The sequence below is a fragment of the Peromyscus leucopus genome, chromosome 2, assembly GCF_004664715.2.
Source record: "Peromyscus leucopus breed LL Stock chromosome 2, UCI_PerLeu_2.1, whole genome shotgun sequence".
NCBI classification, from domain to species: Eukaryota; Metazoa; Chordata; class Mammalia; order Rodentia; family Cricetidae; genus Peromyscus; species Peromyscus leucopus.
This window is the reverse complement of record NC_051064.1, coordinates 132,354,194-132,476,939: the sequence shown is the minus strand read 5'-3', so window position 1 is coordinate 132,476,939 and position 122,746 is coordinate 132,354,194. Positions and strand designations below refer to the sequence as shown.

Genomic DNA, 122,746 nt, shown 5'->3' with positions numbered 1-122,746 from the left:
CTTAGATTGTACAAAGCCTGTGACCCAACTCCACCAGACCCCCATTTTGCCAGCTCTTCCTTGTCTTATACGTTTATTCAGGCTGCACCTGCCTGCCATGAATTTTCCTGTCTAAACTGCCAGGAGATTTCCAGGTTCAGATATTGTTTTATTTAGTTAACCCCAATGCCTTTGTCTTTTCTCTGGGCTAAGGCTGTGGCCTTTAGGATACGATCTCATAGTTACTTATATGCCCACTTCCCCCTCCACTAAGAGCAGGGCCTTGTTTGGTTCATCTCCATGACACGAGCACTCAACAGGGGACCTAGCACAGGATAGGCGTCATAAATATTCCATGAGTTGTAGGTAATTGAATTTCTTCTTGACCTGGCACAGACTGTGGTACCCTATCCTTCTCCTTAGATTTGGGGCAGTCACTCCCAGCCAGGGTCTTTCTTCATCTCTCAAGGATTTTTGAAGTTTGTGGCCCTTTTTTAAAGCAAAGGGGAATGTTCTCTTCATCTGCCCACCTGTTGCTAGCTCTGGCACTCTCCATTCACCATAGTTACTGAAGCTGTTCCCTGACCAAGGAGCAAGTCTATCAAATTGGAGTTTGAGTCCTGACACCTTCATGGACTGACTGTGTGACCTTGGACAAACACCTTGTGCTCTCTGAGTCTCAGTTTCCATACCTCAAAACTGGAGATTATAAAAAAAAAAAAGTTCTATTCCCCCTGCAGTCTGGTTGCCTGATCCCTCTTCTGTTTCAGCATGTATTTCTATCTTGCTTTCACTTTTCCCCTCCTACCTCTGTCTCCCCGTGACTCTCCATTTAATGCTCTGGTCCTCGCCAGCTTTGGGTCTTTGTCTCCTCCCCTGTCTCAGCCTGGAGTCCAGCAGCAGTTACAAGAGGGGAGCCCAGGAGCCCAAGAACACTCAGTTCTTCCCTTTCTAGCCTCAGGGCAGAGTCTCAATGTGCCAGCTACAGTGTGAGCCAGCTGGGGGAAGAGGCAGGGAACAGGGAGGGTTTACACACGTCAGGATGTGTACTTAAATACACCCATTCAGTGTCCCTGTCTTTAGTTGTTGGGGAAATAAAAATAATAAGAAATCAGAACTCAAGACTCTTCCATGTTTCACATCAGTGGTTTATCATTTTTCTAGGGTTTAACCTATAACTTCTTCCTTCTTCTGCCTCCTGTATGGTCTGCAGGCCCTGGCAACTTCTCCAGCTGCACCTGCCTCTGCCCCACCATTCCATTCCAGCCTCCCTAATCTCCATCGACCCCGAGCCTGTCTTTGCCCAGGCTAGCTCCTCTGGCTGAAGTGTTCCTTCCCATTGGTCTGCTTGAGGTCTCAGATCCTGTGACATCATGCCACTTCCTCAGCAAAGGCCCCTTGGATCAGGTTATCTAAAGCAGGACCCCTTCCCCAGTGTCCCTTGCTGCAGAGCTCCATTTCCTCGAGAGTGCCTGTCTCAGATTGCAGTTACATCTATTTATATTTGCTGCACCACCCCCTGCTGGAACAGAAGTTTCATGAAGTCTTCATGAAAGCAAGGACCATGTCTAGAACCATTTGTCAGTTACCCACCCATTCATTGTTTATTGAGCATGCCAGATACCAGGCGGGACAGGCTTCTAAAGATGGTGATAAATACCAAATCCATCAAATAGCAGGTGGTCTGTTTAGAACTGTAGCAACCCTCTTCCCCCACTGTTAGTTCACTTACCATCACCCCCACCACTCTCCTTCCTCTCTTCCTGATTCCTCCCTGAATGTAAGCTTCATGAGGGTGGAGGGCTTTTTAAAAATTTATGTTTTAATTTTGAATTATATGTGTGTCTATGTGCACGAGAGTGCAGTGCCCTACAAGGCCAAAAGTGATCAGATACCCCGGAGCTGCAGTTACAGGCAGCTGAACCACTGGACAAGGTGCTGGGAATCCATCTTGGGTCCTCTGTCTGCAAGAGCAGAATGTGCTCCTAATCACTGAACCATCTCTCCAGCTCCCAGATTTTTTTTGTCTGTTTTTTATGTCTCCTCCATGACCTACAACAATCATTGAACCAATGACTCTGTATCTGTTCAGTATTTGAGAAAGAATGGGTTTCCAGATGTGAGGCTGTCTCTTACACTGTTCAAGCCAGACAACTTTGATTCTGATCTTGGTGTTGCCTCATACTGATGCATAATCATGGAAAAGCCACTCTCTATAATCTCAATTTTCTCAACTGTGTATCGGGATTACGGTGGTCTGTGTCTCCTAGGGCAATGGTGAAGATTAACAGAGTCCCAGCGGGAGAGGCACTTACATGGTGCCTGGTCTTACCTAGCCACTGACAACTAGTTTGCTGGTAGTTGTGTTGGGCAGAGTTCCAAATTTATTTACCCCGAGTAGCCAGAGGCTATTGAAGGAGACACGGGAGTTAATGGGAGAGGTGAATCTCGTGTTAGTGAAAGTAAAAGCCAGAATTCTAAAGGCCCAACAACGTTTTTTGGTAGGTCGAGGAGTGCTCTGTCACTGGAGGGAGATGGGAATGTGTATTCGGAAGGGCCAAGGTAGAAAGAAGTTAAACAATGGAGGGGACAGAGGAGCCAAGTGTCCCTGGATCACAGTCCCAGCCGAGGGCACCAAATGTGCTGTCTGGGAATGCTCATGTGAATTCTGGCACCGGCCGATGGGTCTTCTCGACGGGGTGCAGGAGTGGGGGAAGGGCGCGCCGGGGCCAGCGGGCCCAGGGACCCGGGCCGCAGCGCGCGCCACCGCCAGCAGGGGACGCCTCGAGACCGCGGAACTCGTGCCCGGGGGCCTGACGTCAGCGCCCCGCTCGCTCGGGCTCCCGCTCTGGACTCGGCGCCAGTCCCGCTCCGCGCGGCGCTGCTCCGCTACGGCTCCCGCTCGCCTTGGGCTCAGGCTCGGCTCCGGTGGCGTCGCCTTCCTAGCAGCGGGTCCCTAGGACCCAGGCGGCGGCGCCCCAGCCATGGCCCGTGCTCAGGCTCTGGTCCTGGCGCTCACCTTCCAGTTCTGCGCGCCGGAGACCGAGACTCCCGCAGGTAAGCGCGCGGGGTCCCTCCGAGCTCATCCCGCGAGCACCAGGGGCCGGGGATGGCTCGTCGCGCGTGTCGGAGTGCGGGATGCTCGGTCGTATGCTCCGAAGGTCTGTGACCGCGGTGTCCGTAGTTTGTGTGCAAGCTGAGGTTGCTTGTGTACCGCGGCTGCGAGTGTGCTGGCGTGCGTGTTGCCTGCGTGGGGCACCGGGTGTGCTCTAGCTCGTGTCTGCCGGTGTCTGTCGGGGCTGCCAAGTGGGTTGTATATTTGAGTTTCCGTAGCTTGGCTGGAGTTGCGTCTGACACTGTGTTGCATTTGTTGGCTTTTTTGTATTCCCCAGGCGGGAGTGCTGTTGCTGGTGCGTTCGAGAACCCGCGTGTTTGTGTTATGCGTGTGCTGCGAGGGTTCTGTGGATCTTGCTCGAGTGTGGGCCCCGGGAGTGCGTGTGTGGTGTGTGTATGTGTGCAGGCGTGGGAACGGATCTGAACCTGTGTTGTCTGTGCGCTGTGTCCACGAGTGTCCCTGTGGGAGCGTTTGGGGTGTGCGGTGCTGTGTGGGTCCGGAGAATGCGTGTGGGGGAGCTTGTCTGGAGTAGATGTGAGTGTGTCGGTGCCCGTTGGCTGCGTGGCTAGGAATACTGCGAGCGTGGGGCGCTCCTGGGCCGTGGTCGAGTGTGGCCGGGAGCCGAGGGTGTGTGTGCATGTGTGAGTGTGTGTATGATCGCGCGCGCGCGCGTGCGTGGCGCACCCGGCCGGAACAAGTTGTCGCGGCAGCGTCCCTCGGAGGCTGGGGCGGCCCTGCGGCTGGCCAGGGAAGGAGGGGGTAGAGACGCGGCCGTGGCCTCCGACTCCGACATTTCGGGCCGTTTGTTGTTTCGCAAGTTCCGCGCGGCGCTGGCTGGCTGCTGATCCGAGGCGGCGCCAGGGCCGCGGGGCGCCCGGGTGGGGAGGACCGCGGGGCGCACCCGGGTGCGGGCGGGGCTGCGGCGTCGGGGCCCCCTCAGGGCCTGGCTGGAGGCCGCGGGACGGCCTCCCCATCGTGGCTCGCCAGAGGCGCCGGGAACGCCGCGGTCCCCGGGGACGCTGCCTACGTCTGCTTTGCAACTTTGTGCGGCCTCCCGGCCAGCCGGGTCCGCGCGTGCGGACGTGTGTGTGAATGTGTGCGTGGGGCTCCCGCTTGACCTGCGGTGTGATCGCACACTTGTGTGTGCTTTGGAGTCTGGCGTCCTTTGGAGGGTGTGTGTGGGCGCGCGCTCGTGTGTGTGTGTGTGTGTGTGTGTGTGTGTGTGTGTGCGCGCGCGCGCGCGCGCGTGTGTGTGCTTTCGCCTGTCTGAATGTGTATGTCCAGCGCCCGTGTCTGTGCGTTCGCGAGCGCATCGCATCTTGTGCTATGTGGAAGGTGTGTCGGTCGGTGTGCTTGTGTATGTGCGTGGCCCACAGTCCCTTCCTGAGGCCTGGACCCCGGGCCTCGGTCCCTCCAGCGGGCGTGCTTCTTCCAGGGTTTTCTCTTGCCCTGGCTTCAGCCACCGGGCTTGGGGTAGCGGGGAGCCGCCTCGGGTGGAAGCAGGGCCGTGACTTGCGATGCCGCCTCGGGCGGGGGGGGGGGGGAACGACGACAGACTTCAGGCTGCCTGCCCCAGACAGCTGGCCTCCGGGGATCTAGATCACGGCCCCGCCCCCCACTCCGGGGGAGGGGTAGCTCCCCGGAGCTATCCTGGCCTTGCCCTGCAGCTCTGGGACCTTGCTACTCAGCTTCAGTTTTGACCTCCTGGTACCTGAGAGGGGGGGGGATCCAGGCAACCTGCCTCTTAGATCATTCTCAAACCTTCTAACCTTCCTCCACTCTGAGATCTCCCACCCCACCCGCATCACCTTGATTTGAGAACACACCTGGGTCTCAATTGCCATGACAGTGGACTGTCAGGATTAAGGTTTGGGAGACCTACTGCAGGTTATTCTCATTCCTGTGCCTCAGTTTCCCCATCTGCTTCGTGGTGTTAATAATGATCGCATGTGATACTTGGTAGAATGTAAAGTCCCCTAGCTGGGAAGGCCCGAAGATGGATTGGAGGGGTGTGGCAAAGCCCGAGAGGCTAATTTGAAGTCAAGGGAACTTGGGTTCATATTTTGCCTCTGCTATTTGCTGTGTGTATGTGACCTTGGGTGAGTCACTTTACTTCTGAAGCTCCTGGCACCTTTGAAGCTTTTACTATTATAGAATGATCCAGAAGCCTGGGGAAGAAGGAGGGTGGCAGCCCCCTGTCTGCACTCTAGACAGTGAATCTAGTCCCCTGCCTACCTCCCTAGTCACCAGGTGGGGGTCTGTGTAGGGTGTCTCTCAGCTGTGCGAACCTGGCCCAGTAATTTTTCCTGTGGCACTCTGGCTCAATATGTCTTTTTGGTCACTGGAGTTGTGGACGGCAGGAATGAGGGAGAAGTCTCCAGAGGGCTTGTCAGGACAGCCCAGATTTCTCTCTGGGCCAGAAAGGGGGGCTAGGCAGGAAGCCAGGAGGGTGGCCTGGATCCTATGCCACACCCCCGGGCTGCCTCCTGTCTGTATCTGGTGGCAGGGGAGGTCCATGGCCATGCCCTGTTTTCTGGAGGCATGCTGTTATCTTCCATGCTGTCCCCAGCTGGGCGTGGAGGGTGGCCTCCACACCCAGCTAGGTCAACCAGAGTGGCAGGAGGTGCTTGGGGGCTTCCCTTTGTGTCCTGAAGTGTCCCATCCTGTGCCTCTGCCACCTCTCCCTTCTCTCCCTCCTCAGCCATCTTCCGCCCGCAGGAAGGCTGCAGCCTCTTCCTTCCACTGTGCCAGAGTTCTTCCTAAAATGCACGGTTTAAACCTCTCCTCAGATCCTCCTCAAAGCTCCTCAGTAGTTCCAGAGTTAAGTCTTTCCCTTGGCTCCGTCAGTGCTCTGGCCCCTGCCTACCTGGCCCACCCCATCTTGTGTTCTGGATAGCCTTATTTACCACTAGTCCCTAAGTGCCCACCAGCCACCGTCTCGTCTCTGCACCTTGTACAAACCCTTCTTTCTCGCCAGGACTCTCTGATTCCACACCTTCCAATGTGAGTCTCCAGTTTGTCTCTCTGCTGAGGTATCACTTCCCCCTTGAAGCCTTCCTTGGTTTTCCTCTGTTCTAGCCTAGGAAAGAGAAGGTAGGTGTTGATTGGGTTTTTATATGATATTGGAATTACCATCTCTTAGTCCTGTCACCCTTATGACCTGGTCCTTATGAGACCAGGAATTCTGTAAGGAAAGTCACTGTGGATCTGAATACTTGGTGCCAGGCACTAGGTCTGAGCTTCCTCGTCTGAATAAATGGATATGATATCCAAGAGTGTGAATGAAGCTGGGTGATATGGTTCAGTCCTGTACTCCAAGTACTGGGGACGCTGAGGCAGGAGGACGGATGGCAAGTTTTGAGGTCAGCCTGAGTTGCAACAGTGAGTTGCCCATGCTAGCTAGAGCAACCGACATTGTAGTTAAAAAAAAAAAAAAAAAAAAAAAAAGGCAGAAAAGAATGAATGAAGTCAAGTGGGTCAAATTCAGAGCTGGAGATGCCCAGATGGGGGCGCAGTGGCTCCACTGAACGTAGACTTGAAGGCTGAGTTTTTTTTTTGCTCTGGTAAGACTCTGGAAAATTCTGCTGGTGGATGGTGTTACGTTGTGAAAAGGCCATGTCCAGAAAGTGTCATCTGGGAGCTGTGAGTTAAAGAGGTTGAGTCCCTGGCAGAGGCTGAAGGGAGAGAGCTCTTGAAGGAGGGCCCCTCCCCCGGCCTCCTGGTGCCGCCTCCTCTCCCCTCCCCTGGCTCCACCCCTAGCTGCTGGCTCAGCTTGTCCAGTCCAGGGAGTCCCAGGCTTTTGTGATCAGGAGAACCGTTGGCGAGGCGTCCAGCGAGTCTCAACCGTCAGTCTGAACATGGGGAGGAGGGAGGAGGGAGGAGGGAGGAGAGCCCATGTGAGGCAGACATGCCTTCAGTCCGCAGTCACAGATGGACCGTGGCCTGGGTAGAGGAGGCCACAGCCTTCCTCCTGGATCCCGAGGGACTGTCTCTGAGCTGGAGAGAAGAGAGGCCAGCATTGTAGGGGTTGGGGGAAGACAGACAGATGTATACAGGTGTGATCCCGTGGCTTGGGCAGCCAGAGTGGTGCATGTGTGTTTATGCATGGAGGGGCCAGGTGCACAAGGCACATGCATGGCCTGTCAGGGTGCCAAGCCTTCTGGTCACCTTGCTGTGGCTAGATCTGAGTTTGGAGTTGGGAAGAAACAGCCGTGACACCTGGGGATCGCCCAGTATCTCATTCCTGGAATGGTACAGAGTTTCTGGGTGCCTCAGAGTGGGTGCACCAATCCCAGGGTGTGAGAATATTGGGGTGTACAGAGGATTGTACAATGGCTCTGATCTGCAGGCTGGTGCCTCCAGGTTCTGTGGGCCCATGGACATCGGTCCAGATCGCCGTATCCAATAGAAGCTTCCATAGTTATGGCCATGCTCTTTCCTTGCAGGGGTGGCTTCTTACTCACATGTGGCCATTCAGTTTAAATTAGGTGCAATTAATTAAAATACTAATTTAGTTCATCAGTTGCACTAGCCAAGTCTCCAGCCCTCAACTCTTACACACTGCTAATAGTTATCAGCATATCGACAAGTAGAGGACCTCCCCGCACTTGTAGAATGATCTGTGGACTGTGTTTGTCTGAAACAGTGGTTCTCAACCTATGGGTTGAGACCCCTTTGGGGGTAGCAGATCAGATATCCTGCATATCAGATAGTGGCATTTCAGTTCGTAACAGTAGCAAAACTACAAATTATGAAGTAGCAACAAAGTAGTTTTATGCTTGGAGGTCACCACAGCACGAGGAATTGTATTAAAGGGTTGCGGCATTAGGAAGGCTGAGAACCTCTGCTCTAAAAGGACAAGCCAGCAGAGCTTCAGTGTGGCCTGGGCTCTGCAGAGAGTGGAGCTGGTGTGGACTGAGAAACAGCCCCATACGCTCCCCCTCCCTGCCACAACCTCCATCACATCCTGCCTGTCACCAAAGTGCCCTTTGTGAGTGCTTGCTGCCACTCCTTTGCCTCGAGTCTCCTTAGCTCCCGGGACTAAACCGCAACCCTATCATGCAGGCCATGCCATGCCTGACCAGCTCTTTCTATAGGAAAGAGCCTCCTCTGGGTCCCTTGCCCTGAACTCTGCTCCTAGCCATCTGCTTAGTAATCCAGACCCCTAGTGTCCACCGCGCCCTTTGACAGGTCTCTACCTTTGCCCATTCTGTGCCTTTTGCTAAGACTCTTCTCCCTCCATTCTAGCTCCATTGGTTGTCGCTGTCACAGTAAAGCTGCCCTGCCCCCACCGGACAGTTGGGGTGGACTTGTAAGACTTGCTTGATCATAGGCTGCCCTTCTTCAGCTGGGAGCCCTCTGAGGGCGGAGCGGGGTGTTTGCCATCTCTGGTTCCCTTAGTGGTGTATGGTGGGTGCTCATGGAGTGTTTGCATGGGTTTGAACCCTCAGATGTTACAGGGAAGGCTTAGCGGGGGGTGGGGGTGGTGAAGGGAGGTCCTGGGGTGTGGAGGGCTGTCAGTGGGAGGCTGATAAGCTCCCTTAAGTGGCCTGCAGCATGGTAAATGGTGCCAAGTCTGAAGAAGCTGTGCCTGTGTGGCTCTGGGGTGGGGTGGGGTGGGTCTTGAATAGATTCCCACCACACAAAGCCCAGGACTTAGAATTGGACCCAGAGGGGACAAGAGAAAGGCAGTTGAGGTGGGGGCGGGTTGGGGCACTGTTGCTGAGAGTTGAAGGCAGAAGCTAGAGAAAGAATTGAGATGGAATAGTGGGACACAGCCTTGGGGGTACTACAGGTAGGACCTCGGTCAAGGCTAGAGGGACAGGTCCGGGGCTGAGAGTGCAGCTGCGGGGAGGTAGCTGGTGATGGCGATATATGTGAGAACGGGACAGCTGGCCGCGAGGCAGGTGGTGGTGGAGGAATGACTAGGTTGAGGGGTGGCTGGGGGATGCAGATAGGCAGATGAGGGACAGCTGCGGGATATGTGGTGATAACTGAGAGGTGACAGAAGCCTATCTGGAGATGGGCGAGTGTCAACTGAGAGAACGGGATGCATGTTGTTTAGCATGAGCATGTGTGCATGTTTATGCCAGTGTGTAGCGAGTCTTTTTCCCACTAGTCAGCTCTCAAATCACGACATGGAGAGTTATCATTAATTATGAAAGCTTGGCCGATAGCTTAGGCTTGTTTCTGACTGGTTTAAATTAGTTTAAATGAATCCATCTTTTTAAATCTATGTTCTTTTATGTAGCTCAGTTACCTTTACTTTGTAATGCCCCTGCTGCTTGCTCTGCAGCACCTTGGAGATGTCTCCTGGCATCTCCACCTTTCTTCTTCCCAGCATCCTCTGCACCTGGAAATCCTGCCTAGCTATTGGCCATTCAGCCTTTTATTAAACCAATTGGAGTGATACATCTTCACAGTATATAAAAAGATTATTTCACAACACGAGTGTGTATCCTTCTTGTCATGTTGTGCATGTGTGTAAATGTGTGTTTGCGCCTAGAATGTCATGGATCGGAACATGGGCTCTGAGACCACACCATCTGCATTCTCATCCTAGTTTCCAATGTTTCTCACTGTGTGACATCTGGGTGGGTAATGACCTCTCTGGGCCTTTGAGTGATTCCACTTGGGAAATGAGGATGGAGATGCTATACAGTGCCCAGGATGATGTGATGTCTTTTATATTTGGACATGTTTAGTCTAGAACACATCCTGATACATAGTGAGCACCCTGTAAGTGTGAATTATTCTCAAGTGTGTGTGTGTGTGTGTGTGTGTGTGTGTGTGTTTGTTTGTGTTTGCAGGCCTTCCACGTGCTCAGAAAAGTTTGTCCTTGGCTCCTGGTGAAGTCCAGGCCTGGGGAGAGGCGATGTTGGTGGTGGATGGGGAAGGAGTGAGGATCCAGGCTTGTTGGGGCAGGCTCCTCTTCCCACTCTGCCTCCTGTTCATCCCACATCCCATGCCAGGCCCCTCCCTCTGTCTCTCCTGTCCTGCCCTACCCTGGGCCGGGGGCCAGAGGATGCACTATAATCGTCCAAAAGGTTTTCAGTAGAATCCAAACCCATTGTTTGCCTGCCAGTACTCCAAGGTCCTGGTCAGACAGAATACCTGGATAGTGGCTGAGTTTGGCAGCGCCTGCCCTATGGGTGCCAGTGTCTTCATCCTGTGCCCTTGCAGAGTCACTGGGAGATACTGGAGGGAGAGAGTGATGGTGGACAGAAGCCCACAGAGCAATGGAGCAGGCTCAGCCTGCATCTGACAGCAGTCCAGCCTGGCAGAACTGGAGGTACTGGGTTTTCCGGGAGGCTCAGTGACTCCCCACCAGGGTAGCCTCAAGAGACTTCTACAATGCTCCCACAGTACCTTCCCGATGAACCCATGTCTGCCTCGCAATAGACAGAGGCACTGCATCTCAGCCCTGGCCTTCTCGTAGGAGTGCAGTCTGGGTTTCCGGACCTGGTGTCCTGTACTGCCCTATGACTCAGCCTATGCTGTTCGACTGCGTGAATGCTGGGCTACGGCGATGTGGGGCTTTTCCAGAGTCTCTGTGTCCTCCATTTTTGCAGCGTCCTGATCACAGCCTCCACCCTGCAGCTGTCCTGCGCTGCACTTTCTTGTGGCTCTCTTCCATGGTGTGGCACTTGCTGCTCTGCTGGATACCAGGGTTACACTGGGAGGGCGGCTCTTTCTGGGTGTCTGGGTGGGGAACCGTCACACAGCATGACACCCGAGATCGGCGCACGGCTTTCTATAGCCACTCTGCATGTTTACGCTGTACAGCAGTCTGTTGCATCAGCTGTGTCGACACAACCTGGTCTTTGGGCACAGCAGCTCACGTGGCTGCTCACTGCCAACACACGGCCTACTGCCATTACACTGGATGTTGGCATGTGGTGCACTGCATTTTTGCAGTGGGCATCTGCACTGCCCTGGTCATGTGGACCCTGCTGTTTCGAAGGACAGCTCCTCTGCGTGCGGGCATCACGTTTCAGGGACACAGTCTACATCGCCTCATTGTCCCATCTTCTCCACTGTACCTCTCTGGCTATGTCTAGCAGCCCAGCTTCCCCACTGCATTCACCACAGCTGCCCAGAAGCTGCCTCTGTGGCCTCTCAGCATTTCCCTGAGTGAATTACAGTGGAGGTGTCGGGGTAGCCGGCTGTGGATAGCTTTCTGTGGTGAGCGGTGGGAGGGGTCACATCTCTGTGCATCCTCAGTGTAGTGCCTCTCTGCATCATCTTGCACATAACTCGGGTGCTTTTTGCTGGACTTGGGGGCAGCTTGAGTTTTGCATCGCCTCTGAGCTGCACAGGACCTGCCACCCAGAGAGTCAACCTTGTTATGCATCTGTTCTCTGTAGGGTTGTGTTGCGTGACTTTTCCTGGGGAGATGCAAACAAACGCGTATTCACGCCACAGACCAAAGAAACAATTCCACCCATGTCTAGCTTGGTGCATCGAGGAGTTTAATGGGGTTCCTTGCAGAAACACCGGTACCTCGAAGGCAGCTGCATTGAGGAAAAGCCCACCCCAGCATGAGGAATTTCTCCTGAAAGCCTCATCCCTGGCAGCTTGCAGAGAGTCTTCTCTCTCCAGGAGCTGTTACTGCTTATATAACCTCAGAGCAGGTCTTGGGAATCCTGTAACTTCCCAAGCTTCTGGAGCCTGTTAAGTTGCGTGACTGTCTCCTCTCTTCTCCCTCCAAAAGGAGGTGTTTCCATTGAGAGGAAATGGCTTCCTGCCAGGTTGTGCGCGCTCCGCTGAGCTTCCAGACCCAGGACCCTTGGAACCAAATCCATCGTTCCACGGGGCATCATCATGGTGCTTCAGTGTTGTGCCACCTCACACCCATCCCTGGAGTCTGCACATACCCTACTGCTGAGGACCACATTTAGTTTCTGTTCAGGGTTAGGTTGCCATCCCTGGTGCTTAGTTCTGTATGGTGTTCCTTCCTTTCCTTCCTGCATCATCCTCTGTGACATCCCTTATGCCTGGGCTGGGCAGACTGTGGTGATGTTTTGGGTATGATCTAACAAATAGAGCTTGCCTGAAGATCAGAGGGCAAAGCCAGCCACTAGTTAGTCATAGGGGCCAGGCAGTGGTGCCACACACCTTTAATAACTCGGGATCACATGCCTTTGCTCCCAGTACTTGGGAGACACACACACCTTTAATTTCAACACTAGAGAGTTGAGACAGGAAGTGATATGGCTGGGCAGAGAAAAGGAATATAAGGCAGGAGGAGACAGGAGCTCAGTCCTTTAAGGCTGAGGAGTTGGTGAGGTGAGAGGTGGCTGTGGCTTGCTCTTTTATCTCTCTGATTTTCAACTTTTACCCCTGATATCCGGCTCTGGGTTTTTATTAAGACTAATTAGGATTCATGCTACAGCAGACCCTTTCTGCGAGGAGGCTAGTGTTCTGTACCAGGTCCTATGCTGGTGTCTGGAGCAGAAGAAAGGCTGGAGCCTCCCACCTTCCCCTCTGCCACATCCCCCATCTGGTGTATATATATACCCAAGATGTGGTATATATATATACCACATATACGCAAGATGATTGTGGTTCCCCGCTGCACAGCCCTGACCGGCTCTTCCATGCCTAGCGGATGTCAGTGCTGTGTGCTCTGCGGCCTTGCCCAGGATTGTGGGAGTCTGTCCGTTGTGCTCTGTCTTTAGCAGACCCCATCATGGCAGCACACGGCCCTCCCTCTCCCTGGAGCCTGTGCACACCTGCGCTGTTCTAGCCTGCACTGTCTTTATGTGGCTGTGGTGCAGGGCATGTGCCCTGCCGAGGATCTGTGTGTTCTGCCCGCTGTACTTCCACACAGTGAGACCCCACTTCATAGTCTTTTTTTTTTTTTTTTTTTTTTTTTAACGGATATATGGTATTCAGCCCTGGAGTGCCAATAGAGCAACCCTCTCGTCGACTCTAGAATTCATAGTCAGTGTTGGCCTTAGAGATGGGAAAGGGTCTGCTGTGAGTTCCTCAGCTGCAGCTGACTTCCTCTCATACCCGGGGGAGATGGCAGGATGTTGGCATTGCTAGGCTCTCTGTTGGCTCCGTAGGTGGTTCCAGCTTTCTCAGCCTGTGGCCAGCCCTGGGTGGTCTCCCTGGTTGCTGAACTCTGTGTGGTTAGATGGGTATTCTACTGCCAGCCCTACTGTGCTTCTTATCAGTTACTCAGGGTTCTGGTGGTCAGGTCTGGGATACCTGACCTCAGCTTGGATATGTTAGCCTAGGGCTAGGCCGTAGTCACATCATTGACTTAGTGCAGCTAAGGTCGAGGTTAGACCAGCTAGGATCTTGGTGTTAATAAGTCTGGGCACAGTTGACCATCTGCTATATACAAGGCTTGGGGATGGGGTTCAAAGGCATCAGAGCTAGCCCCTGACTTCAGGAAGGGAGGAGGTGAGAGCTAAGCAGGCCTGAGTAGGGCTAGAGTGTCCAGGATTGAGTTCAGTAGCTTAGAAGAGGGAGGGACGGTGACCAGGCTGGCGTTGTTGCTGGGGTTGTCTATGGGGTCCCTACGTATGGTTGGGTTGGGCCTGGCAGGGTGAGGTTCCAGACTGAATTTGCCATCTGTCTAGAGAAGTTTTGTTTCTTCTGGGGCTACCCTTGGGAACTGGACGTTTTGTTGACAAAACAGAGAGAACGAGAATCTCATTGCAAACAGGCTCTGTTTACGCAGGGTCTTCGGAAAACACAGGGCTGCAGGTGCAGTAAGCCCAGAGCACAGGCCTTGTCTGTCCTGGCTAGAGGAGGACAGGCTTGTGCATCACACACACGCACACGCACACGCACACGCACACGCACACGCACGCACGCACGCACGCACGCACGCACGCACGCACGCACACCCCTCTTTCTGCCCTGTACAAAGATCCACCTCCTCTAAGCTCATGCCCACTGCAGAATGCGCCTGTGTGTTTCTGCTCGTAGGTATGTTCCATGAACCAACTTCACAGTATTTCTGAGAGCCCCACGCTGGTAGACACCGGTGCCCTCCTATGCACACCTTCCCCTGAGGACACCTACAGTTATTGTTCTTATTGTTATTACTATTACTATTGGTTTATTTGAGATAGGGTCTCATGTAGCCCAGGCTGGCCCAGAAACTCATTTATGTACCCGAGGATGACCCCAAATGCCCAATCCTCATGCCCATTCTTCCATCTCTCAAGTACTGGCATCGGAGGAGTGAGCGACCACACTTGGCCTTTGTAAACTCACACAAATGAAGTCAGGGTCATAACCCCTGCTTCTATTTCACAGTTGAGGAGCTGAACTGGGCCTGGCCTAGAGACCCAGGGCTGGGGCTGGCCAGAGATCAGTGAGAAGGGGTCATGCTGTCTAAGAGGTCACCCTGGTTGGCATAGTTAGTTTGAGAGGTCCTCCCGACTGTCGTCAGAGAAGGCAAGTCACATGCCCCAAGTCATGAAGGGACCCCGCCACACAGCTGGACTAAGATGCAGATTCCCTCTTCTGTAGTTGAGTGTTTTTGTACCAGTGGTCCTGTCAGGCCCTCAGCTAGGTCACACACACACACACACACACACACACACACACACACACACACACACGGTAGAGAGAGAGGCAGGGAGAGGGAGAGGGAGAGGGAGACCCCTGGGGGGACCCATCCCAGGCCCCTTCAGAGGTTGCTGGTCCCTGACATCATCAGGCCCAGAGCATGCCTGCCGGATGTGGATAAGCCATCCCTCCTTCTTCCCAAATTGTGGTTGACGGTTGCTCAGGCAACCGCCCAGCCAGATTGGGGAGATTAGCGAAGGAATGTTGCTGGGCCAGTTGGAGCTGAGGCTGGGGGAGCGCTGGGGTCCCGCATTGATTCAACCCATCCTCTCTGAGAGCTCTCTACAGAGATGAGGTACCCAAAGAGGGACCTCGTCTTCGCTCACTGTCCCCAGCCTAACTTTTAGAATTGGGGAAAGAGAATGTGCGTGCGTGTGCGTGTGCGTGTGTGTTTGCCCATGCACATGCATGTACACACTCTCTTGACTGGAGGGTGTGCTGTTTGTATCCAGGATGAGATTTCTGGTCTCCTTTCTTGCCAATCTGACACCAGGCTCCAGACCATTTGGTAGCTTGGTCTCTAGTTCCTGCCTGACCCTGTTGCACTCTGGAAAAGACACCTGCTTGGACCATCAGAATCCAGGCATTCCCTGCTCCAACACCTCCTATGGCTCCCCAGATAGAAATGAGGTTCCACTCCTTACCCTGGCATCCAAGGCTTTTTAAGAACTGGCCTCAGCCTCCAGTTTCCCATCATGTCAGCCAGCCTGGGCTCCTCCCTATGCAGGGGACAAACCCAGGTGCCGTCCTTCCTCCCTTCACGCCTGTGGGTCTAGGCTCAGCTCAGATGTAGCTTCCATGTGCCGACACCCCTTTTCTTTTCTTTATGGGCCCTTTCCCCGTCTCATAACCTTGGCCCTTCTTAGCTTTTATTTCTTCACCTTTGCTCAGGTGGGAAGCCTCCCCTCCCTAGAGCAAGATAGAATTCCTTTTCCTTCCCAGCCCCCCTCCCCATGTTGGGGATCAAACCCAGGGCCTCACACATGGTAGGCAAAGCTCCTCTATCACTGAAGTCCGCCCTGTGCCCTTAATCATTCTTATGTCTCTCATAGTGGCCATCATTGGTCATCCTGCACTGCATTGTCTTTAGAGACATGCCTTGTGTGTGAAACCAGATCGGGGGCTTATTTTGTCTGTGTCTACTCTCCTTGGATAGAGACAGGAGGTTTAATTGGTGTCTTCTGCACATTGCTTCTGTGTGGCCCCTGCTCGTCTCTGAGCATCACACACGAGCCATCTGTAAGATAAGAATAACGACGACGCCACTTTCTAAATGCGAGTTCCTCGTGCACGTTGGTCATGGTGGTAACTGGCGCCCCCTTGTGGTGGTGCTGTAGCCCTAGCCGGAGGAACTAACTGGCTGTTCCTATCTTTGGGAAAGCTGGGGAGGAGGTGAGACCTGTTCTCTGAGAGATGGGAGTTGAACGGGCCCTGGTTTAGAGATCCAGGGCTGGGCTGACTAGAGATTTGTGAGACTGGTCACACCTGGCTAAGAGGTCACCCCGGATGGGGTCAGTCATCCTGACTGTGGTTCCATAGAGAGGGCAGGAGTCAGCGAACCTGGTGGCTATTTGATTGACATTTAAAGGGAGTGTCATATGGATAAGACTGGGGCCACTCTGGCCAGGCACAGTCAACAGGCTAAGGTGTGGGCCTGGGAGGGTCAGTCACCTGGCAGAATCATGTAATTGTGGTCTGAGTAGAGACCCCAGTCTGACTGGTAGTCTGAGGTCAGTAAGCTCTGGGTGGGGTGGGAGCGCTGTCTGGTCATGTGCCTGGCTCAGGACTGATGGAAAGAAACCGCAGGGCTGGCTACCTCAGGCCTGCCAGGGCACTGGCAGAGATGCCTGGGGCAGACACTTTGCCTTTGTATAGGAATCAGAAGGGCCTGACTCCAGTCTGGGATCTAAGTCATGCTTTTTCCTACAGTGCCCCAGTGGTTGGCTGGGACCCTCAAGGACAGGAAGTAAGTGCTCCCCTCCTCCAGGAAGAACACTCACTGGCCACCATTTCTTTTTGTTCTGCATGCACGGCGGGCCTTTTTCAAGGGGGGAAGCTGGGGCCCTTCTGACACAGATGACATTAAAACTCACTTACCTCATGCCTCAGGGCACAGCGCTGACTGGAGTTTTTCAAACAAAGCCACAGAAAATCACCATGAGTTGTTTCCTGCACAGATTTCCCTGCACCAATCTGCTTGGTGCAGACTCTCGCACATCTCATTCTTTCTCATTCTCTGGTGGGGTTCAAGGAGATGAGAGACCCCCAAACTGACAAGCCCAGTCATGCCTGGCTCTGCCTGTGTGTTTTGACTTACAGGGCCGGTGGAAACATGCAAATGGGCGAGACACAGAGGGAGGCCAGTCATTGCCTGCCCTGTAAATGCCACTCACCTGCTGGCTTCTTGTCTGTCCCATCCTCCTTTCTTGAGACCTAGAGGAAACTCATTCTGCCCCTCCTCATATGTCTGGGGAGTGTGGGCTTTGGATGGGCATGGATTCAAATCCGGTTTCTTTTCCTCGTACAGGAACCAATGGCATGCCTAAGCTGGTGTTTCCTGAGTGCTCACATGTGTTGATTTTTGTAAATCTTCAGCAATCCCATGTGTGGGTGGGGAAACTGAGGCTCAAAAAGAGGAAGCAACTTGCCCAAAGTTGCTAGGGATGGCAAATGGCAAAGTTAAGATTCAATCCCAAGTCTGTCCCAAGTCTCCAGCGTCCACCACTGAGCTACTGTGCTGTACCATGGGCAAATACCTTTGCTTCTCAGAGCCTTGGTCACCTCATCTGTCAAATGGGTCTGATAGGCAAACAGGACAGGACCGGCTTGATTTCCTGCCAGTTCTCTCAACACTGTTCAGTTTGCTGGGGCTGCAGATCCTATCTATGGCTGGGGAGTGGGTGCAAGGCTCAGCTCAAATCCCTTCCTGAACCAGGAGGCTTGGGTTTATTTGGTACCAACTCCAGGCGCTGATGAACCAGCTGAGGTACAATGGACCTCACTACCAACTGAGGGGTTCACACGCCTCTCAGGTCCCTCCTTCACTTCTCTGTCATCCAGATTATTAATCTTGGTCTCCGGTCACCAGAATTAACACAGTCACATATGTGTTCAGTCCACACAGGACCACACGCTGTCATATTCCCGGGGACAGAGATCTAAGTTGATTGACTTTGGGCAGTGGCCGAATCCCCTTGGTGTCTCTCAGGTTGTCACCTGACACAGGAGATGGCATTCTGCATTTGGTGCTTAGCATCTTGCTATGCTGGGCTCCATTTCCCAGCCAGTAAACAGGATGAATCTAGTGCTGATCTTGTAGGTTGATTTCTATAATGATAATGATGGCTGGTTTTATTAAGGAGGGTCTTGTTGGATGATCGAGCTGTTGGGGATCCTGGGATGAGGTGGGGGAATGGGCAGTGGAAAGTCTTGGTGTTGGTAAGGGACGGTGAGGGGAGGGTGTTGGGGTGGAGGAGGGAGAATTTTGTTAGTTGGAGGGAGCCATGAGAAGGAGGGGAGAGCGTGGCCTGCACGGGAGGAGGGGACAGTGGGGGGAACCTGAAGGGCTCCATTGGAGTCCTCCTGGTCAGTGGCCTTGCCTGGGCTCAGCTAATCAGGCCCTGCCCTCACAGCTGGCTGCACCTTCGAGGAGCCGAGTGACCCAGTCGTGCCCTGTGAGTACAGCCAGGCTCAGTACGATGACTTCCAGTGGGAACAAGTGCGGATCCACCCTGGCACCCGGGCCCCTGCGGACCTGCCCCACGGTGAGCCTGCTCTCCATCACCATTATTTTTCTCCTCCAGGCCTTCCCTAGTTTCCCCTCAGGGTCTTCTGCTCTTTCTGGAACTTGAAGACACTGAGGAGAAGTGAAATGGGGTCTCTGCCCTCTTCTTGGGAGCCCTGGGCCCTTCCCAACTCCAGCCTTACTCTGTCCCTACTTCCACACCAGGCATTCTGGGTAACTTGATTACTAGATTGGGTGTCAGGAGGCTAGATGTAGATTCTGGTATTGGTCTCCTAATCAGATGATAGCCTTGAGAACATTCATTCCAGAATCATATAGACATGGGTTCAAACCCTGGCCCCATCATCTAACCAGCTCTGAGCCTTTGTTGTCTTGACCGTGACGTGGGAGGCCAGTAGCCCATATCACAGGGCACAGCAGGTGGCACCCAGCGGGTCAGTTGTATAATTGCTACTGTTGAGGCTATTGGAGGGCCTGGCAATTAGCAGCCATCCTCACTGGGTGCAGAATCAACTGAGAATTAAGAGTAAACTCGAAGCTAGGGCAGGAGGGTCAGAAGTTTGAGGTCAGCCTGGGCTCCTCGGTGAGATACTGCCCTCAAAATAAAACTGGAAGGAAAGAAAAAAGAACAGGGAATTCAAGAGGGAGCTCAGTGGTTAAGAGCACTGACTGCTCTTTCAGAGGACCCGAGTTCAATTCCCAGCACCACATGGCAGCTCACCACCAGCTCCAGTTCCAGGGGATCCAATGCCTTCTGATGACCTCTTCAGGAAATTGCACATAATGTGGTACACGGACATGTAGGCAAACACCCAGACACATAAAATTAAAAAAAAAATCTTTTTAGCTGGGCATGGTGGCACACTCTTTAATCCCAGCATTTGGGAGGCAGAGGCAGGTAAATCTTTTTTTTTTTTTTTTTTTTTAAAGATTTATTTATTTATTATGTACACAGAAGAGGGTGCCAGATCTCATTACAGATGGTTGTGAGCCACCATATGGGTGCTGGGAATTGAACTCAGGTCCTCTGGAAGAGCAGTCGGTGCTCTTAACCTCTGAGCCATCTCTCCAGCCCCATGGTAAAACTTTTTTAAAGGAAAAAAGAGAAGGGTTAGAGGGACAGAGGCCAAATGAGCCACTTCGTTACTGATGAGGCCTGTGTGGCAGGACAGACTGTGAGGGAACCTCAGGACAGCCAGCCAGACTCTCCCTCCCCTGTGTCCTGTTATAGAGGTGGCCCAGGGCCTTGGCTGTTTAGCTCACAGCATGACCAAGATGGCATCTGCTGGCAAGAGTAGGTCAGGGACGTGGCAGCTTAGTGGTGGGCCTTAGGTGAGAGGTCTCTCAGGGCCTGGCTGGTTGGCTGGCTGGGCTCTGGAAGTGGACTCTGCTTCTGTCATGGCCCTCCCCACCAGTCTGGTCATTGCCCGTCTGTGTCATTCTGGGCATGCTCAGTCTGTCTCTGCAGGGTCTTTGGTCCTTGTCTGTGTCTGCTCTAGAGGTATCACTGTTTAGCTTGTTTGAGAGACATATATAAAGGTACCCACCCTGCAGGGGCTCTGCATGACCTCTGTGCACCCTAGACCCAGCTGTTCAACCCAGGTTTTAATAGGAACTCAGGTATAAGTAGATATAAAAGTTTTAACTTAAGGGTGGCACACGCCTTTAATCCCAGCACCCAGGAGGCAGAGGCAGGCGGATCTCTGAGTTCGAGGCTAACTTGATCTACAAAGCAAATTCCAGGACAGCCATAGCGGTTACACAGAGAAACCCTGTCTTTAAATCACCCCTCTCACCCTCTCTGCCCCCCCCAAAAGAGTTCTGGCTTAGATTCATGTTTTCCGGACCTGCCCACTTTGTTTCTCGCTTTTCCTTGGTGATCTAGGTCTGGGAGGAGAGTGAGCTTGGTATATAGTCAGCCTAAGGGGAGTACAGGTGGATGGAGACAAAACAAGGGAAATTATTGCAGAGGAGAGCAGGAGGGAGAAAAGAGAGCCATGGGGATGGAGGAGTGCATGACGGGGATGTGTGGGGTGTGTGGGGGGGTGGCTGCTGGGAACAGAGGAAGAGGAGGCAAGAAGAGGTCACATTAGACGAAGAAGCTACCTAGAGGAGAGGAGACTCCACAGGAGCTGGCTAAGAAGTGTCTGGCTAGGATGTGCCCCTTCTAGGGTTCCAGTGGCGATAGGGACCTGGAAGTTCATTCCCTACCCCTGCAGGACCTTAGGCAGCAGCCGCTTTCACAGGGCTCCAGGCTCACGGAGATGAATAAGGTCCCTCGAGCTGAGTTCCCTAGGAGCACTCCTGAGCAGGCTCAGAATGTGCTGTCAACCGAGCCTGGGAGGAGGAGGCCGAGCTGTGCAAGGGTGGCTTTGGGTCTCTCCTTGGCAGCTGCACCCTCCTCCCAGTACCCCAAGGGAAGCCACAGCCCCCAGCCAGGTCCCGAGGCGCTCCCCACCACCTCCATAACAGGTCGAGGATCTTCAGGTTGGGCCGTGGGGTGTTGGTGTTGGAATCTGGTGAGGGCGGGAAAGGAAGTTAATCCTTCCATCAGTCTGCCCTGCATCGTCATCAAGCTTGGGCTCAGAGCCTGTCTGAGGACACAGGGAAGGCCCGAGGCAACGGCAGGTTGGTAGCAAGATTGTCTCAGACTTTATGAATTGATCAGAGCCAGAGGGAAGTACCCAGCACAGGGAAGTGTCTGAGGCTTTGGAAGCGTTGACCTCAAGGGACCCGCCCTCTGCCAGGCTCTCCACTCCCAGAGAAGCATGACCTAATCCTTATCTCCCAGGACAGCACCGAGCTGGGGGCACTGGTGACCCGTGGATGCTGAGGGGCCGTAGGGGCTTTGACAAGGTTGAGGTTGTATTTTCTACTGTCTTAGCCCTCTCCTTTGGGAAGCAGACCCTGGGGAGGGAAGAGATCTACCCCGTGTGACCAAAGCTCCGATCAGAACTCAAAACTCCGATCCCGAACCCTCGATTCCTGGTGGGCCCTTCATTTCTGTCCCTTCTCAGTGAGATCTTGGCCTCCCCTAAGGTCTCCTTGCCTCTTCCTTTTCTCTCTCCAGGTGCCTACTTGATGGTCAATGCTTCCCAGCATGCTCCAGGCCAGAGGGCTCACATCGTTTTCCAGACCCTGAGTGAGAATGACACCCACTGTGTGCAGTTCAGCTACTTCCTGTACAGCCGGGATGGGCACAGCCCGGGCACCCTGGGCGTCTACGTGCGTGTGAATGGGGGCCCCCTGGGCAGCGCTGTGTGGAACATGACTGGATCCCACGGCCGCCAGTGGCACCAGGCCGAGCTGGCCGTCAGCACCTTCTGGCCCAATGAGTATCAGGTGGGCTGGATTTTTAGTCAATGGTCAGTTTGGGCTTGGATGTAAGCGCAGGGGCAGGTCATCCTGAGGTCAGACTAGGTCGGAATGAATACCTGACCAGCATCAGGAGTCAAGCCAGGGTTCTATGTTTGGAGTTAGTCTGGGGTCAGTGTGGGTAGAGTTTCAGGGGGTCATTGTTAATAGGGTGGCCGGCATTGCAGGTGAGTTGGAGCAGTACTCAACTGGAGATTCTGACCAGAAGGATTCTACTGCTTTGTGGGATTGTCTGGGTTGGAATGATCTTCTAGCCTTGACCTTGCTTTTGCTTTCTCTGCCCACACCCCTGCACCAGCTGGCTTGGTGGTGAGGGTCTGTGTCAGCCGGGTTGGCATCTGTTGAGGGAGAGGAGGGTGGGGTTGGGGCCCAAGCTGGGCTGGAGGTCTGTCACTCTGACAGTTGGCTTCCCCCTTCCCCCAGGTGCTGTTTGAGGCCCTCATCTCCCCAGACCACAAGGGCTACATAGGCTTAGATGACATCTTACTCTTCAGCTACCCCTGTGGTGAGTCCCAGTCCGCTCGGACACAAGGATGAGGGTAGCCTTGGCTCCTGCCTGCAGGGCATGCAGGCCCAGCTCATGCTGGGGCTCTGCCTGTTTTCCCACAGCGAAGGCCCCTCACTTCTCCCGCCTCGGAGACGTGGAGGTCAATGCGGGCCAGAATGCATCCTTCCAATGCATGGCAGCAGGCAGAGCCGCAGAGGCAGAGCGCTTCCTTCTGCAGGTGAGGGCGTCCCGGGTAGACTTGGCCCAGGAAGGTGGCAGAGGGCAGGGCATTTCTTCTAGGCTTGGTTCCCTTTTGGGGTTCCGAGTCACGCCCCAACATCTATACACTGTGTCTTGCCAGGCTGCGCTTCTGCCAGTTTGGATTCCCCTTCACCCCCGGGTGGAGGGCAGTGCCTGCATCCTCAAAAGCCCCCGGGTCAGTAGGGACTCACGTACGCTGCCAGGCTGGAAGGCTCCCTGACTCTCCCATCCCTCTTTCTCTTCAGCGGCAGAGTGGGGTGTTGGTGCCTGCGGCCGGGGTGCGGCATATCAGCCACCGCCGCTTCCTGGCCACTTTCCCGCTGGCCTCCGTAGGCCGAGCGGAGCAGGATCTGTACCGCTGTGTGTCTCAGGCCCCACGCGGGGCTGGTGTCTCCAACTTCGCAGAGCTCATCGTCAAAGGTCAGCGGAATGGCCTTGAAGAAGGCTGTGGCTGCAGGGGAAGGATAGGGTGAAATCCGCAGGGCTGTGCCTGAAAGTAGCTCCTTAGAGGTGGGGGTCCCAGAACAGGTTTAGTTGAGGGTTTGGTAGCAGTTTGAGTGGCCTGGGAGGACAGGGAGGGTCTCGTGATGGGAGCAGAATGGGGTGTAGAGTTAGACTCTGGCTGTGACTTGAACTGATGGACCTGTGAAGGGAACAGTGTCACTGAGGGAGGGGCTGGTCTTGTCGGAGGAGGGCACAAGGAATGAGGCTCTGTCTAGTTGCGCTTTTCAGGTACTAAGCCAGCGAGTGTGCTGGGGTCCCCCAGGTCTGGGCTTGGGAGTTCGGAGTCGAGTCAGTGTGGCTGGAGCTATGGGAGTTCTGGGGCCAGGTGGTGGCATCAGTAGGCCCCTCTTCTGTCCTCGCAGAGCCTCCCACCCCCATCGCGCCCCCACAGCTGCTGCGTGCAGGCCCCACCTACCTCATCATCCAGCTCAACACCAACTCCATCATTGGCGACGGGCCGATCGTGCGCAAGGAGATCGAGTACCGCATGGCACGGGGCCCGTGGGCCGAGGTGCACGCGGTCAACCTGCAGACCTACAAGCTGTGGCATCTTGACCCAGACACCGAGTATGAGATCAGTGTGCTGCTCACGCGCCCAGGGGACGGAGGCACGGGTCGCCCGGGACCACCGCTGCTCAGCCGGACCAAGTGTGCAGGTGGGTTGTTCCCCATTCCATGGAGGCAGCAGAGCCTCCTGATACACACGCATTTGTCAGGGACTCTGGAGGCTAGTCTTTCAGCCTGGAGGCAACTTCTCCATCGCTTGCTTCCAAACGCGAAATAAAACCAACAAAGGAGACAAAGAAAAACCGAAACGAAACCAAAACAAAAAGGCAAACCAAGGAAACAAACCAGAAAGCTTAGCAGAGAGAGGTGCTGTTGTCATACCCATTTCACACATGAGGTGACTGAGGCAGAGATGTTAGGTGACGGGGCAAAGAACACACAGTTAGTTAGTGGCAGAGATGGGGGCCAGAATTCCTATTCTGTCTTTTTTGTTTTTTTTTTTGGTTTTTTGAGACAGGGTTTCTCTGTGTAGCTTTGTTGCACCTTTCCTGGAACTCGCTCTGTAACCCAGGCTGGCCTCAAACTCACGGAGTTCCGCCTGCCTCTGCCTCCCAAGAGCTGGAATTAAAGATGTGGGCCACCACTGCCCAGCTCTATTCTGTCTTAAACACTGTCAATTAAAAATTGTGTGTGGTGGATTTGTGTCTGGATTCCCTGGCCTGGCATTAAGCCTGGAGTCAGCTCTTCTTGTTTAGGAGGGTGAAGTAGTAGTTGCTAAGGACCCAAGATGCACCTGCAGCTGCAGCAGACTAATCAGAAGAGAGATGGGTGGAGAGCGGGGTTCTCTGGGTTCTCTGTGATGTCAGGGTGCTGTTGTTTTTGGAATTTTCTTAGTGACAAATGTAAATTGTCAATGTAGATCCATGTGCTCTCGTAAGAAAAGACAGGGTCCTCTATCACATTTTTCTCAGTAATTACATTTTGTGCAGCTATGGTTTTACAATTAAGGTTGACATCTGGGGCTGGCATGTGATGGCTCAGTAGGTAAAGGTGCTTGCTGCCAAGCCTGGTGACCTGGAGATTCATGTGATGGAAGGAGAGAACCTACTCTCTTAAGATGTCCTCTGACCTCCGTATGCGGACTGTGGTCTGCTTGTGCCCCGCCCACCATGTACACCTGCAAAATAAATAAATACAATGTAACAAAAATGTTTAACAAGCTGGGCAGTGATGGCACACACCTTTAATCCCAGCACCTGGGAGGCAGAGCCAGGCAGATCTCTGTGTTTGAGGGCAGCTTGGTCTATAGAGCGAGATCTAGGACATGCACCAAAACTACACAGAGAAACCCTGTCTCGAAACCACCCCCCCAAAAAAAATGTTTAATAAAAAAATTGATGTCCATAGAGTCCACAGATGTCATAACAGAGCCCCCCCCCAGTTTCCTGTGTTTGTGTGCCTATGCATGTGTGTTCAGTTCTGTGTAATTTAACACCTGTGTAGGTTTGTGTATTCAGCACTACAGTGGGAATCCTGAGCAGCCAGTATCCCTACCGGCGATTCACATTGCTGTTCTATAACTGCATCCATTTCTCTCTTCCTCCATCCCCCCACTTAGTAACCAGAGATCTGTCTTTCATTTCTAGAATTTTGTAATCTTCAGAATGACATCATGTAGTATATAACCTTTTTGGAACGGCTTTTTTTGGATTTTTTTTTCTGGTAACAGATTTATTGCAATATGATCTGCATTCATACATATACAGTTTAGAGGCTTTCAGTATCTCTGGAACTGAACAGCTATTGATATGATTGATTTTGGAACGTGTCATCCCCCTAAGTGGGACCCTTACACCATTTCACAGTCACCCAATCCTAAAGCCCTAAGCAAACATGAATCTACTTTCCCTCTGTCTCGATTTACTTTGTAGATGTTTTCTATTATAGAGCCATGGATGATGGTTTGTAGTCTTCTGCGGTGGCTTCTTCATTTGGCCTTATTTCTTCTGTAGCGAGTTGTGATTACTGCATCCCTTTCGTTGTGTTGTGTAACTCTGTTTCTTTTGTCCACTCACCAGGGGACAACCCAAGTGGGTTGTTTATGTTTTTTTGACCATTAGGAACAATATTTCATACAAGTTTTAAGAATATTTATTTTATTTTCAAGTGTGTGTGTGTGTGTGTGTGTGTGTGTGTGTGTGTGTGTGTGTGTTATGTGTACTTATGTGTGAAGGAGGCCAGGAGAGGGTGTCAGTTTCCCCTTGGAGCTGGAGTTACAGGGTTGTGAACCACTGGTTGCTGGGGACAGAACCCCAGTACCTCTACAAGAGCAGCAATTGCTTTTAGCAGCTGAGCCCTCCTTCCAGCCCCCCCCCCTCCCGTCATGGTCTTAATTTGCTTTTCCTTAATGTCTAGTGTTGTTGAACATCTTTCCACACATGACCGCCACTGCCTGTGCTCTTCACTGGATTGCCTGTTCATATCATTGCTAATTTCTTAGTAGAATTACTTTTTATCCCCTGTTGAGTTTTGAGACTTCTTTATGCATTCTAGATACTAGATGTATCTAGAACACATTATTAATGTATCAATGGATGTATAATCTGTACGTATTTCTCCCAGCAGGGATCATTGTCTTTGTATAGATTGAGAGCCAATGTTTTAGATTTTGATGAAGTCCTATTTCTCAGATTGCCCAGTGCTTTTGGTATAAACAAAGTACAACTTCCAAATATCCAGCAGCTGCTTCCCAAATTACCACACAGAGGCTTATATTAATTATAAATGCTTAGCCAGTAGCTCAGGCTTATTACTAACTAGTTCTTACACTTAAATTAACCCACAATTTTTATCTATGTTTAGCCACGTGGCTTGGTACCTTTTCTCAGAATAGCATTCTCATCTTGCTTCGTCTGTGTCTGTCTGGCAACTCCTGATTCTGCCCTTTCTCTTCCCAGCATTCTAAATTTATTTACTTATGTGTATGTGTAGGCATGTGCTTGCCACAGTGTATGTGTGGAATTTGGAGGATAGCTTATTGGGGTCTGTTCTCTCCTTCCACCATGTGGGTCCTGGGGATCGAACTCAGGTCCTCAGGTTTGACAGCAAGTGGTTTTTTTTTTTTTTGTTTTGTTTTGTTTTTTTTTTTTAACCTACTGAGCCATCTTGACAGCCAGCAATTCATATTCTTAAGTGTTATTTAAAGCTGATTTGTGGGCCATCTAAAATCTAGTTTAATACCAGACTTTGGGAGAGAGATACTTGGGTCAATGTCCCTATGGTGATTGCCTTCTAGCTGATGGTCTGGACTCGGTGATGTACCCACTGAGAGCTTCAGTCAGTCTTCTTGTTTTATAAGTGGAAACAATACTAATCTCTACTCTAGGGGGTAGCGTGAAGATTGAGGCAATGGATGTTTATTGAGTGTCTATTATGTGCCAGGTAATGCCACAGTTGCTAGGGATACATGGCTGCACCCCAGACAGAGGCCATCATTGTTTGAATCTTCTTAAGACTCTGCAGGGAGCTCATGTCCTGGCAGAAGGAGGCAGATGATAAATAAGTAAACAAGTGGAATATATAGTCTGTCAGATGGTGATAAGTGTGTGAGGAGGAATAAATCAGGGCGGGGGATGGGGAGGGGCGGAGGGTTGTTATTTATAAAAAGCTGAAGGACTGTCTTACTGAGATGGTGGCATTTGAGCAGAGTCATGCAGGAGGTGAGGGGGAGCTAGGTGGTGTGCTCTAGGGGGACAGCAAGGGAAGGGGCAGTCCAGTCAGGCAGACTATTGAGTGCAAAGGCCTGGAGGCAGGAGCAGGGAGGAGACCTGTGAGAGGATGTCTAAGCAGAGCTGGGAATGTCAGATTCAGAGGCGAGTGAGCCGAGGGCCGGGGGAGTGGTGGCAGGGCTTGGAGAGCAGGGGTGAGCATGGGCGAGGTGTTCAGAAGGTCTGCTCTGGATATTTCGTGGAGAGGTGACTGTAGGAGGGGATGCTGGCTGGTTTTTATCAACTGGACACAAACATTGAGGAAGAGGGGACCTCAGTGGAGGGAACGCCTATATCAGATTGTCCTGTGAGCATGACCGTGTGGCATCTTCTTGATTAATGATTGATATGGGAGGGCCCAGCCCACTGTGGGTGGCAGTCTTCAGGCAGGTGGTCTTAGGTTTTATCAGAAAGCAGACTGAGCAAGCCATGAGAGAGTAGCAGCAAGCAGTGTTCCTCCATGGTCTCTGCCTCAGTTCCTGCCTTGAGCTCCCGCCCTGGCTTCCCCGAATGATGGACCATGATGTGGAAGTGTAAGCCAAATAAATGTTTTTCTTCCCCACGCTGCTTTTGGTCTTGGCGTTTATCACAGCCAACAGAGAGCCGAACTCTGACAGAGGGCAAAGGTTCTGAAGGAGCCCCATGGGGAGGCTCTCGAAGCTATTGCAGCCAGTGATGGTAGCCGGAAGCTGAGTGGAAGTGACCACGATGGCCGTGATGACAAGTTGCTCAGTCCGGTTGGTTCTGGAGTCAGTAGCATCTGCTGATAGATCTGCTAGGGGGGCGAGGAAGAAAGAAATAGAGAAACACCAGGATGCTCCAAGGTGTTTTGCTTGAGCAACTGGACGGATGGAGCTGTCACTCCTGCAAAGGAGCCCATAGCAGCAGAGTTGGTGGGGGGAGCTGACCTGGGGGGGTGTCATTGATCAGGAGCTGTGCATTAGACACAATGACTTTGAGACGCCATTAAACGTGCCAGTGGCACTCACCACCAGGAAGCTGGATGGATGAGCAAAGGACTGAGGGAAGGGTGCAGGCTGCTGGTATGAATCTGAAAGTTGCCCTTATGGAGATGGTGTCGGTGGCATTTGAAGCGATGTGGCAGGATCACATCTCTCATGTTAGTGTTCTCAACAGGGGTTACTTCCTTTCCTAGGAGACATTTGCTAGTGTCTGGAGACATATTGCTGCCATACTGGCTGCTGCTGGTGGGTGCTACTGGCATTAAGGGACAGCTAAACTCCTTGTAGTGCAGGGACAGTGTCCAGTGACAAGTCATTATCTTGTCCAAAATGTCAATAGTGTTGAGGTTAAAAACCCCGTTTAGGTTTTTGGGGAATGTAAATGAGGAGATGGACACGTGAAGCTGATCCTTGGGGTCCTGCAGTATTTGGGGTTAATCCGGGCAATTGTAGGGAGAGCATTCCATGCATGTAACGTACTGTGCCTGGCACACCACAGGCACTCCATAAGTGAGTGACAGCTGTCATCATTATGGTGTTCTTCAAGGCATTTTTGATTTGCTACTTAGAAGGAAAGAAATCAGAGCTTGAGGCACAGGGAAATCTCTACCACGCTCTCCCGAGAGTGGAACCCAGACAGGGAAGGGACTTGCTTGGAATCAGACAGTGGGTCAAGAGCCCAGGTGGTGGGGCTGGGGAAACGGTCCAGTCAATAAAGTGCGTGCTGTTAACTACAGAAAAGGGTGACTGCTTTATTGGATCAGCCAAGGGCCTCAACTTTTCTGTGGGATGAAGTTTGAGTCATTTAGAGGAGCTGGGGAGGGGACTGTGTGTGTGTGTGTGTGTGTGTGTGTGTGTGTGTGTGTGTGTGTGTGTACATATACATATACATAGCTAGCTACCAGGAAGTTACAACTATTTTTTGTGGTTTGACTGGGAGCAGAGTGGGTTGTTTTTGATACTTGGGCATATAGTTTCTGCAGGTAGACCTAAATGGTCAGGCTGGGGTTAAGCCATTCTTCATGACTAGGAGCTATTGTCCCGAACAGCCTGACTCGATTCCTCATGATGTGAGGCTATTACCTAACAGTCATAACTTTTGATCATTCCCATTTTACAGGTGAATAAACTAAGGCTTAGAGATCCAGCCACTTGACCAAATCTGCGCTGTGAGTCACAGCAGAGCCAGAGCCAGAGCTGGTTTCTTAGTTACTTTCCTGTCTCTGTGATAAAATACCCCGAGACAAATAACTTGAAGATGGGTTTACTTTGGCTCAAAGTCTGAGTGTACAGTCCGTCATGATGCAGAAGTGAAGACCACGGGAGCTTGAAGCAGCTGGTCACATTGTAGGCACAGCCAAGGGGAACAGAATCCCGGATGCGGGTCCCCCTCTGCTCCTTTTTTTCTTCAGTCTGGGATCCAACTCGCGGGATAGTGCCACCCAGGCACGTTAAGGTGGTTCTTCCCACCTCAATGAACCTCATCAGGAAAATCCCTCACAGGCACGCCCAGAGACTCACGTCCCAGGTGATCCTAGAACCTGTCAGATTGCGCATCAGCATTGACCACCGCAGCTGACGCGTCTTGATTTCCAGTGACTGAGGATGACAGCAGCAGCTGTCATGGTCGCTGCCTCGGGCCCAGTGCCCGCTAGTGTCAGATACAGATAAACAGTTTTCCTTAGGCTAGCCAGGGTGGGGATGGGGCAGGGGCCAGGTGGGTAGACTCCACACAAAGACCTCCTCCCGCCCCTCCTAATCACAGGCTCCTCTTTGTTGATACCACAGCCCCAGAGCCTGGCCTGGGGTTGTTTAGCTCTTGGCCAGCTGTGTTGTCAGGTTCTGCAGGCCCACAATTCCCTCCACTCTATTATTTACTGTAAAAACAATAATATTGCACCAGTAAAAGGCTTTAAAAAAAAAAAAAAAAAAAAACCCAAACCAAAAGCCTCTGAATCACACCATCCCAGCTCAGCAGCTGCCTCAATTTTTCTGTCTTGTTCCAGTGTCTGCCCATATGTCTTCAGCGCACATTTTCACAGGCTTGTCATTGGGATGGGGCTGATGCTCAGGATCCTGCTTCGTTTGCTCGGTGCCGGTCCATGGGCGACACTGTTTTATAATTATGTTATTGCCTGCAGACATCTACCCCGGATTTCTGGGCTGTTTGTTTCTGCATCCTTCTTATTATAATGCTACATCGAAAAATTAAATGCTTGCAGTTCTTTTTATTCTCTTGAGTTGCGTTCTTTAGAGTGAAACTGTCAGGGGTGATCAGAGGGAGGGCTCTGACGTGTTATTGCTTTGCGGCAGCATGCTCGCACTAACCGCTGCAGAAAGTCTCCCTTTGGTGCACACGTTTCTTTATTGATTCCTATGGGCTGGGCACTCTGGTGTACCACGTCCCATGTGATGTTATGTTTCCTTTCCTGTTGTTTGTTTTAAGGCATGATCTCATATAGCCCTAGCTCACCCCCAGCTCACTAGCTTCTACCTCCTGAGTGCTGGGATCACAGGCGTGTGTGCCTGGCTTATATTTGATCTTTAAAGGAGGTGGTTTTGTTGTTGTTTATTTGTTTATAGGACAGAGTCTCATGTACCTCAGGCTGGCCTTGAACTAGCTTGGTAGTTGAAGATGACCTAGAACTTCAGATCCTCTGACCCCTACCCATCCAGGGCTGGGATAATTCACAGTTTTCGTAGGCATCACTTCCTCCATTGACATCAGTAATTCAGAAGGGTTAAGGAAATTTCTTGGAGTGGCAGAGCTACCGAGGAGTGGGTGCAGGGTGTGAACTTAGATGCACTTTGTCTAAAGCTCCTTCCATGAGGTAGAAGCAGTTGGCATTATAGTGCTTGTTGGCACTATTAAAACCAGCCCATTCTGGGTTAATTTAATAGAAGTTACAAGTGCTCTCCTGCTTTCCTGTGCCCCCTACGCTCTGGTCTCTGTGGGATTCACCTGGCTAGGGTTTCATGGTCCCTGAGCTCTGTCTTGCCTTGGGGGCAGGTGGCTCTTGGAGGCAGAGAGACTTGTGGATTCACACCCTTCAACCAGTGTATGCTGGTCTTAGTAACATGGTGTTTGAGCCCCTAGATCTGCCCAGGACAGAAGAGAAGAGGGAACTGAGCCTTTCATGGCCCCTCAGCCTGTGGAGGTGGACCCGGGTCACCCAGCTGCTAGAGAGGGAGATGCCCACCCAAGCTGGTGTTTACTCTCCATGGCCGAGGCTGCTGTCTTGAGTCCTGAGAGGTGCTTTTGAGTAGCCTGAGTGGGTTGCTGGTGCTTGGGAATCTGGAGAGTTCATATAAAAATTCTGAATTTCTGGCTCTTTTGAAAGCTAGGAGAGCCTGGAAATCCTGAGCCTGGAGTCCTCCGTGGGAAGACTGCTCTCCAGGAGCCAGGCTTATGCAGCTGCTGGCCGTGGGACCTCTGCAGTCTTATTGACTCAAGTCTGAAGTTTCCATCTAGCCAATTTACCTTGAACTTGCCCTGTCCTTGTCCACATCTCTCGGGAGGGCAAGAAAGCAAGTGCCTGAAGAATGGGAAGGGTTGTGGGCTGGTATTCCAGGCCCAGGGTGGTGTGTGGGCAGAGCTGGTCTGAGAACCTCTCTCACAAGGGAAAAGAAAGCGATGTCCTGTCTCCTGTAGACACCCTGGCTCAGTGCACACAAAGCAGGCCGGAGCTGGGCAACGGAGATTAAATCAGGTTTCTGAGCACGATGGCATGTGAGCAGACACAGTGTTATGTCCCACGCACACAAGAATGATGGTCAAACCAAGCCCGCCTGAACCCCTGGGGGCTTCTCTGTGGCCTAGCATGGTGAGAAGCTCCATGTGTGGCAACTGGCCCAGCAGCAGGCGTCCTTCTTGGGTGGCAGTGAGTGGCAGCAGCACAGTTTGTCATGTCCATGGGAGGTGGGACTTGGGGAGAAGGGAGAGGGCAAGAGATAGACCTTGTTAGTAGGTGCTGAAATCCGAAATCTCTCTCTGAGGGCCCCATATGGGACTGAAGACTTGCCTCTTGCCCGGCCTAGGAAAGAAATGAAAGCTGAGTGGGAACAGGAAGTTGCTGCGATCAGCGCTAGGCTGACAATTGTCACGCCTTCACTCCTGTGTTGGGAGAATGTGAACTGATATTTCCAGATGTATTTATGTATTTATTTATTTATTTATTTGGTTTTTTGAGACAGGATTTCTCTGTGTAGCTTTGCGCCTTTCCTGGAACTCACTTGGTAGCCCAGGCTGGCCTTGAACTCACAGAGATCCGCCTGCCTCTGCCTACCAAGTGCTGGGATTAAAGGCGTGGGCCACCACCACCCGGCTGTATTTTTTTTTATTTTTATAAGGGGGCTGCTGAGTAAATTTTTCATGGACAATGACCACAGAGTCCTCCTTAATCTCATTAAGGGACTAAATAGCAGTGTTTTCTCAGCCTCTAACAAAAGGGATGGGACACTTTGCAGGAAGGCACTCCCAGAACTTCCAAGGTGTGGATTCGATGTCCCAGAATCAGGGTGTGAGGGATAAAGGATCCTTGGAAGTATTTTGGCTCCCTCTTGGAGGCTTGATTAAGATCACAGACTGGTCAAGGCAGACACAGAGATGTGAGCTAAATCCTCTCTCTGGAAGGTGTGTGTGTGTGTGTGTGTGTGTGTGTGTGTGTGTGTGTGTGTGTACACGTACTATAGTACATGTGTGGAGGTCTGCGTCCCGGGGACCATACTCAGGTCATTAGGCCCACCTTGCATTTCTGAGATAGGACCTTGCCCTGGCCTAAAACTCACTAGACAAGCTTGGTTGCCTGGCCAATGGGTCCTGGGATCTGTCCACTTCTGCCTCCTGGGTGCTGGGATTACAAGCTCCCATCGCCACATCCATTTTTATGTGGACTCTGGGACTGAACTCAGGTTCCTCACCCTTGCAAAGCAAGCATTTTTACCTACCAGCCATCTCTCCAGGCCCCAGTTTCTCTAGTTACAAAATGGGGCCATCCTTTGGGCCAGTGGAGGCATTAAGAGACTGCAGCACAGCCCGCCGCTTCCTCCTGTTGGAGCAGCAGGGTCTCTCCAGTGCTTGTGGAAGTGAATTCCTCCGGGGGACCAGGGCAGTGGCAGGTGAGAGCATGGTTCTGGTGCCAGCCGGACTGGGTTTAGATTCTAGCTTCATGTGACTTTGGACTCCTCACCTAACCTTTGGCTCTCCGCTTTCTCATTTGTACGACAAGGTCAACGACAGCCTCTGACTTGTTGGGTTTCAACCAAGATTAAATGAGATAAAACATTCTAAAGCCTCCAGAAAGATGTTGGACACTTCCAGAATCCCCTAAATATTAACTGCCAGTGTTGTCACTGGACAATAGATGGCCATTTCCTGTGGCTTTGGCTGTCAGGGAACTCACAGTGAATCTGCACCTTACCCGTAGAGTCCTACCTCGGATGTAATGGCATGGAGCTCTGTCTCTGCTTTTCAAACATGCTCTGTCATATTGTACTATTTGCTGTCACAGTGCCCATCATCCTGATTTGCATACATCATATGATTCTCTATATGTTGATATAAATGGTTTTACAATAAGTTTAGAATTAGTAAACAAAGAAAATATAGCAACAGGTTGATTCTGAGTGGCCCAGTATTGTTCAGAACTAGGGAGTATATCGATCGAACTAATTATATAGCACACCTTTCTATTTTGAGACAGGGTCTCACTATGTAGTCCAGGCTGCCCTGAGTGCTGGGATTATAGGCATGGGCCACTATGCTGGCAAGAGCTAATGGTTTTTGTTTTACATTTACTTATTTGTTTGTAGTGTGTGTGTGTGTGTGTGTGTGTGTGTGTGTGTGTGTGTGTGTATGTGCATTGGCCACACTGTGAATGTGGAGGTGAAAGGGTAACCCCAGGGAGGTAGTTCTTTTCTTCTATCCCGTGGGTCTCAGAAATTGAACTCAGGTCATTAGGCTCAGCCAAGTGTCTTTACCCACTGAACCATCTCACCGGCCCTGTAGTTAATGCTTCTGAAGGGTTATGGTGTGTTAGCCTTTGTCATGCCTGTTTCGTGTGTATTACCGTAACAGTCACAGTGTAGCCTAGCAATCCTCCTCGCTTCTCTGTGGGTGCTGGGGATCCAAATTTCCTTTTGCAGTTCGGGAACCTAAGGCTGAGAGAGGGGTGGAATCATTCAGGCAACAATTGCCGACTGCAGGTAGCAGAGTCAGGATTCGGATGTGTCTTTCTCCAGAGCATACAGTTCTGAGGGCACTCGGAGTTCAGAAAGGCCGAGGAGGAGTGGTTTCTAGCAGTTGATTGATTCTCTCTTCCTTCCCTTCTTTTTCTCTTCCCATTTCCTCACACTTCTCCCGGCTTCCTATGTCTCCAGAGCCCATGAGAGCCCCCAAAGGCCTGGCGTTTGCAGAGATCCAGGCTCGCCAGCTGACCCTGCAGTGGGAGCCCCTGGGCTACAATGTGACACGTTGTCACACCTATGCTGTGTCCCTCTGCTATCACTACACCCTGGGGGGCAGCCACAATCAGACCGTCCGGGAGTGCATGAAGATGGAGCGGGGTGCCAGCCGCTACACCATCAAGAATCTGCTGCCCTTCAGGAATGTCCACGTGCGTTTGATCCTCACAAACCCTGAGGGGCGCAAGGAGGGCAAGGAGGTCACCTTCCAGACAGATGAAGATGGTAAGCGTGCAGGCCGGATTCCTGGAGCCCTGATTGCCTCCCATACCCAGGGCCTTAGGCTCAGATTCATGTAGGGAACTCTGGCAAGGCAGTGGTGGCCATTACTCATTCCTGGGGAGACTGTGGGCTGTTAGGTTAGGGTAATTTCTTCCTTAAGGGTTTAGAAGAATTCAGTGGTGAATTTGGACCAGGAATTTTCCTCATGGCAAGGTTTTTAATAACAGTTTTCACTTGTGAAATAGATTTCAATGTATTCAGTCACTTTCCGCCTTGTTTTTTTGAGACGGCCTCTCACTGAACCAGGACCTCACCCGCAGGCAGACTGGCTGGCCAGCAGGCTCCAGGTTTCCACCCATCTCTGTCCCCCGTTTCCCTGAACACTGGGGTTACACATGTGCGCTACCATGCCTCGCTTTTCCTTGGACACTAGGGGTCCAAACTTAGACCCTCTTGTTCACATAGCAAGCGTTTAACCAACAGAGCCAGCTCTCCAGCCCCGGTTTCAGCTGTTTGAGCCTTTATTCCACCCTCTCTCCCTTTTTCTGATGCGGTCTTGCTATGTAGCAGAGGCTGGCCTCGACTTGTAAGCCTCTCGCTCAGCCTCCCCAGTGCTGGGACTGTAGGTGTGTGCCACCATGCTCTAGTCTTGAGCCTAATTTCTAATGTGTGCATTTAGAGCTACATGCTTTTCTTTATGCTCTCCTTAGCTGCATCCCATAGTGTTTGCTGTTGTCATCCAGTGCTGGGACGTTACCTCAGACTTGCACAATGGGCAGGTGCTGTGCATCACTGAGCTCTGTCCTCAGCCCACCCATAAGTTTTCTTTTTCTTTTTTTTTTTTTTTTTTTGTTTTTCGAGACAGGGTTTCTCTGTGTAGCTTTGCACCTTTCCTGGAACTCACTTGGTAGCCCAGGCTGGCCTCGAACTCACAGAGATCCGCCTGGCTCTGCCTCCCGAGTGCTGGGATTAAAGGCATGCGCCACCACCGCCCGGCTACCCATAAGTTTTGATATGTTCTGTTTCATTACCATTTAGTTTAAAATATTTTCTAATTACTGTAATAATTTCCTCTTTAACGCAAAAGTTATTTAGAATAACTTGCTTCTTTTTCTTCCTTCCTTTCGTTTTCTTTTTTTTTTAATTTTTTCTGAGACAGGGTTTCTCTGTGTGGCCTTGACGGTCCAGGGACCAGGTTGGCCTTGAACTCACAGAGATCCGCCTGCCTCTGCCTCTCAAGTGTTGGTATTAAAGGGATATACTACCATTGCCTGGCCACTTGCTTAATTTTTAAGCACTTAGATCGCACTGTGTGTGTGTGTGTGTGTGTGTGTGTGTGTGTACGTGTGTATGTGTACATACTGGGCATTGATATTGATGCCTGGGTCTTGTGCAAGCACTCTACCACTGAGACACAGCCCCAGTCCACCAACGAGGACTTCCAACTAATTATCTTCTTGTTATTGATTCCTGGCCTCTAAGCCACTGTGGTCAGCGTAGGAATTCTAAATTTACTCTTTTGAAACTTGACCCTTGCTTCATGGTCCAGCAAGTGGTTAAATTTTGGTAGCTACCCCCTGTATCACATCCCGCCACTGTTGTGTGCAGCGTTCTATGTGGGCCACACTGTCTGCACGTACGCACATGCTCCACTTCAGACACCAGCATGGATGGATTCTATGTATCCGTGCACTCAGCCCCCATGACCACCCTGTGTGGCAGGCTGCTGTTTCTCGTCCTGTAATGACAGGTGACCTCACATAGCAAGTCTGTGGTTGGCAGAACAGGGCTTTATAAAGCTGGCCCTAATGCTGGTTTTGTTGCTTGGTTTCGGGCTGGAGACGGAGCCCCCCGCCTTGCATGCACTGAGCCCCACTTCAGCACTGCGCTCTCTCCCACCCTGAGTTACTTACTTTTGTTTTTGGTTTTGTGTGGTAGTCTCACCAGGAGTGCAGACGGTCCTTGAATGTATGGCGTGGCAGCTCTCCTGCTCCCATTTCCCACATGTTGGGCTTACAGGTCCACAACACCACACCTGGCAGACCTGCCGCACCTGCAGCTGCCCTCTAATGCCAGCACACGCCCGTCGCCTTCCCTAAACTCCCGCAGACTCCCAAGAACCTGTCAGCGGACTGGCTGGTGGGTTTTCTTGCTGTCCCGTGCACAGTTTCTATTCCTAATAGTGGTAGCCCATATAAAAGTCAGTCCATCATATTGCTTTCTCCCCAGACACCAATCACCCTGAGCGTGTGCGTAGGCTGCACTGAAGAGTGTCTCTGGGCAGGAACAAGCAATGGCTGGGATTGCCCCAAAGCTTTGCCCAGTCTATAGCTGAACACCAGACTACTCCACTATCCTGACCTCTGCATGCCATTTGGTCATATGGTCAGGCCACCTCATTCTGTCCAGGCCTCTCATCCTAAGTGGTCAGTCCAATAAATTCCCATAGACTGGACACTTCAGGGAGCTCACATCCAAATGAAGAAATCACATCACCAACCCCCCAGGAGGCCACTAATGCTCCCTGTGTCAACTGCCTCCCAAGGGTAGCCATAATCCCTCCCGATAACACTGTGTATTAATTTTTGCTTGGTTCTGGGCTATGTGTAAGCAGAATCACACGGTAGATGCTTGCCTTGTGCCTGCTTGTTTTGGTGAATATTATGCTCTCTGGAGACCAGACTGTGGCGTGCATGGTCCTAGTGAATGGATGTAGTCTCACTGCTGTGTGGTTCACTCCAGGAATGAATCCGCCACATCTACTTTCTGTTTACTGTTGGTGAGTATCTGGGCAGATTCCGATTTTGGTTGCTTTGAACAATGCTTTGAAGAGAGTGTGTGTAGATTATTTTTGGTAGATACTCGTGTGTCATGTGGCTGTGTGTAGGAGAGGATGGCTAGGTTGCAAGGGTGTGTGTTCATCTTTAGTTGGTGGTGATTGTGCCAATTCATGCTCCACTAAGCAGTGAATGAAAACTTGGTTCTGTGATCTTAATGTCACTTGGAATTGTTTATTGTCGTGGTTTTTTTTTTTTTTTTTTTCTGTTTAGGTGGGTGGAGAATGATTTTGGGAATTCTCGCTTTAACTGAAAGCTTTCATTGTATTATTTGTGAGTGTGTGTGTGTGTGTGTGTGTGTATGTGTGTGTGTGTGTGTGTGTGTGTGTGTGTGTGTGTGTGTGTGTGTGTAGGCCAGAGGTTGATGTTTTCCTTTATTGCTTTCCAACTTATTTTTCGAGACAAGGTCTCACCGAGCCTGGATCTCCTTAGTTCAGCTCAGCTGGCCAGTTACGGCCAGCAAGCCCCAAGCAACCACCTGCCCCTGTCCCCAACCCCCGGGGCTGGGTTGCAGATGCCCACCGGAGTCCTGGCTTTGGCTTGGCTGTTGGGGATCCAGACCAGGTCCTCATGCTTGACCCGAGCCGACTCTTCTGCCCAGCTCTCACTGGCTCTTACCCTTCCGTCCACTGTCCCTGCCTGATGGCCTCTGCTTCCTCACAGAAGTTGATCAAAGTGTTTCCCATTCAGAAGCGGCCCCCTCCATGCTTGTTAAGAGTGTGCAGTGCAGCCCAAGCTAAACTGACCTACCTCCCAGTGCATGTGTGGAAATTTTCATAGCATGTGTGTATGGTGTAATTGTCAGTTATATTAATTGTCAGTTAATTATCTTCAGTCTCATTGAGACCATTTATGTAATTATGATCTTTTTAGACAGGAAAACATATCCACCCATGATCCCGACTCCCTGTTGCAATTGTTTTTCTTGCTCTGGTAAATATCTGTATTTCATGAACGCTACCAGCTGGAGATAAACAGGAACCTGAGTGGAACCTGCTGAAAGTGGAAGGAATGCCTTGGCCCCTATGGAATGGGCCACATGAGCTTTGAACTTTGCATACCTCACATTATTTACTTCTGGTGAGAGAGGGTCTTCGTCATGCCCATTTCATAGATGCAGAAACTGAGGCTCAGGGAGAATGGCCCAAGCAGAACAGCTAGGAAGAGGCAAGGCTGACACATGAACTCTGGTATTTGGAGCCAAAGCCCACTTTCCTCTGCCTCCTCCACCCTTCCCTCCCAGTGCCTGGTGGGATTGCAGCCGAGTCCCTAACCTTCACTCCACTGGAGGACATGATCTTTCTCAAGTGGGAGGAGCCCCAGGAGCCCAATGGCCTCATCACTCAGTATGAGGTGAACAGGGGCCCAGGTGGGAGGTCAAAGTTCCTTCCTGTGCTGTGGCAGAGAGGGAGACCTGGGGGAGGACAGAAGTGGGCCTTAAAGCCACTTCCATGATGGCCAGAGTCTGTGCCCTGTGAGTTCTGAGTGTTGGGGAGGGGCAGCCCAGTACATCTCTAGTTTCCATGGATTATAGTGGATGGTGGGTGGGGTTCCTGGGATAGGACAACCGTCCTTGTCCTGTTCCACCTACCTGCTTCTTCTGCCCCCAGATCAGCTACCAAAGTATCGAGTCCTCGGACCCAGCAGTGAACGTGCCTGGCCCACGACGCACCATCTCCAAACTCCGAAATGAGACTTACCATGTCTTCTCCAACCTGCACCCCGGCACCACCTACCTCTTCTCTGTGCGTGCCCGTACCAGCAAGGGCTTCGGCCAGGCAGCTCTCACTGAGATTACTACCAACATCTCAGGTGAGCTTCCTTGGGAGGGAGCCTTTCGGCTCCAGGGCTCCAAGGATATTGAAGGGTGGAGCAGCCTAGTGTGGGTACAGAGGGCCTAGCTGAGATGAACGAACCATTTAAAGGTTTCAAGTCAGGAGTCAGGACTAAATAGCATGGTCAGGAGACTATGGTGGGTGGAATCAGAGGGCTGAGGTCAGAGGTCAGTGCTTAAGACCGGGGTTCATGGAAGCTTAGATCAGGGGAACATGAGGATAAGGGGGTTGGAGGTGGCCAGGCACCATGCTTGTGTCCCTGTCTCTTCTCAGCTCCCAGCTTTGATTATGCTGACATGCCGTCACCCCTGGGTGAGTCTGAGAACACCATCACAGTGCTGCTGAGGCCGGCCCAGGGTCGCGGAGCACCCATCAGGTGGGAAAACCAGTACGGAGAGGGTAGGCAACAGGCCTCTCCTCTGATCTGGCCAGCTCTCTGGTTATCCTATTTCCTGCCTGGGCCCAGGGTTGAGGAGGGTACATCACGATTCTGGGCAGTGGAAAGCTTGAAGCTACTCATTTCCATTCAAGACCACAGGTCTCTGCTGGTAACTATCATGGGTTTCCTGGACAATGTCCAGTTTGGAGAAGGAACTAGGCCTCCCCAGGGTGGTTCATTAGATGCTTAGGAGAAGTGAAACTCTTGGGGCCTTGTATTTTCTAACTAGTTCTGTTCCTGGAGATACAGGGATGGGCATTCTAGAAGGCTAGGGAACCAGCCAGTTAAGGCCATCTCCATGGGGATGGCCTAGCACATAGCTTTTCTGCTCCCTACTCTCTAGAGGACTCTGGGATTAATTACTGATGTCAGAATGGCTGCCTCTGCTGGCTGTGTGTGTGTGTGTGTGTGTGTGTGTGTGTGTGTGTGTGTGTGTGTGATGGGGAGTGTGTGAGTAGGGTCATCTCAGGGTTACTGTTGTGGTGTGTCTGGCATGGAAACGTGAGGGTAGGTGTGACTTTTGAAAGTCACAGAGCCTCTCTGCCACTTGGGTCTCCTCCTTTAGTGGGGGCTGGAGGCTGGCCCACGAAGGTGGTTAGATTGGTCACATGTCCTAAGTAACCCTCCACCTTCTCATCCTGTCCTTGACCTTCTCTTCCTCACCTGCTGGGTCTCGTCCATATTTGCCTTGGGCTGACTCTGGGGCCCTGTAGGTATTACGTTCTTTGCTGATGTCTCCAGGTCCTTGTGTGGCATCACCAGGGAGGACCTGGGAAACTTCTCCCTCCGTGTCCTCTTGAGGGATCCTGTGAGCTGGACTGGTCAAGCTAGATGGGAATAAGGAGATGGGACATGGTGGACAGGGTGACCCTCATCTCTCTGAGGCTCTGTTTCCTTAGACATCCTTTCAGCTTTGGGCTAATGTGAATTATTGTCACTTCCTGGGGGCATTTGGAGCTGGGGGAGGCTTGACCCTAGCATGGGGGGCTGTTGAGAGGGATCTGGACTGGTGTCTGCAGTAGTTTTGTGACAGGCAGTGAGTGAACTGACTCTCTGCATTGGAAACTGGAGGGAAGGCAGAGGCATTCTCAGGAAAACTGAGGCTTGGGAGTTTCTGTGACTTGCTGGGCTAGAAAGAGGCAGAACGAAGGCCCCCGACCTTCACCACTGAAGGCTTTCTGGGCCCTCTGTGGTCACTTGCACCGTCTGTCCCCTGCCCAGCGTGTACCAGGTGGTTGTGGAGGAAGAGAGGCCACGGCGGCTGCGGCGGGAGCCGGGAGGTCAGGACTGCTTCTCCGTACCTCTGACCTTCGAGACAGCGCTGGCTCGCGGCCTGGTGCACTACTTTGGGGCTGAACTGGCTGCCAGCAGCCTGCTCGAGGCCATGCCCTTCACTGTGGGTGACAACCAGACCTATCGTGGCTTCTGGAACCCACCGCTTGAACCCAGGAAGGCCTACCTCATCTACTTCCAGGCTGCAAGCCACCTGAAAGGGGTGAGGGGCCAGCCGGGTCCTGGTGGTGTAGACTGTGGTAGAGGGCTGTAGGGTGGGGAGCCTTTGGGGGGGACCTACCACTGGGGCCCGAGACCTGGTCCTAGACTCCCCTATACCCTAACCTCTCCTTGAGCCTCACCCTCCCGATCCCAGGCTTCTTCCCACAGATGGCCCAACACTCCTGTTGGCCAGGCTCCCTTATTTCCTGAGGCCCTGCCTTCTCTCAGATACCTCTTCCCAAGACGTCCACCACTAGAGTCCCAGACCCCATCTCCACCCCAGACTTTCCTTCCTCCCTGGGCTCTGCCCTCTTCTCTGGGCTTCTGGAACCTTAGTGCTCCAGCCCTGGCTTCTTCCATTTTCTTTTTAACAGACCCCAGATCTAGTTCCTGCCCTCATGTCTGAGGTTCCACCCCACTTTCTCATGCTGTTTTTGGGTCCTCTGATCTCATTGGTCTCAAGGCACAGCTCCATGGAGTGTCCTTAGTTAACAGTTTGTGTCTGGCATGTGAGTCTTGGCCGAGTACAAGGGATCCCGACCAGGGTTCCTGAGCTGTAAGAGTGTGCGTTTGGGTTTTGTGTCTCTGAGCCCCTTCATCTGTACTTCCAGGAAACCCGGCTGAACTGCATCCGAATTGCCAGGAAAGGTGAGTTGGATGGGTGTCTTCAGCCTTGCCCAGGCATGGCCTCTCATCTGTATGTCTCCAGGGGACCCGGGGCAGACAGGGCTATGAGAGCCTAGGCCTGTGGTTGGCAGGCCCTGGTCAGGAAGGTCTCAACCCCCTGGTGCCCACTTCAGGGGCTTCTTCTCTCAAGCTGGACAACAGGCAGTCTCTCCCACCCTTCACACTCCCCATAGTGACAGAAGGGCCCCTGACAGAGACAGGGACCAGCCTACGGAGAGAAAGCCAAGGTGCTTGTGTCTTGAGGGTGGTGGTCCCTGGTCCCCGGTTCTGGGTTCTGTGTATGTTCCTTTTCCTATGGTGGGAGAGACAGGTGGGGCCAGGCAGGGAGGCTGTGGTGTGAGGACCATCCCTCTTCTAGACATGGAATGTGGTTGGTTACATCCTGGGATGTCTCATCTGTGGCACAGGTACCTTTCCCCTTCCAAGGAGAGCAAGAGGGTAGGCCTGACGGCCCCAGGTGTCCCCAGTTCTCTGTCTGAAGTTCCTGGGGGTGGGGGGACACTCTAGGGGGTGCTAAGAGGAGGTGAGAAGGCTGAGGGAGACTGACCTGGAACATGGAAGGCAGGCTCTTGGCTGAGAGGTGGGGCGAGGAGACAGATCTCTGACTGAAAGGTGAGGCAGTGCCTAGAGGCAGTGCTGGGCCTTGGTGCGTGCGTGTTTGGGCAGCGTGCTCAGCCTCTCGGTGCTGGGATCCTGGCCTGTAGGGCCAGGTGGTCTCTGATTCTCTGTCCTGTTTCTTCTTCCCAGCTGCTTGTAAGGAGAGCAAGCGACCCCTCGAAGTGTCCCAGAGATCCGAGGAGATGGGGCTCATCCTGGGCATCTGTGCAGGTGGCCTCGCCGTCCTCATTCTCCTCCTGGGGGCTATCATTGTCATCATTCGCAAAGGGTGAGTAGGGGCTTCCCGCCCCTGGAGGGCCTGCTGGGCACGGAGGAGCCATGGCGGGGGTTGGTAGAGCAGACCCCGTCAAGCACACCCCCCCCACCCCCCGCCACCGGTGGTAAAGTATGTGGAGGGTTGCCAGCCTGGGCACTGGGCCTGTGGATTAACACACACTGGGCAGCGGGAGTCAGACTCCGCAAAGGGCACTGTTGTGGCTGGAGCACAGGTCTGGCTGGTGCCAGGAGCCACTCTCCAGGAATGAGTACTCTGCCTGGTGCCAAGGAGCGGCGCTGGAAGCAGGCACTGCCCTCCTTTGCCCTACAGGGGCTGTTCCAATAGGACGGCATGGTGGCGACCTGACAGTGACTTGGCCCTCTGGCCAAGGTATCTGCCATGACGGATTGTGCAAGCTCAGAGCCCCAGAGTGCGAGCTGCCAGGGAGCTGAAGGACATCTGGTCTAGTGTTGAGAATGGTTTCAAAGCAGTGGAGCCTGTCAAAGCTGATGATCCCCTCACTTTGCAGAGTGCTGGCCTAGCAGACACAGAGCCCTAGGTTTGGTCCCCAGCCTGGTATAAGCCAGAGATGATGGCACACATGTGTGATCCTAACATTCCAGAGGTGGACGCAGGAGATCAAAAGTCCAAGGCCCATCTTTGTCATCTCTGCTGTCTACTGAGTTCAAGGCTTGCCTGGGCTACAAGAGCTCCCATTTCAAAAACAAAACAAAAGCTCAAAGCGCTAAAACAAAAACAACCTCCCCGCCTGCAGCCCAGTGATTTAAGCTGAGTTGGAGGCAGGGTGGGAACTCTTCAGACCCCTCTGCCTGCAGCCACACACTACCTCGTTCTCACCAGGCGTTTCCAGTACATGGTGGCTCAAGTACCATAATTGAGCCCTAGAGAGGGCAGTGGACCTGCCCAAGGTCACCCTAGGAGCCAGAGGCGGAGCCAGCCTCTTCCTTCCCCATCTGGACTCTGGCTTCCGTAGCCTCTGCTGCTGCCAGGCTGGGCACACACAGGCTGGTTGGCACTGGCTCTCTGGGCTGCCAGGAGCAGATAAGTAGGATCCAGGGAGGGGACAAAGAGCTGGCTAGGGCCATCAGCAGTAGAGATAGGGTGTGCCAGTGGAATGGAGGTTGTGTGGGGGATGGCCTATCCTGGACTCAGGCTCAGACTTTTTTTTTCTTTTGAAGTCGAAGAACAGTGTCTCGAGACACACTATTTTTAATGATCACTTAATGAGGAATGACTGGGTGCCAGGAGCGTTAGCTACTGAGTACCCAGAATGTGCCAGGCGAGGTTCTGGCACTTGGGGTCTATCCGAGAACATTTCCTTCTTGGATCCTGACAAATAGCAGGCCTGGCTCCCTTTTCTCCGACGGAGAAGCTGTAATTAAAGTGAGTGGCCCGCGTCTCTAGGCAAAGTGTGGGGCTCGCTCTGAACTCAGGCTTCTGAACTTCACTGCAGATGTGAAGGCCTCATGGTAGGTTGCCCTGCCAATGGCGAGTCTCTGCACCTGTGCCTGAGAGGGACCTCTAAGTAGAGCGTGGTATAGGAGGCTGTAAGTGGAACCGCTGGGTATATTTGAGTTCCTAGAAATCTCCCCTGAGGAGAGAGAGTCAGCCATGTGGAATATCATCCCCACACCCTGCAAATAGAGCTTTGGCCAGGACAGGGTGGGTCTTAGGTGTATAGTCAGGGTGTCACTAGGAGACCGCCGTCATTAAACAGTCGCTAACTCATCTCAGTAACTGTCCAGGCTATCTTGGGGACCTCTAAGACCATTCTCTCTCCCAGCACTGCATGTTGCTGCTTCCTCTAAAAGTCACTCATTCCCACTGTGGCCATCACTGTGCCCCTGGTCCTGGCCTTGGGGAGCCAGTACACTCCTCAGGGCTCCCCCAGTTTGCATTGTGGGGTCTGAACAGGTATAAGATCAGCCTGTGTTGCAAATATAATGGATTGAGTAGGAGGTACAGCATCCACCCCTGGGCCTGATGGGGCCTTGGGAGGGAGCACCAGAGTTCCTGGGCCAGAGTCCCAAGACAAGTATGCTGAGACCTGGGGGGCTCTGGCCTTTGCCATGACAACTTGTGACTTAGTTTCCTCATCTGTGAAATGGGATTTTTTTTTTCAGTGCTGAAGATTGAGCCCTGAGCCTTGAGCATGCAAGTGTTCTACTAATCAGTAGCAGTCTTAGTTCAATCTGAGGCTTTTTCACACAAGCTTTGGGTATCCAGTGAGAGGGTGGCCTGATTCCTTAATGAGCCCCATAGTCAGAGTCAGTCAAGGTGGGAAGGGTGGGCCCTAGGTTTGCCTAGGCATCCTGCTTGGGCCTCTCTACCCTGCTGGGGCTTCTCCACCCTACTGGGGCTTCTTCACCCTGCCTCTCCTTGACCCTAGCTACTCTCCTTCCTAGGCTGAGGTGTATGTGCTGGGCTGCTGCTCAGGGGCTGTGGAGGCCGCAGAGGAGAGCCTGAGGATGGGGGCTGTCTGCAAAGGCCAGAGCAGGCATGGATGGGGGAAGGTGCCTTTGAGGGTTTGAATACATGTGGATGTGTATGCCAGCGTGTATTTCTGTGTATGAGTGTATGCATACGTGAATCTGTTATGTGTGAGTGTGCATGTGTGTGTGTATTTGTCTCTGCACATGTATGTGTGACTGCAAAAACTGTGCAGCCCTCAGACTCTTCGCCTCCCTCAGCAGCACACTGAGGGAAGGTTCTGGAAGGGCTTTCAGTCTGCGCTCACAGTGACAGTCTGGCCAGTCTTTAGACTAAAGGATGGCCCCTTGACCTGTGTGGTCCCTTCCTTCTGGGAGGGAAGCCTGGTCACATTGCTGTTTCTCTTTGCACGCTGCCAGGAGAGACCGCTATGCCTACTCCTACTACCCGTGAGTAAATTCTGACCACCCCAGGCCCCCAGGGCCTGCCCTCCTGATCATTCTCTCTCTCTCCCTCCCTCTCCGGCTGCCAATGCCAGCCCATTCCACGGCCTCCCTCCCTCATGGCATCTTTACCCTTTACCACAGCAATGCTTCTCTAGTCAGCTGGTTCTGTCCTCCTTCCAGCCACCCTGCAGCTCACATCACCTTCCTGGGGCTCAGTGACCTCTCTCCACTGGGGTTCACCGCCTCCCCTGCCCCTCATACTTCCTGAACCTGTCCCTCACCCTGCTGGTCCCCAGCACCAGCCCCCACATTTCCTCCCCTCACTGCAAGGAATTGCTGACATGGCTGCTTTTCCTCCCCATGAATTCATGTAGATAATTTTTGAACCTAAATTCGGAACTTTTGAGTGTGTACATTAAATTCCATCCACCTCCTCTTCACACTGGGATCAGCCAGAGGCGGGTGGAGTCAGGTGTCCTCCGTCAGCCCCCATGCTCTGTCTCCTGTGGACCTGATGGGTTTGTTTTTGTAGTTTTTCCAGGGAGGCTGAGATCCCCTGGCCGGGAACAGAGCCTTGTGGTTTACCACTGGAGACTGCCTTCTAGGCCAGTATCCACTCACTGAAGGGTTCTATGGGGTCTCACTGTTCAGCCAGCTTGGCAGGGTCTTCTCAGCCTCCACATGGCCCCAGGTCACTTCTGTGTAGATATCCTGCCCAGAAGCTGTGCTTCCGCTTCATATCCGAGAGCCTGGGAGTCACAGACTGAGGTCTCCACCCACGAAGTGTCCCAAGCAGGGCAGCTCTCCTCCTTCTGCCACATTCATTTGCTGGCCAGGCAGGTGGGTGATAGGATTCGTGGAGCTGGTGCTCCCTGGGAGACCCCTGAGCTGGCAGAGCAGACCCTGGCCCACCCTCAGAAGGCCCTGGTTCTCCTGCAGGATGGAGGGAGCCCCAGGCAGGGGCTTGCAGGAGGCGGGTGTTTGGGGCTATCTGGGTTACTCTCCTTCCGGTTTGTGGGAGTGTGGCTCTGCAGTAACACCTAATTAGGTCTAGAGTGAGCTGGCGCTCTGTCTCCTGAGACCTTGGGGCCAGAAGGCATAGGAAACAAGGTCCTAGCTATCATGGCTGCTATTGGCTGGTGAGTGAAGAGGATAGGCCATGCCGCTTCTGTATCTGGAGATACATTCGCCATGCTGCTGACTCCTGATCCCAAGGCTCTGAGAGCTGGACCTGCCCTCCCATCTCGGGGAGCTGTTGGCTCCACTCACAGTTCCAGAGTCTCCAACTGTCCCCTTCTGCAGGAAGCCAGTGAACATGACTAAGGCCACAGTCAACTACCGCCAGGAGAAGAGTCACATGATGGGTGCTGTGGACCGCAGCTTCACGGACCAGAGCACCCTGCAGGAGGATGAGCGCCTGGGCCTGTCCTTCATGGATGCTCCTGGCTACAGTCCTCGGGGTAAGTACTGGCCATCCCAACCCCCAGGCTCACAGGTCACAGGACGGAGTCCTGCCTTCTGTGTGCTAATGTTGGCCCAGAAATGCTTTAAAGAATGCACGGGGTTGGAGGGGCTTACAGGAACTCTGCCAGCACAGCAGGGAGGTGATGAGCACACCCTCACCTCTTATTGGGCATCTCCTGCTCACCACACTGGGGTCCAGTAGTTGGGGGTGTGGAGACAACCAGTCTGCAGTCACACAGCCCTGGACTGGCCTCTGAGATCTCTTCTTTATAAGGCCTGAGTGACCTAGGGCAAGTTGCTTAATTAAGCTCTCTAGACGTCTGTTTCTTCACATCCGAAGTGGGAAGAAGGTCACCTCTGCTGGTAGACCAGTTCTCCACAGGGCTGCTGTGATGTCCAAATGAGATAGCATATGTGAATTACTTGGTGTTGTGTCCCAATTGCCAGAGCAGAGAGAGTCACCTGCTAGGCGCTGGGCCCTGACTTCTTTTGTTCGCCACCTTTTTACTTTGTTGTTGTTGTTTTGGTGTTTTGAGGCAGGGTTTCTCTGTTTCACTCCATAGACCAGCATAGCCTTGAACTAACAGGGATCCACCTGCCTCTGCCTCCTGAGGGCTGAGATTAAAGGCGTGCACCATCACCACCTGGCTAGTGTTGATTTATACAAAAGAAATAGAGAACACCACTGAGACACTGCTTGCGCCTAAAGCCATAATCATACCGAGTACCAGTGAACCACTGGCTGCTCAGAACTGTAGCAGAGTCCTGCTTCCCAGCTACCCCTGCTGCCCTCTCGGATAAATACTCCCTGAAACTTTTATTCACAATTATCTTGCCTTCGTCTTAAAAGATTTTTTTAAATTTTGTTTTATGTGTGTCTGCCTGTATGTCTGTCTGTATGTACACCACGTGCTTGCAGCACCAAAGGAGGACAGTAGAGGGCATTGTGTTCCCCTGGAGGTGGTGTGGTTATTGGTAACTGAACCCTGGTCCCTTGCAAAAGCAGTATGTTCTGGGAGGTGGTACAGTGGCAGATGCTCATGTAGCACATAGGAGGCCCTGGGTTCTAACCTCGGCACCCCTCACAAAAAAGACATCAGAAAGTAAACAACAAAAGAGCAACGAGCCCTCAACATCTGCACCGTCTCTCCAGTCTGTCTGCCCAACTATCTGGCCTTTTAAGGTCAGTTATTCCATGTGTACATATTCCCTAAAGAGCACACTGTGTAATTTTACTCATGTTCTAGCTTTGTAAGAAGGAACCCACAGGCTGTTGTTCAAGCCAATGTCATGTTCTCACACTTGCCCATGTGGACATTCGGCTTTGCTGTCTTTCATGAACTGTTCTCTGGTGTATGGTTATGTCACAGTTGCGTTCTTTGTGACTATTTATCACTTCTGGTCTCCTGTTGGCACAGTGGGGCTTCTGAGAACCATTACGCAGGTCTTTAGACACTCCTGCCTGTGAGATCCTAGACGTCGACTCACTGGATGATGAAGTACGTGCGCCTTCCACCTCCTGAGACGGGACGAGGATGTTTCCCAAAGCAGTTTCGCTTCGCCCCTTCTCGTGTGAGAGGCTTTGTTGCTGTACACCAGGATTAGGATTCACCAGCCTCCTTTCCTTTGCGGAGCTGGTTTGTATGGAAGGGTGATTTTCTATAGTCTTCATTTGCATTTCTCTGAGCGCTAATGAGGTTGAACACATTTTCCAGGCATGATTGGCATTCAGGCCTCTTCTTCCGTGAAACGCCTGCTCACATCTTTCACCTCATTTTCTGTTAGGTTTTTTTGGTTGCTTTCTTAGTGGTTTTTAGGAGTTCTTTATATATTCAGGATAATAATCATTTGCTGCCTATGAATTGCAAATATCTTTCCCCAGTTTGTAGCTCGTCTTTCCGGGTTATTTATAGCATCTTTAGAGGAATAGGAAAGTCTTTATTTTAATGTCCTTACATTTGCCAGTTCTTTTCTCTGTGACTTCCTCTTTCTGTTGTTCTTTGATTTCTTCTCAGGGGCCAGGAAGATGACTCTGTGGGTAAAGCGCTTGCCGCACAAGTGTGAGGACCTGAGTTCAAGCCCCAGAACCAACCTTTCAAAGGCCAAGCAAGGGCTGGAGAGGTGGTTCAGCCTTTAAGGGCTAGGCACACGAGGTCCCCAGAGCTTACTGGTCAGCTAGTGGAGCCGAAGTGGTGAGCTCCAGGTCCAGGGAGAGACCCGTCCTGAAAAATGAGGTGGAGAGGGCACCCAGTGTCAGCCTCTGACTTCCACACGCATGGGCACCCACCCACAGCTACATCCACAGGAGTGTGCACATGCACACATACACACACATCCCCGCCCCACATATACACACGCATACACACACACACAACATACACACACACACCACACACATACACATATATACACATGTACACACATGCACACACACATACACATGCATACACATTCATACATACATACACACACGTCATTAAGCATTTTTAACCCTTAGTTCCCTCAAACTTCATATTTTGCAATTCATATTTAAATCTTTCTCTGAAATCTATTTTTGTGAGTGGCGTGAATTAAGGATTTTCTTTAATCTGCAGGAATAATGGGCAACTTCTGTATCATTTTCTCTCCTAAAAGCCTGCTTTGATTTATTTTCTGTGTATCTGACCTGGGGTGGGGAGGCTCGTGCCACTGTGGACATGCAGAGGCTGGAGGACAACTTTGTGAGTCTGTCTTCTTCCTCTGCATTTTGGTGGGTTTGGGGAATCAAAGTCAGGTCGCCAGGCTTGTGCGGCAGGCGCCTTTACCTGCTGAGACCTCTCACTGTCCCCATCAGTCCGCCCAGTGCTGTGATGTGTGGACTGAGTTCTGGTTCTCTTCTATCGGGCCGGTTTTGTGGCCCCTGGGCTGAAGTCATGGGGTGCTCTTAGCTGTCTTGGTATCTGAGATGTACCCACCCGCTTTGCTCTTCATGTGTTTTGTGTCTTCAATCTCTTTGCCAACGAATTTTAGAACTATTTTCGAGTGGCTTCATATCAGATCTATGGATCAATTTTAAGAGAACTGAGGTCTTACAAGACATCTTTCCTCTCATGGACGCTGTGCATGACCATGACACGTCGCCTTGCTAACTTACTCTACATTTTTCTCCATAAACTCTTGTACATCCTTTGGGAGCTATGTCGGCTCTTTACTCTTTGGTGCTGAGGACTGAACCCAGGCTTGGTGCACGCTAAGGGCAGTGTCTTACACTAAGCTGTACCTTCTCCAGGTCGCCTACTCAGGAACTTAAAATTGTGTGTGTGTGTGTGTGTGTGTGTGTGTGTGTAGGTCAGAGGACAATTTTTAGGAGTCAGTTCTTTTCTTCTACTTTGTGGGTCCCCCAGGATTTGAACTCAGATCATCAGGTTTAGTGGCAAGCCCCCTTTCCTGCTGAGCGATTCATTTTACTAGTTCTTATTTTTTACTTCGATTGCAAGCAGTGCACTTAAAAACAGCTCCTTCCCTTGATCTCTCCATCATTTCTTTTTTTTTTTTCTCTTTCTCTTTTGGAGACAGGATTTCACTGTAGCTCTGGCTGTCCTGGAACTTACTCTGTAGACCAGGCTGGCCTGAAACTCACAGAGATTCTCTTGCCTCTGCCTCCAGAGTGATTGGATTAATGGTGTGTGCTACCACACCCAGCTTGTAGTTGATTTTTGATACGTGGCTTGACCTTAAGTTCATACTCCTCCATAGACGTTCTTATATCTAATGTATCTGCAGAATCTTTCAGGTTTCCAGTGTCGCAAAGGATCTGCAGACACCAGCACTTCCATTTCTTCTAGGACAGGGGTTCTCAACCTTCCTAACGCCTCGACCCTTTAATACAGTTCCTCATGTTGTGGTGACGTCCAATCATCAAATTATTTTGTTGCTACTTCATAACCGTAATTTTGCTACTGTTATGAGTCACAATGTAAATATCTGATGTGCAGGATATCTGATATGTGAACCCCCTCCAAGGGGTCTTGACCCACATCGTTGAGAAACACTGTTCTAGGCTTTTCTTTCCATGGTTTTCTGAACTTCACTGTTGAGTACCTTGTGGTGGTCTGAAAGAAAATGGTCCCCAAAGGGTAGTGGCACTATTAGGAGCTGTGGCTTTGTTGGAGGAAGTGTGTCACTGTGGAGGCGGGCTTTGAAGTCTCATATATGCTCAAGCCACACCCAGTGTCTCAGACTACTTCCTGTTGCCTACGGATCAAGATGTAAAGTTCTCAGCTCCTTCTCCAGCACCATGTCTGCCTGCATGCCACCGTGTCCCACCATGATGATAATGGACTGACTTCTGAACTATAAGCCGTCCCATTAATTGTTTTCCTTTGTAAGAGTTGCTGTGGTCATGGTATTTGGTCTTAGCAATTGAAGCTCTAAATACATACCTGTAGTATTATAGTGAGTAGAAGTGTCATAGCAGGTAGGCATCTTTGTCTTGAGTTATTGGCTTTATGAAGATGCTTCCAACATTTAAACATGGAGACTGGTTTGATGAGGGTTTGGGGGTTAATAATTCCCTTCAGTTTTCAGTTTGCTAAGTGGGTTTTAGACTAAACAGTCATTAAACTTACCAGCCGTTCTTGCCTGTGCTTACTGCAATAGCCATGGTTTCCCTTTCATTTGTTAATGAAGTGAGTGACACTGTTACATCTTCGAACTTATTGTAGCCATTGTTCAAGATCTTCAAGAGGTCTTTCTGGGTAGGCTCTTCTCCGACAAGGTTCTGCTTTGTACTTCTCCTGTCTGGTTTTGGTGTCAGAATTTTAAAAATGCACTGGGTTTCTGCTCTTTTTCCTTTATCATGGACAGTTAGACTTATTCACTTCTGGAAAGTTTGGTGGGATTCATCAAAAAACAATCTTTTCAGTTGTTGTTTTCTTTATGGAAAGATTTAAAATTTCTTTTAAAAATATTACATTTTGCTGGGCATGGTGATGCATGCCTTTAATTCCTGTACTCCAGAGGCAGGGGTGGGCAGATCTCTATGAATTTGAGGCCAGCCTGCTGTTCTACATAGTGAGTTCCAGGATAGCCAGGGCTATGTAGTGAGACCCTATCTCAAAAAATACCAAAATAGCCAGGTGTTAGTGGTGCACGCCTTTAATCCCAGCACTTGGGAGGCAGAGGCAGGCGGATCTCTGTGAGTTCGAGGCCAGCCTGGTCTACAAAGTGAGTTCCAGGACAGCCAGGGCTACACAGAGAAACCCTGTCTCAAAAAACAACAACAAAACAAAAAACAAACCCAAAGTAAACAAATAAGAACCCTTAAGGCTCTTAAAAAAAAGGTGTTAAGTTGGGGTTGGCACAGGCCTTGCTACTGAGTGCCCTTGGAAAAGGCGGAATGGGGGTGGGGGATGGGGGAAGAAAGAGAGATGAATGAACTGTAGTTCCTCTCCTAGGGAACTCAAGGACTAATTGAGGAGTCCAGAGTAATCCTGGGAAATGAGACCAGGGCCACCACCTTTTAAGCGTTGGAGACAATTAGTGCTATTTATATATTTTTTACATATTTTCTGTGCATATATGTGTGTGTCTGCAGGTATGTGAGTGCCACTGTGTGTGTGTGTGTGTGTGTGTGTGTGTGTGTGTGTGTGTGTGTGTGTGTGTATGTGGGTGGTCAGCGGACAGCTAGTAAGAGTTCTCTCCTTTTACTGTGCGGGTCTTGAGGATTGAACTCAGGTCGGCAGAGTCGGTGACGGGTACCTCGACCCACTGAGCCGTTTCCCCAGCCCAAGATGTAAAATTTATCATCACCGTCTTTAAATGAGCCAGGCCTTCAGACTTTCTGTTTTTGAGTCACTTTAGATTTTTTGATATGTCTATAAAAATATCACACATATATCAGAAAACGATGCAATTGGTGTTACATTTGTCTGGGAATTTGTCTGTTTCATGTACATTTTCAAGTTCGATGTGCACTTACTTCCTTTTTGCAGTTTTCCTTCTCGAATTCTCACAGTTTTACATTACTTGGTAGTAATCATCAACCTTCATTTTACCAAAAACAAAACAAAACAAAACAAAACAAAACCTAAAAAACCAAACAGGAAAAAGGAGGGCTGGGGATGTGTCTCATGGGATGGCATGATTGCTTGATGTGAAGGAAGTCCTGGGTTAGATCACAAGCATTACATTCATAGGGCGTGGTGACTCATGCCTATAACCCCAGCATTTGGGTGGTGAAGGCGGGAGTTATCCTTGGTTACAATAAGGATGTTGAAGCCAGCCTGGGCTACCTGAGACCTATCTCAAAAGCAAATAAATGAGCAAACAATTGAGCAGAAAGAAAAGAGGAAAAAGAGGCTCAGAGAGGGGAAATCACTTGTCCAGGTCACATAGTCAGAGGTGGTCTTTCTGAATGGCCAACGCTTGTGTGTGCTGCATGGGGCTGGCTCTGAGGGCAAGAAAGATTTAGGAGTCGGAGGTGGGGAGGACAGGCATGTAGGATGAGGAGCAACAGATGCAAGTGCTTGGAGGTGAGCATAGGAGGGACCAGAGCCATTCCCACTGGGCTGGACACACGTGGTGGGCATGGGGAGAGTGGGTGTTGAGGTAGGGTGGTGTCTTAGTTAGGGTTTCTATGGCTGAGAAGAGACACTATGACCACAGCAGGAAAACATTTAGTTGGGGCTGGCTTACAGTTCAGAGGCTAGTCTATTGTTATGGAAGGGGAGCATGGCGGCCATGCAGGCAGACATGGTGCTGGAGAGGTAGCTGAGAATTCTACATCTGGATTGGCAGGCAGTAGGAAGAGCAAGTGAGCCACTGGGCCTGGCTTGAGCTTCTGAAGCCTCAAAGCTCACTGGGAGTGACACACTTCCTCCAACAAGGCCACACCTACTCCGACAAGGCCACGTTGAATAGTGTGACTCCCTATGGGCCTATGGGAGCCATTTTCATTCAAACCACCACAGGAGGGCACAGGCCTTGCAGCTGAGTGCCATTGGAAAAGGGGCGATTTGGTTGGTGGTGGGATGGGGAGGGTGGACACAGTGAAGGCCAGCTTACAGTATCTGGAAAACCATGTGTCTAGGAGACTGGAGCTGAGTCTTAGCTCTCTCTCATGCTTTGTCTACTCATGACCACTTGGCTCAACCTCCCCTTTCTTGTCTTTTCCAAATACCAGAGACCCAGTTTGGGTTTACAACAGAAAACCATATTGCATTCATTCGATCTTTTCAGTGCCCTGATACAAGTAGCTTCAGGAAGGAAGCTATTTTTATTATTATTTTATTATTACTAAAGCTATTATATATTATTATTTTGGCTCACTGTTTCAATGGTTTTAGTCCCATAGTGTGAGAAGGGGACAGCAGAGTAGAACTGCTCACACCAGGCCACCAGGAAGCAGAGGTGTTGACTGCCTGTCCTGGCTTTCTCCCTCTTCCCTACCTACCAGGACCCCAGCCTGTTTCCACCCTGTCCCACTCCCAGCAGCATTGGGGTTACAAGCATATGCTGCTGTGCCTGATTTTTTTTATGCGGGCAACTATGGATCATGCCTCCTTGGCAAGCTCTTACCCATGGAGCCATTTGCCCAGTCCCTGGGAACAATCACCCTGCTAGTAGGTGAACAGTTGGTCCTCGGGGCAGAAATAGGGATGGGGTGGAAAGTGCTTCTTAGATCCCATAGCTAAGGGAATGGGGGCCTGGCTTCTCTGAGCCCAGGAAACCAGGTCATGGCATATGACTCCACCCTTTTCTGGTGGTCTCATCTGTTGAGTATCTTGTCTTGTTCTTCGGCTCAGCTATAAGCTACCTAGATTCAGCTTTGGCTTCACATCTGGTTTCAGTCTGGTTCTTGCTCATCAGAGACTGACTGTACCTCTGTGTCTGCTGGTCACGTGGGCTGATCGGGATCTGTGGGATAAGCGGTCAATTTCCTGTCACCCTCATTGGTTCTCTTTCTACCTGGTGTTCACTTTGTGAGCCATTGGCTCTGTGTTCACAGCAAACCCCTGAGCTGAGTTCTTTGAGACAGCAGAAATCCTTTGTGTATGCACGTGTGTATGTACATGTGTGTCTGTGTGTGCTTGTGTGTATACATGTATGTGTGTATTCGTGTGTGTGTGTGTGTGTGTGTGTGTGTGTGTGTGTGTGTGTATGCATTTGGATGCCAGAAGTTGACATCAGGTGTCCTCAGTTCCTCATCATCTGAGACAGGGTCTCTCACTGACCCTGTAGTTCACACTAGGCTAGACTGTTTAGTCAGTGAGCTGCCAAGGATTTTTGTTTGTTTGTTTGTTTATTGCCTCTGCCTTCCTAGCACTGGGGTTACCAGCCCAAGCCACCATGCCTGGATCTTTTTACGTAAGTGCTGGGGATTGAACTCAGGTCAGATGGTTTGTGTAACAAGTGCTCTGTCCTCTGAGCCATCTCCCCAGCCCTAGAAACTCTTCTTGAAGTCTTGCATTTCCTCACCTTGTGTAGTCCTGGCTGCTTCTTGGAACTGGCTTTTCAGGCTGGACCAGTGTCTTACAATGGAAGGACCATGCATTCAGTGGGTTAGCTGCCCTGGCTTTCAGGGACTTCCTCTCCTGGACACAGTGCCAGGGAGTGCCGTGGGTGGTGCTACCCAGGGCCGGGCTCTCTGGGTGAATCTTACACGTTGTCTCATTATTTCACACTGATAGTGGCCTGTTGAGCAGCATCAGTTTTTACTTCATTTGACCTGTAAAAGTAGGAGTTTAGAGGGACTCAACAGCATCCCAAGGTCATGTGTAGAGCTGGGATTCAATCTCAGATCTGCCTGACTCCAGAGGCTCCTGGCAGTCTCCACCCCACTGTGTTGCAGCCCCTGAGGATGTCTTTGTAAAACACAAAGAGCCCTCCATGGTGAGTCGTGAAGCCCCCTCCTTCCATTTGTCTCTTGAATATTTCAGATGCACACCAACATGCTGGAAGCCCCGAGAGGTCTTACTGGGAATAAACCTGCTTATTTTTGTTTACATCAGAATTGTACAGACTCCTTTTTTTTTTATTAAGAGATTTTCTATTCATTTTACATACCAACCACAGATTCTCCTATCCTCCCTCCTCCCACCCTGTCCTTCCCAGTTCCCCCTCCAACCCACCCTCCATTCTCACCTCCTCCAAGGTCAGGTCTCCCATGGGGAGTCAGCATTCAGTTGAGGCAGGTCCAAGCCCCTCCTCCCTGCACCAAGGCTGCTCACAGAGTGTCTCACCATAGGCACTAGGCTCCAAAAAGCCGGCTCATGCACTAAGGACAGGTCCCGAACCCAGTGCCTGGGGGCCTCCTAAACAGTCCAAGCTAAACAACTGTCTTGCTTATCCAGAGGGCCTAGCCCAGTACCATGGGGGCTCCTCAGCTATTGGTCCACAGTTCATGCGTTTCTACTAGTCTGGCTTCTTATTTTTGTTTACATCAGAGTTGCACAGATTCCTTTAAACACAGATCTCCTCCTCTCTTTACCGAATTTGTGTGTGTGTGTGTTTATGGGAGCCTGCACGTGTATATATAAGTGTTCACATGTACATGCATATGTGTGCAATTACTCGTATGTGCATACACATGTGTGTAAGTATGTGCACACGCGTATCCACATATTTGCAGTCTCGTGTGGAGTCCAGAGGTTTTGGGGATGTCTTCCTCAGTGGCTCCTTATCTTGTGAGACAGGGTTTCTCTGGACTCAGAACTGCCAGATTCAGCTAGACTGGCTGTCTAGCAAGCCCCCAGGACACATCTGCTTCTGCTTTTCATGTTGTTGGGGTTAAAGGTGTCTGCCACTGTGCCCAGCTTTTTACTTGGATGCTGGGGATCTGAACTCAGGTCCTCAAGCTTGCACAGGGAACACTTTGCCTACTCAGCCATCTTGAACAATTACTGTACTTACCACGATGGCAGAGTCCTCTTTTGTTTCTTTGAACCTCAGCTTCTCCAGCTGTGAGGTCAAGGACATGGTGCATCTGACCACATGATAACCTAGTAACTGACCAGTTCTCCATCTGTGAGGTTAAGGGCATGGGGCATCTGACCACACGATAACCTAGTAACTGGCCAGTTCTCCAGCTGTGAGCGACCAGAACTCAGAATCAAACACAGGAGGCAGTTCTCTGTTAATCTGGACACTTTAGGACTGGGGCTGCTGAGAGAATGGCAAAGTAAGAAGCTATGCTGTGGCCTTGAGTTCCTACCCAGAGGCAGCTTCCAAACCTTGGCATGGGAAGCTGAAGGGGCAGTCTCTCTGATCTGCCTGGGGTCTGGGGAGGTGGCCTGGGTATCTTGCATTCATCTTCTCTGTGAGTCACATAAGGAGGAACATAGGCCAGCCCTGGAGAAGGCCTCTAGGGGATCATTTTGCCTGAGACCTGGAGGCTAGGTATGAGTTCTCCAGGCATAAAGGATGGGGAGGAAGGGTATTAGGACAGGGGGAAACAGTATGTGGGAGGCCCAGGGAAGGGAAGAACAGGCACCCACCAGCGATCCCTTCACAGTCCCGGCCAGATCAGACCAGTGGAAATGTGAGGAACAGACCTCCCGTCAGTCATGCAGCCTTTCCTGAAAGCAGACAGGAGACAGATAGTGAGTGAGGGCTTGGGTAGGAGAGACTGTGGCTGCTTTCCCCAGTCTCAGACCCGATCCCTGGAACCAGGGTGGGATGTCCAGGGGATGCTGATTCTAAGAACTGGAGAGGGGGTGTGTCTGTCTGGCAGGGTCTGGGGTCCGTGGGGCCCCCTCGTCTGGGCCACTGTACTGGCTCACAATGGAAATGCTGGCACAGGAGAAACACTCTATTCAGGTGCCTGGCGTTGTCGGTGGAGGGGGCGGCTGCGCAAGCTAATTTTGCTCGGCTCGTCTTTGAATGGGGGTAATTGCTGGGAGTTGCCAACGTTCCAGATTGTTCCCTGGAAGAGGAGGGCATGTCCAGGGCTCTGCTCATGCTGCCTGTGCAGGTTGAGCAGTGAAACCTGGCAGGGTGGTGTGAAGGTGTCACGGGATCACGGGGCGATTGATACAGCCGTGAGGACCCTTCAGGGGTCACTTCAGATGACCTGCTTATTTTGTAGATGGGAAACCAGAGAGACAGAAGGGAAGGGCTTGCAGGAGCTCGGACGGGGGTAACCTCGCTAAGTTTGACTCCATGTGGGCTGTGCGCCCTGCCTCCACTCTGCCTGGGTCCATCTAGGGGATTCCGGGCTGGGTATGCATATACATGAGAGCCCTTTCCCCTTCCTCTGGCTACAGGAGACCAGCGAAGCAGCGGGGTCACCGAGGCCAGCAGCCTCCTGGGGGGCTCCCCTCGGCGCCCGTGTGGCCGGAAGGGATCCCCGTATCACACAGGACAGTTGCACCCCGCAGTACGGGTGGCCGACCTCCTGCAGCACATCAACCAGATGAAGACAGCGGAGGGCTATGGCTTCAAGCAGGAATATGAGGTGGGCCCGGCCCGGTCTCCGCACTGTGGAGCCTCACTTGGCGGCTCTCCGTCCAGCCCTGCTGGAACCTTCCTCCCACAGTCCCCAGCTCAGCCTCACACTTTGACCTTGCCTCCGAGCATTCCTTCAAGCTCAGACAATCTGGTTTCTCGCTGTCCCGTCTCATCTCCACCCTGATCCTGAGTCTTCTCCTGTCTCTGGTTGGAGCCACATCATTGCTGACCTTGACCTAACTCTAGTCTGATATTGACCCCTGCCCCGCATCTTAAGCTCCTTCTGATTGGATTCTAGCCACCCTCCTCTGAACACCAGTACTACCCCCACTTATGCTTAATCTTACTCTTTTTTAAAAAAAGTTTTTTTTAATTTATTTTTTATTTTATGTGCATTGGTGTTTTGCCTGCATGCATGTCTGTGTGAGGGTGTTGGATCTCGGAGTTTCAGACAGTCGTGAGCTCCCATGTGGGTGCTGGGAATTGAACCCCGGGCCCTCTGGAAGAGCAGTCAGTGCTCTTAACTGCTGAGCCATCTCTCCAGCCCCCACCCCGCTCTTAATCTTTATCATTTAACCTCTCCTCTCTTCCCTGGGTCGAACTCAGGGTCCCGTGAACTCTGACCTCCCTTTGACTCAGCTTTCCCTTCCAGACACACTCGCGTGTTTTGAACCTGTCCCTTACCTGCCCAGCCCCACCCGGCCTTTGTCATTCCCCGTGTGGGGAGGGGTCCTGAGAGTCTTGGGGTCTCCCTCCCCCACTGACCACCGTTTTCCCATTGGCAGAGTTTCTTTGAAGGCTGGGATGCCACCAAAAAGAGAGACAAGCTCAAGGGCAGCCGGCAGGAGACAGTGTCAGCCTGTGAGTCCAGGGAAGGGGTTGGGGCTCACAATGCCAGGAGGAAGCGAGGAAGGAGGAGAGTGGGCAGAGCATGCTCTGGGGAGTCTGGTCCTCCGACATGTAAGGGCTCTGGCCTCTGGATATGAGGGCACAGGGTCTCACCATTGCCTCTGTCACTGCCTGGTGACAGTGGAGGCAGGGTAATCCTATCTTAGAGATGAGGAGACAGAGGTTTGCGGGAGTTGAGACCTTGCCTCAAGGTCGCACAGCTAATTGCTGCTCATCTTCCTTAACTCCATACCCAGACTCAGACCCTTGGCCCAGCCTCGTGGTGCCAAAGCTTCCTGGTCAGCTCTGAGCCCTTGTAAAGGTCACCTGGCGGCCATGCCTGGACACTTCTCCTAGCCTCCAGGAGACCTTCCCCACCTCCCAAGCCCCAGGCTCCCTGACACAGCCCTGCTCTGCCACTCTGTTCGCAGATGACCGTCACCGAGTGAAACTGCACCCGATGTTGGGAGACCCGGATGCCGACTACATCTCCGCCAACTACATAGACGTGAGTGCCTGGCCTGGCTCTTTCTGCTTACCTGTCCCTGTCCCGTCCAGGCTCGCTGTCCATGCAGGGCAGAAACCTACCAGAGAATAAAGGGGGGTCTGAATGGTTGGGTTGCATTTGGTGCCCGGGAACTCAGAGATGGGGAGCTGAGAATAGGTGGAGGCCTTCAGGAGCGCATCCTGAGGGCTGTGCTGGCCCATGGGGAGGTAGAACAAGGTCTGGGGGGCAGACAGGGAGGCTGAAGGAAGGAAGGAAGGAGCTGTCTCAGCAAGGGGCCAAGAGCTTGGAGGTGGGAGTCGCACGATTTCCAGAGTGAAGCTCAAGAGGTTATGCAGGGTTAGATGGTAAAGGCCTTGCGTGGCAGGCTAAGGCCTTGGGCCGTCTCCCAGGACCGTCAGGAAGTTGATCAAGTGTTTTGACTTTGGTTACAGTGCTTCACATAGAGGGAGGCGGGTTTACTGAGCACACACTGTGTGACAGGGGAGGAAGCTGGAGCTCAGAGAGGTGAAGCCACTGGTTTTAGGACACACAGCTAGAATGGGAAAGAAAGGACTCAGCGAGTGAGGCTGTCTCTGCAGCCTCTGATGCTGACCATTTGACTGTCCTAACAACTACTGGATCTGGCTGGACTGGAGGGAGGAAGGGAGGGACCAAGAGAGGGTTGACTTCCCAGGTGTGGATGGGGGGTGGTGGTGATGGGAACTGGGCAAGGCCCAGGGACTTGACTGCACTCCGTGCGGCAAGCTGAGATTGAAAGAGCAGCCTTTAATTGTGTAGGAAATGTATTTTGAGCACCTGAAACCAGAGCTAGAGATGAGATCATGTGACCATTGCTTTTTCTTTTTTTTTTTTTTTTTATGATACAGAGATTCTAGTGGGGGGAAAGAGATTAACATCGAAGGAAATTCATTTCAGATTAGCTGGGAAAGCATAGGCGGGAAGAAAGGGGTCACAGAGCCAGTTAGTGGCAGAGCCAGGGCTGGCTGTGTAGACCGTGTGGAGGAAGCAGTGTGGCCGTGGAGGAAGGGGAGGGGCACGCAGATACGGCAAGGTGAAGGCAAAGGCCAGGAGGAAGCCACAGTGTGCCTGGGCTGAGGTCATCAGGACCGCCACAGATGACTCTCCCCTCCCTCTTCCGTCTTCCTCCTGGAGCTGAATGTGCCACCCTTGTTTCCCAGAACCCCTTGCCTTCTCCCTGCCTCCCATCCTGTTCCTTGCCTTGGGTAAGAGCCAAGCCTGGCCTCACAGGCTTGGGCAGCTTGGAGACAGTGGACCTTTCTCACTGGGTTCCACCTGGTTGGTTTCTCTTGGGCTCTGACAGGGACATGCCCATCCCTCTCTCCACCCAAGTCCTGGACTCCTGTCTCTGTTCTGCCTGCCAGCTCATGTCACCCTTTCTGGCCTCTCCTGTGCCCCGTCCACCTCCATCCACCTCTGGCCTAACATCTGTCTCTTTTGCTTTGTTCTGTTCCCTCACTGGAATCATTAAGATTCGGATAAACCGGCAAGTAAGTATCTCTTCCCTCTCCTCCTCCTCCTCCTCTTCCTCCTGTCTGGTGGACTGGCTGTGTCCTGGGCTCTCTCACAGGCTCTGGCTGGCTCTCTCTCTCTCTCTCTCTCCTTCCCCTCTCCTGGCACTGAACACCAGCCACCCATTCCAGCAGCCTGCCAGGGGCTGCCACGGCTGAAGACTGTCTCCCCACTGGGAGACATTCCTTCCCACCTTCTGCTCTCTCAAGGACAGCTATGCTGGGGTGCTGGTCACTGCTGGCACCTCCGTCCCCCTTGTCTAGTAGCCATTTCCTGTGAGCTTCACTAGTTCTGCCCTTCTGCAGAGCTTCTGGTGTGTGTAGCGGGGAGCTACCCTGAGAGCCTTGTCTCCACCACCGAGAGGCCGAGGCCTCACAGGCCTGGGCCAGTCCTCCTTAATTCATCTCCTTGGTGTTCAAATTCCACTGTGGTCAGTTTGCTTAAAGCTCAACTCCCATCAGCTTGCCCCCCCCCCCCATTTAGCCTCAATTCAAATGTGCTTTTTTTTTTTTAAAATCAGTTTGAATATCAGTTTAAAAATCATAATATCTTTTGCTCTTTTGAGAATTAAAACAAGGGCCGAGAACAGCTCAGGTAGTGGAATGCTGGCCAAGCATGCAAGAAGCCCTGGGTTTGAGACCCAGCATCTTATGAAAACTGGGTGTGGTGGCCCTCGGGAGGCAGAGGCAGGTGGATCTCTGAGTTGGAGGCCAGCTTGGTCTACAGAGTGAGTTCCAGGACAGCCAGGGTTGTGTAGAAAGACCTGGTCTTAAAAACAGACAAGACAAAAAACAAAGAAATTCAAGGTCCTCCTCAGCTACATAGTAAGTTGGAGGCTAACTTGTCTCAAGTGAAAGAAAGAAAGAGGAAAAAAAAAAAACAAAAACAAACAAACCCAAACTAATGTAGCCATCCTTTCATTTGATTTTTAAAACATGTTATTTTCATAGTATGTATAATCATTATTATTATTTTGGCTTTTCGAGATGGGGCTCTCACTCTGTATCTAGGCTGGCTTGGAACTCACTATGTAGCTGAGGACAGACTCAAATTCACAGGAGTCTTTTGCCTCAGCCTCCTGAATGTGAGGATTGTATTTCATACTATTTAATGACTGGTATCCTTTGCTATTTTGTGGGTACATTTTCCATTTTATCTTCTTAAAAAAAGATATTTCATTTTTTTATTATCATGGCTAGGATTCTGTTCATTATCAGCTTCCGGACAACATAGCGAGACTAACATAAGACGTGAGAGGTTCCCCCAGTCACATTTGGCAGAGACAGCCAATTATCCCAGCCGTGCCCCTTATTTTGAGAGCAGTCACACAGTTGGTTTGTAAAATTCTCAAATATAAAAGGCCCATTAGGCTCACAAAAGACAGCGGATGTGCTGAGTCCTAGCGCCCCCTGTGGGTTGTGATGAATATTGGTCCTTACTGGCCTTAAGACTTGCTGGTTCCCTGTGGGTGACCCACTTGCCTTTGAATCTCACCCATTTGGTTCCCACTTGTCAAGACTCTTAAGAAATACCTTAGAAGTCTCACTAGGCTTAATGCCACCTCAAATGCCAGTGAACAATCATGTTGCTGACGGCACCTGCCAGGTACCAGACCTAGAATGCAAAGGATCATTGGACAGGTGAGAATGTTGAATCTGAGAAAGATAAAATGACTTGTGTAAGGCCAGAAGCCAGCGTTATCATCCCACTGTCCCCCGGCACCACCCGTTCAGACTCCAGCTAGGCGCAGATGTGTGATCTCATCACCGGCTTGGGGCCTGAGATCCAGACCTCTCCAGTACCTTTCCCTAAAGTGAAAGTGTGCGAGGCGATCTGCTCACCTTACTTCAAGATATGATCATTTAAAACTTGTGTTTGTGGGGGTTTGGGCATGGCCGAGTTGGTAAATGCTTCCCTTGCGAGTGTGAGGACCCCAGTTCAACCCCCAGAACCCAGGTGGGGATTCACATTTGTGATCCCAGCCCTGGGGAAGGAGAGCCAGCTGGATCTTTTGGGCTGGCCGGCCAGCTTAGCCTAATTGCAAGGTATCAGGCCAAGGAGAGACCCTGTCTCCAAGGAGGTGGACAGCTCTTCTGAGAATGGTACTTGAGGTTGTTGTTGCCTAGCTTCTACACACATGCACACATGTACCCTCCTTTCATGCCACCCCCTCCCTGTGCATGTGTACACCCATACATATGAATATGCATACATACACACATAGGCATAGCAAAACCTCTTTGTGTTCTTTGTGTAATATGATATATGTAACATAATATAATATAACATAATATAATAAATATAATATGTAACATGTCTTATTTAAGAAGTGAGGCCTGTGAAATGGCTCAGCAGGTAAAAGCCTGCCGCTCAGCCTGATGACCAGAGTTTGAGCCCTGGGGTCCCGTGTAGGAGAAGGAGAGAACTGACTCCTGTAGGTTGTGGTCTGACCTCCAGGCATGTGCTGTGGCACTTGCCCATGTGCACTCTCCCCTATAATCACAGAGTAAATAAAAATGTCATAGTGTTTTTAAAAAATGAACGTGGAGAACTTTTGAGTTGTGTGCCTGTACACTTGCTTCAAATAGGGCTGCACGGACCTTGGAGAGATGCTCAGAGGTTAAGAGCACGGGCTGCTCTCCCAGAGGATCTGAGTTCAACTCCCAACAACCCACAGGCGGCTCACAACCAATTGTAATTCCAATTCTAGGGAATCTGATGCCCTCCTCTGGTCTTTGCTGTTCCTGCATGCACATGGTGCACATAAATTCATGCAGGCACATATGCATAAATTATAAGTAAATATTAAACCAGAACTAATAGGCCTGCATGACAAGGTAGGTTGGATGGCCCTGGGCCACACTTTCTCCAAAATGTCATTTTCCAACAATGAAAGAATAGGATCCTGGAAAGGGCTGGAAACAGTTGCAACAGGACTGAATTTTAGGTCATCTAATCACTGGGCAATCAATCAGGTTTCCTTCCTTTTTATGCTGGGGCTGGATCCCAGGGTCTCTCCCATGCCAGGCAAGCATTCAGCTGTATTCTCAAGCCCGATCAACCTGTTTAGTTGAGTCCAGGCCCTCTGTTATTTACTGACTAACACTTGAATGCTGGTATGGAGCTGGGCCCTGGAGGGAAGGGTAGAGTTGACTGACTCTGATGATGAACCTGTGTTGGGGTGGAGCTTAGGCAAACTGGTTTTTCAGGTACAGAAGCACAAGCCGTTCAGGGTAGCCTGTTCCAAGCTTGACTACTTGCTAGGCGGAGTCAGCTAGGAACGGCCCTCCCCATCCTCCACCTCTGCTGTCCCACTGACCTGCCGCAGAGCCAAAGGCTTGGGCGTGGAGAGACTGCTGTGGCGAGGGCAGCGTACTCCAGAGGTTTTTCATAGTCACTTTGAAAGGGGGTCGCTTTTCCCAGGGGAACTGTAGGCTGGCTGTCATCTTTCAGTTGCAGAGGGCGACAGAGGCTTGGAAAGGTCCAGCCTTGCTGGCTACTCCACTATCTGAGACTCTGCAGTGTGGGCACAGCCAAGGAACTGGCTGGAAATACATATTTCCAGATCCACCCCCATGCTCTGAGCCCAAGTTTGCCTTTGACGATATCCCAGGGTCTCTGTGCACCCAAAACGCCAAACTTCTGTTCTCTTGGTGAGGTGACAGAGATGAATTTTATAACATCCAATCATTGGGATCATTGTGGTAGTGTGTGTGTGTGCTGGGATAGAATCCAGAGTCTCCCACATGCTAGGCATATGCTCTACCCCTGAGCCTCATCCTCAGCCCAGTTGATCAGTTTTAATTGAGTTCCATTACTCCATTATTTATACTGACTAATAAGTGCTGGCACTTATTGGCAGCTGCCAACAGGGACCCAGGTCCGTTAGACCCCAACGCTCTGGAGGTCACCTCCCATCCCAGCTGTATTTTTTTCCCCTTGCTTTTGCCTCCTGAGTGCTGGGATTGAAGGCACGTGCTACCACACCCAGCTGAGCAGCTCTTGAAGTCAACACGGTTTGGACCTTTGGAGACCTTTGAGACAGGACTAATAATAACAGCTCCTGTTGGCCCTGCTTTGTGCTTGGCTAGTGACAAACGCTTCCCTGGGAGGGAAGTCTTGTCATGATCTACTTTATAGACGTGAAGACGGAGGCCTAGAGGAGGAAAGGGTGTCTGCCTGAAGGCAGCTGGCACTGACCCTGGCAGTGAACCACTAGAGCCCTTTGGGTTCCCGAAGTCTGGAGGTCCAGAGGAATCGCAAGGAGCCGTGGCGAGGGCCAGGGGCAGAGCTTGGTGGCTTTCTCGCTCCTGCCACCATTTTGCTTTGGAAACTTTACACAGACTTCCTGGCTGGCTCTTGTCCCACAAAGATGCAGCCTTGTGAGGGACCTTGGAGCCACTGCATCTTTTGAAACTCAGCTCTTTGCTACTTGGCCTGAGGTCCCTAGGGATAGAGGACGAGGGAGCTCTTGGTTTCTCTTTCATGGAAGATAGATGGTAGTGTTCAGACAGTGTGGGGACCATCACCATGACTCTGGAAAGTTCCACGTCATCAGTAAAAACAGATTTTAAAATTGTATCTAAGGTCCTTTGCTTTCAACTTGAAGCCCTCCTTAAGACTTTCCCCCCCCCCAAGCTCTGGGTAGCTGAGGTCCTTGGGAAGGGTATTCTCCATTCTGAATGCTGTGACCGAAACTGGGGATTCTGCCAACCACGGGTTCTCCACATCTGGAGTCCAGGGTGGATTATGTTTCTGGGACTCTGGGAACAGGGCAGCATCATCCTGGGCTTCCTTTGTCTCCAAACTGCAGCCGTGTTATTAAGAGATCACTCTCCTGCTTTGAGGATGGGGAGACTTGCTGGGCTCAGAGAGGAGCACCCTCCGTAGGGTTCCGCAGCAAGACCTTGGTGGCTTAGCTTCCCTTGTCTCTGCTTTGGGACTGGGAGGACAAGGTCACCCTCATCCAGAAACATGAAGCTGGGAGTTTCTGGAGGGTGCTGCTCCTGGAAGGAGGGTGATGGGGGGCAGTGTGAGGGAACAGAAGTCGTCCCCTTGGCGTTCACCTCAGCCTCTTCTGTTGCAGGGATACCACAGGTCAAATCACTTCATAGCCACTCAAGGTACCTGGTCCCTCAGCCTGCGGTGCCCTCCCGTGATCTGGAATGCCTGCTGCCTGCCTGCCTCCCCTGCTGATCTGCTCAGCCCCCTGTCTGCCTCCCTGTCTGTCTGTCTCCCTGCCCCCACTACCTGCCTGGGGATCTCTTGCATCTAACCTCAGTCCTTATCTGTCTGTCTGTGCCTCCTGATAGGATCTGTCCCTCCCCAGTAACCTGGCTGTGTGTGTGTCTCTGGTAACGCATGTGTAAGGGCTGGGGCTGTACTCACTGTCACGGAGCATGCATCTTGGTCCAACTGGCCACCCGGGTCCCCTCTAGTCTTCTTTCTTTTCTGCTGCTACCTCTCTGTCCACCTTTCTGGGAGGTTTGCCCCATGGACCAAGGGTCTACCATCCACATGGCTCAGTAGGTCTTACTCAGCACACCAAGCTCTCCAGCCTGGCTCTGCCTTGCTACTACTGCCCACCCCAGGGCCCTGCAGGCATGGATGGAGCTGTGGTTGGTGGGGTATATTGGGGTGAGTGAAAAGTCCCCATTGGGGTTGGGTCCTGGGAGCCTCCCAGCAAGGGATGGTGTCACTGGGCATCATGGTGTGTTGGCCGTGGGGGGAGGGGACCTTGCTCAGGGACAGGCATCCTCTGTGCCCCCAGGGCCGAAGCCTGAGATGATCTACGATTTCTGGCGCATGGTGTGGCAGGAACAGTGTGCAAGCATCGTCATGATCACCAAGCTGGTAGAGGTGGGCAGGGTAAGCGGGACTGGGGGATGGGCTGGGGGCAGGGTGGGCCCCATGGGTGCTAAGAGCACGCTGAAGCCTGTGTTATGGGGGGGCGCAGGTAAAGTGCTCTCGCTACTGGCCTGAAGATTCAGACATGTACGGGGACATCAAGATCACGCTGGTCAAGACAGAGACTCTGGCTGAGTATGTGGTGCGCACCTTTGCCTTGGAGCGGGTGAGTCTCCCCTACAGCTCTTCCATGTAGAGCCTACAATGCCCGAGCCTAGGAAGCCTGAGGGAAGAAGCCAGGGAGCCCTTCTAACTTGCTGGGAGCATGGCCGAGGGATGGGATGGTGGCTGTTCCCGCTAGACTCCAGCAGGCATCTGATATGAAGAGGATGTGATGACCGTTCTGTGTGGTTCCTTGCTGAGTGGGACCCTGTGCTGAGCCTCTTACATGCATTGCCTTAGCCCTAGGAGGATGAGAAAAGTGAGGGTCAGAGGGTTTCCTCATGCATCAGGGTCTAGGTTCCCACTTAGTTTTTCTGTAAAATCCTCAGAGGAGGCAAGATGTCAGGTTAAAGAGCTTGCCAGGCAAGCGTGACGACTCCTGAGTCACAGGGCTCTTCTGTTTACACGGCAGCCCAGGGACAAGGTGGGTGCGGGACAGCAGAGCTTTAAGCACTGGGTGGACTCAGTCCAAACACAGAGTGTGTGCCTGTTCAGCCTCGGCAGAGGGGATTGTCCGCACCGGGCCTTATTTCCCCACCTGTACAATGGATGTGGATACTTACCTTGCCCATGAGGAGTAAGCAGGCTTGGCACACAGCAGGTGTCCAGTGGGTGCTGCTGGCAACTGACTGTCGCCCCTGTGGTTTCCACAGAGAGGCTACTCAACCCGGCACGAGGTCCGCCAGTTCCACTTCACAGCGTGGCCCGAGCATGGCGTCCCTTACCATGCCACGGGGCTGCTGGCCTTCATCCGGCGTGTGAAGGCTTCCACTCCACCGGATGCTGGGCCCATTGTCATCCACTGCAGGTGGGAGCCCTGGAGATCCCAGGGAGAGGGGCCAAGGCTGGGGGAGAGCTGGGCCGGAGTGGGGCAGGTTCAAGGTCAGCCTGCCTGGAGACAGAGGATAGGAGAGGATGACTCCGCAAGCACCCCACGGAGCCCCTTTACCAGAGCTGAGGAGTCCTGGAGCCTTCAAGCCTACAGCCCCTGTGGTTCATCCTGGCTCCTCCGCCGGAATTCTTACCAACTCATCAAATGCCACATGGCTGATGTCCCTTGCCCTACAGCCCCCTGGCTCGTCTCGGTCTTTCTCTTTCTTTCTGTTTCTTTCTCTTCCTCTCTCTTCAGAGGTCATTAAGATAGCACCTTCTAAAAGGAATTCCAACTGATAGAGAAAGTCTGTCAAGTATAATTTATATTGCGAACAGTGAGTGTGCCCACAACTGACGGTTCACTAACGGACAGTTCACTAACTGAGCCATGAGTGTTATCTTCTCAGACTGAGGAACAGAGTGTGGGGGTGAGAGATGGCTGACTGAAGTGTTTGCACACTATGCAAGCTGGAGGACCTGAGTTTGATCCCCAGCTCCTACGTAAAAAGCTGGGTGTCGGGGCATGTGCTTGTAATCCCAGCCTTGGGAGATCTGCCACTCAGGTCTTCCAAAGCGCTTGTGTGATTTGAGCCGTATAGTCCTCCGTAATGCTTTGATGATGTCGTCTTCCAAGCTGGGGCATCCCTTCCTGCTCTCACTGGGCTCCAGGTAGAGTTAGGCAGCTGGCCACATAAATAGGGACCATGTAGCAAGTGTTTTAACAGAAGCTAGCCATATTGCTCTGAGAGTTTGGAAGAGAGCCGTGTGTCTGGAAGTGTTAGAAGCTCCACTGGGGATATGGATGGGTATGAGTGTGTGGGGTTTTGAAGGCTATGCAGGAGCCTGCGATATCCAAGGGGAACATGTGTTCTTAGATTGAACCCCAAGCTTCACCTCCACCCCTCTCCCTGAGTCTTGGCTGCTAAGGTGAACCAGCCTCACTTCCATGTTCTCTCATCCTTCTTTCTGTCCTTTCCTTTCCCAGGCCTTGCTCTATGCTCCCAACTGTGTCCTCTGCCAGGTCATATGGAACTCCAGCTCCACCTTCCTTGTTGGAGTGGCCCCAACCCCTAAGTTATATCGCTATAACCCTGGTCTCCCACTTCCTTTCTGCTCCCTGATCTCGAGTCCCGGCCCCTGATGTGGCACTGGCTTTCTCTTACCCTCAGTGCAGGCACTGGCCGCACAGGCTGCTACATCGTCCTGGACGTGATGCTGGACATGGCGGAGTGTGAAGGCGTCGTGGACATTTACAACTGCGTGAAAACCCTCTGTTCCCGGCGGGTCAACATGATCCAGACTGAGGTTAGGACCAGCCATGTCCCCGACCTCTCCCCTCCATCTAGGTCTCAGGGTCTCTATCATGGAGCTTAGAACTGGAGTAATGTGTCTTTAGGGCATCCTAGGCCCTTCCTTCCCCAGGCCCATCTCAAACATGGCAGTGGTGGTTGGGGGTGGGAGTGGGGTGGAGAGTTGGGGTGGGGAGGGGAGGGGAGGGGGCTCGTAGTTCTTTCCAGACCTCTCACTTCACTGTGTTATGTCAGGTGAGTCAGATGGCAGCGAGCTCCAGAGTCACATGTACCAGGGTTAGTGTCCTCACTGGGATCTGGGACTGTCCCTCATCACTCAGATGATCTGCTGGACTCAGCTGAGCACCCTGGCTTCAGCCATGGCCTTGTTTCTTCTTCATTCTCCGTAGAGGTCAGCTTCCAGTCCCCTCCTCATTCTTACATTCTCATCTCTTGTTCCAGGAACAATACATCTTCATCCATGATGCAATCCTGGAGGCCTGCCTGTGTGGGGAGACCACCATCCCTGTCAATGAGTTCAAGGCCACCTACAGGGAGATGATCCGAATTGACCCTCAGAGTAACTCTTCCCAGCTTCGGGAAGAATTCCAGGTAGGGGAATGTGTGTATAGATGTGGGGTGTGTGAGTGTATGCATAACATGTGGTGTGTAGGGTGTATGTGTCAAGTTGGGTATGTGTATACAGGGCATGGATACACATACATACATATACATATACATGTGAATGAGTGGGGTGAATGTGTATAGAAGAGTTAGGTATGCGTGTGTGTTTGGGTGTGTGTGTGTGGGTTCGTGCAGGGTGTGTGAATGTGTATACATATAGATGTGTGATATGTGAGTATGTATGTGTGTTTGTGTATAGGTGTGGGGTGTTTGAGTGTATATATAGGAGTTGGGTGTGTGTGCGTAGGAGTGGGGTGTACATAGGTGTGGGGTATGTGAGTGTGTGTGTGTAGTGTGGGGTGTATGAGTGTGTATATAGGAGTTGGGTGTGTGTGCGTAGGAGTGGGGTGTATATAGGTGTGGGGTGTGTGAGTGTGTGTGTGTAGTGTGGTGTGTGTGAGTGTGCACTGGGAGGTCCTCAGGACTAGAGCTGTCAAGGGCCAGTCAGGAAGGACTGACCTGAGACCCAGCTGAAGGGACAGAGTCGGGTGACTGGAAAGGACTCTGAGACAGCGAAGCACGCGTTAGAGCAGTTGTGACCCCAGGCTTTTGGGGTCAGATAAATGTGGGTTCAGATCCTGGCTTGCCTGGAGCAGCTGTGAGGAGCCTGGACAAGTCCGCTCACCTCTCCAAGCTCTCGTTTTGGCAGCTAGGAAAGAAAGGAAGTCCCCATGGCCCTGCAGGTGTGTAGCCGTCAGGAGTCTCCTGGTGTCCTGAGGGAACTAGCGCAGGGGCTGCAGCCACTGCCAGGTGTGAAGGTGCCATCAGTTACAGCTGGATCCAGGGACGCAAATGATGATGCCACACTTGGTCTCTGCCCATTCTCGGTTCGGCTGTTTTTGTTGGCTGGTTTGTTTTGTTCCTGAGACAGTGTCTTATGTAGCCCAGCCTGGTCCTGAACTTGTGGTGTAGACAGGGATGACCTTGAGTTCCTGATACTTCTTCTGCCTTTACTTTCCTGGTGCTGTGATTATAGGTGTGCACCGGGGGGGTGGTGGCTGAGGACAAGTGCTGTTCCTCAGGTACTGTCTGCCTTCTTTTTTGTGACAAGGTCTTTCAAGGGTCTGTAACTTGCCAAGTAACCCAGGCTGGCCAGCCAGTGAGTCCTGGGGGTTCTGGGGGGCCTGCCTGTCTCCTTCTTCCCTTACTGGGATGACAAGTTTGGGCCACCATGTTTAGCTTTCTTTTTATATTTTTAAATGTGGTCTGGGATTGAACTGGGATCCTCTTGCTAGACCCAGGCTCTGGTGGTCTGTTTTGGGTGGGGTGAGGTTTACCATGCTGCAGGCTGCTCTCTAGAGGAATCTGCTGATGTCTGGGTGCCAGAGACCCAGGGGTTCCCTCCACTCAGCGTTCCTATGTTCCCTTAGCCACGTGGCACTGCCAGTTGGGGTGTTCTGGAGCCAGTGTAGGGTAACCTGGGAAATGTGACTGGTGATTCCTGGAGAGGGGTATCAGCTTTGGGGATGACAGACTCAGGATCCTGGGAGGAATCCCCAAGAATAAGAAAGAAACTGAGACTCTGGTACATGAAGCCTGAAGGTGTAGAGATGTCATAGCCCTGGCTAGGACCTGTGCCAGGTGCTCAGGATTACATTCTGTCTAGACAGAGCTGTGACCAAGGCTTCTGCCTCATGTCTGGGGTCAGCTCTAGGGAAGAGGTGGGGTTCAGGCTTGACAAGCTAATGATGATCCTCTCTGGGCTTGCTACACACCGAGCCCTGGGTCCATCAGGCTCTGCTCAGTGCCTGGCATGATCTCATTTTTGAGATCTCTTGATCTCCAGATGCTCTGTGAAAAAGGTGTATCACATTCCCAAAAATAAGTCACTTATCCAAGGCCACACTGGCTCAGGGTGACAGACAGTCATCCCAAAGCTCAGTCTAGGCCTTCCATGGCCTGGTGATAGGCAGCTTGGCTCCCTAACTTCTTTCTCTCTGGGCCTCAGTTTCTCCGTTCACAACACAGAGTTAATTATCTACCCTGAAGTCCTTTGCGGAGTTGTGAGGAGGCCCCGAGAGCCCTGGCGAGGCTCTGTCCTCACTTCCCTCTCTGCAGACGCTGAACTCGGTCACGCCGCCGCTGGACGTGGAGGAGTGCAGCATCGCTCTGCTGCCCAGGAACAGAGACAAGAACCGCAGCATGGATGTGCTGCCCCCGGACCGCTGCCTGCCCTTCCTTATCTCCACTGACGGAGACCCCAACAACTACATCAACGCGGCCCTGACCGACGTGAGAGCCTGAGCTCCCCATCCTGGGAGGGCCAGGAGTCAATGGAGCAGAGTCTAGAGGGAGATCCCCTCCTCAATGCCCATTCCATGAGGCAGGCCCATGGGAGACCCTCTTACCCCCTTCTGGTATTATAGTCATCTTTAGTGCGGATCTGCGTGGTGGAGTCAGGCAGGGTCGTCTCCAGGATCAGCCCCAGCGACGCCTGGGGTAGGGTGACATGGACTGGGGATCCCTGAGGATTTGGGGTCAGGACTTGATAACCTGATATTTAGAGCTAGAGGAGTCTCTTCTGAGGTGATGGGTGTGTACCCAGCTCCAGGACCTGTCCTGGGGTAGTGATTTGACCCCTGGTCCTTATCTAATTGTGATCTGAGGGTACAGGAACCATTTAACAGATTCGCCCCTTGTCCCTGGTCCAAGGGACTTCACCCTCTTTACTGGGCAATGCAAGCAGAACAGGACATGGGTGCTGTGGCTTGGGGACTGGGATGACACCCCCTGAGAAGAAGAGTCTAGGAGTATCACTCCTGTCCCTCTCCCCTCTTAAAGCCAGCTGAGAGAGAAGTACAGGAGGCAGACAGACGAGAACACATGTTTTAGAAAAGGGGGAGAACGTGGCTTTACCTCCATAGCCACATAAGCTGTGTGTGTCTTGGGCCCTCTGCCAGGCTGACTTGCCCTCCTAGACACATCAGGGACAGACCGTCATGGGGGACGAGGAGCAAGGCACTGAAAACAGGTATTGATAAGAGAAAGAGTCAAACTCAGTGAATGACAGGGGAGGAAGAAGTGAGAGGAGCCAGGCCAGGCCCAGCACAACTGAAGGCCTCCACCGAGGGTGGAGAGAGGCCCCCCAAGTTGTTCTGAGGGAGGTAGGCTTTTCGTGGCCTGGTTCATGGCTCTGAACCTCCACAGCAGGACAGCACAAGGTGCGGTGGATGTTCTCCAGCGAGGGGGACTCCTGGTGGCGCCTGTGGGCTTCTTGGTGGGAGCTGAAGCCCTGTCCCTGCAGTGAGACACACGGGAGAGGCTCCCAGTCACCATCACTTAGCCCATCCATGTGTGTGCATGTACACGTGCCCACTGGCTCACTTAAGTGACGTCTGCCGAAGGACCCCAGGGAGCATCATAGTTTAGAAGGGAAGCTTAGGGTTTCATGACCTCCCTTCTATCCCCGACTTCACCTTGGTGTGCTATCTACATCCTGGGGGCTGGAGAGATGGCTCTGGGGTGTCTAGTTAGGGAAGGTCATGGGTGGGGATGGGCTGCTGGGGGAAGAAGCTGCAGAGCAGCCTTGGCCCCTCAGGCCTCGGATACCTGATTCCAGCCTTGTGTTGTGGGCCTGGCATCCAAGAGGACTGATTCTTAGATGCCGGTGGGTTTGTCTGCGGGAAGGAGTCGGCTGGAGTCTGTTTGGGGTGGTCCAGTCTGCAGGAAAGCCTCTGGTCACCCATGTCTAGCTGTTAGCTTTTTGGAGGTTCTGGTCAGAGCCATCAGAGGGGCCCGCTGAGTGCCGTTTCCCCCCTGCAGAGCTACACACGGAGTGCAGCCTTCATCGTGACCCTGCACCCCCTGCAGAGTACCACACCGGACTTCTGGCGGTTGGTCTACGACTATGGGTGTACCTCCATTGTCATGCTCAATCAGCTCAACCAGTCCAACTCCGCCTGGGTGAGCCTGGCCAGGGCCTCAGGGCACTTACAGCCACTGTCCCCAAAGTCAAGAGCAGGAGTCCAGCTCTGATGTCAGTTTGTTCTGTGGTGTTAGAAGAGTCACATCCCCGCACCCCCCCCCACGACCTTGGTTTCCTAATCTATAAACAAGCCTTTCAGACAGAACCAACTCGCTCCTTTTTTTTGTGAGCATCTGCTGTAAGCTAAGGACCGTTGTGCACACTTGGTCTCCTTTACAGTTGACAGTGGCCTCTGGATAGAGAGAGGCTTCAGAGGGGGAAAAGAATTAGGACCCCCAGAGAGGAGGTGCTTTCTCCAAGGTTTGGGGTGGGTGGGGTTATCCCTGCTTCTTCTCAGAGGAAGGAAGGTGAGATGATGCAGGAGTCCATGTGTGTGGGATGTGGTTTGCATGTTAGAGTGGAGGTTTCCATCCACATAGCCGTGGGGATCATGGCACTCTGTGAAGTCTGCCGTGACCACTCTGAATGGGCCAACGTACTGGGCAGTTTCCTTGTGTTCTGATAGGTGAGTGGTGGGGAGATAGGTGTGCCGCTGGGGAATCTGGAGCCAGGCCCTGAGCCATGGTGGAACCCCCAGAGCTGGCATTGGGGTGGGGCGTAGCTGGAGAGTTTCTCTCCGGGACCCGCCAAGCCCCAGCAGTCCCAGAGCCCACTTATAAAACACACAGACGCTTATATTATTTAAGCTGTTTGGCCTAATGGCTCAGGCATCTAACTATCTAGTTCTTACATCTTAAATTAACCCATTTCTATAAATCTATACCTTGCCACATGGCTCATGGCTTACCAGTATCTTACATGTTGGTACTCATGGCGGCGGTAGCTGGCAGCGTCCCCCTGCCTCAGCCTTCCACTTCCCAGAATTCTCCTCTCTCCTTGTCCCGCCTGTACTTCCTGCCTGGCTACTGGCCAATCAGTGTTTTATTTATTAACCAATCAGAGCAACACATTTAAGATGCAGAACATCCCCCAGCCATGGGGGACTGACCTTGCTCTACTCAGCTTTCTCTCTGTGCCCCAGCCCTGCCTGCAGTACTGGCCGGAGCCCGGCCGGCAGCAGTACGGCCTCATGGAGGTGGAGTTTGTGTCTGGCACAGCAAATGAGGATTTGGTGGCCCGAGTGTTCCGGGTGCAGAACACTTCTCGGGTGAGTGTCCTGAGGAACGAACCCAAGGGTGAGAATCTGGGTGGTGGCCAGGGCTGCCTTGGGTGACCCTCTCAAGGTCATCAAGGGCTCGTTCACCTCATGTTTCTCTGCCTGGCTGCTGTGTCCCTAGCTGCAGGAGGGCCACCTGCTGGTGCGGCACTTCCAGTTCCTGCGCTGGTCTGCTTACCGGGACACGCCCGACTCCAGGAAGGCCTTCCTGCACCTGTTGGCTGAGGTGGACAAGTGGCAGTCGGAGAGTGGGGACGGGCGCACCGTGGTGCACTGTCTGTGAGTGCTCCCTGGTAGGGGGGGGTGAGTCCCTCAAGGCGAGCACAGAGGAATCCAGCCTCCAGGGGCTGTGGCCTGGTCTCTCCAACCAGCTGAGTTTGATGAGAATCTTGTCAGAATTCCTCACTCCGTGAGATTATAGCATACCTAAATTTGTTTTTCATTTGTATGTGCGTGCGTGCGTGCGTGCGTGCGTGCGTGTGTGTGTGTGTGTGATGTGTGGGTATGCACACGGCACAGCCCATGTCTGGAGGTCGGAGGACAACTTTGTGGAGTCGGTTCTCAGTTTCTGCCTTTACTTGGGCTCTGGGACTCAAACCCACGTCACCAGGCTTTCGTGTCAAGTGCCTTTACCCCCTGAGGCATCTTGCTGGCTCCAGGTAGCATGCTTTAAAACCTTTAAAAAAATCACACTTATTTAATGTGTGTGTGTGCGTATGCACATGTGCTCAGGTATGTGTTTATGTGTGACTGTGTGTATGGAGGCCAGAGGACAACTTGCTGGAGTCTGCTCTTTTCTTCCACCGTGCGGGCCCTGGGGACTGAACTCAGGTCATCGTCTTGGTGGCGAGCACCCTCCCCCCTGAGCCACCTTGGCGGCTCCATGCAGCATGTGGGATTCTCGTCTGTGTTTCTGCATGCACACCTGCAGCACTCTCTTTCTGCAGTTTATATCCCACTCGTTCATTCATTTATATGCACCTCTGCTCAGAAATGCATGTTTTCTCCCATGTCTGGGCACAGTCACCTCTTTTTCATGCTTCTCTCACTTTGGGAGCCTCCCAGTGCCAGCTCGGGCCCTGTCCTCTGAGGACTTACTTACCTTTAGTTCTAGTGAGAGAGTCCTGCAGCGGGAGGCCAAGGGGTGGATAGTCTCCCATTTCCCAGGAGGCTCGTGTCGGGTCATGGGAACAGGGGCAAGAGGAGGGGAGGATCCCTGGTGGCTGCAGGCTGGGCTCGCTCGGTGCCTGTGTTGGCTTGGTTATCTGCATTGTTGGTCTGGGTGGTCTTCCCATCTTGCTCTGGGGCTTGCTTGCCTCTGTGGCTTCCCTTTTCAGTCACTTTCTCTTGAAGTGTGGCTGGATCTTTTCTCTAGTCTACAGGCCAATCTTTTTTGAGGATATCTTCTGACACGATGTGCTGCTTTGGATAGCATTCTCAACCCTGAACTGTCTTTTTACCTTCTGGTCCTAGGGCTCCCTTCTGGGTCCCACTTCTCACCCCACAACTCCCTAGCCCACCCTCCGTGGCTCTTGAGTGTTTTCTTTACCTTTGACCTCTCTGTCCTTGCCCCTGCCTTTTGATTGCCTTGCTCCCCCACCTCACCCTTCTTGGGTTCCCAGGTCCTGCCCCAAACCTTTCCTGTGTCTCCTTTAGAAATGGGGGTGGCCGTAGTGGCACCTTCTGCGCCTGTGCCACCGTCTTGGAGATGATCCGCTGTCACAGCCTGGTGGACGTTTTCTTTGCTGCCAAAACGCTTCGGAACTACAAGCCCAATATGGTGGAGACCATGGTGAGGAGCCATGTCCCAAGCACAGCCACTTCGGCTCCCCCTCCAAGCCCCAGCGGGTTCCCACGCACTCCTGTCTGGTCCCTAACTTTGAGCCTCTGTTCTAGTCCTGGGTTGTTAGACTATCATCTTCATGTCCCCCTTTCTCCAGAGGGTGGTCAGAGCTCAAGGTGCCCTCTTTCCCCAGGATCAATACCACTTCTGCTACGACGTGGCCCTGGAGTACCTGGAGGCTCTCGAGTTGAGATAGCAGGCGCCTGGCTGGGGGCACCCACTGAGCACCCAGGGCATGGCCCATCATCCCAGACTGGTGAGGAGGGCCTGTGCCCCCGACTTTGCTCAGCCATAATTCCACAGGGAGAACACTGGAGTGGGCGCTGCACTATCTTGGTGGCCCCCGTGGGCAGGCTGCAGGCCAAGGAGGAGCTTTGCAAGACTGTAGTCAGCCTCAGCTCCGGAGGGCCCTGCAGGCCTGTGCAGAGAAGCCTGGGACAGTGACACTGGCCAGAACAACCAGGACCGGGGGGGACCTCAGGCCAGGCCCCTCCACTCCATTCCAGTCCTTGGCAAGAAATGAATGGGGGCCTGCAGAGGGAGTGTCCCAGGTTGGCACCCAGTGTGGCCCCTTCTGCTCAGGGTGGGGCTCACTGGGCTTGCCAGTGCGACACGCTGACCTGCCTGCAGCTCTGTTCTCCATCCCACCGCCCCTGCAGACTCAGGGGTGCTCTGCTCACGCGCTCCCTACTTCTGCTTCTGAGATTCCTGCAACAGGACCTGTGCCTCCCTCCTGGGCTCCATCCCTGCCTGGCCCGGTGTATGCAGACTATCACCTCGGCTCCCTCTTCCCTAGCCTTCGGGCCTCCGCGGCTCAGTCCTGCTCAGCTTGGGCCTGTGACAATCCACAAGGCTGAATCACAGCCCCCGGGGTTGAGGTCCCTGTGGCTCTTGGTGAGGCTGCCGCTGGGTTGAGGCAGGGTAGTGCAGGGCTGGTGACGGTTCTAGAGTTCAGAAGAAGAAGGGTGCTATGGGATGGAGGACCAGTACCTTTCCGTTGTTATTTCGTTCTTTTTTGATGGGAGGGTGGGAAGTTCTCTTTATAATGGGGTAGGCCACACCCCCATTTCGTGCCTCAATTTCCCCATCTGTAAACTGTAGATATGACTACTGACCTACCTCACAGGGGGCTGTGGGGAGGTGTAAGGTAATGTTTGTAAAGCGCTTTGTAAATAAACGTGCTCTCTGAATGCCAGTCAGTGGCTCTGTGTGTGACTTGCTCCCTTCCCAGCCTCCTGGTGCAGCGTGGCTTGGTTTTTCTGTCCACCAGACAGCAGAGATGTGGACCAGGGCGTCACTCAGAGTCCCTCCACAGAGGTAGTTCCAGGGGACGTTGGTCCTGTTGCCTTCACCCAGTATTAGGTACTTACCTCATTCCTGCAACACAGTTTCTGTCAAAAGCCGCTCAAGGGAGGGAGGGGTCGTTCTGGGTTACAGTTCAAGGCTACGGTCCACCGTAGTGAGTGCTCTAGTTTGGCTTCTGTTACTATGATAAACATCATGGCCAAAAGCGTTTATTTCGTCTTATAGGTTGCAGTCTATCATTGAAATCAAGCCAAGGCAGGAACTCAGGGAAGAAACTTGAGGCAGAAACCAAGGAGGAACACTGTTCATTGGCTTGCTTCTGGACTCGTGTTCAGCTGTCTTTCTTACATAGCTCAGACCCACCTGCCTAGGGATGGCACTGCCCACAGTGGGCTGGGCCCTCCCACATCAACCATTAAGCAAAAACAGGCGCGTGGCCGCGGGCCCATGTGATGGAGGCGATTCTTAGATTGATGCTGCCTTTTCCCAGGTGTGTCAGGTTGACGACCAGGATTAGGTGTCACCGTGGGGAAGGGGCTCCACGCAGCTGGTTACATTGCATTTGCAGTCAAGAAGCGGCGGACGTGGGCTGAGGAAATGACTGAACGGGTCAGAGTGCCCAGCACCCGTACAGAAGTTGGGCGTGGCCGCCGATGTCTCTAAGCCCAGCATTGGAGGTGAGGACAATTGAACCTGGGAGTTCACTGGCCAGCCAGCCAAAATGGCGAGCCGCAGGTCAGTGGGGGAGAATAATGTGGTCAGCAACAGAGGAAGTCGCCAGATATCCTCCTCTGGCCTCTGCACGTGCATGCACGGACATGTGTCCCCCCCCCCACACACACACACAAATAAAGGAGCCGACAGTGATGGATACTGGCCCTCAGTTCCCTTTCTGCCTTTTGCTTGGTCCATGACTCCAGTTCTCAGAATAGTACCTCCCGCAGTTAAGGTGGGTCTTCCCTCCTCAGGGAACCCAATGGAGGTGTGCCTAGAGGTATGACCATATTAACCACCAGGCTTCTCAAGCTGTTCCTCAGGCAATGGGCTTCATCTTGAGGTCTCAAGCTGCTTGTTATCCCTGGGAGGTGGGAGTGGGGGTGGGGGGCCTAGGTCAAGGTCAACTCTGTTGTACAATAAGAGAGTTTCTGCCTTCGGCACTGGGCAGACAGATCCCAGGTGAGTCGTCTGGGGCCCGATGTGGGTCAGCTGCCCTCTCCGGGCTGCAGTTTCTCATCTGTCAATGAGAACTGCCTTGTTAGGATGTGATGAGATGGTGATGGAGGCCTTTTCAAAGGACTGAAAGGGCTCATTTGCTAAATGTATGGTAGATACGGGGCAGGGAGAGACCGCCCTGCTGAACATGATTATTCAGCTGCCCTGGGCCAGCCCACTCCCAGCCTCAGGCTCCTTCATGGGGACCCAGGTCACCCCTGGCTCTGTCACAAGCTTGCTGTGTGTGTGCCTTGGACAAGACACTTCCTGCTCTACATCTCTCTCTTGACATGAAAACTGGTTTTATGATACATGGGTTCTATTCTCACACTGCCTGACCTACCGTGAGTCAACGTAGGGCCTCTTCTAATGACTCCCAATTCAGTTTCCTCTAGTCTGAGCTAAAAATTCATTAGGGGGTGGTGGGAGATAGCTCAGCAGTTAAGGGCATACACTGCTCTTGCAGAGAACCTGTCACTCCAGCTCAGGGGATCCAATACCTCTTGTCTCTGAGGGCACCTGCACTCATGTGCACAGACATATATTCATACACATAAACAAAAAATAATTGCCGGCGTGGCGCACGCCTCCAGCACTCAATGTGATTTGGGCATTATAACATCCAGGAGAGGCACAAAGCACACAGAGAAATAATTGGGTAGTTAGGGTCACCCTGGCTTGCCTATAGACTGATTCCCACCTCCTCATTCTGAGCTGACCTGTAAGCCTCACCTGCTGGACTCAAATGTGAGTCAGAGAGACTGGTCAAGACTGGTCCCTGACTTGAATGTGGTGGAATATGGCAGTGTGGAGTTCAGATCCCAGACCTAGGCACTCATTTTTGCATTGTCTTGGAACTCTGCCCTGTAAGGAAGTCTGTGTTGCCTACTGGATGATTGAGAGCATCTGGAGGGAACACAGTGCATCCCCCCCAACAGTCAGTTACTAGCTGCCAGGCCTGCTAATGAAGCCATCATTTACCCAGCTGATCTGTTGGGTAAATATGATTAATTAGAAGAGGCTGCCTGACTAACCTCTAGTATCTGGAGTGATTATAACATGTCTTTCTTTATAGGAAGTATGGGGATCTTTTGTTACACACCAAAGGCTTACTGACACATGCGTGTTGTAGGTGTAGACATTGCTTTTTTCTTTGCCCCACACTTGTTGAACTCCTTGACAGGTAATATTTCTGTGTTTACCTTGCTGTATTTATTGTCTAGCAAAGGACTTGTCTTGAAGCTGGTGTTCCAGAATTCCTGGCATTTGGAGGGAAGGAAGTGAGGAAGTATGGATCTGCTCACCTGAGTTCACAAGCCTTTCAGAGGAGTTGGGGTCCAGCTAGGTATTGAGAGGAGTGTCTGCTGCAGAACCAACAAGCCAAGCATGGGCCTCTTGGCCCCACAGTCCACCAGGAGGTGACCGTGCATGGTCCCCTAAACACCCCACAATGAGTACAATGGTACCAGTACTTTTGCATGATTGGCTATGAGGCAAAATATTAAAAAAGACTGAGTGTACTTCACTCTCTATTGACACAATTGTCCTTTGATAAGGACGTTTCATATCACAATATAGGCAGCTCCTGATTTACAATAGTTCAACTTAATGGTTTACAGTAGTTCAGCTTAACAATTGTGTGTGTGTGTGTGTGTGTGTGTGTGTCCCAGAATGTGTGTGGTGGTCAGAGGACAATTTGCAGGAGTTAGTTCTCCTCTATCACATGGATCCTAGGAATGGATCTCCAGTGGTCAGGCTTGGAAGCAAACATCCTCATCTGACGAGCTACCTCCCCAGCCTTAATATATTAGTGTGCACTCTCTAGCGATGCTGGATGGTGGTCATGTGACCAGAGGACAAGCTACTTATACTCTCTGGGTACTTTCGTTGCTATGATGCTAGGTAGGTTAGGTGGCTTAAAGGCACTTTTGACTTAGGAGAGTTTCAATTTATGATGGGGTCTAACACAGTGGAAATCAGGAGGTCTGGAGCCGAGGCCCTGGTGAATAAAATAGTGACTACTACTTTCTTTTGAAAAAAACAAAACAAAACAAAAAAAACCTGTGTGTATGTGTGTGTGTGTGTGTGTGTGTGTGTGTGTGTGTGTGTGTGTGTGTGATGTGCATGAATGCTTCAGGTCACATAAAAAAAGAATTAAGGAGGATTAGAACCCATGTCATATGACTTCAAGGCCATGGCTCTTGTAAGTGTTCTAGAAATTCCTGGGGATTTGGACCCAAACCACAGTCGTTGCTGGGCATTATCTCTCATGCAGGACCAGCCTTCTTGATACTCAGTGGAAGCCACAGATGCTGGGAGCAGGTTTAACCGAGGCTCACACCTAAAGATCGCGCTGGGCTCAGTGTTTGGTTCCCTGTAGACCTGTAGAAAATGTTGCTGAATGAATGATTGAAGGCCTCAGAATCTGCAGATGGCGGGGGCAGCCTGACTCAGCAGGAGCCAAGGAACTGGGAGAGTCTTTTCAAGAAAATAAAATGCGTCTCAACTCACTTCCCACTTATCCCCAGGGGTGGGAAGAAGGAATCTGTCCAGGAATTTTATTTTCTGTTCATTTGAAAGTGGAACAATGTGGCTTTCTTGAGCTGTGTTTGGTATGTGACTGCATTTTCTTATTTTAAGCAAGATGGAGAAGGTGTTGGTTCCTTAGGGCCCCAGCCCAGGCAAGCCTCTCTTCCTAAAGGCTTAGGAACTCATTTCTCTGCCTCTTCCTTGATAACTGTTTCCCCTACCCTCCATGCCCTGCCCCTCCCCCACCTCTTCCACACCTCCCCAACCCCATCTGCTTCTCTCCCTGTGCCATTTACTAATTTATCACCCCGAGCTCTGAAGACACCCTTCTTTGCCTTGTTTTGATACTGGAGCTGGTTCCTTGACAGCTTTGTGAGAGGGAGCAATGCTAGAATCAGCCAGTAGAGGCGCTAGACCAATACCAGGGTGATTCGCAGTGGGAAAGTCCTTCCCTTCCAGGGTCGGGCTCTCTTTCCTTCCTTTTTTGTTTCCCTACCACAAAGGCAAAGACCCAGTTCCCATTTCCTCTGTGACCCATGTGGGACATCCCAGATGTCCCCAGGCTAACCTGTCTGCACTTGGAAGTCATTTTTATAGACATCTCCTCAGTGACCCATGTGGGACAACCCAGATGTCCCCCAGGCTAACCTGTCCGTACTTGGAAGTCATTTTTATAGACTGAATATACATGCTTGGATCCCACTCCGAGGGCCATTAGTATAGGCCAGGCTAGCCCACATGGCCTGGCCAATTTCTCAGCCACTGTAGGCTGCATGTTCTTGTGGTCATGTCTCCCTCATAGAAGAAGTCTGAACTGGCTGAATGAGGGAAGATAATCTCCTACAGCCTCCATCCTTTAAAATTCTGTAAACACAGTTGCACACATCCCAGGAGACAGTCCAGGGCTATATTAACACAGAGAGAAACTCTATCTCTAAAAACAAATAAATAAATAGATAGATAATAGATAGATTAATAATATTCTTTAAACATTTATTACTTATTTATTCCTTTTCATCTATCTATCTATCTATCTATCTATCTATCTATCTATCTATCTATCTATCTATCTATCTATCTATCTGTGTGTTGCCATGGCATGTGTGTGGACAATTGGCAATAGTCAATTCTCTCCCTCTACCATATGGGTCTCAGGAATTGAACCAAGATTGTCAGGCTTGGCAGCAATCACCTTTATCTGCTAAGCCATCTCATCAGCCCCTCTGTCTGTTTCTTATTTACTTTGCCCCTGCAGAGACTTAACTGCTTTTCTCATTTGCTGCCTCTGGGTCTTTAGAGCATTCTTTAGCTGCTTTAGTGATTAACTGTCACTTGCTGGATTATTATTCTTGATACTAAAATCCTCAAGTTCATGTTTATATTATTATGGACATGAGCTGTGTTTCTTGATTGGGTCCTAATTGATACTGACGGGGGTGCAGGTGGTCCCAGGAGACAGGCTGATTGATTTCATTGTGCCCTTGGCCTTGAGCAAGTGTTAGAGCTCCTTGCCAACAGGAAACCGGAGACTCATAATCTACAACATGATGACACTGTAATTATGCCGTCACCTATGAGGGACTTTGATTCAACGCCAACTGAAGCACATGTCTTGGGTGCCCTGGTAACTTCTGCACTTGGTCCTTACCTCAGTCATGGTGACTGTGGAACACGAATGTGGTGGGGATGGATCCTTGAATGTACTGGAGCACACTCCCTAGAAAGCAAGTGACAAGGCCAGGTCATTTAATTCTCAGCTTAGATGATAGTTGGAGAGCCTGTGGTGTTTCCGTGTCTTCTGCAAAGGAATCTTTGATTTTATGTAGCCACCGGGATGTGACTGCTGAAAAATGAATCATAAAATTTGATTGTGTGGGTTGCATCATTAAGATTTACAACGTTGGCAAGTGCCTTATGGGGAAACTTGGGGATGACTCATGGAAGACTTCAGTCCTCATGCTTGGAATAGGGCATTTGATTGGATTCAGTGGAATGGAGACTCTCGGGTCTTGGAGTCACCCAGACGGCCTCCCCTGCCAACAAAAATGACTTTTTGGTGTATTTTGTGTATCTGATTTTCCTTTGTTTGAAAACTCTGTGGTGACCTTACAGGGGGCAGATGTCTTGAAAGGGGATGGCAGACCTTTTAAAGAGAAGTCACAGAGGCACTTCATAACCATTATATCCATAAACAAGGCCAAATCCCAATGTGCTTCAGTGAGTCAGGTGTACGCTGGGATGGGAGACCAGACAGTTTACACAGCAACAGTGATGCAAAGGTTTGTTAATGGTGAGACTTGGCATAATCCCTGGGTATGGCATGGATGTGGGAGGTGATCTGAAGGATGAAAGAGGTTACATTGCCATTCTGAACCCATGGAGCTGGGTCAGGGATTTAACGTGCTAATTGTAATGGCCGAAGTTGGCTCTGACAGCCTACTTGTTTGTTTGCAGAAACTTGGCCTTGGAGGTGACTTGGATTTTATTAGTTGAGATGCTATAGTGTCCCATGACATAATGTGGAGGAAGGACTCCAAAAGCTCAAGGAGGAGTTTCAAACACTCAAGGAGGCAGGTATTGGAGGGACATTTAACAGGCTTGACATGCATAACCCCCCCAAACTAAAATGCATAAAAATTCCCAGAAGATAGACACATAACTGAGGCATTGGGGAATATATAAAGGAGGGGGAGAACTCGTGTATTTTAGTTAGGGTTTCTATTGCTGTGAAGAGACACCATGACCACAGCAGTTCTTACAAAGGAAAACATTTAACTGAGGTGGAGGCTTACAGTTTCAGAGGTTCAGTCTATTATCATCATGGAAGGAAACATGGTAGTGCTCAGGCAGACATGGTTGGTGCTGGCTACATCTTGATCAGAAGGCAACAGGAAGTGGTCTGAGACACTGGGCAGTATCTTGAGCACACACGAGACCTCAAAGCCCACCTCCACAGTGGCACACTTTCTCCAACAAGATAATACCTACTCCAACAAGGTCATACTTCCTTGTATGTGCTACTTTCTTTGGGGGCCATTTTCTTCCAAACCACCACACCGTGTCCTAGTGAAATGCTGTAAATGTTCACCTTTGTGGTCCAGTAATACCCTAGCATGTTTTTGTTTGTATGAGCTTCCTGATTTCACAGGAAGGACAGGGCCTTGTATCAGCAGAGGCTGAATGCTTTTTCTTAATAGCCAAAGGGCAGATGCCTTTCCTATGAAAGGCATCAAGGATATCCCAGAACTCAAAAGTGTTGGCTTACTGGGGTCTTTGGTTATGACTGATCATCATGTCCCAGGAAAGAAATAGATGGAGCACCTACTGGGTTATTTCTTCATTATATATAGAAAAAACAACCAATGTACTAGTAGTGCAGTGGCCAACACCTGACCTGTGGGTTATGGCCTGTCTCCCAGGTTCCAGACCTAAACCAGTTTACCAACCAGAGTCTCTTGGTTGGAGAGGATACCAGGGCCCTGGGGAAGCTTCCTGTAATGGTGCCATAAGTATACTCCATCTGTCTCATTTAACCCTCCTTCACAGGGTCCTGAAGTCCTTTACTAGAACGACTGTACTCAGGGAAAGATAGTACCTCTACCTTTGGAGGTTACTAGGCACTGATTCTGGAGCATGGGTGATAATTCCTAGGGTACAGAATGCTACTGTAGCCCCCCATATCAAGGTGGTGATGTAGGTAGTTCTGTGATAGATGCTCTGCTTAAGTGTGCAGTTAGTTGTTTCCTGTTTCTAAATAAATAATTGAAATGGATACACTTGGCCACTGGAAGAAACCCTAGTTTAGGCCTCTGACTAATGAAGTGAGGCCAATTATGGAAGGAAGAACCTAAGCAGAAGCTCTTGGGTCTTTCTCTCTGTCATGCTAGTGAACTAGATCTCCCTGTCTGTCTCTCTCAGAGACTCATAGAAATTAATGAAGGCTTGACGTGCAGACGTGGTGACTTCTGACCCACTCACACAAACTTGCCTACTTGGCACCTGGGCAGGGTGGGGGGCATTTTGGAGAATGGACTAGATAACTGTACACTTCAAGTGGTGACTCCAGCTGTACCTGCTAGCTTAGATGTTTTTAAAAAACTTTTTAATTTTTAAAAACAAGCTCATATATGTACTGATGTACTTCCCATTTCTATTTCCCATCTCACTGGCCCTAATCCTTCTCCTCTCTCCACAAAACTCTCTCACGTTCATGTCTATTCATTTTGTTTTGGATCTATCAAGATTGCCCAGGGCCATATGGGTTCGGAGCTATCCACTGAGGTCTAGTGGGCTTCGTGGAGCATATATAGCTAAAGAGGATGGTTTTCTAGAATCTACTGATAGTCAATAGTTCAGAGCCCCCTCCCCTTCCCTGACTGACTGTTGATAGGGCTGGTCTTGTGGGGGTCCAGAACCGGTAAGTGCAGTCGTGTGAGCTAATGACTACGGGAATCATTGCCTTCAGTCTAAGGAAAGATGTTTCACAGCCCTTCACCCTAACTTCCAGCTCTTGCACAATTCCTGGCCCCCCCTTTTTTTTGCCATGTTCCCTGAGCCTTAGCGGGGGTAGTATAAGTAATGTGTTTAGAGTTCAACTTACATCTGTCACTTTTAAAGCAAGATTTATTTATTTTTATAAATTGTGCCTGCATGTATGTATGTGCACCATGTGCCCATCTGGTCCTGTGTAAGTCAGAAGAGGGCGTTAGACTTCCTGGAATTGCAGTTGAAGATGGTTGTTAGTTGCCATGCTGGGAACTGAACCCCAGGCTTTGTACATGTTAGGCAATCGCTCGACCATTGAGCTCTATCCCCGGCCCGGTATTTGCTACTTGAGTTACTGATCAAACCTCCATTAATCAGGCTTTGAGTTTTGAGGGAGATCACAGCAAAGGCCTCTAGCCTAGCCCTCACCACTAGGTTTTAATGACTGAGGGGAGCCGCTGATGCCGCAGTGCCCACAGAAAGTAAGGATGCTGTGCGGCGTCCCCGGCAAGTCTCCAAAGGTGAATCCCAGGACAAGCCTCTAGGCTTTCAGAGTAAGCGTCCTCCCTTGCTTAGAGCACATTTTCCTCCATGTAGCTTCTAGCTTGCTTCTTGATGTGGTAGAGACTAGAGGCCAAAGCCTGCCAAGGCCTGTGAATCCATTTAGGATTCTCTCTCTTTTAAAGATTTAAAAAAATGATGTGTGTGTGTGTCTACGTGGGGGTATGTAGGCATGAGTGCAGGTGTCTGCAGAGACCGGAAGAGGGTGCTGGATTTCCTGGAGCTTGAGTTATAGGCTTTTGTTTTGTAAGCCACCTGATGTGGCTGCTGGAAATTGAACTCTGGTCCTTAGCAAGAGCAGCAATCACTCTTAACCACTTGGCCATCCCTCCAGCCCCTCATTTAGGATTCTCTTTAACCACTAGTTATAAGGTTAGCTCTGAGCAACAGCAATTTATCATCTTCTGAGAATGATATTGAAGAGCCCTCACTCGGTGAGTCTTGAAGCTTACCTGCCAGGTAGCGGCTCAGACTCCTTAGCATCCACTTCTGCCTCCTCTCCCCCATACTGCACCTTTGTGAGGAGTTCCTTATGACTAGCTGACTGAAGAATGAAACTCCAAGTCTGGTTTACTTCTGTAAACCACCCAAAAGATAAGGTGGACTCTGATAACCCTATTGAGAGGACGCTAAGGTAGAGTGTGAAGAAGGAAATTCCCTTTGGTAGTAGAATTGAGGTAGAATGGGTGGAATGAGAGATGGCCAAGAAGCATAGATTTCTCCACTGATTTAAGAGCAGTTAATGGTATGGTCTGGTTGGATGGTTAGGGACTTGGAAGCTGCAGGAGTGCATGGTCACTGACAAGGAATTCTGGAGAAGAGATACACAGATGGACTCCTCAGGACAGGGCTTAGAAGCAGCTTGTGGCCCAAGTGAATGTTCGAAAAAGGGCGTCTACGGAATGATGATAGGCTCCATATTTGTCAGTTAACTTCTTTACCCAGGTGTCCCTGTTCTTGGTAAGAACCCCTCTTCTTACTAGGGGTCCCATGAATCAAGGGACTCTTGTGGTTGGGGTGTATGATATGCATGGTCTTTGAACCACAAACCACCATTTATCAAGGGCTGCCTTAGATAACGGCGATTGCTAGGTGCTCAGTCCCCCGACAGAAAAGATAAAGGAGTACCGAGTTTGACATAGTCCTGGGATGGACCAGCAGCGACCTGGCGTCAGGCTGATTTCATTGTGCTTGTTCCGTCACACAGGGACAAAGGTTCTTTCTTACTGGGGTGAAATAATTTTCTGGATATGGATTTGCTGTTCCTGACGGTGATGTTTATGTCCACACCACTATTCATGTACCCGGAATCCTCTCACAGCACTGTGGCAATCTGCACAAAGAACTGACTTCACAACAGAGAAAATTGAATAGTGGGTTTATCCGTGGAATTAACCAGTCGTACCGCACAGCTCATCACCTGCAAGTAGATGACCTAATTAAAAGGTGGAAGGCTTACCCAGGGCTCAGGGGTGGCGCCAGTTGGGGGATATGCTTTGAAGCAGACACTATTAGTGTGATGTTTCCCCTCTCAGAATGCACTGGTCCACAGTGAAGGAGAGACACTGAGAGTGATCCCATGCCAATAAGAAGATAATAATAAATGCAGGAGACCAGTGAAGACGGAGCAGTTTTCAATATATGCCAGCACAGAGAAAAGGCAAAAGGAGCTGCATGCTGATTGGACGCAGGACAGTGGTTTTTGAAGTCTTTGGGAAATTCCTGTTCTCTATTGCCATTGGCCAGGATTTGCCCGCTTGTTGAATTCCCTATCCTTTTGGTTGAGAGTATAAAGCCTTATCTGATTTGGGGCTTGAGACCACCCTCTTTTCTGATCGTGGGCTCAGCCACAAGCTGACTACCTGTGTTTTTCAAGCCCCAGAGTTCGGAGACAAGTAAGTTCCAGGCGCCAGTGAGGGGAAGGCCTGGTGCCTCGCACTCACCCACAGCGCTGATGAACTCTAAGCAACTTACATCGAAAATGGACCAGAGCTATTTATTTCCCACACAGTCAGTCCCAACGAGGAGACAGAAACATTGGTCAAAGGAGTGTTTTGAGGGTCCCCTCTTAGGGGAGATGCCAACAATGTCCGTTCCCTCCTCCTAAGGTCCCAGTGACAAATCAAACCAACGGTTCCACCACAGGTCACCCTGGGGAGCCGGGTTTATTAGGCTTACTTACAGAGGATGGGGGAAGGGCCACTGACAGGAGCCTGGGGGACCCCAAGCAGCCACACCGGAAAGCTTTCACACAGCACAGATGATGGCTTCCCTATAGAGCAGTGCTTCGCAACCTTCCTAACGCTGCGGCCCTTTAAAACAGTTCCTCGTGGTTTGGTGACCCCCCAACTATAAGATTATTTTTGTTCCTACTTCATAACCTGAATTTTGCCACTGTCACAAATCATAATGTAAATATTTTTGGAGATAGAGGTTTGCCAAATGGGTCGCACCCCTCAGGTTGAGAACCACTGCTACAGAGGTACAAATGGAGCCCTCTTCAGTGACGCAATCTAAGCCTATGCACTTTGGCCCTTCCCAAGACCCGGAGGCCGTGTGCAATGAGGGCAGAATTCTGTACAAATGGCTAAGAAGTGTGCCTAGCCTCTCAGGGGAGTCTGAGATCCCTTACTGCTTCCTTCTGTGATCTGATGATGAGGATGGCTCTTTTGCTGTGTTCTACAGTAGGAATAGAGAAAACTCTAAAGAGTGCCACTAAAATTAAGAGTATTTACGGCTAAGACTTGAAGGGAGGGACGGTCTTGCCCATGGAGGGGATCCAGACCACTGTAGCCCATTGGCTAGAGGTGAGCACAAGCTAGGGATGGCTCAATGGGCCAAGATCCATGAGCACAGTACTGTCTCCTGAGGGACCGATGAAATTGTAAGCTGCCTGTGGGTCCAGTGGTTGAAACTCTAGGGAACCACTTGGGCTGCGGAGAAGTTTCTCAGTACATCAGGGTGGGAGGACAGGAAGCCATCAGAGTGAGGGCGGACAGAAGTAAGTTGAGGTTCCTGTTGATCTCACCTTGGAAACGGGATGCAGGGGTGCTGCTGCTGTCTAAGGAGGTGCTCCATGGAGTGTCCTGCATGTCACCTGATGTTGCTGGAGCAGCAAGAAGCAGAGTGCTCCAGAATGAGGTGGAGTCGGTGATCGCGCCAATGCCCGGGCACAGTGTATCTGGTGGCTTGAGGTCTGGGAAACCTGGGAAGCTGCCCAGCATCCAGCCCCGCAAGGACTTACATGGCCTGATGTCAGCAGCACTGAGGACAGAAAACCTCAGATTCACAAGCATAGAAACAGACGTCCCGAAAGAGGAAGCCACTTGCTGGACTTGCCTGGGTCATGGAGCTAGCTGAGGGTTCAGGCCTCAGACTCCTGGCAGTGGCCTTTTCAACCCTGGGCAGGAAATGGGGACAGCACTCCTGCAGATGGTTGGCATTCTCTGACCATCTTGCTATTGTTTTTTTTTCTTTCTTTTCTGTTGCTGATGATATAATACACCACCACACAGGAAGCTGTAAAGAAAAGAGACTCATTTTGTCTCACAGTTTTGGAAATTTCTGGAAGTCCCAAGTGGTGAGAGCTTTCTTGTTGGCTGAGGCCTTCGGCAGCCCAGATGTCTCAGTTACCTTCTCCTGTTACAGTGACAAAATATCCTGACACAAGCAACTTGAGGAGCTGGACATGTGGTGCATGCTTTTCACCCCAGCACTTGGAAGGCAGAGCTCTGTGAGTTCAAGGCCAGCCTGGTCTACATCATCAAGTCCAGGGCCAGCCAGGGCTATATACAGTGAAGTCACATCTCAAAAAGAGGAAGTTAAGGAAGAAATTATTTATTTTGCATCACAGTTCAAGATTACAGCTCAAAGTCACCCTCTGAAGCTTTAGTCTTTCATGGTGGGGAAGTCACAGCTGCAGGAGCTGGAGACAGATGGCCACTGCAGCCATAGTCAGGAAGTTCCGAGCAGTGAATGCATGTGCGCAGCTCCCCTCCTCCTTTTAATACGGTTCAGGATCTCAGCCAAGGGAATGGTACCACCCACAGCGGGTGGACCTTCCCACTTCAATGAACTCAGTCAAGATACTCCCCCACACCCCCACAACGACAGGCCTAGAGCTTTAATCTAGATAATCCCTCACAGGTGTGCCCAGAGGCCTGTCTCCTAGGTAACAACAGAGATTAACCATCACGATAGGGCCTCACGTAGTAGCAAGAGACAGGGAACTTGGGTGTCTACTTGTCTCCTCCTCCTTCCTCTGCCTTTTCCTCCTCCTCCTCCACTGCCTCTTCAACCTCTTCCTTTTGCCATTTTTTTTTTGAGTCAGGGTCTCATGTAGTCCAGGCTGGCCTTGAACTAGCTGTATAATTGAGGATGACCTTTAACTCCTGATCCTCATGCTTCCATGAGGCAGGGGGGCCCAGCCTGCTCCCCCCCTGCTACAGCCACCAGGATCCAATCCTGGGGCTTTTACCCTGATGGCTGTGTTTAATCTCTGTCACCCCCCCCCCCAAAGTCCCATCACTAAACTCTAGAGTTGGATTATTTCCAGCCTCTTCACACCTTCCAATGGAGATTAGATTTCAGAGCATGAAGCCTTGGGGAGTACATGGTCATACCACATCCAAACCACAGTTCTTATTAAGTCCCAGCCATTTCCCACTGCCACCATCTGCTGCCCGACTTCTGTTCTGAGAAGCCATTGAGAGAACTGCACTGAGCTGGTACTGATGGCATCGCCCAGGGGCAGGAGCTAAGGCCAGCTGACTCCAGCATCACCCTCCTTTCTTCCAACCTTCCTGCAGGCTGCTGGCTCCCCTCCCCTTCAAGGACCATTCAAAGTCCTACCCTTGGGAAGGTCCTGCTCCACCCCAGCCATCACCTGCCTACTGCTCTTGGGTACCCTGACTTCCCCCAGAGCATCCTCCTCTCCAGCACACAGAACCAGCCTGGAAGCAGACCGCTCAGCCACCACCAGTGATAATAGCTCTGCTTCCTTGGCGGAGACCCATTTGTCTCTATCCTTTGGATGAGTTTTTTTTTTTTTTTTTGCTGCCTCTTCGGGAGTCTGTCCCTGTTATGTGCACCTTTTCTCTCTTCCACTCCCTTTTGCCTCCTTCCTCTCCCGCTCCCCAGCTTGTCAGCTCCCCCGTGCTTTATGCTTCCTGCATAAAGGTGGCCCAAGTCTCCCCCAAACTTAATTTTAATTATTTTCTTCAAACCCTTTGAGCTATGGAGAACTTTCATCCCCCTCTCTCCCCTCCACCCTGCCTTCCAATCACCTTTCTGGATTAGCACCCTGTCTGCTCAACCCAGCAGGACTCCTCACACCACCTCCAGCTCAAACATCAGCTTTTGCAGATGCCCTGCTGTCCCATGTCCCAGCCTGTGTCCCCTCCTCCCTGTGAGTCCCACAGTTAAGGACAGTGCCCCCCAGTGTTCCGGCCCTTCCCACCCCAAATGCTTATATTTTTTCCCTCTTTCTCTGACACTGGGGAACCTGCCTATTTGTGTAGCAGGTGCCAGTACAGGGGCAGGAAGAGGTAATGCCTCAAGTTGGTGGTTAAATGCACGCTAGGAGGGGTCCAGAAGGACTGGGAATCAGGGCTCCCCGTAGCCCACTCATTAATCCTTGTAGCGCTGGCTTGTCCTTCCGCTTCCCTGCTGTGCTCCTGTGCCTCCTCTCAGACGCACTGCTGCCTCCAGAGCTCTTGTCTCAGGGCCCTAAGATGCTCCTGCCCTTCGTGGACACCTATGCTGGGTGTCTGGGCCTTGCAATCTGGTCCCCTTAGCTCTGCCTTTCCTTCTGCACCAGGGAGCCCCCATCACTGCTGCCCTGCCTGGCCCCGAGCCCCGATGCCCTTAATGTCTCTCTGTCCTTTGGGATGCTGCTTGCCCAGGATGTCTCCTGCCAGGAAACATCCCCAAACAGGGAAGTGGCCTCTGCAGGAGATTCCAATTTCGGCTAAATAAAGGTTATAGCATGAAATAAAATGTGTTATCAAGCAACGTAATGCACCATTGCCTTCTAGCAGATACTACTTTGGGGGAATAGATTTGTCCCCAATGGACTCTGGAACTTGCTCTGAAGTGCTCGGAACAGATCCCCGCTGCTCCTGATGTGAACAACCACAGGGAAGGATGATTTCTGCAGATGCACTCATTCAGCCCAGCACCTGGGCCCAGCAGCCAGTATGTCTTTCTGAGATGTGGAACAGCGGCTGCCAGGCCAAGCAGTCACATGGTCTGTGTGTCACCTCTAACTTTGAGCCCTATGGGGCACAGGACACTCTGGGCACATTTTGGCATCAAACTGAATACCTGGACTTCTGGAAGGTCTCTTACAGATGAAGGATTGGAGGCCAGAGGTGGTGAAGGAGTGGCCCTCCAACTTCATACACACTGGGTCAGAGGCAGCCCTGGGCTCAGAACCCTGAATCCAGTAGCTCTGCCTCTTCCCTAGTGTTCTGAGGAGATGGAAGGCTGGAGCTCATGTGGAAATAAGAGCAAACAAACAAACGTAAAAATTCAAGCCATGTGCAACGGTGCAGCCTTGCAATCCCAGCACTTGGGGCAGGGGAAGCTGCAGGATCGGGAGTGGGTGGCCAGCCTGGGCCACACAGGGAGTTCTAGGTCAGTCTTCGTCACGCAGAAAATCCCTTTGTAAAATAAAACAAAACAAAAATCCAAATCAAAACAAACAAATAGCAACAAACAACACCATGGAAATGGTCCCAGGCGGTACCCATTGGGTTCAAGATACTGGCTGGAGAATTAGGGATCCTGGGATCTGAGTCTAGCTCTGTACCTCACTTGCTTTTTGATCTTATTTTTCCCATTCAAAGTTCACAGTGAGCCCCATTTCCTTAGGGAGCCGTGTGAGGTCTAGAGGAAGCCAGCTTCTGATCTCTTACGGTTCTGTGATGATAGGACACCAAGGACAGGGGCAGTCCCACATCAGCATTGCCAGAAGGAGGGAAGGAGAAACCATGTTGCCACTTCCCAGCCAAGCAGCTTGAGCTGCGGGCGGCACCTCTGTGGGGTCGCAAGTTGGGGAGCCCTGAGCTTTGTCTCTATAATGTGGGATGCTCTGAAGTCAGATTCCCTTCATGGCCCCAGTGAGTGACAGGGCATGCTGGATCCCAGGGTGCTTGCCCACATGATTTTGGCAGTGCTGGGCTGTGGGCAGAGAGCTGGTGAAGGGAAAGAGAAAGGATAGGTTTTTCAGAGGATAGGGAGGAAGATGAGAATAAGTAGTAGTAGGAGAAGGAGGAGGAGGGGGAGGAGGAAAAGAGGACAAAGGAACCTCTGCAGGAGGATTGTATCTAAATCTGCAGTGCCAAAGGCAACAGGAACAATGGGCTGCAGGGTTAGAAGGGCCTGAGATGAATGCTGGGGCCCCACTCATTATGGGCAGATGTTGCTGTCATCTAGACTTTCTCACATCTGCAAGCTTGGGGGGCCTCTTCCTTAGGGATGATCTTGTAAGGAGCTCATCACCGTGTCTGGCCCAGGGCAGGTCCCCAGTATGGAGTTGCTTGAGTGGGGGTAGAAGAGCAGAAGCTGTCAGTCTTTAAGTTGGCGCCTTCTTCAGGGAAGAGCTGAGAATTCCACACTGTTGGCTGAATGCAGGCAGACAAGAGAGCCGTTCATGAGGGGAAGCAGATGAATCTGCTCACACTGAGAAAGCCTGAAGGGCTACAGAGACCCAGATCACACACACTGGGGAAGGAGGCAGGTCGCACATCCTCACGTTTCTGATGGTATCAGGAATTCTTCTTTAATGAGCGCCAACTCTACTGATGAGGACAATGGTTCATGTGTGAACAGTGGCTGAACCCACTCACACATAAGAAGCTGAAGGCAAGTGGCACACCAGCAGACTAGTCAGGAAGAAACATGAATGGGGAATCTGAGCAAATGACTGTTCCTGTCATCCTTCATAAGGGGGATCACAGCAAGTGACCCATTGTGGAGCAGCTACCCTGGGGTGCTCACTAGGCTCTGCATCCAAGAGCTCCCGAGGCATAGCAGGTTAAACAGCACCTCCAGTCCCAGAGTATGAGAGGGAGAGCTTGGACTCGGGCTATGTAGGTGACTTGGTGGGGAAAGTGCTTGCTCCACAAGTATGAGGACCTGAGTTCGGAGCCTCAGCATCCACTTAAAAAGTTGGGTGTGGCAGTGTGCACCTGAACCCCAGCCAGGCTAGCCAGGTGGTCAGCAGATTCAGTGAGAGATCCTGCACCCTCCAATCAGTGAGAGATCCTGCACCCCCCAAAAAAGGTGGAGCCTGGTATGGTGGTACACATCTTTAATCTCAGCACTTGGGAAACAGAGGCAGGGGGAATCTCTGTGTGTTCAAGGCTAGCCTGGTCTCCATAGTGAGCTCCAGACTAGCCAAGGCTGCAAAGTGAGATCCTGTCTTACAAAGGAAAAAAAAGGTGGAGATCAATAGAGAAGATGCTTGAAGTTGACCTCTGGCTTCTACACATAGACATGTGCACACACATACAACAATGTGCAGCATGAATTGTTAGAAGGTCTTATTAAAAAAAAAAAAACAAACCTGGATCCAGTTACTCAGGTGAACGCTGAAAGATCAGAGAGACAGAGCAAGCCACAGCTTCCTCACCTCGCCAATTCCTCAGCTGATCCTGTTTCCTCAGTCTGGATGGCTCTCAGCTGAACTGTGCTGCTCAAAAGCCTAAAAGCTTAACCAGCCTTAGTTCCTTGTCCTCACACCTTAAATATCTTTCTGCCTCCTGCCATTACTTCCTGGGATTAAAGGCATGAGTCACCATGCTCGGCTGTTTCCAGTGTGGTCTTGAATTCAGAGATCAAAGCAGATCTTTATTGTGGCTGTTGTGTTCTCTGACGCCAGATAAGTTTATTAGGGTGCACAATATTTTGGGGAACACAATATCACCACAACAAATGTGCAGATATACACATATACTATACACATATACACACATCATACATATACACTATATTACACCCACCTGCACCCATATATACATAGATTATGCTACATACATACACACACACACATCATGTATGCATATATTGCATTGTATATACACAACACACCCATACACACACATTGCAACACACACACATACACCCATACACACACACACACTACAACACACACACACATACACCCATACACACACATACACACACACACACACACACACACTACAACACACACACACACACACACACACACACTACAACACACACACACTACCCAAAACAAAACAGAAAGAATCTGGATTCTAGCCCAGCTCCACCTGTGGCTGAGCCCTGATCAAGCCTCACAGTTGACTCATCCCGTGTCTGTGTCTGTGCCTAAGAGGCTTCCAGAACTCAGAAACCTGGTGACAGAGCAAACCAGTGCAAGTATAGACATTAGGGGTGAAGGGAGCTTCCCATTAGTCCTGATGGGCCAGATAGGAAATATAACCGAGGACCGTGACCATGGAAGGCTGATCATGGGTCTGTGGGCTCTCCATCTCCCTGAAATCTCAAAACCATCACAGCTTCCTCCAAGCTTGGCAGCATCCTCATCATATGGATACGAGTTTTCTGTTCTTAGCAGATGCTACCTGGGTGGTTGTGACCATGGGGCTGTGGGTAGAGATGAAACAACTCAGGATGTCTGCATTTTCCATGTGGGATAAGATATGAGCTAAATATTTATCTTGGGTTTGAAAAATAGTGTTGATCCTGAGATGCCAAGTTGTTTTAATATAAAATATAAATCATTTCACAGAGTTGGTCACACGCAAACAGTCATGCACAGACGTTCGAGTAGAAGGAACTACACACAAACACACATGTGAACATTCATGCATGGCATGTGCCCAAACAGGAGGTCCTTGGGGACTGTTTTCCTTTACATTAAAAATCATTTACTTGTTTGGAGTGTGGGGGGAAGGGTGTGTGCATATGAGTCAGAAGACGGTATGTAGGAGTTGGTTCTCTTCCTTCCACTATGTGGGTCCCAGGATCAAACTCGAGTCCTCAGGCTTGGTGGCAAGTGCCTTTATCACCGAACTGTCTCACTGGCCCTGTTTTTCTTTCTCAAGACTCTCAAAGGAAGCTAGTGAGGTGGCTCAGTGGACGACCTGAACCCATATAAAAAGCCGAGTACAGTTGTTAGGATCAAAATACATTGTATACATGTATGCAATTCTTAAAGAATGGCTAAAAATATTTTTAAAAGCTGGATTGAGTGGTTTACATTTGAAAGCCCACCATCACAGTCACCACCATCACCATCACTGTCATCATTACCACTACCAACACCACCATCAGCAGCACCTCCATCACCATCTCCATCACCACCGTCATCACCACCACCATCACCGTCATCACCATCATCACCATCACCACAATCATCACAATTATCATCATCACCATCATTACAATCACTACCACCATCACCATTGTCTTAGCTTTTGATGACTTTGAGAAAACACTCTGACCAAAGCAGCCTGGTGAGGAAATGGTTTACTTGCACATTCCCATCATCCTCTGTCGTGTAGGAAAGTCAGGGCAGCAACTCAAGGCAGGGACCTGGAGGCAGGGACTGAAGCAGAGACCATGGAGGAATGCTGTTTCCTGGCTTGCTCAGTCTGCTTTCTTATGTACCCAGGACTACCTGGCCAGGAATAGCACCATCTACATTGAACTGGGTCCTTCCATAGCAATCATTAATGAAGAAATTTCCCCACAGACTTGTCTACAGGCCGATCTGGTGGAAACATCTTTTCAACTGAGTTTCTCTCCTTCCAGATGACTCTAGCTTGTGTCAAGTTGATCAAACACCAGCCGTTGTGTTCAGCATCATGTCCATTATCCTCTTCATTTCCATCTCTCTCTGTCTCTGTGTATCTTGCTATGTGGTCCAGACTAACTGGAACCCCAAGGTTTGAATGTTCCTCTCACCTTCAGGACTACAAGCGTGTACCACCCTGCCTGTCTCTTCTTGCTCCTCTCTGTCCTCAGCCACCAGCTGCCTTGATCCCTGAATGGCTACACCCTCAGTCTAAGTGAAGGAGAAGACAGCAAGTTCCTTCTAGAAACTTCCTTCAAAGAGGGGAGTAGTTCCTTTTTCTAAGAACCCCCAGTCTACCCCAACATCTCTTCACCTTTCGTTGGTTTGAACAGAGTTGTATGCCTTTTCCTGAACCAATCACTGTATCCAGCAGAATGGGATAGACTGACTGCTTACTCAAACAGAATCCACATTTGGAGCTAAGGTTGGGCCATCCGGGTCTATATGATGAAGGTGGGAACAGAGAAGTCTTGAAAAGGATGAAGAGGTGAATTGGAGGTGGGAAGGATACTGAACTGAATCAGACGATGTCACCTTGGGTCATTGAGAACTCCTTGCTGCTTGTCCCATCTGCCTTATCTTGCCTTCCATCTAAACCTGCTAAGTGGCATGGGGACACCCCACCCCCCAGTGTTCAGGCCTGCATTTGTTTGCCTTGCTGTATCCCCCACCTGAGGTCCTGACCTTTCACAACTACAAAATGAGTGAATCTCTGCTGTGGTTTCCTGTCGCCTGGGCCCACAGCCCATCCTTCAGTACCATTGCAGCCAGGCTTCCCTACTGCACCCAGTGACCCATCACCCGTCCACACAGAACCTGCTGGTCCCTTGAGAGGCTGATCTCAATCAATCTCTCTGTTCCCAGAGTCTGGGCGTTGCCTGGCTTAAAGAAACGACTCAGTAAATATTTGTAAAATTAAAGAAACTAAGTCTGTCTTCAAGACACGACTTCTGGGAAGTTGTTTGCATTTTGACAAATGACGAAGCCTGGAGTTTAGGGAAGAAGCCCTGGCATTTCAGGCACCAGTAAGCCGGGGACAGGCGCTTCCTCTGTCCTTTGTGCCTGGGGGAGGAAGGCTGTCTTGGCAGGTGGAGTTTTCTGTTCTTGCCTCCTCAGTGCAGAAAAACAATTGCGCTGTCTCCTGCAAACCCAAGTGTGTCATGGAAACAAATGTGTTTTCATTTGGCTGTGGGGTGGGAGGAAACTGGGCTGATCGGCTTTCCTGGCCTGGTTCTGGTTGACAGAATGTTCCTTCTGACGTCTTTGTGAGTTATGATGGCCATGTCCCGGCTGACTCAACCCTGACCCCACAGCTTTTGCACCCCACTTGCCAGCCCAGCTCTGCCTGGCAGGGAGACTCAGACATTAGTAAAGCATTTGAGGGAGACATGTTCTGAGACACACATGTTCCCATGATGACCCACTGGCCTGGTTGCTTCTTCTCCTGACCTGGGGCCTGTCCTGACCCTCTGTACCCTCCATGGTCCTTGGCTGAGTGTCCTTCCTGCCCCAGGTCCACACACCGCTGGCCTCGATGCCTTCAAGATTTCCTCTCCAATCTGCTCCAGAGTAATTATTAGAGGCACAGTGCCTCTGGGTCACCCCCAGCTGGAAACAACTTCCCAGGGCCTTGGGGGTCACAGCACACACAGTCACCATCATCTAGGTAGACGTCAGAGGCAGCAGCATCAGCCAGAACCTGCCCCCGATTTTGCCTTCCCTCCGCCTGAATGCCCTTCCTTTCCTGCCAGTCTGGTGAACTTGCCCTTCTCAACATCTTGTCTCTGAAGCCACACTAGCCGCTCCTACGTCTGTGTGCACACAGCCAGGAGCCCCTGGTCCCTCGGGTTCTTTCCCTCGGTGATCTGTGGGTATCTAGGTGAGAAAGCAGAGTGATTTTTCAGGGTTGCCAGCAGCTGGCATCAGAAGAGCTGTCAGCGTGCGTTGGTGGAGGGGCCAGACTCGTGAACGGACTCCCCACTGTCAAGAGAACAGCACTCCAGCCCTATCTGTTGATTTTGGAGCTGGGCAGTTTGGCCGCTGGTCTCCCACTGGCTCGAAAGCCCTCAGGAGTTGGCAAGGTGATCAGGACCACTTTACAGATGATGCACACTGGACTTCGAGTAGGGGAGAGCAGTCCAGGATCACACCGGAGGAGGGCGGAGGGAGCAGAACTCGGTACCACAAATGTTTGTCCCAGACTTCTTCATTTGTTGAGGACTTTCTATGGGAGAAGTGCTGAGCTGGGGTCTGGGGACACCCCAGGGAGCAGGTGGAGTGATTGTTGCCGTTCAGAGTCTAGTACCTGTAGAAGAGGGGACAACGTGCAAATTCATACAGAGTCCATGTCAGGAGCCCAGCGCTGTATATAACATAAGGTGGTTGGGAGGTGCCTCGGGGTTCACACTGGCTGTCACAGACAAAGGCACTTGAACAGCAGAAACTGATTTCCTTGGGGTTGGCTGGGAGTCTAAAATCAAGGGCTGGCAGGTTTGGCTTCTTTGGGGTCTCTCCCGGGCCACCTGATACCCACCTTTTTGCTTGCCGTTCCGCTTACCTGCTCCTGGAAGGATGTGGACATGTTCTGACCGTTGGCCTGACTCTCTGGCAGCTGACTCCTCTCTCTGCCTCCCCCGGCCCCATCCCTCTGGGCCACTCTCCTCACTGAAGACAGGGAGCTGTGAACACACCGGACTCAGCTGAAGAAACCACACCACTCTCAGCCCTGCCCCAGCCCGTGTGGTCCTGCCTGACCAGGTCCTAAGGGCTGGGAGGTTCCAGGCACACGAGGGCCACCATTGCCGGTTTGCCCAAGCTCCTTCCTGCCTCGGGGCTTTGGCATGGCAGTTCTACAGAAAAGACCTTCCCCTTTCATTTTGCCTGACTGGCTCCTCTGACCCTCTGGTCTCAGGCTAAACCAGAAAGCCTACCCACTTTTCCCAGACTGAGTTCTCTTTTTCTTTCTCTTGTGTTGCGCCATTTTCTCCTTTCCCGATAAGCACCCTGGTTGTGAACTGTATTGGCTTGTTTATGGCCTCTACTCCCTTGACTAAATGATTACTGAGGACAGGGCTCGCCCTGCCATGCTTACTCTAACGCAAAATAGGTGTTCAATGGGCCTGAAGAGACAGGTATGAGGTGGGCTCAGGCCCAGACAGATGGAGTCTGCGGAGTCCACGGAACCCAGGGTGCAGGTCCAGGACTCTGAGGAGTTGTATGGGCCTCAAGACAATTGGGAGCCAGCTGCTGTCAGAGCAGGGGAAGCAACTGGAGTCTGAGCGCCTGAACAAAAGGTCTGGGAATTCACTGTCATGTCAAGTCATGCACTCGACTCCACTGGTTTGAAAAACTACAGGAAGCCGCGCCCTGGTTTCCTGGTCCAGCCCCACTCGGCCCTTGCGCTTAAATCTCCCCTTTACACCTCTGAATTCCACCTCTAATGCCAAAGATGCACAGGCTTCGGTATTTTCTGCTGCTCTCTGAGGAAGCAGCTGCCCTGTCACCTGTACTGTGGACCTAGAATGTTCCCAAAGCCCCGTGTATCGAGAGCTTGATCCTAAGTGGGGCAGTATTTGGAGGTAATAGAACCTTTATGAGGTGGGGCCTAGAAGGAGGTTTTAGGTCACTGGGGGTGTGCCTTCAGAGAGGATTATGGGAAACCAGTCTCTTCTCTCTATTTCATTCCCTGGCTGCTATGAGGTGGACAGCTTTCTCAAGCACGGTGTCTTGCCACAGGCCCACGAAGCAGTAGTGTCCAGAGATACATCTTCAGAATTGTCAGGTCTAGTAAACATTCCTCTTTTAAGGTTGCTTATCTTGGGTAGTTTGTTCCAATAACTGAAAGCTGAATAATGATCTCTGGAGTACACTTCTGTCCCCACAACCCTGGGCCTGTCACCTGTATCTGGTGAAATATCATATACCATTGAAAGTCCATGTCAAGAGCAACTTACCCCTGATCCCTACCCGGGTCCCCAGGGTCGTGTACATCTGTGTCCTTTGCTCCAAGCAGTGAGTGGGAAGAGCATGAAGAGCACGGAATGAAAGCCAGCAGAGAGATTTGCCTGGCTGTGAAAATGAGGTCCATTTCATGCCCTCTCTGAGTCCATTTCTGCATCTCTGACCTCTCTGCCTCAGGCTGCCTGACCAACTCTCGGTAAGGGCTCAGTGGATCTGATCACCCCTCTTTGGACAGTCTTGTTACTCATGGCATCCAAACTCCCTGTGAAATGCGATCTTAGAGGTAAGGACTCGGCTTTGTTCTATGAGCTGAAGTTTCCAGAAAAGAAAAGAGCCCATGCCTTTGTTAAGGATCCCGCACGGCCTATGGACTGATCAGAATGTCCCTGATTGTGAAGAGCTGGGATGGTGCAGGTCTGGAGCCAAATTATCTGGGACTATCTTTAGCCCCTTAATAGCTATTTATTGCTCACCTCTGCCTGACCTAACATCCTTGTAAAATCCTTTTTGGAATGTACAAATAGATCTCTAGCCTCCACCATCCCAAAGGCCAAGAGAGTGGTAGATAACATCTGAGGGCTGGAGCGGAGGCTTCCCCCCTCTGCTGCACCCCAATGACCTGAGATCCCCACAAATGTATTTGAACAGTACCTTAATTTACAGCTGTCTTTGTTCTGTTACTATAAAAGCCCCTGGAACTGTTGCCACAGCGGAATGTGGTGTTTACAGTAACCTGAGTCTGTGTTCCTCGGCTAGTCACTTGTATTTAGGTCCAGAATAAAATCTCTCTTATCCTTTTGGAGGTGCGATCTGGGTCTTGTGTTGATGGTTTCTTTGTCTTCATTTGTTGAGGAGTTACTAACCAAGAGTCTCCTCTGCACAGGTACTGGGCATGGGGACATGGCATACAACCCCATCCTGACTTGGAGGTATGCATGCATGTTGGGGTCGCGGTGGGGTCTATGAGTCCCATTTCAACTCAGTACAGCCACAGAAGCAGCATCTTGTGTATCTGCTTCCAAAGGCAAACTATAGGGGTGTGGCTTATATCCCATAATGCATGCTAATGCTGTATTCCTCACCCTTAGAGAACTGCAGTGCACACCCGAACTCCACAATCTCCCAGACAGAGTCTGCAGGGCCATTCTCCCTTTCTCCCGACTTCCTCCCCATCTTCATTTCACGGAAAGATCAGCTTTTTCCATCTGGTCTCTTCTCTGATTTTCTTTCTACTGCTGAATCTCCGGGTTCAGCATCAAGAGTATGCACACACACGTCAGAGACCAAAGATAATATTGCAAAGATAATATTCTCATTTAGAGGGCAGGGAAGGGGAGAAGCTGAGTGGAGAAAGATAAAGTTCTCTGTGTGAGTGAGTGAGTGAGTATGTGTGTGTATGGTTGCAAGTACACGCACGATCATAAATCCATTCCCGCCAGGCAGGTTATCAGTAAGTGCCTAGGAAAATCCCTGCAGCCCCGAGACGCTGAGAGTCTATGAATTTTAAGATGCCAGACCTCAGGGGGAAGGACTGGCGCTAAAAGCCATTATTCTACCAGTACCTCTCAGACTCGACCAAAGCTACAATCGTCTGACCATTGGAGAGCAGTCCCCAGCTTGTCGATGCTTTCTCGTGTTATATTAGAGAAAACGTAGGGGACCACGCTTCATCAGGACTCTAGTCCTTCAGCCACTGGGCACCATCTTGTTTCCTGTGACTCCCACAGGACTTGAGGAGGGTGGCCAAGCCTGTCCCACAGACTCCCTTGAGGAGTTTGCAGCCACCAGATGAGCAAATTGCTGGGTACACAATGAATTTATCACAACTGAGGCAAGGCTGTGCAGACAGGGACTCTGACACTTTGACAACATAGTATCAAGTAGAGACAGAGTCTTATAGAGACTAGATTTGCTCCAAGGAGGTTAGGAGGAGCCACACCTACTAAGGGTTGATCTAGAGATGGGGGCACATATAAAGGTTCTGTGGTAGGTGGAAGCAGGTGCATTGTGGGAGGCTGAGAGAAGAGCTTATATGCTAGAGAAACAGTGTGGGGGAGCCAGTGCCTGGAGGGAACATGGGGGGGGCAGGAAGGGTCAGGCTGAGGGGTGCAGGGGGAGCCTCCCCACTCTGTTCCCATTGCTGTGTTATCCCAGCACCAGGGCCTTAGCGGATGTTTGCTCTGTGCTGGCTGCACCCTGTGCTGGGTGTTAAATCTCCAGCAGATGGAAATGGGAGTGAAGCTCTTTCAGCTGACCCCAGCTCCCAGAAGCCCCTGGCTGCCAAGCTTGCCCTTGGCATCCACTCTCTGTGTTCTGATAACCCAAACAGGGTGCTGGTGTGAGCCTGAGACGGTGGAGGTGCACAGCTGATTGTGTGGCCTGGGGCAGCTGCTCTTTCCTCGAAGTGGGAAGGACACAGCGTGAGGGGCAGAGGAGACCAGTGTGTGAGGATGTGCATGCCTGTGCCGAGGCCAGAGAAGGATGTCAGGCGTCCTCTCTCACTCTTCACCCTGTTCCCCTGAGACAGTCTCTCACTGAGCCTGGAGCTAGGTTGGCAGCCAGCAAGCTGCAGACGTCCTCGCGTCCCGACACAGGGCTGGAGTTACAGGCATGTGTGTGGCCATGCCTAGCTTTCTATATCATTGCTGGTGTCGAACTTAAGTCCTCATGGTCGGGCAGCAAGTGCATTTACACGCTGAGCCGTCTCTGAAGCCCTGGGAGATTTGAGGACCCCTGTACTAGAGTCAATGTCCTGCTCGGTAGGTAAGGGCCATTCACTCTGAGAAGGGTAGAGTTAAAAACCGAGATGATGAAGGACATGTGACTTAGGCTCTTGGTCGTATCTAATGTCAAGATTTGTTTTGGAGACACTTCACTGACTTCCACAGTGGCTGGACTGGTGTCTCTTTCCACCTGTGCAGCATCCTCCACACCAGCATCTGTTGTTCCGTCTGACTGAGGTGACCTGGAATCTCACTGCCCTTTCTCCTGCCGGTGTCTGCTGGGAAACCAGAAAGGGGTGAACAGTTTGGCCTCTGTCTTCACAGTGTCTGTCCCTTGGCTGTCCTAACCTTTGAGTTAGATCACTCAGCTCTGCCTGTAGACATAGACATTTTCTTCTATGTGCTCTGTGCTTTAATTTTTAATTTTAATTTTTTATTTTTGAGATAGATTCTCACTGTGTAGCCCTGGCTGGTATGGAACTCAACTATGTAGCCTAGGCTGGCCTGGAACTCACCAAGATCCACTAGCTCTGCTTCCCGAGTGCTGGGATTAATGGCATGGCCACCGCCTTGCCCCTGTGGTGTTCCTGAAGTATTCATATTCCAAGCACCTACTGCCCTTCAGTCTCTCCACCAGGCCCAGACTGAGCTTCAAGGCCAGAAAGTTTGCACAGAACAATGTTGTCCACGGTGAGAGTTCTGGGGACAAGTTGACTCTTATTAGCCACAGGCTACAAGGACACAAAAAGGAAAACATCATTTGAAAATATGCCCACAGCAGTGGACATTACCAGACCTTCAACTGCCCCGGAAGTCAACCTTTCACTCCGGAAGCAGACTGTTTTCCTCTTGGCCAGCGTCTCTCTTCGGCTGCTGAGCTGAAGTCCCCTTAAAGCCTTGCTTGGCCTGTGTGTGTACAGTTTTAGCTTGGTGTCCTCTCTATCATGGCCATGCCGAAAGCTCCTGTCTTTAGTAACAGGAGGATGGTGTAGTGAAATGCAGCCCTGCTCCACTTTCCAGGCTGTGCACTCAGTTGTGCAGTGGGAAGGCCCCAAGAGGCAAAAAGACTAAGTTCTTAGAGAGAGCAGGACTCACGGACCGACACCAAGGCCAAGAACGAAGGTCCTGAGGCTGCACCTCAGGTTAGAGGGGGACTGGGCTCTCGAGAGCCATGCAGGTAAAAGGGCAGCTACCTGCCGGACCAGAGCTGAGCTGAGAGAGCTAACCAGACCTCCGCCATTTTCCTGATGCTGAGAAGAAAGCAGCAGACATGGTACTAGTTAGGTAACTGCAGACAGTTGTAAGCGAACCAGTTTAACCTGGGGCTGGGGAAATGGCTCTGTCCACAAAGTTATTGCCACACACTCATAAGGACCTGGGCTTGATCCCCCAGAACCCTTGTAGAAAAGCCAGCCCTGCTGACTGTAAGATTAGCTTTGGGGAAACTGAGACGGGGGATTTGGCTTCTACACACATTTGCCCATGTGCCTACACACACACACACACACACACACACACACACACACACACACACCCATACCAACCCAAATTAAAAAAAAAAAATCCTTGTTCAACCCTCTCCCTAAAGGCCTAGTGTGCACACTCACATGCTCGCATTCACATGCTCTCACTCAGCCATAGTTGAAGCCATAACAGCCTCTTAAATGAATTGCACCTTTTTAGGAGGTCGAGGATTCTTCTCCCTGAGCAGGTCTTTCCCGAGAATAAATGTCACAGCCCATTTGGCCATGAAAAGGCCGTTGTCTGATATAAGGCTTACATGGCCAAAAGTTATTTTCTCATAGTTTTGGAGGCTTGACGTTCAAGACCATGACGCCAGCCAGCAGGGAGGGGCTTGCTGCTTCCTGGCCGTGGGGCCCCCTCTCCAAACATGATTACCGTGATGGCCAACCTTCCCTGTCAGCTTGACTGGACTTAGAACCGGCCAGGAGACAACCCCGGGGCACGCCTGTGAAGTCGTTCCTAGAGAGAGTTAACTGAGGAGAAAAGACCCACCTGAATGCAGGTGGCACCATCCCATGAGCTGGGGGGCCAAGGAGAGAGCGAGCTGAGCAGCCGCATTCTCCACCCTCTGCTTTCTGAGTGCGGACGGACGCAATGCAGCCGGCTGCCTCATTTGCTCCGGTTGCCCTGCCTTCCACGGCCGTGATGAGCTGCATTCCTTAAGCCCTTCTTAAGCCCAGATAGACCCTTCCCTCCCGAAGCTGCTTTTTGTCAGGCACTTTGTCAAAAGCAACAAGAAAAGTAACTAATACAATTACCTAGGGAATTACAGCTCTGGCTGTAATATATCAATTTGGGGGGCTATAGCAACGAACGGGGCTGCTCTCCTAGGAAAGGAGGGGAAAGGAGAAAACTTAGCAGGCAGCAGAGTGGAACCTGCTTTTAACACAATGTGGCTTAATGGCGGGGAGAGCACATTTCCCAAACAGCTCTTAATGAGCCTCTCAGGTATGCAGGCAGCCTGCTTGCTCAGAAGAGCCTAACAGTAGACTGCGGATGTATTTTTGCTTTCATCATTCATCCGATAGGAGATATGATCATTTTCGGTGAGATTTTGATGGGGACAGAAAATCCATTTCCATCCAGAACCAGCCCAACCCTGTCAAAGCTGGATGGGGAGGGAGGGAGGAAGTGTTGGGGCAGGAGGGGGTGGCTGTGAACCCCATACAGTGTTCTGGAATGGACCCGGGGAACAAATGAGAGCTCTGTGAGAATAGTAAGCCGTCCTGTGGGCCCTGGGTGCAGACCTGCTGCCTAGGGTGGAGGATGCCCTTTGTGCCAGGCTCTGTGCTGGGCACTGTATGCGGAGCTCAGAGTCCTCAATGAAACTCAGAGGGAACAGTTTTTACTGTTCCCCTTTCACAGATGAAGAAACGGAGGTTCAGAGATCCACAGTCCCCACCCTACTCCCAGAGTCACACAGCCAAGTGAGCACAAATCTTCCATGTGTGACTATGAGACTCTTATGCACCATTTATCCTGGCCAGTGGGAGTCGGGGAGGGGCCCTGCCTATCAGTTTATGGTACTCCCCCACTTCAGCATAGGAGAGGGGATGCTGGCCCTTGGTTGAGTGCTGAGGTAACTTGTAGCATGAATCTTAAAAGTTCTTATTAATAAAATCAAACCCGAGGCAAGTTATTGGGGTCCATGCTGGTAGATCAGAGAGACAGAGCAAGCCACAGCTATCTCACCTCGCCGGATCCTCAGCTGGTCTTGTCTCCTCAGACTGGAGGCTTCTGAGTCCTCATCCCAGTCGCTTTCAGCTGAATTACTGCTCAAAAGCCTGAATGCTTAACCAGCCACATGCTTAACCAGCCCAAAATGCCTAACCAGCCAAAACCTTCTAGTTTCTGGTTCTCACGCCTTATATATCTTTCTACTTTCTACACCACTCCCTGGGATTAAAGGCTGGCTTTCTGGATTAAAGGTGTGTCACCATGCTTGGCTGTTTCCAATGTGGCCTTGAACTCACAGAGATCCAGAGGGATTTCTATCTCTGGAATGCTAGGATTAAAGGTGTGAGTGCCACCATTTTCTAGCCTTTGTATCTAGTGGCTGTCTGTTCTCTGACCCCAGATAAATTTATTAGAATACACAATATTTTGGGGGACACAATACCCCCACATCTCCTCTCTTTTTGTCTAAAATTAAAAAAGCTTATAACTAATACAAGAAAAACTATCTTCATAAGTATATGCAATATACATTCAAGATTACATTAACAATGTCTAGTCCATTAACATCTGACAGATCCAGACAAAAAAAACTCCATTATATATATTAACAATGTCCAGTCCAGTAACATCTGATAAACTCAGACCAAAAAAATTTTCATTACTTATCTTATTTAAAACAAGTAGTTCCTTTTTAAAAGTAGATTCCATAATCTCCCTTTTTATCTTATCATATCCATATTCTTTCTCTTTTCTTTTCATAATAGATTCATTAGTCTACCTTTTGTCATTTTTATATCTTCCCCTTTTTCTTCAGTGTAGATTCAATGATCTACCTATTTATCCTATTATTTCTTATCTTTTTTCTCAGAGTAGATTCGATGATCTATCTCATATCTATATTCTCTTTTTATCTTTTTTCTCAGAGTAGATTCGATGATCTATCTCATATCTATATTCTCTTTTTCTTTTTGCTTTCTAGGGGTGAAGATATCTTTAGGGAATCTTGAAAAGAAAATTTTTGGGTTAATCATCAAGTCCTGTATCATTTGTCCAGTCTCTGCATAATAGGAAAGTTCAGGGCTTGTTTCGAGTTCTTGTTCAAGTAGTCTGTCAGGCTGTATCATCTCAGCTAGTCCTCTCGAAATTGTCCTGACCAGTTTGTAGTCCAAAGTCGATTTTTCTGTGGTGTTAATCAGCTTAATGGTTTTATCATAGTCCATGTGGAATCATCTTTGTGGGATCCTGTCATCTTTTTGAAGATTTCAAAGTCACTGTTAGGTATAGTCATGGTTTCCTGCGGATTTTTTTTTTTTTTTTTTTTTTTTTTTTTTGCCTCCTCTGCGGTTTGGAGCAATCACAGTCTGATTAATGTCTCTCTCTCGGAACCATGAACATTCTTCCCTAGTACAGGAAATCTTCACAGCGGTTTTTACCCACCATTTGTCTTGCCAAACTTTTCCAAACTGACCTTTGCCGATGCTTTCTTGTAACACGATGGTCCTGGCAATTCTTCTCTGAACCAGAAGCAATAAACCCTTCGTCCCAGGTAGCAGCATCACCGCAGTCACCAACACGATGAGGAGGAGCTGGCAACGTGGAGCAGTAGCCACTGCTTCCATGGTCCCACCACTGTTTGTGGTTCAGTCCGGGCCAAAGCTTCTCCAAGCCTCCTAGGCCGGCCTCAAACTCGGGATCCTCCTGCCTCTGTCTCCTTCAGCAAATCCTACCGGTGTGCGCCACCACAACTGACTGAGTGTAGTTTGGGCCTGAGCTGGGGCTCACAAGGCCACAGGCAAACAGCTTTTTCATGAATTCGTACCACGAACGTTGGGCGCCAGATGTAGCATGAATCTTAAAAGTTCTTATTAATAAAATCAAACCGAGGCAAGTTATTGGGGTCCATGCTGGTAGATCAGAGAGACAGAGCAAGCCACAGCTATCTCACCTCGCCGGATCCTCAGCTGGTCTTGTCTCCTCAGACTGGAGGCTTCTGAGTCCTCATCCCAGTCGCTTTCAGCTGAATTACTGCTCAAAAGCCTGAATGCTTAACCAGCCACATGCTTAACCAGCCCAAAATGCCTAACCAGCCAAAACCTTCTAGTTTCTGGTTCTCACGCCTTATATATCTTTCTACTTTCTACCACCACTCCCTGGGATTAAAGGCTGGCTTTCTGGGATTAAAGGTGTGTCACCATGCTTGGCTGTTTCCAATGTGGCCTTGAACTCACAGAGATCCAGAGGGATTTCTATCTCTGGAATGCTAGGATTAAAGGTGTGAGTGCCACCATTTTCTAGCCTTTGTATCTAGTGGCTGTCTGTTCTCCGACCCCAGATAAATTTATTAGAATACACAATATTTTGGGGGACACAATACCCCCACAGTAACTGGCCTGTGGTCACTATGATGTGTGTGGAGCAGGTTCAAGGCTCTCTGCTCACTATACACCTCCGGAGCCCTTCGTTACGGGAGAGTGGTCCTCAGGTTGCAGCATCCACCGCACACCTGCTTCTCATCCTGGTGCCGCTGTTAACTTCCTCCTGGGCTCATGGTACTGCCCAGGTCCTGCTGGTCTTACCTGCCACCTCCACCACAGTGTTTCTGACTAGCTTGAGATGGAGCTGGGACCTGCACATCCCTTCTAGGCAGTGTGAGCTTCAACAAGGGCCTTCCAGGGACAATGCATCCTGCTAGAATCTCTTAACAGAGGCCCTTAGGAGCTGGAGTTCAGTTGTAACATCCATAGATGTGAGCGGTGGTGGGTAGAGCTGGAGCCAGGAAAAGAGGTTTCTTTATTCTCGGTGGCTTGCCTGGGATTGAATCTAGCTTAGTTCAACTAGCATGACTATAACAAAATACCCAAGGTTCGGGTAGTTTATGAAGAAAAAGGTGTCTATTTAGCTCACAGTTCTGGAGGTTGGAGGGCGTGGCACTAGCATCCTCGAGGATGCTGGATGGCTTAACAGTGGTGGGGGGTGTGTTCTGGAGGAAGAGACCACATGACAAGACAGGAAGGCTAGTCTTTTATAAGAACATTTAAAAGAACAAGTCGGCTGCTGGGCACACCTGCGATGAATTTTCTTCATCAGATTACTTGAAGTGGGAAGACCCCCAGTAAATATGGATGCCGCCTTCCAGTGGTAGCCCAGATGAAAGGAGATGGAAGAAGAAAGCCCTTTGCTTTTTGCCTGCTTGCCTTCACTCTTGCTGGCAAGCTCATCTGCTTTGTTGCTGCTGCTGCTGCTGCTGCTTCCTCCATTGACACTAGAACCAGCCTCTTTGGGCTTCCAACATGGACTGAAGACCAGCTGCTCTCCAGGAATCCTTCAAGCCTTCAGTTCCAGACCGGGACAGCTGAGGCATCCAGCATTGTGGACTGAACAAGTACTGGGTTCTTGGCCTTTCTGGTGTGAGACAGCCATCGTTGGAGTACTCTGATTAACCTCATCATGTAGGCCATACTGTGCAACAAATCTTCTTTCACATATCTTCATTCTGTCTGTCCCGTTCCTCTAGGGAACTCCTCCACTGCACCTTTTAAACCTTTGCAGGGGGGTGGGGAGTGCAGGTCACATCCAAGCCACTCCAGTCCTGGATGTGCTGTGTGGCTGTGTCTGCAGCCATCGCCCTCTCAGGGCTGTGTAAAATGCCACCCCAAGCACAGCAGCTTCATGCACTTTCTTTCCCTCACTAGTGGGTCTGCGGGTCGGCCAGGGCCATTCCACTCTAGGTCTGGGCTAGACAGCCTCATCCTCTGTGCAGCACAGACTCCAAGTGATGTGTTCTTCCAGGCCGCATTGGTGCAAGCACCGAGGGCCTCGCATGCACAGGTGCTGCCGCCTGAGGGTGTGGGCCAGAACGGGCAGGGCTTTGTGTGTACCCACGGTCTTTTGTCCCGCAGGCATCAGCCAGCCAAGCTCTTCATGGGAGGGTGGAGAAAACAAAAACAAAAAACAAAAAACAAAAATAAAAAACAAAACACCAAGCCTCGAGGTCAGGGAGCAGCCGGTCTGTGGGAAAAGAGCTCACACCGTCTGGGCCCTTCGGGCAGCCCACTCCCTCTTGGGATTCCTTGGGTCTGGTTATGGGATTGGGTTACATCCAAGTACTTCCCACCCCAATTCTATGTTTCTCCAGTCCCGTGACTATGGGTTATTCCAGGGCTGCCCTGGTGTCTGAAGACCTGAGACCCCCACTGTGAGCTGGGACATAGGATGGGCGTTAAGATCCAAGCTCTTATCGTTTCCCAGACCTGCGTCTGACTGTTCCCACAACCCCAGTCCTGAGTCTTCTCTTGGGGCTCCCCCTGCTGATTCAGTCCTTCCCGCTCCCCCCAAACTTTGTCACTTACAGGCAAGTTCACTCCCAAACTGGCACAGACGTCATAGTCCTGACTCTCTTCTTGTTTGTTGGAATTCTGGTTTCTCCTTCACCTCTAGAGAAAATCCAGACCTCATCAGCCTTGAGCGTCTCTCCCCATCCCAGGCCCAAATACTGCATGCCTCATTCCAGACTTCACCAAGAAAACAGAAGTAAGTGCCAGCCCACCTAGCCGGCACCTGAAGGGATGAAGCTGGCCCTCCTCATCAGCAGGGCCAGGCACCCACCTCATGGGTCCTGCCATGCGAAGGGAACCCAGCCCCTGCTTTGGCTGTGTTAAATTGTTCATCCCCAGGCCAGTTCCTGGCTTCTCTCCCTCAGCCTCCAGCCGCCTACCGCTGCGCTCAGGCTCTCTCTAATGCATCCTTTTGTGTGGCTGCAAATTGCTTTCAGTTCCAGTGAAGTAGGTCTTGAGCTCTGCATAAAGTCAGATCCTCTGGCTCTGGAGGACCGGCTTGTCACGGCTTTCCCTCCCTGGCAGCCAGGAGCCATGGTCCATTGTCTGAGCCACAAAGGAAGACAGAATGGCACCTTGAGTGTGACAGAAAGGTCCTTCCCTTCTGCAGATGCATCACATGGTGTGAGCCACCTAGGGAGGCCTTGCCCATATGCATCATCCAACATGTTCCCCATCTTCACCTGGGAAGGAGAAGCCACGTGATCAATGTGAAAACCTAGCACATGGTCACTTAGCAATTCCTCAGGGTGGGGCAGAGTTCAGCAATTCCTTGCTCCAGCTTTTAATCTTCAGTGGAACTGATGAGGTGAGTCCAGTATAATCCCATAGAGAAGCCTCATTCACTCATTGGCACTGGGACAGTGACAAATACCCAGTACATTGGTATTTGGATGTTTCTAACTGCTGGATACTGTGTGTGTGTGTGTGTGTGTGTGTGTGTGTGTGTGTGTGTGTGTGTGCGCGCGCGCGCGCGCGCGCGCACACACACACACACCAGATCAGGGTCCTCATATCAGTGAGGGCTCAACACACTCCAAGGAAATTCTCACTTTGCTCATGAAGCCTGTGTAAAAGCCCTCTGTGCACAGGGATGGCCTGTGAGTGTTGGCGATGTGGAGTCTGTCCACGCTCCAGATGCTTCTCTGTGCTCTCCTGCCCAGAACCCCTGTTGTGGGCCCAGCGATGTAGAGCCTCACCTCAGAAATACCCATAAGCATCTTCTAGGACTTCTGGGTCACAGAGACCATAGGGTCAGTTGCTGAACCTCTGTAAGTTCAGTTTGGATCTGGGATGCACCCCAGAGTCATCTATCCATGTTATAGGCTTGTTCCCTAGGAGGACAGTATTGGGACGGGGTGGCACTTTTAAGGGTTGGGTCCTGCTGGGAGGACCTGAAGTCATCAGGGATGTGTCCTTGTAGGGAGAAGGGCTACCTTACCTTTCTCCCTGTTCTGTTTCCTGCTGCAGGGGTGAAAGGTTTTGCTTCTTTCTGCATTCCTACCATGAGGCCCATTGGCCCAAAGTATCCCAAAAGGGATGATCAACAGAGAGCTGAGATCTCCATCTCTGAGAGCCATACTGAACCTTTCTTCTCTGTAAGTGGGTCCATCTCAGGCGTGTGCTTTAGTGACGGCAGGCTGACACCTCCTCACCCATGAACATGCCCTCCATGTGCCCCCTGTCTGCACAAAGAGGACCAGTGAGCCCCCCCCCCCGAGGGCTTACCAGCCTCTTCTCTCCTCCGTTTAATCTGATCCGTCCATCACACCCCCTCATGTCCTCTGCCAGGCTTCCTTCCTGTGACAGAAGATGATAATTAACTTCCATCATTCGGGCTTAATCAGCTCGAGGTGAGGAGGGACTTAGTGATGGAAGAGCCGGGATGTCGGGATGTGAATTAAGGGTTCATAGCACTTCATCACCCCCCATTACTGTCTTATGCTTATTCATTCTGGCAAATTAAATTAGCATTGTCTTCCCAATCTTGCTTCCCAGGAGGAATTAAACAATGGTGGCAGAGAGAGCTGCCCAGATGTGTTAGGGGGACTTCTTAGTACTTTGTGTTGTAACGGTCCACAGCTGTGGAGAGTACCAGGAATTTAGATCTCCTAGGGTGTCATTTGGGGTGTCGAAGCTGGGCATTTGCCTTTTCCACAATAACACATTGTCTAGGGTGGCTGTCATTCATCCCAGATCCAGTGTGGCCTTCTGTGCCTCGGTTGTTCCATCAGTAAAATGGGTGATGATCGCCATCAAACCTTGATGGAAGTTCTGTGATTATATCTGACAGTGTGAAGACAGATGTAGGAGAGGCCAGATCTCTGAGGCAGCTTCAAGCTCTGTGACTGGAGGGCTCTTTACTCTAGCCAAACTTGCTCAGAACAACTTTGAGACACAAATTTACAGATTTCCCAGACTGCAGATGGCCACTCTCCAGGTGGGTGGCTGGGGCACCCGGATTTCCCCAGAGACTCAAGGGCACTCCGTTAAAGCCAGTTTGCAAATCAGAGCTGGGACTTAGCCCTGCAGCTCTAACATCCCTACCTCTCTTTTGGAGAAGTGTTGTAGACATAAACAGTGTTTATCAATATCCTGTTCTCTCTTTCCTGGGTACATGGAAGTCTGTATTTCCCAGCTTGCCTTGCAGTTAGGTGGACCATGTGACTAGTTCTGACCAATGAATGGTGAGCAAAGTGATGTTGAGTTGCTGTTGGGCAGAAACACTGATGTGTCTCTTTTCCATTGTCCAGCTTCTTCTTCTTTGTTTGAGATCTGTCTGTCTGTCTATCTATCTGTCTATCTATCTATCCATCCATCCATCTATCTATCTAATCTATCATCTATCATCTTGTGTGCATGCACATGTGCGCACATGAGCACTTGCTGCAGGATCACCAGGATAATAGATACTCAGTGCTACGCCCAGCTTTACATGGGTCTGGGTATCTGAATTCAGATCCCCAAGCACTTTACTTACCAAGCCATCTCCCCAGCGCCTTGTTGATCTTGAAGGTGGCAACCTGGGACAATTGTGGCTCAAGATCAAAGCAGCATGGATCACTGGGTCCCACACAGAGGAGAGCAGCCTTGGAGAGTCACCTGACCCACAGTGCAGCTTGTGAGACAGAGACATGGAGGCACAGCCAGCGAGATTTGGGGCTGTTTGTTACTTCAGCAGGATGCTATTCCCATACTGACTGATACAGATCTTTTTGATAATCTAGTGAAAACCATAGATCTTCTCTCAAGCAAAATGCATAGAACCATTACATTTGGGCTACTATCTTGCCCCCCTCCTCAGACCTAGGAATCATGTAGATTTCAGCACTGTGGATTTCATACTCTGTGACCCTAATTAGTGATAAAGGTGGTAGTTCCCTTGATTACAGTTCCTTTCCCCTGATCGTCTTTGCTGGTGGCCATTGGCAGCACCAGCTCTTTGCTTCCACCCTAGAATATCTAAATACATCCAGATGCCCAAGAGAATGAAAAGCCTCCTTGGGCAGTCCTCACTCCTGAGAGGTGTGTGGGAACAGAATCGAGTTATCATTTGCATCATTTACGTGCACATATGTCTGTGACATTTAACCCCCCAATTTCATGGGCTTGGTCTCCCTAAGTGTACTGGCTAGTTTTATGCCAACTTGACACAAAGTCAAGTCATTGGAGAGGAGGGAACCTCAATTGAGAAAATGCTTCAGTAAGACTGGACTATAGGCAAGCCTGTAGGGAATTTTCTTAATTAGTGATTGATGTGGGAGAGTCCAGCCCATTGTGGGTGGGGCCACTCCTGAGCTGGTGGTCCTAGGTTCTATAAGAAAGCAGGCTGAGCAAGCCATGGGGAGCAAGCCAGTAAGCAGCAGCCCTCCATGGCCTCTGCATCAGCTACTGCCTCCAGGTTCCTGCCCTGATTGAGTTCCTGTTCTGACTGCTTTTCGTGATGAACTGTTATACAGAGCGGTGAGTGAAATAAATCCTTTTCCTTTCCAGGTTGCTCTTGGTCATTGTGTTTTATCACAGCAGTAGTAACCCTAACCAAGACACCAAACCTCACCCTATTTTACATAAAGCTCAGATCAGTAATCCCAGTTCTAACTCCTGGAGACTCATGGGAAATTCTCTTGTACCTCATCATAAAGGACTTAGCACTTGGGGCCAGATCCCTATCTTTGAACTCTGAAAGTGAGTCCTCCTTGCCCACCCTGGTGCCCCACACTGACCCTGTTCCTTACCCTCCTGCCTGGGCTTTGTTTCAGGGACTTCAGCTGTCAGGAAAGCAAACTTTTGATGAGCTGACCTACAGCTGGGCAAAGAAGGGGTCCCCAGGGCATCCAGGCCTAGATTCCAATGCCAGGTTGGACACTTGCCAACCGGGCGAGTTTGGACAAGTTGTTTCATCTCTGGGCCTCCGTTTCCCTGTCTGTGACAGCATGAAGAAGAGCCCTGCGCTGCCTGCAGATGGATTCCCATCACCGTTGTCCCTGCGGAGCTCAGGTGGGACACAGAGCGTGTCTGGCGGCTGGGTGGTAGAATGAGCTTCTTGGGTGGTGCTTTGGACTAAAGAGGAGGGCCAGCCTGGGGTACTGCAGGGGTCGCCTTCCTCCTGCCTGTCTCCAGCTTTCTGCAGCTCCGCTCCCGGTTTCTCTTTATCTCGGGGTAGCACGCTCGCCTCTTCTCTGTCCCAAGACGGCCTTTCCCATCTCCCCGTCCTTGCTCCTCTACCCTTCCTCCTGCCACAGCGCGTCTCTGTGTCTCCCTGCGTTTGTCTTCATCTCTGAGCGGGGCGGGGGCGATGGGCTGTTCGTCTCTTTCCCCAGACTGTTCCTCTCTCTAATTTTGTCTCCTGTAACCTCTCCCCTCTCCCCCTCTCTCTTTCAGTCTGTGTTCATATTTTCTATTTTTGTCTCTCTCCAGGTATTCCTTGTCTGTGTGAGTCGCTTTCTCCTTCTTTCTCTCTCTTTATTATGTAGTTCATTTCCAAACCACCCCACATCTCTCACCATCTGTGTGTTCTTTCCGTCTATGTGAGAACGTATGTGTGTGTTTGTGTGTGTGTGTGCAAGTGTGCAGATGAGTCTCCTGCTTCGGGTGTGCACACGCCCCTCCCAGTGTCCCTGTCTCCATTTCTCAGTGAATTAATCCATCTTCCTCTCACTTGCTGTTCTCCTTCCTGGTCTTGGCTGCTGGCACCAACATGGACATCTGGCAACCCAGACTGGGCCCTCTGCTTCCAAAGAAGCATATGCCAGTTTGGGGGGCAGCAGGCTGCTTCCAGTTGGTTCCCAGGAAGGAACATGCTGCAGACTCCAAGGGGGCCTGAGTCACCTTGCCTAGACCCAGTGGGAAACACACCAGAGGGAATGGTAGGTCAGCGGAGCGCAAATCCTGCCTCTTCTGCTTCCTGTGTGACCTTGGTCAAGTTGCTTAACCTCTCTGAACCCGTTTCCTCACTAGTGTGGGAGGCTGTTGTAAGGACCAAATGAGGCCCAGTCTACCATGTGGGTCACAGTAAATAAAAGATCGCTGAGCCAAGACCCATGCTGCCCCCATGTGGCTGGAGGCAACGGAGCTCACTGGGTGAAGAACCTTTCATGGGAGCGACGCAAGCGGTGACAGAGGCAGTACCTTGAGACGATTTTGGTCTAGAACTGACCTGTGGGCCTGTGGCTGGTTCTGAGATGAGGTGAAACAGCTGGGGAGGGTGTCTTCCCGTTCACCCCAATTTTGGTGGAGACAAGGCACATGTTGATGTCTTGCTGTGAAGAACACAATGGACTGACTGGCCGTCCCAGATCCTGGCCAGCTGGGTCCAGAACAGTGGGGGGGAGGAGGGGCAGGGGTCAGTGTGCCCTAAGACAGAGTCATCTTGGGTCCAGGGACACCAGGCTCCAGCGTGTCTGTTGGAATAGAGAAGAAGGAGGCTGGCTTAAGCCATGTGCCCAGAAGTCCCTTTACAGGCCACCTCTCTCAACCCTCCACAGTCCCCAGAACAGGACTCATGTCTATCCCCAGGGGAGGAAACTGGGGGCTCAGGATGCGGCCAAGGCCATATGTGGAAGTGGGAGGGGACAGGCTAGGTTAACCTTGGGTGTTTGTCTGTCTGCAGCTCCCTCCCCCACCCCCCTGAATGCATGAGAATGGCGCATGTACACACACACACACACACACACACACACACACACACACACACACTCCTCTCTGCTGCTGTTTGAATGCTGCACGCACACTGGCCAGCTCCCAGGTTTCTGCTGTGCCATGGCCCAGGCTCAGGAACTAAGGTGGAGCCTTAAGTGAGGAGCCAGGGGCTTGGAGAGCCCGGACTCAGCAGGAGCTGCCTGACCTGGTCCTGAACCTGAGATGGCTTCAAGCCAAGGCCTGCTGAATGTTTGACTTTGAAATGTTTCCTGTTCCTTCTCACTGGCTGGTAACCCCTCCCACCCAGGTCACCAATACTGCACCGAGAGCCAAGAGGTGACTAGGGGTGGGGTGTGCCTCAGATACCTGTGAGGCTGGTCACTGTTGCCACTGGCAACAAGGAAGATCTTGGAGGCTGCAAGTGAATTGTTTCTGGCCACAGTGTACCCCACCTCCCAGGAGTCTTGACCTCAGGTGGCTTTTGGTCCCAGGGGCTCTAAAATCAGATGTGTGCTTTATCTGTCAGGCAGTGACAATCTGGGTAACAGGAAGGAAGCTGGTGGCCCACTCTAAGCTTCAACACTCGTGGGAAAGAAGATAAAGGCTTGACATCTGACTTCCCCTCAGGAGGGAGTCCAAACTCCAGAACTTTCTCTGATCTGGAAAGCTGAAAGCCTTGGCAGCTCCCTTGGTTACAAGTCATTAATCTTGGTGGCATTCTTTCCCAGCTTCTGAAGTTTCCAAGCAGCTGCAGGTCCCTCTTTATACACACCAGTTGCTCACAGACCCTCCCTTGGGTGGCAGCACTCTGGCCTGAAGAGGGCTCACTCTTTGTGGTTCACTCTGTGGGGACAGCTCTGGGGGACCCTCTGGAGACTTCAGGAAAGGGCCAATGGGAGCAAGCCTTTCCCTCTGGGCAACCAGGATCTGGTCTCCACAGCTTCCCTGGATGAGCCCATGAGAGGTACAAGAACCTGGAAATGCAGGTCATTCTGAGGACTCAAGTTCAAAGTACCAGGTCTAGTCCTTGCTCGGCTGTTACTGGTTATCTGATCTTATTGGTGCCTCAGTTTCCTGATTATAAAAGGAGGAGGATGCAGATAACACCCAAGTTCTGACAGTTAGCCTTGCAGTATTTTCAGTGTACGATGGATGGATGAGAAAGTAATCCCATTGTAAGTTGAGGATCCCATGTGGTTTCTTTTTCTTTGGTTCTCTGTGAGCAGTACAAGGCATGATGCACGTGGACTTGGTGCCTGGCACTTCGATGGGCGTTGGTGCCTGGGATGTAGATGGGGGAGGATTAAGAAACTCAGCATGTGGATGCTGCTGTCACTGTTTAGCATGGCTTTTCGAACCCCAAGTTTCAGGATGACATGGGGAGAGGGAGTGGCTGGGACTTTGGGCTTCCTGTCTCTGTCGTGCTTAAGTTTAAGGCTTGGTGCAGGAAGGCACACCGCCATCTGGAGGCAGTGGCTCAGGCCTCTGTGTCTTGCAGAGATGCCTGGAAGTGTCTGGGGAGCAGGGAGAGTGATGGTGCAGGCCAGGGGAGCGGGGAGGGAAGTGTGATGAGTATCTGACCAGAGAAACCCCTCCAAACCCTACACCTCCCTCCCGCACAGTGGTTCTCAGTGGGCTGCGACCCCTTTGGGGCTGAATTATCCTTTCACAGGAGTTGCATATCACATATTTACATTATGATTCATAACAGTAGCAAAATTACAGTTATGAAGTAGCAACACAAATAATTTTGTGGTGGTGATGGTGGTGGGGGGTCACCAGAACATGCGGAACTGTATTAAAGGGTCACAGCATTAGGATGGTTGGGAACCACTGCTCCCGTGGCACAGATCCCAGCCCCAGGAACAAAACATTGGCATCCAGCATCCCTGAGTTTAAAGACAAGACCTCACAAGGGGAGGACTTTGGTCCAAGGTCATGCAGAAAATCCTGTCCACAATGGGCTGAGCACCTGGTTTCTTGCCCACTGCCTTTTCTGTCTCAGACAGCCAGAGAAGGAAGCTGGAGGCAGGTGCAATCCGGTTTCCCCTGGGGCCGTCACCCCAGGCACCTCTGTGCATCTCTGTGTAACACTTCCTTGGGAAGGACCTCATCAACCAAGTAGGCTAGACTAGCCTGGGCCAAAATTAAGGTTGCTGTGGCTCGTTGTCAAGCAGCAGTGCAGAGATTCAGTTAAGTTCTTGTCCCCGAGCCCAGCCACGGCCCCCGAGTTTATCCCTTTCATTTAAAATCTCACCTAGAGCTTGGGAGGAAAAGCCGATTTCATTACAGCGCTCCGTCTTGCGGGAGCCGTGCCCACACACCTGTCGACTTGTGATTATTCTCTGTCTACAGAGCCTGTGGCTCCTCCAGGCTCCTCCCACTGCCTGGGTCCTCAGGGCTGGCCACAGAGTGGCACAAAGTGCCTGCATTATTTACTTAACAATAAAGAGCCAGCTTGCGCGACCCAGTGGGAGAGTAAGTGGAGATTTACTGTGAAATGATTAACCATAAAAACACAGATCACACCCGCTTCAGACAAGGGGAGGAAAGGGACCGAGATGGGAAGCTGCCGGCGGCGTGGTGTTATCACACAGGGTCGCTCTGCTAGTGTGACCACCCTTGTCAGGCTTCTGCCTGGAGAAGGTTGCCGGGGAGACCAGGACTAGCCTCTGTTCCTCTTGTGTGGAACCCCAGGCGTATCTCTGGACCAGTTTCCCTGTGTATCTGATGAGGGATCAGGAGGAGTGGCTTCTTGCCTGGTACCAGTGGGAAGAGCATCTTGGTACACCAGGCTAGGGCACGGACCACGGTGTGGGTGAGCTCTGGGGTCAGCCTTAGTCATGCCCTTTCTGTTCCTTCCCCCAGGAGAACAGGCAAGTAACAGTAAAGAAAAGATGAGAGTCGTAACAGAGGCCTGAACTCCACATCAGCACAAGAGGAAAACTCCGTTTGTTCAGCCTATCCTCCATAGGAACTGTTTAACTCTCATAACTGCGCCAGTGGATTGAGTTCTGCCAGCACAGAGGGGGATCGCCCAGCAGGCGTCCGGCTCCCCAGGGAGCAGAAAGCGGCAAGCTTGTTTGCACCACACGGAGCGGCTTCCTGCTGGCTAACCTCAACCTGTGCGGCAACAGTTTCTCTGCTGTGCCTACCACTTCTGCAGGGAGGCCGGATCACAGAGCGGGCTGCCCGGGTAGGACACCGGGAGAATCTTTCTCATTTGTTTTTCCCTTGGGTACTCTGCCTCCACTCCATATATTGCCCATTTCGGTTTCATTTAGGATTCTCTTTAGTCTGCAGTAATTAATCCCATTAGTAGTTAATAACCCTTTATATTAAACTTTCCTTGATTAAATTACCGTGTGATCCTGTCTTCTGACTATATCCTGACTGATCCAGAATTTGTATTGGGGCCAGGTATGCACACCTGTAATCTAGCACTCAGGAGGCTAAGGCAGGAGGATTGGGGGTTTGAAAGGCCAGCCTGGGCTACATTGTGAGACTCTGTCTCAAAAAAAGAAAAAAAAAAAAGATTAAAATAGTCTACCAGCCTACCAACAACACAGAACAGAATTGGAATTGGCCAGGGAATAGCTCAGCAGAGGTGTGTTTGATTTTGTTGTGGTTATTGTTGAGACAGGGTCTTACCACGTTGCCTGGGGTGGCCTTGCCTTCAATAACCCTCTGTCTTCAGCCTCCTCAGAGCTGGGATCATAGGCATGCGCCACTGTGCCTACAAAGATTTTTTT

General features: G+C 51.2%; 1 protein-coding gene across 6 annotated transcripts; it reads left to right on the top strand.

Moving 5' to 3' along the window:
• Positions 1-2,841: 2,841 nt before the first annotated feature.
• Ptpru (protein tyrosine phosphatase receptor type U) lies at positions 2,842-78,892 on the top strand. 6 transcript variants are annotated; one of them, XM_037202984.1, is made up of 32 exons: positions 2,849-3,036; positions 18,319-18,450; positions 21,502-21,773; positions 22,230-22,311; positions 22,416-22,531; positions 22,800-22,974; positions 23,421-23,714; positions 34,673-34,981; positions 39,059-39,168; positions 39,426-39,627; positions 39,924-40,026; positions 41,311-41,584; positions 42,195-42,231; positions 43,018-43,156; positions 46,015-46,044; positions 47,344-47,501; positions 58,749-58,939; positions 59,718-59,793; positions 60,252-60,328; positions 61,819-61,836; positions 66,945-66,981; positions 67,629-67,717; positions 67,815-67,931; positions 68,581-68,735; positions 69,970-70,105; positions 70,552-70,701; positions 72,832-73,005; positions 74,536-74,676; positions 75,720-75,845; positions 75,976-76,133; positions 77,511-77,646; positions 77,831-78,892. In XM_037202984.1, exons 1-32 carry the CDS (start codon positions 2,964-2,966, stop codon positions 77,891-77,893), a joined length of 4,350 nt encoding a protein of 1,449 aa, XP_037058879.1. In that variant the 5' UTR covers positions 2,849-2,963; the 3' UTR covers positions 77,894-78,892. The 6 variants fall into 6 exon arrangements, with proteins under 6 accessions (XP_028743417.1, XP_028743421.1, XP_028743420.1 ...); XM_028887583.1 differs by having other exon boundaries at positions 67,629-67,726; XM_028887584.2 differs by lacking the exon at positions 61,819-61,836 and having other exon boundaries at positions 2,842-3,036; positions 67,629-67,726.
• The last annotated feature ends 43,854 nt before the right edge of the window (positions 78,893-122,746 follow it).

What these genes read in the sequence shown, in the direction of transcription:
- Ptpru (XM_028887583.1), top strand. Translation starts at nt 2,964, where the DNA reads ATGGCCCGTGCTCAGGCTCTGGTCCTGGCGCTCACCTTCCAGTTCTGC. An exon ending in AGCTTCGGGAAGAATTCCAG is followed by an intron (nt 70,702 to 72,831) that starts GTAGGGGAATGT and finishes CCCTCTCTGCAG; the next exon opens with ACGCTGAACTCGGTCACGCC. An exon ending in ACCAGTCCAACTCCGCCTGG is followed by an intron (nt 74,677 to 75,719) that starts GTGAGCCTGGCC and finishes TCTGTGCCCCAG; the next exon opens with CCCTGCCTGCAGTACTGGCC.